This window comes from Ixodes scapularis, unplaced genomic scaffold, assembly GCF_016920785.2.
Source record: "Ixodes scapularis isolate PalLabHiFi unplaced genomic scaffold, ASM1692078v2 PGA_scaffold2__306_contigs__length_199485367, whole genome shotgun sequence".
In the NCBI taxonomy this organism is placed as follows: Eukaryota; Metazoa; Arthropoda; class Arachnida; order Ixodida; family Ixodidae; genus Ixodes; species Ixodes scapularis.
Genome location: NW_024609857.1, coordinates 35,646,499 through 35,758,143, shown reverse-complemented (window position 1 = coordinate 35,758,143; position 111,645 = coordinate 35,646,499). Strand labels below are relative to the sequence as shown.

Below are 111,645 nucleotides of genomic sequence, written 5' to 3'. Positions count from 1 at the left end.
AAAAGTAAATGAAAGGGAGGAGAGCTCCGAAGGAGCGAGAGAGAAAGAAGGAAGCAGAGAGGAGACGACCGCCATTTTTTAGTAACACTGTCGGAAAAGAGCACTGCTGAGGCTACGTGTCGTCTGCTATGGGCCGACTTCTTTTTCTCCTGAATAAAAGTTTGTGGCCATACGCCGAAAAATCTTCATTTATTAGCTTTTTAACCCACCGAGGAATAACAGAATGTCATTTTCTTGCCAAAGCCAGCGATATAAATGGCAATAATGAGATTTAGATGCCGATCCCACGCATTCCGCCGGGAGAATGATCGAAGATGGCGGCCCTCCCCACTCAGGTGGGAGCAGCCGGGTGTTCACGCGCATGCGCTCATGCCTCTCGCTCTGCGCCGCGTGCTGATTGGCTCGCTTGGGAGGAGAGTGTTACGGCGGCGAGATCATAGACTGACCAAACTCTCCCCGTATACGGCTCTGATAGGAGGTGACTTGCTTCTCTGTTTTGGGGGAAACTTGGCCAGAGAAATAAGACTGCTACCCTGGGATGCCTTTAACTTCGGTCATGCAATGATTGCACAATGCCTTCAGTACATCTGTGTAAAGGGCACTCTCTTTCAGGCTTTACAGATGGCTTTTAAAAAAGCCATGAAAGCTACGCTAATGTAATCTGCGCAGGCAAGTTATACGACCAGGACATAATATAGAGCTAATCATCACGATCAGTCGGATAATTAACTAATATTTGTTAATCACTTTTTTTAATTGGGAAAAACAAACATGGTTCAAATTAGAACCTTGCCGAGCATCATCCAAAAATACTCAATCAGAAAAGCCTAGCAACATTTGGAGCACGTGGTAAGCGCGGCGGCGCATTAAAGTCGCCACTCTTCAACAGAAACAAGGTTGGCGGTGTGCAAATGCCGATGATAACACCACCATGCACTTATTATCGGTGTTTGAAAACTCGACAAAGGGCATACTAAGTGCTTCTTTCCAACTCCACCCTGCTAGCCCAGTTTATCCTTGTCAGCCGCATCTCCAAGCTCCCCGGCACAAAGCGGCGAAGCCCATCCTACGTGGAGCACAAGTTCGTCTGCTTCTTGCACAGGGGTTGTAATGATGTCGGAATGCCAAGCTCTTATTGGCCGATTGAGAAAAAAAAAAAAATAGTGGGTAGACCTCGAGGTGTCTTCTAGCACTGAGGTCTACTTACTATCCTTTCAATCCAAGCCAATCGGAGCTCGGCGTCGTTCTGACGTCACTGTAACTCCTGCACAAGAAGCAGACGACTTGCCCTCCGCATAGATGCCTCCTTCTGCATTTATGTAGCTAACAATCACCTAGCCCCCCAGCCTTTCACGCTCACCTCCAAATTGTGGGTTGGCACTTGCTTGGTAATTCGTGGTTCACGTCGCTACCTAAAACAGCAGACAACAGGCAGGCGAGAAAAGAAAACACAGCCGAGGGGTAAACTTCGATGAGGAAGCCATTTTTTTTATTCCTCCGCGTTTTCATTACTCTAGGGCGCATCACGGAAACCACACACACACACTGACGTCGGCCACGTCTCTTCAGCTCGGCTGGATCGTCACCCGTTTGCTCTCCGTTTTAAGTTGGCGGGGCAAATAGGGGGCTTGGGAAGGGTCGCTTAAATTAGACAGAAACGCCGGCAGGGCTTATGCTGGCATCTGGCTACGTCTGAAAACGTACTGCTGTCAATAAATCGTCTGGAAGTCTGCAAGAACCTTTCGCATCCAGTCGGAGAAGTACGAGAATGCAAGCCTTTGGCCCGAGGCCTCGAATTTTGAGCAGTCGTGTGATTACTCGCGTCGGAAGGGACGCATCTTGCCGAAGTGAGAGAGTTCTTGCGGATTTCCGGAGGATCCTGCAGCTGTCCGACTTGTCGAACAAGTCCTGTCATCGACAACAAGCGTAGTAATAGTAATAATAATAATAATAAAAAAAATCTGTGACCTCTCGAGGCAGGATAGGACGGGACTAGAAAAAAAAAAGGTGTGTGGTTGGAGGGGGAGTCTGTGTGTAGACGTGACGGAACAACGACATGAGATCATTACCCTGATAGTGAGCGCAATAAGCAGTACGCAAAAAGGAAAAGGGTATGGGGGGCATGCGAGGGAAAGCTTCTGCTAATTCTGCCTCGGCACAAAGAAAAATAAAGTGCCTCATTTTGCACAAACTGTTGAACACAACTTTTGCAATGACTCCAGGAGAATTCCACCCCCTAAAAAAAGAAAACGCAAAAAAAAAAAAAAAAAAAAAAAAAAAAAAAAAAAGAAGAGGGAGTGGGGGACCATGTCTTGGCACAAACTTCCATAATAATAATGATAAAAAAGCTTTGCCCTTCCTTTCAACTGGTTGATTGGTTGATTTACAGTTGTGCTTCAAGGAGGGGGCAACGAAAAAAAAAAAAAGTGGATGACTGATGTGAAAAAAAATAAGTTACTAGTTTGAACGACCACCAGGCAAACAAGAATCGGGATTTGAATGGGAAAAAAGGAAAGGACTAAGTCACACATGATGCATGAAAGGGGAAGGAGAGAAGCAGCCGAAGGTGAGCATTTGCTTTTCCCGACGAAAGAGATGTATGCAGCAACCTAAAAGGTGGCACTTCAAACCGGGAGCGAGGAATGAAGAAAATAAGCTCTACAAAGTGCCGCTTTTCGTTCGACCTCCGCTGGATACCGGCGGACGGCGGTGCAAAAACAAAAAGCCAGGCCAAGCGCCGTTCAATATTTGTCCGATTTCTTTTCGCATTGCAGGAGAAACGAAAATCTGCGCACCCCAAAATGCAAACCAAACAGCCGCCTCCCAAGAACAAAAAAATTTAAAAAAAAAAGAAAAGGACATTTGGGGTTCTTGGGAGGACAGGGGGAACACAATGAGCAGTGGTGGTGGTGGCAATGGTGGTGATAGATGGTGACAGTAAATGGTGATCGTCGCTGCTTCCCCTCCCCTCCTTCCTGGGGAAAGAGGGAGAGTCGAGAAGCATTTCTCTTCCCCCCCCCCCCCCCTTCAAACCGCACGCACACGCACAAACACACGGGGGCATGCCCTCGAGACACGCATGCACACAACAAGAGGAAAACCCTTGCCTCCCGACCGGGAGTTACTGGAACGAGCGAGGGGAAGGGCAGGAACAGAAGGGAAGAAAAAAGAAAGAGCAGGGGAAGGGTTCAGCAGTGTGTCTTCTTTCGGGCAAGTCCGTCCGTCTGTCGCTAGTGGTCGGAGGGGACCATCTTGGGGGTGTAGACGGAAGCATTGGGGTCCAGGTTGGACTTTGGGAGTTTGTCCTCCCCACCGGCTGAGCTGTTGTTGTTGTTGCTCGGCGGGTTCGGCGAGGACACAGTGATGAACTTGGGGCTGTACAGGAGGGAGGACACCAGGCCCGAGTCCAGGGACACGGCCGGGTACGCCGTGCTTGCTGGCATCACCGCCATCACCTCGGCGATCTTCGTCTTGAGTTCGTCCACCTCCTTCTCCTTGTGCGTCAGCATCGCTGGAGGACCAACACAAATGTCCTGTAGGTGATCTGCATACCCGGAAATCTGGGCAGCGGTATGGAATGCTTCGGAAGCAAACTGTGCCAGGAACGAATTTACAGGGAGGGGAGCTCCGAGGGAAGCTTTTTTTTTTTATGGAAAAAACAACATAAATTAGCTTTCTTTTTAGGAATAAATGTTTAGTTTTTGGTGAGATGGCAAATATTAGGTCCACAAAATAGATATGGGCAACGTATTGCCCGTGATGTCACATTCATACGTGATGTCAAATTTCCCTGCAGACCCCCCCAAATCTGACCTATAAACACACGCACACTCATTCTCAAGCACAATTTGTTTGCAACAAAAACTGTGCAGAGTAGAACTGCAATAATTCATTATAAATTTAATCAGAATACTAATGATTCGCAGAATTTCCACGGTCCAGCAATCTCTTATAAATATATGACCTTTCACGGTTGAAGGCGTGTACGTGTTTGCAAGTATGGCTTCAGGGTGCCGCCATCTTGCTCGGTTGGGGTGCACACCTTAGGCGAGCAAGATGACCAGTGCCCTGAGGCTGTACTTGCAAGCGTGTATTTGTGACTCCAGCAAACTATGGGGGCGCGGAGCGCTGGTCAGGCAAAATGGCAGACGAAAGGAGGTTCTTTTCGTTGTTCAGCATGCGGACCACCATAACTGCAGCATAAGATTGATGTTATATATGAAAGCAAAAGCAATTTTTCGACGGTAAAAAGCTTCTAGTCAGTGCGTAAGAATGACACGGCGGAAGCATAAAATAAATGACTGGAAACAATGTTTGTTTCTATGCTGCCTATGAGAACCAACCAGCGATAGCACACGACAGAGTCAAAACGGCCTCCTCTCCTGAGCTTCTCGGCGTTGCCGCTATGCGGCGTTGATTTCATTGGAGTTGCCAATACGAGGTGGTAACTAAATGTAGGATTTAGAAGAAATCTATAGTATGGCCCAGCTATGCCTAGTAATCAAGGTGGTTTAGAAATTTTGATGTTACACGCAAATAATATTTCTTGAAGCTTGAAAACGTGTTGACAAAGATCAGGAAGCACAGAATGTGTCCCGCACGCCGTGCAGGTGCTTGGGACACTAGCAGAAACCACGCTACATGTGTGGTTTGTGCTAGATTTTCATTGTGCTCCACATATGTTAGCCAGGGCGAGACGGAGTGTACGAGTGTGAGGCACTGCCGCACTGGTGCAACTTTATATGGCCTTCGAGCATTCTGTGACGTCAATGAGGCAAGCGGTCACATGATATGAAGTCACACCTCTCTTACTGGCATGTTTTGCTGGGAGCCTAATCCTTCCAGAGCAGCTGTGCTATGTAGAATCAATACTTTGGCTTGAGCTAGTTCGTTCATGTTCACCTAAAAGGTTCAAATGTGCAAAAACACAAAAACGGAGAAGGAACACATACAACATAAACGAATATGAGCAATAATGCGCATAAATCATTAGGAGATCATGGCCTATAATATATTTTGGCCCCCATACTAGCCACACTTCTATTCTTAAGATTTTACAGCAAGTTGCAGTTGTCACATTAGCATTTGTCTAGTTCTTTTCCGTTCTTTTTCTGGGTACCGGGAAAAGAATGGGAAACAATCCGTTCATCTGTGTGAAAGAACTGAAAAGAATCTGTGCATCTGTGTGCTCCATCCTGCTCTGGAGGACTGCATTTTTCTTAAAATACCTATGCAAAAGAAACGAAATATAACTTTTTTTTTTTTTAGCAGCATGAACGGGAAGAGGACGTCATAAAATACATTTACAGTTGAATCTCGTTAATTTAAACTTACGGATAATTCAAACTAACATGCAGGTCCCATCCTGTGCACCTCTATGGCATTAAACTCCCGGTAATTTAAACTTTGCTTTATTCAAACAAATTTTCGGTCCCCCTCGAGTTTGAATTAATGAAATTTGACTGTATAATGATAATAAAAATAAAAAATTTAGACCGAGAGCTTTATTTACGGCGCAAAACTAAATTGTAGTCGGCGCCCACGGGAGCCTGTGGAGAAGTGGCAACTAGCAGCCATGTGACCGGCCATTAGTCACGTGGTGCTTGTGCTCTTTCGGGTGCTTCCTACGGGCTCTAACAGTTACCGTATTTGCACGAATATAACGCGACCACGAATATAACGCGAGGACAGTTTTTGATGCGCTCCAAAAGAAAAAAAATATTATTACTATTATAACGCGAACCGATGCCGCGTCAATTTCTCGCACTCGGGGGCACAGCAGAAGTGAAAAGTCAATGGAAATAGAAGAAATATCAGTTTATGTTTTGACTGCACTCATCCTCACTGCTCAGGTCCTTCCGTTTACAATCCACTTGGCGACTACGCAGGTATGCAGCAGCACGGCACCTGCTTGCCTGGTAGTTCTTTTTTCTTCCGTGGGAGCTCCTCGGCAGCCCACAATCCAAACAAGGCGCGGAAGCAGAAGCACCAACACACAAACACCAGACCACTCTGGAGCAGAAACTAAACAATGCGCTGGCAGAAAAAAAGACTGCTGAACCCGATACACGATCACACTTCTTGTTCTGATCCCTGTTCGTAAACAAATGCCTCGTGTTGCACGATTGCGTAAACGCGGTCAGTGGTCTTGGCTTGGCTTGTGTTGACTTGACTTGGCCCGGCTTAACTTGGCTCGAATTGGCCGGCGCGCGCGCGTGCGGCGTGCGCGCGTTGTAAAAACACAAAAGCGATAAAAATGCTTTTTTGTTTTCTATTCGCCCCTTCACGTGGCCCCATGGCTAGAAAATGCGCCTCCACACCCCCACTTCTTTTTCCATTGGATCTTTTGCATTGAGCCAGAGGGATGACTTTCTCCTCTGGCTTTCTCCAGACTCGCGCGCCTTGTGGCTGAACTCGATTCCGAATATAACGCGAGGTGCGTTTTGGAGCACGTAATTTCGAAAAAAAACTCGCGTTATATTCGTGCAAATACGGTACTTATTAACCTTCACTTTCTCGTTACACTTCTTTTTTTAACAAAATATTTTGAAGTTTGAGAAACAATAAGTATAAAAAATCGTCCCTTCTGTTTTGGCTCGTACGAAAGCTTTACCATTTCCAGTTCGAAGGGGCACAATGTCACATGTTTTAGTTTTTAACATGTCAGTTACCCCACAGCGACGCCGCTGCTTGACGAACACCAGGACTGCCGCCCTTCATAGAGCAGCGACGTAGCTTTGGGGGAACTGACATGCTGGAAACTAAAACATGCAACACCGCGCCTCTTTGAACAGAAAATGGCGAAGCTTTTGTTTGTTCTCGTACAAGTCAAAACGGAATTGACAATTTTCTGATACTTGTTGTTTCTAAAACATCAAAAGATTTTGTCAGAAAAAAAAGTGGAACAAAAAAATTAATATTAATAAGTAACTTTTAGCGGCCGTAGAAAGCTCCCAAAAGAGCACAAGCACCACGTGATTAGTGGCCAGTCACGTAACCGCTAGTTGCCACTTTACCGCAAGCTCCCGAGGGTGCCAACTACAAATTCTTTTAAAATCGTAAATATGGCTCTAAAATTTTAATTTTGTCTTAAAGGCCAACGTACATTTCGCGCTTTCCACTTTTGCCCGCCTCCTCCTTCCTTATATCCTCTCCACTTTTTACCTTGCAGCAACTTGGCTCCCCTCGCAACTTAGGAGAGGGGGAGCGCTAAGAAGATTATCTTCCTTGTAGAAAACCGAAGTTCTACGACGGCCTTTAAATTTATTTTACGACATCCTTTTTCCATCCAGCAGTTTAAAACTTTTTTTCTTCCTTTGCATACGTTTTTTAAGCAAATGCTTGCGATGCGGCGAAACAAGATACATAAGATCGCAATCCACTCTGCGGGTGTTGCTCCTCTGCGGTGCACCGGTGCAAGGTGAGAATTACCAGTGACGGAACTAAACAAACCCGCCCAGACAGACCTGAAAGTACTATGCGAAATATTGCAGAACTTCAGTGCTGACAGATATGAAAAAGAAAAACAGACCAGAGAGAGTTCTGCAGTTTCAAAGCCACAGTGTATCTGAGGCTAAACTAGCTGCTGAATCGTTATTTACTTTCTAGTCCCTCTATTGACAACATGGTCGCCCTATTGATACAGTCAAACCTGTTTATAACGAATGGAAGGAAATGCTACGATCAGTTCTATATAGCAAGTAATTCGATATAGCAAAAACCATTTACAACGAACTTCCACGATGCGTTCATTGTAAGGTGAAAGCTTCTCTTCCTTTCCCATCTCTTCGCTTCCACCTTGTAACAAAGTGCTGAGCTTTTTTTTTTTTTTTTTTTTTTTTTTTTTTGTTTTGCGTGCAGAGAATCTTCTTTTAGCTTTCTCCCCTTCTGAATCGCTTCTCTTCGCTCAATTTTGTTCGCAACTAGAGCTTTTGGAATTTTTTTTCTTTCCCACTTTTTTTGGGTGGAGAAGGGACAGGCTAGAATATGACTGTTAGTGCGTTTTTCGAAGCCTTCCCGGAGGAAAAAAGTTTGATATAGCCAATATGTTATTCGTCATAAAAAGTACTTTTTACATGCATTTTTATTTAAATTTTCCGTGAGTTCGATATTGACAATAATTCGCCGTACAAGGGGTTCGTTCTAAATGGGTTTCACTGTATAGCATTCCCAGTCAAGTGTGGCACTACATGTCCACGAACTTGGCCTTTGCTTCGAGTAACAACACTGCTAGTCCATTTTGTCACTACCATGCAGAATATAATGAGCCAGAGACAGTAATGCCTACCCAACATTCTAGATGGATGCCCATTGGCACAGGAACTCCATATTTTGTCCCAAAGTGAATGAAGGGGCAACAAGTAGCTGCTAGATGTTAACACTGTGTGAGGCTATTGATTCCAGCATTTAAATTTAAGTGCAGGGTTCTTAGTCTTGACCGGAGGGAAGTGGAAAAAAAGGAATGACCATAAACAGGAGCAACTCACCCTGACAGATCTCCAACTGGCGCTTGGCTTCGCCCAGTGCCGAGAAGAGGTCGAGCTTTAGCCTCGTCTCGGCACTGAGCGAGTTTTCGAGGTGGGTGTTCTTGTCCTGCATTGCTGCCAGCGCCGACATGAGCACCTCCGTGTCGCCGATAGAGTCCTTGTACTGCCGCAGCGACTGGAAGTAAAAAAAAATTCACATTTTTAGTGCTAAGACTTGTCTATAACATACTGCAGGTCAGATGTGCAATCAGCACGGCGGGTCCTTGATCGTTTGCATCCCAGGGAACGCCTCTCCATCTTTACAGATAGCCAACAAACGCCTGCCCGTCTCAGCATTAAAGGGGTACGGAATCGAAACCTAAAGTATCACCAAAACGCTTCGAAACTAGTGAAATATGATCCATGATAACCGTCAATGATAATCACACGCTTGTATTTTCAGTGGATGGCTGTATTTTTCGTTTCAACTGACAGATTCTGGCGAGCACTTAAAACTCAACCATCGAGGCTGCGCAATACATCTCGGGATATTTGCCCGTGACTTCACGCTCGCAACGTCATGGACCCATAAACGCCCCCAGGGTACCGTAATTACGAACGTCGTCACTTGGTGGCGTCAGCTTTATCGTCAACGTGTTACAATCCCACCAAGTGGGAATACCTGAGGTATGGTGTACTAGAACCAAGAGGTGTGCCAAGCACTGGTCGCTTCCGGGCGCCCCCATTAGATACTGACGTGCATCAGACATTCCAATGAAGCTCAGCCTCCCAACCACCAGGTGGCATTGAGAAATCGTTTTATTCGTTTTAAAATCGTTTTTCTTGCGTTTATTAACTGAAGACTGGTGTTTCTGAGCTGCTGTCATAAAGAAGACCACGTCTACACAAAGAAATAGGCACTAAAATTTCGGTTCCGTACCCTCTTAACGCAATAAAGCACTGCAGAGGCCTACATAATTTTGTATACATTAATGCACATAATAGACAGTGTTTCGCACATATTGTAGTCATGCATCAATAGGTGGCTCAGTTGCACTAAAATAGCACTCAAGCTGCAAGAACACCTTGGTTAGGGATGGCCCAGAAAATTTGGGAATTTGGGGAACCCCTGAAGGCGCTCGATAGAAACCACCGGGTTCCGAGGAACCCGGTCCGAGAACCCAGGGGATACAGGATGCCACGTCGCAAGTTACACTCACTCGATACAACGTGGCTAAAATTTGATTTAAAATAAGGTGCAGGCAATGTAACAACCAAACATCTGTGAATATTTGGAGTTTCAAATACGATTCAAATACTTTTTACATTTGATGAAAAATATTCTTATCTGGCGTTTTGTGATGCAGTTTGCATCTTCGAGCTAAAGAGCCGTAAACAATGAGTGCCTAGGCACACATGACAATGAAGACATGGACCTGGGTGAAGCCAAACGCAAGTTGGAGATCTGTCGGGGTGAGTTCCCCCTGTTTACGGTCATTCCTTCTTTTCCAGTTACCTCCAGTGGAGACTAAGAACCCTGCACTTAAATTTAAATGCTGGAATTAATAGCCTACTGCAATGTTAACATCTCATGCAGTGTTAACAATGACATCCACAATTATGCATAAACTTAGAATGAAAAAAAAAAAAACAAAAAAACTTTGCCCCCTACTTCACTGGTCAAACAGAAAAAAGGCAAAAAAAATGACCGCATCTTTACGTGGCGAATGATGTTGATTGGGGCGAAGCTCTGGTGGTGCTGATGATACTGATTTTGCTCATAGGTAGTGCTGATGGTGCTGATTTTTTTTTTATTGCTCAAAGGTAGTGCTGAGTTCCAGGTTGCGTTTCGACTTCATTATTACTGCTTTATGGTCGGTGAAACGCAGAGCCAGCGGTTCTTCTAGCGGATCAGCTTGGATCCACTAGAGGCCGTGGGAACGCATCTCCACTGCTTAAGGGGGAACACTGGTCTTGGAGGTTTTTTTCTTATTCTATAACCAAACTCAATGAAACTGCACAAGGTTGTTCAGCTTTTTTTGCTGATTTCATATATCTGATAATTTCTTCATTCAGTAGAATTGTCCTGAAGATAATTAAAACTTGCCGGCCTTTGTTTGGAGGAATGATAGGGAAAAAACTGCTCAACAAAATATCCTTTTTAACACATGGTCACATACTATGAAGTGTAAAGAATACAATGTTGAAAGTACTTTTAAAATAAACCCATTATTAGTGATTTTACACCATATTGAAGTTCAGTGCTCAATGCATGGCTAACAAATAATAAAACAAAAGATCAAATAAAAAATTTTCTAGACTTATATTACAAAATCTGCTCTCAACATTGTATGCTTCACACATTTAGCAACCCATTTCAAGAAAGGTTATATTTCTGACTGCTGTAGATGCTGAGATATCCCTCCTGCAAATTTTCAACGAGTCCCAAAATTGTGTTACGTGAAAACAATGTTTTAGAGTCAACTTTAATGCACATTCAGCTTGCATAGACATTATGAATTGATTTATAGCTTAAATATTCATCCACGAAATTAGAAGCTTGGTAGATTCAGAAGAACAACAGCCATCGCAGTTTTCAAAAGAATGCAGTTTTAGGAAGTTTTTGGCTCCAAAGACCCATGTCCCCCCTTAAGTCAGCAGTCCATGTCAGAAAGAGAATGTGTGGTATGGAATGTGGTTATATACGCATTTGAGCATTTGAACGCAGCGCCCTCTCGTCTATAAACGTTGAGCCAATGCATGCAAAGTTTAACGAGATTATATACGCATTTGAACGCAGCGCCCTCTCCTGTATAGACATTAAGCGGCTACATGCAACGTTTCATCCATGACATCCCCAGCTCTTGAGCTACTACCACACCTCAGAGCCCCCTCCTCGTCCCGCAGTCGTGGCCGATTGGTTAAGGCGATGGACTAGAAATCCATTGGGGTCTCCCCGCACAGGTTCGAATCCTGTCGACTGCGCAAACATTTTTTAAATTTTTTTTTAAGAAGACAGATGGGATGGCAACTGATGTGAGCACGGACGCCGGACAAGGCTAGACCCTAAGGAGCTTCGCCCCTAAAAAAACAAACTTTCAGCCTTTCTACTCGGGTGAAGAAGGAAAACCAGCAAAGCTGTACTATGATGGGACGACCTCAAGGATGCCGCCTAGAGGACAACGTCTAGGACGACCTTCAGGACGACTTCTAGGACGACCTCAAGGACGATGCCTAGGACGACTTCAGGTACGACGTCTAGGACGACCTCAAAGACGATGCCTAGGACGACCTCAGGGACGACGTTTAGGACGACCTCAAGGACAATGTCTAGGACGAGCTCAACTACGACCTCAAGGACGACCTCAAGGATAATGTCTAAGGCGACCTCAAGGACGACTTCTAGGAAGACCTCGAGGACGACCTCAAGGATGACTTTTAGGACGACCTCAAGGAAAACCTCGAGGACAACTTCAACAATGATCTCAAGGATGACGTCTAGGACAACCTCAAGGACAACTTTTAGGACGACCTCAAGGACGACGCCTAGAGAAATTCAGCCTTTCCACCCTGGTGAAAACCAGAGTGGAAAGGTTGCCACCATCTATGAGTGATGGCGGCAACCAGTCAAACCGGCAAGCCAGTTGTCTGGTTGCCGCCGTCGCTCATAGATGGCGGTAGCTGTCCAGAGTTCTGTGTCGATGTTTATTTGGTGACGGACACGAAACTAGGAAAACTAGCCCTTAACAGCTCCGCTTTTAAAAGACAAAAGAGAACCTTCAAAGAATCATGGTGTAATACGCCAAAACAACAGGGACAAAAAAGCGAAGATAGAACCAGACAGGACGCGGCGTAACTTTCAACTGAATTGTTTATTTGGATGACAGAATTTAAAAAAAATTATAAAATATAAAAGCAGGCACACTTGGCAGAACACCAAAGATATGGTCTAAAAACACCCCCCCCCCCTCAAATGCCAGCGTCATTGGTTCCTCAAATAGTAGAATTCTTTATCAGTCAATGACAAAAAGGGAGCGCTTATACAAGTATTGTCATGGTGGGACCTAATCAGAAAGGCTTCATGAATTTCTCTTGCCGTTTTTGTTTTGTAACGGCCCATGACACAGGTGTCACCAAAGATGGGGCTGCACTTTTCAGAGTTGGGCCCGCAATCGCAACGGTCACAGTGGACCGCTAAGTGGCCAGACGGGGACTGCCTGATCGCCAACGCATGCTCTCTGGCCCTATCATTAATGCACCTCCCCGTCTGGCCAACGTACACCTTACCACATGACAAGGGGATTTTGTACGTGACACTGGTGGCGCACTCGCGGAACTTAGTGACATGTCGTTTTTTGCACGACTCTTGTGGCACACCCGATTCCTCTCCTAATCTGCTTATCCTTTTACACAGTGAAGATAGTTTATTCGGTGCTGAAAAAACGACTGGTATGTCAAAGCGATGGGCCACCTTCTTCAGATTGTGGGACATCTTGTGAATGTAAGGCAAGACAACAGGCCTACCTACCCTCTTGGGAGCCCTTTCGCATACTGCGCTGTTGTCTTTTGGCTGTTGTCTAAGCTGTACGTTGGCCAGACGGGGAGGTGCATTAATGATAGGGTCAGAGAGCATGCGCTGGCGATCAGGCAGTCCCCGTCTGGCCACTTAGCGGTCCACTGTGACCGTTGCGATTGTGGGCCCAACTCTGAAAAGTGCAGCCCCATCTTTGGTGACACCTGTGTCATGGGCCGTTACAAAACAAAAACGGCAAGAGAAATTCATGAAGCCTTCCTGATTAGGTCCCACCACGACAATACTTGTATAAGCGCTCCCTCTTTGTCTGACTGATAAAGAATTCTACTATTTGAGGAACCAATGACGCTGGCATTTGAAGGGGAGGGGGGGATGTTTTTAGACCATATCTTTGGTGTTCAGCCAAGTGTGCCTGCTTTTATATTTTATAATTTTTTTAAAATTCTGTCATCCGAATAAACAATTCAGTTGAAAGTTACGCCGCGTCCTGTCTGGTTCTATCTTCGCTTTTTTGTCCCTGTTGTTTTGGCGTTTTACACCATGATGCAAAACCAACTAGCCCAACTAGCCATCCTTATCTTCAAAGAATGGTGATATGTATGTACTGCACAACCTCTGACCACACAATCGACCAGTCAACATTTTTACTGGTTTCTTTCGAGTTGGGAAAATGATGAAATATTATACCTTACATTTTCTGTCCTATTTACGAGACATGTGTTGTTTGTTTTAGGTGAAAGAATACAGTTGAGATTGGTTATAATGAAGTCGGTTATAACGAAATAGTGGCTACAGCGAAGCGATCCCGATTTCTCATTCCCTTCTGCACTTCGTTATAACTGAAGTCGGTTATAAAGAAATACCGGATATAGCGAAGTGATTTCCGTTTCCTGTTGACTTCGTTATAACCGGTCTCGACAGTACGTCTTGTGGTGGATTGAAAAGGAGTCAAGTGAGCTTGAGTGAGGAAATATTTATGGGTAAAATTAAAAGAGCTGCTAACTAGCAAGGACAGGACAAGTCATCCTCTCTTTCCTCATACATGCATAACACATTGCTAGCACTTCGAAACTTTCAGTGCTTTGCTTGCCCAAAAAAATCAACTCCTTATCTAAAAAGAAAATGTTTGTTTTTAGATAAAGTTTGTTTAAATTGATGTTTGCTTCAAGCATGCACGACTGCATCAAAAGCACCGTAATGCAAAGACCAACTGAATAATTTTTAGGTTTAACTAGCTTGACGTGTGATCTGCCAGGCGAAGGAAAGTAAAAGCCGATAGAGTTCATGCGAGTAACTGGAGTCAGCTGACCACCTCAAATATAATTTTGAATAAAAACCCAGTAAGAAATACCTAACACTGCCTGTTTTTCTTAGTTTATTGCGAAATTGCTTTTCAATAGGATTTTTAATTTAAGATTCAAATTTTCTAATAGTAGTTTTGAATAATATGCTATTCAATATTCGTTTCAAGATGAACAGCAATATCCTTATTTTTCAAAGTATTATTCGTAGCAGGTTAGTCTCGTTGAGTGCGCTTCTTAGCTAACATCGGTGCACTGCAACACCCGCCAAGCTTGCATCCGCGAGTGTTGCTTCTCTGCACTGCACCGGGGCTCGGTAAGAAGCGCGCTCAACGGGGCTCACTTGTCGTGATCAACACTTCGAAAACATGAATATTGCAGTTGTGTACTTAAGAGAAACACTTGCTCTCAAAGCGGGATGGTGCACATGTGTGCCTGGTGCATTTAAAGAAAAACAGAAACTTTGTGAACGCTGATATTTACGTTGCAGTAAAATTTCCCAAATTAAACTATGGCTATTCTGCAAGAGTATATGTTAGGCAGAAATGCCCTGGCAACCTGCATTCATCATTCGTAAGTCTCCTTTTTATTTTAATTTGAAATTGAAAAAAGGATATCTGCATGTAGCAAGATGATTTTGAAATCCCGTCAATTAGGGAAAGCTGGGCATCTCTATAGGCTTCATTTAATGTCAAATGCATCATTTACTTGGCATTCCAGTATAGGCATTAGAATTTCTAAGGCCACAGTCTATAAATACAACTAGATTAAAACTAACTTAACTTAAAAACGGACAAATGAGAGCTCGAGAACAACCTTCACAAGTTCAGCTGGATTTTCGTTTAAGTATGGTGCAGTAGTGAAAAACTTGGAGAAACAATTCAATATTTGATTTGAAAATAATCAGCCAAAACCACTATTTGCTTTGAACTTAAAGTTCACTATTTGCACATGCTTACTTAATTTTTCACTAAAACAAGACCTTTTTCTTTCGAAATCAGTTGTTTTTCGCATGTTGTTTTCTAACTTCCATTGGTTCTTGAGCAATTCTTTTCGGTGTAAATAAATGAGGTTGCTTCATTTACATTCTTGTTGGCAAAAAGCTAGCTCAGTATCTTTGCAAAAATGAAACAGACGAACAACAATAACCCTAGCTTTCCTAAGCACTAAACAATGAATTTGCATACCTGTGCCTCCCGCTCCATGGCTCGTAGCTGATCCTCACGAACCTTGACGTCCCTCCTCAGTTGCCGCACATCGTTTTCTAGATCTCTCCGCCGCACTTTGCAGCTGTCTGTGCACTCGCTCCTGCACACACGACGGAAGAGAATGACCCCAGAAAAACCGTGGGTCACTAACGCGAAAGATGCAACAGCTGCGTCAATGCACGTCCTACCGTACACTGCCCGGTCAAAACAGGCATTGACAACATTAGAACATGCAATCTCCACAAGCACATTGCTTGCAAGCCATCCAGATTGAGAAGCATCGAATGGAAATACTGAAGGCGAAAAGTTGTTGCCTTTCTTCCATCCAGTTTAATTTTGGCGTACCTGCTTCCACGACACTCCCGTGGTCTCAGGCTTCGAACTGGAGATACTTTATAGAGCATCTCCATCCGATGATGTGCTCTCGTCCTCCAAATTCAGTTCTAAGAAGCGCTGAATTTTTGAACCCAAAGAGCCGGCACTCCAAATGCCACTACACAGGAGTAGCCGACTCGTGAAGCGACTATCTCGCATGGTATCACGAGTACGGAACGTCTAATTTTGGAAGTATAAATAGACCCAGCAAGGTGAAACAGGGTGCGCACCAGACTTGGGAAGTAATTTGTTACAAGTAACGGATTACTTGTAATCCATTACCTTTTTAAGTAATTTTGTAATTGCACAAGTTACTTTTTTGTGGCAATAATTTGTAATGTAATCTCGTTACAAATATTGGTAACAAAATACTTTAATTACTCGTTACAGTTTAAAAATATGAATCTAGTACAGAAACTGGAGAAATATGAGTAGGCAATTCAGCAGCATAAAGATAACAAGTTCAGCAAAATAGAAAACAGAGTGAAGAAAAAATGTTCAGCCTTTCCGCTCTCGTGAAGAAGGAAGACCAGCGGAGCTGTACTCGATACACTGTGCTTCTTCTTCGTCGTTGTCTGTTTTTCGCGCTGTTTCCTACGATGAATTCCCATTCAATGGGGGGCGCCCAACTATCAATTCTTCTATTATAGCTGGAAAGGTTGCCGCCATCTACGAGCGACGGCGGCAACCATACTGGTTGTGTGCTTGCCGCCATCGCTTATAGATGGCGGTAGCTCTTCAGGTAAATTTGTGTCCACATACACGGACACGATCCTGGGGAACCTAGCCCTTAAAGGGATGCTGAACCGAAATCTGGATTCCCCAAAACACGCGGCTAAAGCGTGCAACGGGATGCTACAAACACCAAAACATCACTCATACAGTGATATCTCGATCGGATGACCGTATTTTTAAAAAAAAGAGGCGCATTTGGCAGGAATGTTGACATCATGTCTTCCGAGAAGGAGAGGGAACGGCCTCGCGTCTTCTCCGCCTCGCGGCCTTGGGGGAGCGAAGCGAAGAGAGGAGGAAACTAGGTATCTTGACGTCACGCGCCTCGTCGGCCTGGTTCAATCTCGACTTCTTTTTCCAAAAATACGGCCGTTCATTTGAGATATCGCCTTACTAGTAGTGTTGTAGGGATTGTAGCATACCGCCTACATCTCCAGCATTGTTTTTTTTTAAATCCAAATTTCGGTTCACTATCCCTTTAACAGCTCTGCTGTAAAACATAACAGGAAAAAAAACACAATTTTTTTAATGACCAGTTGCTAGTATTAGAAAATGTGCAAGGCATATACAAAATATGTGAAAGACAAAGATAAAAGATAAAGCGCCAAGTAGGCGTTGTCTTCCTGACCTAGCGGAGGCAGACACTGCCACTGAGCATGCAGTGGCAGCGTCTGCCGCAGAATTCCAGGGATCATTTCCGGTTGCCGTAAGCTAGCGGGACGGCGGATGAAGTTGCAGCTTTCGCTGCCATGGCAGCTTACAGGTGAACAGAGTGCACCTACATTCTTTCTCTTAAATACAATATTTTATTTTCACAAGGAGTACCATAAAGCCGGAGTCGCACTGCTCGTACATAATACAAAAGACAATCTGCAAACACGAGTCACCTGTAATATCCGTGGTTCAAATGCCTCGTGCCAAGTTTTCTCCTTGAACTCATTGCCATGCGGCATTCAAAGTATGGTTCTCGCTGTGGCTCGCGTTCGAATCTATGCAGACTGTCCTTTGTATGATGTATAAGCAGCGTGACCCTGGCTTAACATGGGCATCTGAGACATGGAAAGTAGTGTTGCAGAACAATTTTGAAAACATCAAGATTGTTTTTCTGATAATTGTACGGGAAAAGTAATGTGAAAGTAACTTGTAATGGAATGAGTAAAGTAATCCATTACCTTTCACCAAAAGTAATTTGTAACGGTAATCCATTGCATTTGAGGCTCAGTAATTTCCAATTGTAATCCATTACATTTTTCAAGCAACATGCACAAGTCTGGTGCAGACACAACAATTATAGATCTTAAAAGGCATAAATAACAAATAGAAAAAGCTCCCGTGGTGCGCAAAGTTTCGCGCACCCACGGGAGGTCTTTACATTCTTTACAGCATTAATACCTAGCCTTTCCCCTCAAACTTTGTGCTGGAATTTACTGGACGCTTCTCTATCTGGTCACGAAACCAGATGCGGGACGTGATGATGTTTCTCAACAGAGCAGTGAAGACCTGGTTGTTCTCTGTACCCACCTGGCCGTTGCCATGGCGACCGCTGCCCTGGCTGCGGCAGCCTCCTCCGCTTTTTTGGCCTTGCGCTCCTGACTGAGTTGCGCTTCGAGCAGACCCCTGAGCTTGCGTTCCTCCTGCAGCCTCTTCTCCAGCTGGTTCATGCTCGCCTTATCCTGCTGCCTCGCTGTCACCAAGTTGTGAAGCCTGCGGAGCACGGACACGGAGTGACACCTCATTAGTTGCACACGCAACCAACATTCGTTCAAAAGTGTGAAACAAACAATTCAAAAATAGAACAAAGCACAAGCACGCATGAGAAATATGCTAAAAAAATCTATAATCTCTATTAAGTGTAACAGTTGTTCTCAAATGGGGTCCGCAGACCCTTTGGGGTCCCTGAAGGCCTCCCTGGGGTCTCCAAAGCCCTTGGCCATCCAGCCGATCAATAAAACTTTTTTTTTTAATGATACTGGCTCTCCTAATAAGTTAAATAGATTGAACCAAGTGCGCCAAGTAAGTAGAGTTGATAATTCTCCATTTTAGAGCTTCAAACTCAATTTGCGAGCATCCAATACCGTTTTCCTCCCCAGTGGATGGAGTCCCCCATCACTTCCACCCATCCAGAAGGGGAACTCGAAACATCAGTGTTTGACAACAAGTGATGTATAAGATGTTAATGTAAAGTTATTTTCAATGTAAACGTTAACATAAAGGACAAAAGCTGAAAATATATTATTTTTTATTTATTTGTGCATTCACGGGCCCAGAGGCCTTGCAGAGGGGGTGAGATTATAGATTATAAGGTACAAAAAGTAAACAGAACAAGGAAATCATGAAAGAGGTTCTGGTAGTCTCGTTACAGCATTTTTAAAACTAACAGGATTAAGAATTGTGGCAAAAAGATTTAAGAATTGTGGCAAAAAGATGTTAGGGAATTCCAGTCAATAGATGTATAGGTATATATGATTTAGAGTCTTTATTAGTGTGACACTGTGAAATCCCGACTTTATGTAGGTGATTGCTGCGTGACGATAGTATGGGGGACAATTCCAGTAGACGTTCAAATTTAAAAACTAGGTTGCGAAAACATTTTTTTTTTTAAACAAACATAAAACGAGAGATTTGGCATAAACAGAGATTAGGCAAAGATAAACAATTTCTCGCCTGCGGTCTCACTGTTATTTCTCATAGATGTTACACTTGATGCACCATGGAAATTAGAAGGAATAAAGCAGATGGACCTATTCTGGACAGCTTTTAGGGTGCCCCGACAAGATTCTGACGAAACTGATTTCACTGGGCCATCAGGCCTCAAAGGCCAACCTGCAAAATATATTTGAACCAGGGTGAAAATCCTCCTCGCCACCTTTCCCATTTCCCCCCTCTCCCAATTTAACTTGACGGCAGAAGACTCCTTTTCTTAAGAGTGGGGAGAGGAAATTGGGAAGGGTGGCGAGAAGGACTTTCACTCTGTTTGAAAAACATTTTGCAGGTCGGCCCTTAAGTAAAAAGCCAACCTGCCAGCACTCCATATAGCCATCAACATTTCTTTTTTTTTTTTTTTATGAGCAAAATTAAGGAATTATGGAAACCAAGGGTACCTTTGGCATTGTATCCTTGATTTCTAGTGAGTGCAGCCTGTTTGTCTAAGAAATATTTTTGCCATAAGTCAGACATCTTATTTACTACTACTTAAAAGGGCATTGACATCCCCCGAAATTAAGCTTTTATTTTTTTCAAACTCAGAGGGGTGGTTTCGTACACCGTAAGGCGACATGTGATCACTGGCAGGAAACGAGGAATTGCACTTCTGATCCGAGGGAAGGGAGGTAGCGAAACGTTAGCAGCGAAGGAGCTTTCAACAATAATTTCTCTGAGATTATTTTTTTTTTCTTTGTTATCATTTTTGTTTCCAAGCTTCAAGTTCCCATGGTGACATCTCATAATCCTTATCAGTGGTTTGGTATAGTAAAGCATGTCTACAGCAAAAACTGACACAGTTAGGATATAAAAGCATTAACTCAAAGTTGAAGTATACTCATAATATTGGTACAGGCATTTAAGGGGAGCTGCAGGTCAGAAAAGGGAAAGATTTTTCAAAAATATTGATATTGGGTTTTATGGTGTCCCATTATCCTCGAATCTTATTTTACTTTAAAAAATAATAAGGACCAGTTATGATGGCGAAATTAGTGAAATACTCATTTGAAGAACTCCTGGCAACCCAGAACGGCATAAATTTGTGTCATTTTTGTATGTGCGATTCTTCAAATTGTGACGTGGCCGCCATCACATTTATGTCCAGAAGTAGGCCCAGCCGTCTCCTCTCCATCGCAGTCTTCTGTAGCTTAATTTCTCACAGAAAATTATTTGCAAGAAATTATTTCTCTCTCCACGAAAGAGTGTTACTACACATCTATGTATGATTAGCACATTTTACTAGGCTCTTCTAAGTGTGTTGCCCCATGCCCCACGTGTGCACAAGAACATGATTTTTTTCTTCATGTGCATAGCATTCTGAACGTAAAAAAAACAAGTTAGTTTATCAAAACTAAGACCATATTTATAAAAAAAAAAAAGATATAGTGGATGCTTTCGCAATATTTTGCAGTAGTATGGTGGAAAGTTACCGTTCAGGGCAGTAGCCTAAGTGGCAAAGTTTAATGCTTGTTGACATTTTGCCCGAGTAAAATGCTGAAAAGCACCGACGTTGCGTTTGCGCTAACAGTGTTGCACAGTGTACAATCCACTCCAGACAATGAGAAGGTAATGTGCGGGAGGGGGCATACTTGTTTTGCAGGTTCTCATTGTCCTGCTGCAGCTGGAGTAGCTCGCTCTTTACGGACCGCTCTCCCGCACTTATGCTGTGGACTTGAGCTCGCAGGTCCTGCTCCGTCTGCCGACTGGCCTGCAGGTCCGCCTTCAGCCGCTTTATGTCCGCCTCCAGTCTGCGAGCGGCAAGCGGGATCACATCAGAGACACTTAGGATCAGCTACTCCTGCCGTCGCCTGCACGTCACATAGTACAATGTTGCGTCGCATGCGGACGACAGACAATTATATCATCCTATATTTTCCGGGATTGCCAAAGCACGGCGGAAGGCTACGGGCGTCAGCAGGCGCTCTGTATACAACCTAAGCACACAGTTGAACTCCTGTGGTTTTGTTTGTGAAACAGTAATTGCTACAAGCAAAAATACTATTGCCACCAAAAAGAGCTAGAAATCTAAAAAGACAAAAGAAAAAGCACTCGGACATCTCAGAGTATGGGTAAAAAACATGCTAGATCCACAAAATAAACAAAACAAAAATCCTCAGGAGGGGTATGCAGGTATATGTAACAAGTTGTCTTGTTGTACTGTATTGTGTGTTGTGTTGTTCCCAACAAGTTGTTACAAAATAAAAATCCCCCTCCCCCACCATAAAAAGGCATCTGAGCGTAAAGTTTGTAAGCCAAATTGCAGCTCCTTGCACAATGCTGGTAGCTAGCGTCTAGCTGGCACATGTCGAAAACTGACAGATGAACACTATAACCAAAAATCTTAGGTATTTGTTGCATTAAACAAGTGTAACCAGACTACCCTATAATACCAAAAATGCACCCATGCCACAATAAGTACTTTTGAAAGATCTAAAAAGAATGTAAATGGCACATCAAACGCTCGCTGTAAGCCTTTTGGACTGACCTAGCTAACCAAGATGCCGTTCTACACCAGTATCTTCTCCTAGCACACAGGTGCTAAGTGGTGAAGCTTGACCCATGCGAGCCACTGCAAAGCGCTGAAGCCCACCCTGTCTCGCAATCTTTTTGTATTTTACTCTTGGACTGAACAAGTGTCCATCTGCCAGCTTCATGGTGTAAGGCAAAAATAATGGAAACAAGAGAAAAAACAGCCCTGCATGTCTGTTTTCTCTCTTGTGTCCATTGGTATTTGTGCCTTACACCATGATTTCTAAAGGATACAGCAAACAGTGATGTGATTGGTCGTAGTCATTTTGGAGCAGCTCATGAAGCAGCCAAAACTTAATTTTGGAGAAACAAAAAGAGCTTTTGGAGCATAACCGCACACTTCTTTTTCATTTATATCACTGGAAATGTGAAGGGGAGAGACAGCAAATATTTGGAGGAGAAAAAACACTAGCTGTTTAGTTGCATGGAAGCACCAGATGCGGTAACAAGACGACGACTGATGAGGGACAGCGCAAATTGCCGTGAATGATTTTTTTAGTTACGAAATCTTACTGAACAAATGTTAAAGTACAATAATTTTGAGCACCTAAATTTATGTGTCCTTCAAGTTCTAGGAGGGTTTAACACAACTGCAATTCTTAACTCAGACAAAAAATAAACCTACAAAAGAGTCCATTTATACCTTCTTGCACAACGTCTCGCTTTGGAGGAGTACTTTTCCCCTTAGCACGTGGGTACGCTGTGGCGAAGAAAGACATGCTACATTGCGACGCCTAGTTCGCAAGTGTCACTTCACTGCAGTACACCAGTGTGCAGTGAGAAGCGCACTCAACAAAGCTAACTAACCCACCAGAACAGACCATGAACACGAGACTTGTTGCGAAACTTCCGAGTACTGTCAGTGCTTGGTGCGAAATCGAATCAAATAGTATGTTATTTGAGGCAATTATCGAAAGCCCTGAAAACCCGCACAAGCCTACCCTAACCACCCAGCCCGGTAGCGAGGCCATCAGCTGCTATGTTTCAGCATTATTAAAGTGACCTTGAGTTCTGGCACAATGTTGGCGCAAATTCCTCACATTTTTGTAAAATGTAGCAGGCTGTAGCAAGGTAAGCACTTGGGCGCAGCAATCACATCACTGAGCAAATTAAGTGTCATAGATAGCAACAAGATACAGCTGTACCTAAGTACTTAAAAAAAAATGCCACTTAGCAGTTATACAAAATTTTATGATTTGTAGATGCTTCACACTAACAATATAACACTGACATGATGTGTTTGTGCCACAGAGGTACTAGAAACTGTTTTAGAAGTAGATGTCCTTATTAGTATAGCAGAATGAAATTAAGAAACAAAATCCCTCCAATAATCTGCATGCACTGACCATTTTCAGCCTTGATAGTTGAGAGACTCATCTCAGCCAAAAAGGTTGGAATCTCACAGGAACTAAATTTATATTAATCAAAGGAAACAACAGTCAAACCGGTAGCCAATGGTGTAGCCAAGGGAGGGGCATATGGTGGCTTTAGCACCCCCTTTACTGCCTCCCAAAAAATACAGCCGACCCCCCAAGAAAAATTCCTGGTTACGCCACTGCTGTTACAATTTATAATATGCACTGAAACTTTTAGAAACTGTCAAAGATGTGTTCCATGGACATATAAAGCGCATTGGCGAAGCCCCATCAAAGTGTAATTCCAAAAATTTGCAGAATAGGAATTCACCAGGTTGCCCCTGGGGTGAGCGGTAGTTTTAAATGTTAGCAATGTGAGCATAAAAAAACAATATATATATATAGTAACAAGGCAAATTAAATTTAACATCAAGAAACATCTTTGTCAGTAATTGTTTTTTTTTAACAAGCATATCAACTGCTCAGGGCTTTTCTGACTAGGAAAACAGAGGGCTTCTGAAGTACATTTTGAAAGTAATCACTTGCTGCTAAGCTACTTTATACACAACTTGCACGAGCCATCATAGAACCATACTTGTGGTCGATCCTACTTGCTCTTGCCGAAGGAAACAAATTCTGTGCTGTGAAATGTATAGTGCAGAAGCTATGCACCCAGCAGGTCACCACAACAGAAGCTGATGTGACGTCGATGCAAGCCATATATAATACAATAACAGCACCACATGCAGCCCCCCATTCGAGGCAAATTTCCCTGATTCTGCTTGTTACCAATCCCTAAGGCTAATTTGAACAATGGAGACAGAATAAATATAAACTATAAAATGTGGTGCTTGCACTTGTTCTACAAAGGTAAGGGGCAATTGAGCCAGCGCAGTGACTGCTAACCTGGGGTCGTCTACAACACGAGTCACGCTGCAGTGATTGCACAACTACACGCTGCTAGAGTCGGGGTTCGTACAGAATTCTTGATTAAAAATTCGAGGGCCCTTCGAGGATTTCAAGGGTATCGGAAGCAAAAATTTGAGGCCAATGCAAAGCAAGAGTGGTGATGGCATGGGACGCTCATGCATCACAGGCATTTAGCCAAGTAATCACTTCTGCAAATATTTGTGGTGAAAAATATATATTTTTTTTCTTACGTCAGCACTGCTTGAAGTTTCCAAAAAAAAAAAAAACCATGGTACAAGAAAAAAAAAATATAAATAATTACCCAACTTTTTTTTTTAATTTACCTGCATTCATATATGTAATGAGGCCAAATTCAAATTAATAAATTTGTTTTTGTATTGTTTTCATTCGATAAAAACAAGCTAAAATTGTGTATGACCATTCTGTATGACCACATTAGGTGTGGTCATACAGAAGAGCATGACCACACCTAGTGTGGTCATACTCTTCTGTATGGCCACACTAGGAGTGTTTTTAGTCCTCATAGTAGGTACATATACTTTATGCATACAATACCTTAATAAGTTTAAAAGAAAAGGTTTTTCTTGACATTAAAGCGTAGAGGAAAACAACATTTTGGCTGCAAATTTCATATTGAGGTTGTCCAAGTAAAACTATACCAGACCGCTCAAACGAGAGTATGTCTTGATAACTTGTGATTTACAAAGTTTTAATAGAATTTTTATTTTTTTAAGAGAGAAAATATTCTTTGAAGTTGAGCATCTGAGATATTGTGCAGAGTGGTTCTATGCGGCTATTTCTCTGCACAGCACAAAGGTGACGGGTCTCATCTGATTCGGAGTGCACGCTCTGGTGCTAGCTATCGCCTAGCAACCTCTGCGTAGTCATAGCTGAACTGTGTGCTTTGTCAAACATAAGCCCTCTATTTCATGTCAGAGGATGTATTTATCTGAAAATGAAGCTCGTTTAGTCAGTACCAATATAGTTACGCCTCCCTCCGGCTTGAAAGCACCTGAAACAGCATCCGTCTGCCGAGGAGCACGACGCTGCCTACCTAGTGATATCTCCTGCAAGAAATGTGTGAGCTTCCACAAAAGCCCTGAGCTTTTACAATTGGGACAAAATGAGCCATTCTGCAGCTGCAAGCCCTTCCGCTGTTTTGGAGCCTTCAGAGAGTAGTATTATCAGTCTTGTTCTTGGTTAGTGCCAATATGCTCGATATAACTCGAATATGTAAATCGAAACTAGCACTACTCACTTTAAATACACCTTGGCCTGTGCTGCTTTAGTTTTTTCGGCATGCTTTTGGCTTTAATAATGTTGTGTTTCTCAAAAGAAAGTGTGAAACCAGACAACTGCGGCTTAAATTTTCTTCATGCTTTCATAACTTGTCTTTTTTTCAGGCAGCAAAATTCTTCCGTGCCCTTTTGGGCCAAGCGTTTGCCACAAATCTATACCCTGACTAGATGGAAGTTTATAACAAGTGTGGGAGACTTGAGCGAGAAGTAAAGCAGCACCTCCTCACATTGCATTTTAGAAGCTCGCCGGATCACAATTCCACAGAATGTGGCCATCACTTCTGTGTTTTATGTGAAGAAGTACATGTCCTTGGTGGCTTCTAAATGGTGCTGCAACCCTTTTCCTGACCATGCGAAGAACCGCCAGGGGTTGCTCATTGTGACACTGAGACTTGCAGATGCCCATCCTACCCTCAGTCTAATTGCCAAATGTGCAAAAGGTTCCTCTATCAACCTGGAACGTCCGAAAAGTTTAATAAGTAGAGGAAGCAGCTCAAGAATGTTTCGGTCAATCCGATGAAAGGGACTCGGAAGTGCTAATGTCTGCTAGGATCGATGAAGCCCTGACAGCCGTTGGTTGTGAGCCCCATATAAAGAAAGCAAGCACAATGGAGATGAGAATGCTACGTAAGGAAGAAAGTATCCAGACTTCAGCAAAAAGCAGAAAAAAACATTATGTCAGCCTCTTGGCATTGGCCAGTCATCTACTTTGCGGGGACACACGGAGAAAGATTTTGTGCTGTCTGATTATGGGCAGATAATGAGCGATCTAAAAGCTAAATTGGCACAAAAAGAAAAATGTGGAAAAAAAATTCTGTTGGCTTGGTCTCGCAGAAAAAATATGGAGCTTTTTAGGGCATCCAAGCAGCAGGTGCCCAAGGTCATAAAAATCAAAGAAAAACAAGAAATACTATGCACTTCACAAAAAAAAAAAAAATATTATGCACTTTACGCGTTCACTCACAAAATGAGTCCGTTTTGTGAGTGAACACGTGAAGTCTTCTGTCAGAAAATTTTTTAAGGACAACTCAGTCTCCTACTGCCTCCCAGGTAAAAAAGATGTGCTGCGTGGCCGTCAGAAGTGGCTACTTTTGATGAACCGAAAAGAGCTTCACGAAGAATGGAAGAAAGGCTCAAACCTAAATTGTGGATTTTCAACTTTTGCCAGTATGTGCCCCCCAAACTGTGTTTTAGCCGGGGCAACTGGGACACACACTGTTTGCATATGCATGCAGCACCAAAACTTGAAGCTGATGCTACACGCTAGTGAACCCAAGGAGACCACCGGAGAATTATTAGCAACCGCAGTGTGTCAACTTGAGGAAGAGGACTGCATGTTTGGCAAGTGTAACGTGTGCCTTGGTACCGAAAACATTGCGACTTTGCTCAGGAAAAGTCCTGCCCTCGACACCAATCAGGTCAACCATGTTCAAGTTCAGCAGTGGAAGAGTGGCAGGCCTTGAGAGCTTGAAACAACTCTGTTAACATCACAGGAGTTTGCTTAAAAGATTTTGGACACATTTGACGAAATCAAGGGCCACCATTTTATAAGCAAACAGCAAGCCCACTACTTGCGGGAACTAAAAGCAGGGCTAAAGGAAGATGAGGTAATCGTGCTCATGGATTTTGTAGGAAATTACAATTTCCTAAAACAAGTTGCCCCGCAGTCTCATCACTGGGTCAACAAACAGGCTATACTCCCTGTTGCTGTTCATTTCCATCTGCCAGAAAGCTCTGAAGAACTATCTGTCAGATCTTTTGATGCCATTTCAGACTGCCTGGAACATGATATTGCAGCCAATCACATAGCCAGCCAGCCAGCCAGCCAGCCCCCCCCCCCCCTTCCCCCGAAATCTTCCATTTTGCTGGGGCCTCCTCTCCCTCCTCCCCCTCATACAGCATTTTGTTATAGGCACCCCCCCCCCCCCCCCCCCTCCCCCCGAATCAAAATCCTGGCGACTTGCTTGACTGCAGCAGTGTATGCATTCCAGAGTGAGCTTCTGAAAAACATCTAAAGAATGACCTGCCACAACTAAGAAACATTTTTTTAAACTTTTCTGATGCAGTACAAAAACAAGAACAACTTTCTAAACCTTTGTTTTCACAATAAAGAGTTCTCTTTCGGCTGAATGGAATTTTTTCACAACTTTCCACGGGAAAAGTCTCTGCAATGGCTTTGGAGGACCAAACAAAAACAATGATTGGCACCAAGGGCCAGCCTTCAAAGGCCATACGAAGACCAAATAACCACCCTACTAGAGCTCTTTACATGGGTGCAAAAAAAAACATCAAAACTGTAAACATCCTATGGTTACCAAATGTCATCGTGCAGAAAAAGCGAGCTGAACTAGCATTAAGATTACAAACAGCAGCTGCCATAGAGGGCATGCGGGATTTCATCACTTCGAGCCAATTCCACCTTCAGTGCTTCGTGTTTCGATATCATCATACTTGGTGACTGAAGAAGTTCAAGTGTCAAAAAAAGTCTGAGAACTACAACGTCTACTTCAACAATGAGCCTCCCAGAAAGGTGTTATCACAAACAAAATTTTGGGAAGTTGACTCGGAAGGCACGACCCAATGCTGGAAAATGCAGACAATAATAAATTATGTTTTCCTTTAATCAGCTTTGTGGCAACTTACTTCAGCACCAAACTAAGGCACATATCCCATATGAAGCACTTCAGCTTGTACAGCGTATCAGATAAAAACCCGTCGCCTAAGTGTTACGCGGAGAAGTGGCTGCATGGAACCACTCCGCGCAATGTTGCGGATGCTCGACTTCAAAAAATATTTTCTCGCTTAAAAAAAAGGTCACTTCAATTAAACTTTGCAAATCACAAGTTATCAGGTGTACTCTCGTTTGAGTGGTCTGGTCTATTTTACAGCGAAGCTGTTTATGGCTACGGTTCCGTGAATTTTTCGCGTGCGTCAACGAAAACTGAGGTCCCGAATTTGATGGAAAATCGCTTCATTCTATGCAAAAGCTTATACGTCTCATCACTTAGATATGCATTTTCGGTAGATTAGTTATCAACAGGCACCCTTTTCAAGATCAGTAGACACTCAGGCAGATAATAAAGGTATCTCAAAGATTTGCCGCTGTGCGACCCGTGTCAGAAATGTCTACACTCACACCACGCTCTCTTTGCCGTCGTTCCAAGTGCTTGAGTTCACCAGTGGCGGTTCCGCCGCATGTGTCTAGTTTCCCCCGGCTCCTCGAGGCGGACCTGTGTCGTGTGCTAAACAACTTCGCTGGTCATCCACCTCCACAGTGTGGAACGTCTCATGATTTTTTTAGTTGGACCACCTCTGTGCAAAATTAGCAGCTGAATTGTAGCCAAAATGCCATTTTCCTCTACTTTACGTTTTAATATTAGAGAAACCTTTTCTTCTAAAGGTATGAAGGTATTGTATGCATAAAATATACCTGCAACACAGGCTGAAAGCACTCTTAGTGCGGTTATACAGAATAATAAATTTAACAATAACTACCTAAAAAAACGGCACAATTTTAACTTTTTTTTTATTGAATGAAACAATAGAAAACAAATTTATTATTTTAAGTTACTTTCATTTCATGCAAATGAAAGTGAATTCAAATAAAAAGATTGGGCAAGCTATCAAATCATTTATATATTTTTAACTTTTTTTACTTGTCCCGCGCTTTTTTTGGGAACTTGAAAGTGCTGACGGAAGAAAAAAAACATTTCACCACAAATATTTGCGGAAGTGACTACTCAGCTCAATGCAAACAGCTGCGAGTTTTTATCTTTATTTTAATTGAGCGAGGGTTGAGCGTCACGCCTGGGACATTTGGCATGGATCGACCGTTTAAAATGGGCGCACGTTGCATGACGCAATCATGACCATGATTTATGTAAGTTGGTGGCTCTGCAATGCAAACTGTGCGATGCAATCATAGCTCGATTAAAATTGTTAGATATGTTTCACGTACATGAAGCAGGCCTATTTAAAAAGAATAAACACATTTTCTGGTGGCCAGAGTCTTACGGCAACGCAGCTAATGGCAAAAAAAGTATGCCGCCATGTAGGTTGCCAAGGACACCGGGCGAGAGCTCTTTTCCCGCAATAGTGTTGCGCACCACTACACGCATCGCTGCAGCTCGGATGAGTTGAAAGAATGTGTATCTCCTTTTATGTAAATCGACAACTTCACAAAAAGTAATGCCTCACTCTTTTTTTTTTTTTTTGTAGTGGCATTCGATTGCTTTCACTCTGGAATTTGCGCCTCTGCGTATGCCTCCCGCGAGTGAACTTCTTGATCCGCCGCGATTCGCAAAAACACAATAATTCCCGGATTTTCGAGGAATATACAAGGAGCGTCGAAACTTTCAAGGAGATATAAGGGCCCTCGAAAGGCTTTCATCAAAATTCCGGGTAGTTGAGGATTTCGAGGAGCTGCACGAATCATGCAGAATGCCGATCTCCAATGCATCAGGCGGAGGTGTGAGGAATGAGCTTGATCCAGATCAAGCTACCGCTCCACATACTTTGACTGACGGTGCACTAACACAGCAAGCCCCCGATGCTTTGGTGCCTGAAGTGCTTCTCCGGCCCGTGAGCTTCTCTTCTCCGGCCCGTGAGACAACATACAAGTCTCGTGCCGCTGCTTGCGGCACTCCCAGTGGTGGACACGACAGGCGTTTGTTCCGCTACAGCTCACTTTATGGCTCTTCAGCAGCCACGAGTTGGGACTTTGCAACGACTGCGATGCTCAAGTTCGCTCGTACGTTTATTTAATGATAGCCTCTTTGACCAACCACCGGGATCGCAACATCCAGCAGCATGACGCGCCGGTTCCTGCGACGTAACTCGTCGCAACTTCGGAACCACTTTCGATGCATGCACGGGATAGAACGGTAAATGCACTGGTCGAAGATGCGTCAGGGGCAATGTGGCAAAAGCAACGCGTCAGCAGACCCTTAAAACCCATCCCCGTCCGCTCCCACCTCTGATAGTGGTCGTCCCTCGGATGCAGCTGACCGACCACGGCTGCCGGCGGGAGCACGCTGCCTCCGCTGCCGCCCGTCAGGTTGTTGTTGGCCGTCGTGAAGTTGTTCCGGGCCGCCCTCCTGCTGCCACTGCCACCGGCGCCGGCCGCCGCCAGCGCCAGTGGCGGCTCCTTTGAGTTACAGTTGCTCTGGCTCCACTTGGAGGAGCCCGTGCGGGCCGCGTTCGCCACGACGTTGGAACCCCCACAGACGCCATTCACTTTGAAAGCAGTCTTGTCGTGGAGCTCCTCGGCCGAAGCGTCAAAGTCGTTCACACTCGATGGCCGCCGGTGAGAGGAAGAGGAGCCGCCCTGTGGAGGGGGCGGCGCCGGGCTCGGCTCGGGGCACTCAAACTCGTGTTTGTCCATGAGGGCGTGAATCACGTGGTTCTTGACGTCCGCCTCCGCGTAGCGCGGCGATGATGATGATGCGGGGCCCTTGCGTCCCCCGCAGAACCCGTTGCTGGGGGGACTCTCTTCGCCCAGCTTGCAGAGCGCTGAGAACGGAAGTGACAGAAGTAAGTGCGCGTCGTTTAACCGTAACGCGAGACACTACCGAAAAGAAAATATGTTTCTTCACGGAGCTCCACAAACATTTTAGAGTTCTCCCCGTGGACTCCGTCCAGAAGCTGCAAAACCCACATATCTACCATAGTCACGAACAGGACGGGGTTTGGTGGCTGAGCCTGCTGACGCACCACAGCTCGATGCGCGTGGAGCAAAAACTTGCGCTGCGGAACCTGGAGATTCCAGGCTCAATCCCCACTCCTGCCCATTTCAATCTGGATGAGTATTGTACCGGCATGCGGTCCTGGATCGTTAATATGCGGTGCACGTAGGCCCCAGGCCAGCGGTTATACTGCACTGGCTAAATTTCTAAACCACAGCATAAACCAGTGTCGCCGCATTTAAAAGGCAGACCGACCTTACGCAATCTAAATGCAAATATAAATTTTTATTTTTTATTTATCTTTTTTTTTTTATGGACAAGAATAGGATGGTTAGTTGTCACACCTCCAATGAACGCTTCCCAATTTCGAAAACGCTTTCTCGCAAGCCCCGACCGGGCACGCACAGCCAAAGCAGAGCAGAGGGCAACAAGCGGTTGCCGGAGGCTGGGCATTCAGAAAAGACGCCCTGCGGTTCTCACCATAACAAGAATGTTGCTTTGAATAAAGTTGAAAGACGCACTGCTGCATTTGCTGTGCTTTTGTTGGATTTGAATTTAATCATGTTCTTTGTCTTACGTCTGTCAGTTTATTTCTGTTACAAGTCTCACATCTGTCAGTTTATTTCTGTGGTTTAAGCATTAGCTCCGTAGTTAAATTGGTATATTTGCTCCCCCATTTTCACAATAGCTTATTGACACTATTCTTTTGATTAGTTTCTCAAAGGTCAACTAAAGTAAATAATGGGCAAGGGCTACAATGCTGAAGAACTGGAGCTTAGGACCTATTGCACTGTGAAATCTCACAGACACAAATGGGGGTACTCAAACTTATGAGTCAACTTTCACTTTGTTCACATTAGCAGGTGGCCAGTTCACTTTGTTACAACTTACATCCCATTGCAATGCTGCTTGTAAAATTGAAAATTTTTGTTAAAGCAACCAGCTTTGCTTAGGAACTAAACTTCAAGTCGAACGTTAAGGTGATACTAGAAACTTGCTCACCTTTGTCTGAGGAGTTTGATGTGATGCTAGGTGGCTCTGGAGGCAAAGCTTGCTGTAATAGTTGGAGGTAAAAGTCGTTCTCCTTGGCAACTTCTTTCTGTTTTCTCTATAGAACCGCAAAAAAGTGAAAGTGAGAGCAATCAGCTGGAGCCCCCCATGACACTCAGGATAAAGACCCCGAGTGGTAAGTAACTTTACTTACAAGTCTCATCCTGTAGCCAATGTAGCTTTTGAAGCCAAAGCCCAATGTGACCACAGGATACCCTATGCTGCATGGGGCAACACAAAAGCATGATATGCAAACCCGTGCATTGAGTCCAAGAAAGGTGCATAATGGGTGTAGCAGAATTCAATCCTACAAGATCATCATCTAGCCATGCTGTGGTATTGGGCTCAACTGCAGAAAGCAAAAGCATGCAGTAAGGAATGCTGACTGAAATCAGCTTTTTGTCTTTTTAATGTTTATAAACAATGTAAAAGGAATGGTACCATTTGTTTTGTACCTCAATAACAGAACCGTGAAACCGTGACAAACGCTAAATCAATGTGCATAGTAATCAAAACAAGATGTAATGTCCCAGTTTAATCGCAGTTAGTTCTAGGGTAGGTATGGTTCATGACACGTTAGCTTGCTGGCCTCTCATATAGCTCCCGACCCTGATCACTGCAAAAAAGAACCTAATTGCACGCAACATATGAATTGTGCTTGCTTTGTAACAACCAAATAACTATATACAACGAAAATGACCTCCAAATCTTGACTTTAAGTTCTCTGCAAGAAAAAAAAACAAAAGGCTCTTCAGGTGTAGATAGTCATATATTTCGTAATAAAAAAAGAACATGCTAAACATGCAGATGCTGAATTTCCACTCGGACAGCTTCTGTGCTAGATAAAATGATATCTCAAAGGTTGCTAGCCATATTACTGGACAGATTATTTGTTCACGGCCCACTGCTGGCTTACCAATGTGCAGCGAAGGGCCTGCAGAGGTCTAAGTGGAAGGGCATGTTTTTAATCTCTTTGAGCCGTACTGATGCCTCTATATACACGAACAACAGCCACAGTGAGATGGTGGGAAGACAGATGCCCCTCTCTGTAACAGACACACACACAAGCCACACGAGGAGTCATGCGCAATGCTACCAGCGTGCCCCACCATGTCCCAAATGCCACGTGGCGTAACAAATGACCAGAAACTGTGTTCACAAAACAATATGTGCAAAAATAACTCTTGCTCGCTTTCATTTTGCATCAGCCTTTCTCTCTACAGCCAGGACACGACACATTTACAGAGAACTTTCACGTCAATTGCACCAACACCCCGGTTATCAAAAACTTCTGCGGTAGTTGGCAGACCAGCAGAAACTGAGTTTAGAAAGCTAACTAGTTCTTGGCCATTCCAAGGTCCTATTTTTTAAAAGTCTGAGAAATAAGTGCATCCCCTGTTTGTGGAACTCATGATTGATTAAGTTATTACACAAAATGCATTCAAGGGTGTTAAAGGATAAGGAACACATACTGTGATGGTGCTAGTGGTTTTTACTTCAATTTATTTTTCTGGGAAGTGTCCAATCTGACATCTAGTAGAAGCACCAAAGTTTTTTGAGGGATCATTTTATCCTTATAGGGACATGCTCTCAAAACGTACACCATGAACACAGGGTCAGATAAGAAGTGATACTGATTAGGGACCCTTCTCTATGCACTAGAAGGATGTGACAGTAAAACAGAATGACACCAGGAAGGGGACGACATGGCTCCTGTCGAATATGAACCAATAACAAAGTTAAGAAGAAAATAACAAAAGGGTAGAAATAAAACAAAAATTATAATTCCAATGAGCATGCATTTGAAAGTTTTCTGAGCCCATATTTTTCATGGACAAGCAAGACCTGACCAGATTTTTTTGTTTTTCCAAAACTTTTCATTTAAAATTGAATGAGTTTCATTCTCTGGATCAACTGTACCAGTTGCAGTGATGGAAGTGCCATTTGACCTTTTGGAGCAGGCCTTGTAGCAGGCAAAATGTTGTTTTGGAGCAGGTAGTGGCCCTTTTGGAGCAGGGTCCGGCATATGTTGGCATATTACTTGAAAATGAAATAATGCTGCTGTGCTATTAAAGCCCATCCCTGTTGGAACACAGCGCCTGTCGCCTTTTTAAGACAGGATATATCAAATTCAACAAAGTAAACAGAAAAAAAACTTTTTTTGAAAATAAAGTTTATCTGCTCATCAGATAAAAAAATACAATTAAATATGTCACACTGAGTTCTGATGGTACAGGATATTTAGTTTTATCAGCCTGCACTTCTTTAAAGGTATCTGCAGCAGCATCTAACGACCCTTACTGTTGTGGAATGTTTTAGTTCAGATTATAGTTATCTTTCGGGCAGCAGCTTCAAATATTGTGGTATCTGATATTCGCTTCAAAAATTACGATTCATTTTCGATGTGCTGGCGAAGTCACGTTCGGATCATGGCGAGTTAACCCGTTGAGTGCGCTCCTTGGCATGCACGGACGCGCTGCAGAGAAGCGACACCCGCGGAGCAGACACCGCAGTCGCGCAGTGCTTTGTGCTCTGAAAAGGACGGTGAGGCTTTACCAGCACTACATCCAGAGTTTGGTGCAACTCAACTGGACTTCGTTTCAGCTTCAGTGCGAGCGCAGCCGAAGCTGCAAGCACGCGCATGAAGCTTGTAACGGTGCCCACACTGCACGAGCCCGTGCGCGACTTAGGAATGCACAGCATTGGGCTCGCGCTAGCTTTGACTTCGCTTGTAGCTAGCGCTCGGGAACAGGGCGGGCCAACATTGAAAACATTCACAAGCTCGGCCTTTTTCTTTTTTTTTTTTTTTTTAAATAGGCAGTTCAGTGGGATGGTTCTTCGCTTAGCCTCTGCGGCTTTGGTCTCAGATGTTGCTGACGTTCCTTTCAATGATGATGATAAAGCGCCCTCGCAGTTTCGGTTTGCGTAACAGCTGCGGCGCGGAAAATACCGTGGTACCGACACGCGCTCTGATAAGACTTCAGTTTCTATTTTTTATTGCTACATCTCATCTCGGCGCAGGCATGGCGCAATTCTTCGGTAAAATAACAATTTGGCGCTACATGTAGCAGGATTGCGTCCTTGGCGCAAATTGGCGCAATTGGCGCAGCACTTCCATCACTGCAGTTGTGCAAGATTGTTACTCTGAGGTTCAGAATACATTCCTGCTGACCTTATTGCCTAATTACCCTTCTTCTGTTGAGCTTTAATCAAAGCAGATAGATTAATTTTCCCAGGAGTAAAGTAAGTCGCACAGTGTTTCAGAAAATGAGGCAGAATGATTGACTATCTCTGAAAGCCCCACTTCATCAAGACAGTATCAAATTAAATCAATGATAAAGAATGCTCTTCACACAGTTCAAGTAGGAAACATCAACACAAGTGCACCAAAAAGGAACATATTTCAAAGGTGTGGGTGCTACAAAGAAAATAAGTGAACAAAGAGGTAAACCGCTCAGCTCCAACGCAAATGAACAAAGGCAAGGAAGGTGCACTAACCAGCCATACCTGTGTGCCAGACATACTGCACCCAGACGTACGTACTGGCAGCAAAGAACAGCCAATGAACCGGGATGAAGAGGAAGCAGATCATGTCTGATGTGAGTGCGATGAACACGAAGAACACAGAAAATGCCTGCGAGGAAAGAAGACACGCGAGCTGCACAAACCTCCTTGGCATTGATTACCCGGTACCATACGAAATACAGCTCAACTGGCTGCTTCTTTTTCGAGTTAAAGCCTATGTATCCGAAAAATTGACCGAGAACAAGCCACAACAAGGTCTTTGCTGCCATTAATGCACCTCTGCTGGACTGGCAATAATGTAGACAATGGGAATATTCATAAATTTCAATTTTTCTCGAACTTTTTAGTTTGGCAACCGCATTACTTGGAATAGAGATAATCACAGGCCAGCTAGGTTCATTACAGGATTAGAAAGAGATTCTAGAACAGGAGTCTCAAACTCATTCGAGTGTGGGGGCTAGACAGCCCACCCCCGAACGGACGGGGGCCAATGGGGGGGAGGGGGGGGGGGGGGGGGGGGGGGGGGGACAATATGTTGCTATTTTAAGAAAAAAACAAAAAACATAACAGCAGTGGTGTTTTACGTTGGAAAGCAGCCGACTGTCCCAGCGACAGCCCAGAGATCTTCTAGGCACGGATTATTGTGCTGACTACTTTAGGCCCCACACTCGCTGTTACAAGAATCAAAACATTGCCACACCACAGTACTGGCAGTTTTCAATAGAATGAGAGCAAGCAAACCGTCCTTTCCCTGCCACGCAATTCACTAGGCTCAACTGGCGTAGAAAACTTTCTTTTCATATGGCAGTTTCTGCTTTCCTGACGATTTTTATTAGCAACATTATAAGAACTTTCTTTTCATTTTAAAGGTATTATTTGACACTAGGAGCCCGAGCTCATAGCTTTATTTTTGGCAGTTGCTCGTGCTGAGCAAGAGTAGCCTAGTAGTGGTATTATTACCATTCAGGTTGATTTACATGGGAAAAGAATAAGAAGGCCATATTTCGACAAAGCCTTACTCTCCGTCCAAACGATAAGCGCTATAGTGCAAAATGCATGAAAGCAGAGTCACCGTTTGAGCGGAAAGGAATAGCAATATAAAACTATTATTTATGGCGCATGTAGCGTTCGAGGCATGGGAACGAGGGCTCATAGGCGCGGAATGCTTGCGGGCCGCTTCCCAGAGTGTCACGGGCCGCATGCGGCCCGCGGGCCGCGTGTTTGGGACTCCTGTTCTAAAGCAAGGCTGAAAAAAATTGACTGTGCTATGCAGTATCCTTGCCTAGCTCTGGCAGGCCTTTACAGTTAAAAAAATATGCACATAAAAGCTTGACGGAGCCACCATGAACCTGAAGACATAAAAAATAAATTGTTGCATATGTGAGGAAAGCTTTTTCTTCACTATGAGTGTGACACTGAAACAATCTGATATGAAAGTCCGAATGGGTTAAATTTTGGGACATAAAAATAAAAGTTTTTCGTCACATCTCATACATTGCTCATGTGCGACACGTATCACAGTGTCACTGAAGAATTCCAATGAAAATGCAACAAAGATGCAAAAAGTTTGTAAACCTCAAATTCAGTTGTAGGGCGAAGCAAAACTTTTTAGGACATATTGAAAATATGTCCTAAAACATAATCTGCATTACCCAACATAACATGCATGGTCCGGCATTATCCAAAGTTTGATCGGAAAGAAACAAACTGACATCACAGGATACAAAATTATCTCAAAGAATAAAAGCCCGTCCACACACTTGCAATCCAGTAGGACAGGCTGAGACAAGACCGGTTCTTAAACCTCTTGCGATGGCTTAGGACTGGATGTGTTGCTGCAGAGCAGGTACTAAGCCGTCGCAAGAGGCATAGAACTAGTCTTGTCTAAGCCGGTCCGACTCGGTTGCAAGTATGTAAATGAGACTTGATCTACTGTCATTCATGCACAAATAAAACAATAAAAAGTCAATAAATAGGCATATTGCATATGATCCCCCTATATGACAGTTGCCATGTTGTCGGTCTTATGAAGACACTTAATAACAGAAAAAGTTTGATGCAGATAGTGGTCAGTGACAACGGCATCACTTTCTGTGTAAACAAATAAAAATATGTCACCCGTTGCTCAGTTTCCTACGGTATCACTGGTGAGAAGAAACTCACCAGTCCTTGATACTTGAATGAATCATACACACTTCGCAGAAGAAGCCAGAACGGCCACAAGTACTCAAACCGCAATTCCAAGATGAAGTCTGCGAGCAGCACAAGTGCCCATACTAGCAGAAACTTCAGGTATATGAAAGTACTGCAAAATAAAGCAGAAACATCAGTTAGCCAGGCAGTGTGCAGAGGATAGGTACTCCATGTGAGAAATACCACTATGGTAGTAAAGAAAAAAATACATTACTCAGAGGAAAAAAAAGAAAAAGTAAGTGTGCCAACCAGTTTTTATACAAAAGTTTTAACAGGGGAAAACGAACAGTCAAGGAAACATACAGGTGATGTTCGGATTTAGATGAACATAACATATATTTGTTATTTTTTCTTTATTTTGTTAGCGATGCTCAGGTTTCAAGAACAGCTGTGTGAGTAACATTTAAAGCCAACACTGACAACATCGGCTTTCCGCCGTTTTTTTATTGCCCGGAACCGCATCTATCAGAATGGAACCGCGACACACAAGGGACATCCTACTCGCTCTCGAACATCAAACTGTTTTTAATCTCTAAACAGCTGGAAAGCTCTCGCGATACTAGTGCTTGGGCATTCCTGCTCCAAACTGCTTCACGGTACGAGTAGTGTGGGGGGAACGAGGCACCAAAAACACCTGCCGTAACGCGCGAAGCTGGAAAGCCGCAAGAACAGAGCACCCCGTTTTCGCGTTGGCGGCTTTCTGAAGCTCCACCGATGCAAACACGGCGGCGATCACCAAGCACGCGTCCTCCCTTGCCCCCGCCAACAACCCGGGACTGCCCGGAAAAACACGCTTTTCTGTTTACATTCGGAAGACTGACTCCGTTTCCGCATCCCGCATCAGCTGACGAACCGCAACACAAACTCGCGTTGCGCGCTCGGCGCTTGTTTACTGGGTCAGAACCGACGAGAAGGAACCGTTTTCAACCCAAGTTTGTGATCGCGTGAAGCGCGTTTTTTTTTTTTTTATTATTATTATTTCGTAAACAGTACATGGTGCTGGCGCTGGGTTGGTACCTCAACGCGGGCGATACCGACATTACGTGAACGCAACCTCGTAACGCAGGTTTTCGGGAGGTTGTACGGAATCGACGGAGACCGCGATTAAAGACTTCTCGTTCTGACATTTAGAAAAAATGGGTTTCAAAGCGAGTGATCGCAGCGAGCGAGTACGGCAAGTCAAGCTCCCTGTCGTGGGATCGAGGCACCGTTCGGTCAAAGGTTGCACTCGTTTCCGAGCGCTGTTTCGCCGCCGGTGCACAGCGGGAACACTAAGGTGCGACCGTGAGCGACGTTTGAGTCGATCGCGGTGTATATGTCTATGGAAAACGCGCCATATTGAGCGCCATTAGGCTTATATTGCAGTAAGGAGCAACTTACCTGCCGTAAATGCCTTCCGTTATTTTTGCTCGTTTGCCGGGTCTTCTAATTTTCCCGCATTCGGCATTCCGTCTCTTCATATTTCCGTATACCAGCACAGTTGGCTATTAGATATCTCCTGTTACACAGAAATATATACGAAAACAGGAGATGCACCACACCGTTTCAGAATTTTTTATTGTTTTGTTTATTTTCGTTCCGCGCACAACACACCCCCAATGCGCATGCTGCGGAAACGTCATAGTGACGTCATTTGTGTTAGTGTTGTCGGTAGCGCCACAATCTTCTCGAGCGGCGTACTATTTAACGTTTAAAAATTGTAATACGCTATAAACTAAACAAATACTTTTTAATTGTGTGCAATATTATAGTTTTATATCTCATATAAATAGTAAACTAGTAAATCGTGCAATATATAAAGAAAAAAGCAGACGTTACGTTGATTTAAAAGCCTTTTTTTTTATTTGTATATGCCACTGAATATGTTTGGCATTTTAAAGTGTGCCCTATATTAATATATTTCTGAAAAAAATAAAAAAATGAACGTTTAACCGTTATTGCCCATGAAATGCCGATTTGTGAAACACCGTTAGCAACATTGCTACAATGTAACATGGCGAGCAACTACGATGTACCATCTTGGTAACGAAACAATTGAACTAATTTGGAATATTCTGGGAAATCTAAGCTTCCCCCAGCTGCTTTTGGCGACGACTAAATCGTCTTTGTTCGTTTGATTCACAAAGTACCCAGCATCCGAGCTTGATAATCTTGTTTTGCGGGCGTTGTTACTAGCGGAGGGAATAGCGCTCAAATATGACGCTTCAGGGTTTAGGCGATTCTGACACGAGCTTTTTTTAGCCGGGAAAAAACGCCGGTAGATTGATGGATGTTCGTTTTGAAGCTCAACTGTAAAGTCCGCGTCGTTGATTTCAGGGCAGGAAAACCACCTGTGGGTCTGCATCTGGACGTCTTGAAAGGGGACAAACTCATACAGGTGAGTTAAACGAAATCGCACGACGCGGTTCGCCGGCCGGCTTCGTTCGGTGCACAGGGAGCCTTGCGCTAGAGGGCCTAGCGCCTAGCAAAGCTCCTTGGTTCAGTCCGGGCCCCTGTTCGTTGTGATATAGATGAGCGTCGCGTCGCTTCGTCGTGTGATTGTGTTACATTCCAATTCCTTAATCTTAGGCGAATCAAAACACCCCCATGTCTTTTATGGGGGGGGGGGGGGGGGGGGGGGGGGGTCAGGTTAGGTCAGGTTAGGTTAGGGGGGGGGGGGGGGCACGCCACATACTGGCAAACTGTGTAACACCAAAAATAACAAAGCTGTGAGGTGTAAAGTATAATCCCAGATTCATGTATCAAAAAAAAAAAAAAATCAATTTATAAACATTTGAAAAATTCTAATCAAAACAAAGATAGAAAAAGGGCATATTTCCTGAAACGGAAAGACAGAATTTTATGGAGCTTAAGATGCTGTATATATTTGACCATGCATTATTCTATGGAACAAATGCTTTATAGAGTTTGTAAAAGGAAATTCTCAAGCACTATATTCATAAAGCACCTTTGCTTAAAGTAGCAGTCATAAACGGTATTGATGTCACTGGCCTGCAATAAGGTAGGGCCTCCTCCCTCGGGGGCGGGGGGCTTGGGCAACTCTCTCAACGGAGTGGCAGTGCACCAAAGGAGCAGCGGTCAACACCGAGCAGAAAACAATCACTTCGGGTCGCCGGCATGCTGTGAGCCCTCGGCTGTTCCGACGAGGCTTGATGCGAGCTTGGGCCTGAGATTATATTGTTTTCCCTGAGTGGAGCGAGGGGTGACTGTGCAAAGCGCAGTCTATTTGTCAGTCTAGTTTGCGAACCGTCTCCTGTGTGGTTGGAAGCCTAGCTAATGGAAACGGTCGGCAAGTGAGGTTGCCAAACAGATTGCGCTTTACACCAGGCCTCGTTGGAACTGCCGAGGGTTCACGGCGTGCTGGCAACCCAAACAACCATTTCACGCTTGGCGTCGACCGCCGCTCTCTCGGTGCACTGCCGCTCCGCTGCAAGAGAGCTCACCGAGCCCCGCCCGTGGAGAAGGCTCTGCCTTATTTGATGGCCAGCGACCTCAATGCGTCTTAAACAAATGCGAATAAGCGTTTGTAGAATGCTCACAACTGTTTAAATGATTGGTGGCTGAAACTCTGGTAAAACTGGGAGTGGAGCACAGAGAAGAAACTGTGGTTTGGGTCGTCCAGTTGCACTAGCTGCCGGTGCAAGTAGTTCTTTTAATTGCTGCTCGCTCACTTCGTTTAACGGTTGCGAGCGCTCTACATAATCAGTTTGAGAGATGTTGAATGTTGTAAGCAAAGTTAAGAGTCTGGTATGTATCATTAACCTTAATTTAAATTAAGCAAAGAATTCATGAGGTATTAAAAAACTTCTGTGTCAGCTATCTTAGAACAGAAGCAACAATGTAATAATTGGAGGGGGGGGGGGGGGGGTTAAGATAGGTATCTAGGACTGGGAAAAAGAACATACTGTAAAATCCCGAGAGATGCCTCACCTCCAAAAGATAGCCCACCCTTATTTTTCTGCTTCATTTGCTATATATTATTTTGTAAACACCAAGATAGAGGGCACTCATAGTAATAGTAGTGTTGGGATCAATGCCTCATACAAATACAGAAACTATGGGGAACATAAGAATTCCAGAGAAAAAAATATTACCGTAAAATCCCGAGAGATGCCGCACCCCCGAAAAATGGCCCACCCTTATTTTTCTGCTTCATTTGCTATATATTATTTTTTAAACACAAAGATAGAGCCTACTCATAGTAATAGTAGTGTTGGGATCAATGATGGCCTCGGCGTAAATGCAGCTAGTCAGCTCTGGCGGGATATAAGCAAACGTTGCTGGCTGGGAATTAGTCATCTTTGCTTCGTTGCCCCTTGCCACCAAAACAAGCTTGGAAGGGCACGACCTAAAAATAGCAATTTTTATACTCTTCTCGGTTGTACACCGAAAGTCAGCCCACTCCATATTTTCACCCGATCTGCTCTTGATGTTAGGTGGGCTATCTTTCGGGATTTTACGGTATATTGGAAATTACCTCGCTTCCTGTCTTCTATGCATTGGAAACACTTAGTTTTAGCAGAACTGATAAGCAGATCTGCCTTGTAGAAGAACACAATCATCAAATGATTGGGCATTTAAAAATATATATATATATATCTTCAGATAACAGCCAAGGGAGGAGGGGGGAAATTTTGATGCACAATACAGTGTCACTAATAAAAAATATTTTCAGTGGTCCCAGGTTAGATATTGGTAGACACCAGAAAGAGCTTAAAAATATTTGTCCACAATTTGCACATTGCTTTTACGATCATCAGTGATATAGCATTGGAACATTTGATTATCTTATTTGCAGTTCCTTAGACTTGGAAGGTGACTCTTTGAAGGGGGGGGGGGGGGGGGTTGGTTGCCACATAGTTGCGTCAAGTTTACAGATTGGTGTTTCGCTCTTTCCTTTGCAGAAACTGATGATAGACGAAAAAAAGTGCTACCTTTTCGGACGCAATCCGGACTTAAATGATTTTGTGATCGACCACCAGTCCTGCTCACGCATTCACTCTGCCCTCGTGTACCACAAGCACTTACAGAGGGCCTTCCTGGTCGACATCGGAAGCAGTGAGTCCAATGAGCTGCACTTTATGTCAGATTTTACCAAGGTGCCCTAAAGCTGGTATGCGTAACAAAAAGTATATGCCTAGTTTATTGGCAGACAAAAAAAAAATGAAAGCCGTTTACAATTCCCTGTAACGCCGGTTAGAGCGCAGCTCTTGAGGAGGAGGATGAAAGCGTACTGAGGGATAGGTGGCTCCTTGAGCTCACGTGACCTCAGGGGGGGTCGTGTGACGTCAGGTGGTCACGTGATCTCGGGGTCACGTGACTTCAGGGGGGTCACGTGGCCTCAGGGGGGTCATGTGACCTCAGGGGGGTTACATGACCTCAGGGGGTCACGTGACCTCGGGGGGTCACATGACCTGGGGGGCCATGTGACTCGGGGGGGGGGTCTCAGATCTTGGAGGGGGGTCACGTGACCTTGGGGGTTAACGTGACTTCGCGGTTAACGCCGACGGCGACGGCGTTGCCGTTTAAGCCGGAAACGGGCCCCTAAGAGCTGCGCTCTAAAATGAAAAAAAATAAGAGTTCTATATTTATTTCTTTTTTGTCATTGCTTTTGTTTGAATAGTGCCACATTCATGTCGCCAGTTGTACAACTTCTGCCCTTCTTTCAGTTATGTGTCACTATTGACACCCCTCTGCATTGCCATGATACGTTGTGACCATAGAATGCGAAACACTTTTTAACGGAACCCCCTAATACCAAAAATTTTAACATCCACCCGTCCATTCCTCTACTAAATTTAGCGCGTAAATCTATGTCACATGACATCCGAGAATCACACCGCAACTCGACGCCGCAGTGTCACGTCACGTGACCACGTCGCACGATGCCACATCACGTGGTGTAAATTTTTCCACTAAATTTACCAAGCAAAATTGATGTCACACTAGTTCGTCACAATGTCGCAAATCACACAACACTGTGATGTCAGTGAGCGTGAAACCACGACTCGACATTGTGCATTGTGACGTCTATTTCCCCACCAAGTTTAGCGGGTAAAGCCCTAGATCACATTTCACGCATTCTAGGATTTTGAAGATCGAGGTTGCAAGTAATGTTTTTCAACACTATCTGCTTATAGAGATGCCTATCTTACTGCCCCGAAAACTCGAAAATATAGTAATGACACCACTTGCAGGAGATGGCCCTGCAAGTGGTGCAGGAATACTAAAGTGACAACGACGTAGTGATACGATGCTGCGAGAGCAGCTACAACAGCGTTCCTCTGTGCAGCACATGGCACCTTCATCGGCACCATTCGGCTGGAGCAACACAAGCCAACGCAGCTGCCGGTGGACAGCAGGTTCCACTTTGGAGCATCGACGCGGACATACATCCTCAGGGAACGGCCACAAAAGATCTCGGCGGGGCAAGGTGACGACCCAGACAAGACCGGCGACGAAGTCGAGGGCGGGCTCCTTGGCCTGCCCGAGACGGAGACCGAACTCGATGTGAGTGAACAACCAGAAGTCTTTTCGTGACTGGAGAGTCACCGTAGTTAGGTTCTCATAAGGCCCGTTCACACTCTTGCATTTGCTTAGGACCGAGTTCTTGTGATATCTATGGTTGAAAGAACATGCTGGCACCATCTATGAGGCGGCTTTGGGACTGCATTTCACTAGAACAGAGGTTTTGCGGTATTTGTGAGTTCAAATGCATGTATTACTTATATGAAATTATTGTTTATAACATTGTCAGGTTTTTCGAGCCAAGAAAGAATTATGCGCGAAAAGGTAGAAAATGTGCTGACACTTTAAGTGTTCCCTAGCTACCTAATAAATGGTGCCAGTTTGTACTCTAGTCATAATAGGTTTTAAGGTACACGGTCGTAAGCAATCAGAAAGTGTGCGAACCGGCCTTTGAAGGCCGGCGTATAACTTTGGTTGTCTGCAGAGAGGATAATCCTCTTGGCATCCCCCTCTCCTAAACTGTGAGGGGAGCCGTGTTGGAACGAGGTAAACAGTGTAGAGGACATAGGAAAGGAGGAAGCGAAAAAAAGTAGAAGGTGCGAAGTGGACGTCGGCCTTTAAAGGAGCACTGAACTCCCGAAAAGCATTTCTCTGAGGTGCTTATTCGAAACAATGTCGTAGTATGACAGTATGAATGTGACACTCCCAAGGCTAGCGCTCGAGCTGACTGGCACGAGAAGATTACGTCTGAAGCAGCTACGCATCCATGCTTTGGTAGCGTTTTGTATCGGACTGTCTTCCTGACAGAATCGTCTCTGCCAGGAAGAAAACCCTCCCTCATTGTCCTCTCCATTCCCTCTTGTGCTCTTCTCTTCTCCCCTCCTCAAAGGAGCATCTCTGAGCTACACACCCCCCTCCCTCCCCTCCCCTCCCCTCTCCCCAGAAAAAAGGGGGGTTGCCTTCTTTCTCGAACTGAGGGGAGGAATCAAGGTGTGGCTTCCTCCTTTCTGGCTGCTCATCAAGCTTTAAATAAGGTGCTGCTGCTTCAAAAAATCTGGCCCCGGTGCGGAGTTCTGCAACCAATAGAGATACCTGCAGAGTAACCAAAGGGTTATTTCAATGACGGCAGCCATCTCTAAGGAGACTCCAAACCTAGCAAACCTAGTATCATGGTCCCACATCTCCGGAGCAATGTTGGCAACAATCGAGCTGCACTAGCAGTGGTCGGTTCAACAAATACCTTTGTCATGCCAATGATTGCTACACTATTTATATCTCGAACATAGCAGAGGAGAAGACACACGTGACATGATAAGGACAGAGTCCAAGGGTGCTCATTGAATACTCCTAAAATGAAGTACCATGTCTTCTTCCAAAATGACTCCCCCCATGTCGGCAAGGCAAGAAAAGGTTCTTACATCAGACGAGGGGGGAAGGGAAAGCCAAGACTGCGGAAGCATAGGGTAGGTCGCCGATAGCATATACAAACACTTTCGCGGCCGCTGGATGAGTCCTTTTCACCAAAGTGGGAAAAGAAGAGGCAAAACCTCCTCGCCCGCTGGTTATAACTAGTGATGGGGCGAAACTTTTTCTGAAACGGGTTTTCTAAAGTCCCGGAAGAGCGGCCGAACCTCAATTTGTTTCGGATAGGTTTGAATAATTTCGGAGCGTTGCCAGAATAGCCAGACTACATTATTGAGCATTGCAACTTTTTTTTAACAAGACAATGTTATAAACAACATTAAATAATTAAACTTCTAATTATAAATATACTGAATTTACTAAAATAGTCTTGTTCAGATAAAATCTGAGATATGGTTAGTCAAAATGGTTCCGATTTCCCAACTTTCATAGTCACATCGTCATGTGACCCAAAGAAGGGGGCAGGTAGGTGAAATCGATTGTCACAGATCTCAACACTTGTTTTTATTGCATCAATTGCTCGATGATGGGTGTGGTGTTTGTTCCAAGTGCTGGGAACGCTGCAATTTACGTTGACCCAACGCAGGTGGCATGTGGAAGTGACAGGTCGGAATATCTCCAATATCTGTGTTATGCAATCGATCCTTCACGCAGATAGTTTTGACTCGAGTACAAAGGATGCATTAAGCTCCCAAAATAAGTAATGCAGTTTTATTTCTTATCTTTACAGTTAGAAGAGATACATAGCGCCCTATGTACGTCTTCAAGGGAAAGCATTAAGCGACTATTTTTCACAGCAGCACAAACTGCAAACATATGGCGGTGACAGACTTTGGCGAAGCTGCTAGCTATTTGCAGGGTAAAGATTAATGAGGTTTGCTTCATTTCCCGTCACCATCTGCTGCAGTGGCTATGTAAGTTATTCCTAGTTCTTCAGAAAGATACTGATCCAGTGCCTACCCGCAGGCTTTTATTGCTTTTTTATTGCTTGTGCTTCACAGTTAGACACCCTCCACATAGAATGCTCTGCTGAAGACTACTTGTAGCATGTTTCCAGAGTGGAAATGAAATCACTTATCAATTGACCGTCGCTCCGACTCTCCTGAGCCGAAGTAAATATCATATGAACATCATATCAACCGTGATTCGTGACCGAAACGTTCGGGAGGCCTACACATTGCACCCAGAGCTCTGACACTTGGACGTGCACAAGCTACCATAGAGAGCTTTGCCATAGAGCTTTGCTTTTTGAGCTCCGGCCATCAGTTTGGCCATCACTTCAAGCACAGATATGAACGTGTTTGATGGGTCGATGCACCCGCAGGCCTCAGCATGGGATCGTAGGATCTGCGAAAATCCCCCACATACCATGGGCAACCTAGTAGGTATGTATTGCCATGACGTAGAAAATAAACCAAAAACTGATCGAATTTTGATTTGTATCGAGGTTTATAGTCTTTAGACACTCAACGCCCACAAAACCGAAAGAAACAATGCCATGTCGGCTAGATAGCGACGAAACTGCCGAGCCTTCAAAACAACCAAAATTTCGTCCGAAACGTTTAGGAATCTTCTGAAGCAGTCCAAAGCCGAACCTCCGGAGTTTCGCCCCATCACCAGTAATACCCGTGTCCGACCAGAGAACAGAAAATATCCTCCCAGGAGAGAGTGATGAGGAAGGCCCGATGCTTCACGAACAGGTCGGAGCTCACGGCGAGGAGGCCGAGCGTTCCGACCCGCGGACACTACGACGGTCATTGGGGAAGGGTGACCAAAGGGATCTTCATAACACGTGCTATACGGTTTGAACAACCAAACGGCCACGGTGACAACACTAGACAGATGGAAAGAGGGATGCCAGTGCTTTGAGCATAGCTCTCGAGTGGCCCCACTGCGATAGACTGGGGTGTCCCACTCACTTATGTCTCTCTTCTGCGCAAAAGCTGTTCTACAAAAAATGGTGCAGCTTTACTTCTCAGCCGCATGCGATGCATTGTCAATGCATTCGAAATAGAGAGCAGGTGACTAGGTAGGTGAAAGAGGTGGACATTACCCTGGATATGAAGAGATGACCACTTTGCTAGAGGATTTGGGGCTGGTAGGAATAGTTGTTTAGTATTTCCCAGGTGGATGTTTGGAACCATAGACCACCATGGCTGCATTACATTGTTCATGGCTCTCATTTCTTATACCATGCCCGCTCCATAAACGCCTCGGGATCAGCCGTCAATTCCTTGCCAGTCACCAACTTTTTGTTGAGATCTCCACAAAGTTTGCATAGGGCCAATGAATGGCTTTGTCGCGATAGAAAAAAGTGCAATGTTCAAAAAGCTGGAGCAACAAGTGCCTTCATCATAAGCCACTGTGGTTACTAAAGAAGGTTACAATTGCCATGTAGGTTTGATAAGCCGTGACAGCCCAGGAAAGGAAACTATTGAAGCACTCTTTACTATCTCGCTTAATTTCATTTAATCTATTCATTTGGAAGAGTATGGTAGTTTGGTCCTTGTACTGCAAGGTGGATAGATATTTGATATTTGACTCTGCAACTGAGCTGTGTTCTTTCTGCAGAATTTAACGGAATACAACACCGCCCACAACCGAAGGATAACCATGCTGGGGATACCCGACGAGGAACTCAAGCCCCCCAATCGCAAGCAGAAGAACCTGAGCGTCAAGTTCAATGATGAAGAGGACGTCATCAACCCCGGTGAGCAAAAACCTCTGTAGAGGCCATACACTTGTATTCTTGGGTTGTGTCTACTACCGTAATATCCCGAAAGATGTCCCAGCCCCGAAAGAGAGCCCACCCCACTGTTTGACAGGATTTGCTATTCTTTCAAAAACACAGAAAGATAGCCCCCACTTCTAGTAATTGCAAGCATCTGGTCAATGGTGACCTTGGCAAAAATTGTGACACAGAATCTAAAAATAACATTCTTTCAACATTTTCTTTTTGCACACTAAAAGTTAGCTTACCCCTTATTTTTACCCAATTTGCTTTCAATTTAAAGGGGTATAGAAACTAAATGTTTTACACTTTTCTTTTTGTTGTTTAGATGTGGTCTCTGTTGGGCCGGCAGCACAGGAACACTAGCCTAGACTACTAGTGTTTCTGGGCTGGAGGCAGAAAAGTCAAGAAAACTAATCTTAAAACAAATTAACAGATTGCAAAATTGCGTCTGGTGGCGGTCTGTGAAGCTCCGTTGGAATGCCACAACGTCATGAGTTCCTAAAAAGCAGTGCCAGTTCGCAGCAGTATGGCTTGCTCTTGGAGTTACTTAGTCCTGAATGTGACTTGGCGGAGAACGCTCATAAACCGAAATTGCAGCCAAAGCTACAAGCGCGAGCTAGCCCGCACTCTTGGCTTTGAGACCTGCATTTCTAGCCGAGCGCTCGATCGTTCTGCGGAACAACGCTTTCCAATACTGTAAAAGACTTAATTTTCGAGAGGACCTAATTTTCGCGAATCGCCTACAAATCGCGAAAAATTGGTCCCGCAAACAATTCCAGTAAAACGTAAACACATTGAAATTTGTATTGAGATACCACCGCATCGCGAAAATTAGAACACGCAAATTATTCCAAATCTTCGGCTTTGACCTGAATCGTGATATATTGAACCCGCGAAAATAAGTCGTTTACAGTATTTTGTTTGTACTATAGTATCTCATTCTGGTACTTCGATTTTTCATTTTACTATAAGTGAAATGTCTCATCTCCTAGGGGACATTCTTTGGCTTTGGGACAGCATAGAGCCTTTTGCTAAAGTAAACTGGAATGTGTTTCCGGTAAGGCACATAGGTAGTAGATATTTAACAAAGTTTGTGCAATATAGTTTTTTTTTCTCTTTCCCTCCCTTTTACAGAGGATGTGGACCCTTCAATTGGGAGGTTTCGAAATTTGGTTCACACTGCAGTCATTCCCAACAAGGCAAGTCCCAACTTACTATTTATAACTCGCGGATAGCGAGTCATAAACATTGTCTTTAGTAGGATTTTTGAGTAAGTGATGAGCGGGTGTGTTTCATGGCCAAAACGACGAAAATATGGATTTCACGGTACTGCTCACTCTAACCTTCCGAAAACCTGTATTAACAGTATGCGAGTGCAAGTTCGTCTGCTTCGTTTGCAGGGGTTGTGATGGCGTCAGAATGCCGAGCTCTGATTGGCTCTGATTGAAGGATAGTGGGTAGACCTTAAGGCAGCTTGCTATCCTTCAATCGGAGCCAATCAGAGCTCGGCATTCTGTCGCCACCACAACCCCCACAAAAGGAGCAGACGAGCTTGCACTCTGCATAACCACCGATTCTATCAATTCAGTTCTTATTGGTGCCCTTTCGTTGCGTGGCGGTTCCCTGACAACAGAAGGCGAGGATGGATCCTGGCGACCCCTTGAGCACCTTGCTGCCGGACTCCGACAAGTCAAACAACCTGCACCCCTTCGCCAAGCCAGAGCCGGGCCACGTGTCACACCTGAGCACCATCTTTTCGCCAATGCTCTCTGCCAAACTGGGCTTGCACCTACCTAACCCGGCGCCGGAAATCGAACCGGCAGACTCGCGAGAAGCGCACCCCGCCGTGCAGGCCGTGGCGGCACAGCATCCAGCCGCGGCTGCAAACGCCGCCGAAGCCAACTTGCCTCCGGAGCCGAAGAAAAAGAAATACGCGAAAGAAGCCTGGCCCGGGAAGAAGCCCGTGCCTTCGTTACTCATGTGAGAAGGAACTGTGGAGTCTCATTGGATGGCCAGCATCTTGTTTTAATCACTGTGTGTGCAGTCTTTTTTTTTTTCTTTTATTGTTTTGTCGCCTCCGGTTACCTACTTCTTTTTGTTGTTCCGGCTAGTTTTATACACAGTCATCCCTTCCGTCGTCTCTGTACATTTCTGCATACGACATAAAACAAATGGTGACCTTATGCTGTCTATCTCAATTTCGTCAGGAATGCCTGTTGACCTCCATACACAAAAAGCGTTATCTAGGATTTTTTTTTTTTGTTCACTGTCGCGTTTTCATGATCAAAGGTGCTGTGTTGGTGGCTTTGACCGCTTTGACAATAAAGTATTGATTACATGCAAGTTGTGGGTCTAGACTTGCGTAAAAGTAGAGCCCTGCATACCCGCAGATTATCCGTGGATCATCTGCAGTCAACTGGCGGATGCAGATAAAAATTAATCAGATTTGGCGAGTCTTATGCGGATGCCAGAAGCTGTGGATGCGACCAGATGCGGATATCTGCGTGTCTGGATCTACATTTTTGCCGAGGGCAGAGTGCGGAGTGAATAAGCGAGTGACACTATGAAGTGCAATTAGTGCATCATCGAATGTTTTGCGGGAGCGAATTGTTTTCTTAGGACAAGGGTGCCAATCGGGGTTAAAATTGTTTTTTTACGCCAAGAAAGACCCGATTCTTGCCGAAGATCACTTTAGAGCTTTTTATCTCGCCAAAAATGCTGTCCCTAGGAAAAGCTAAATTGCCCCAGGAAAGTGGTTTCTTGCTTGGCAAGGAAAGAGTGGAAAACGTCATTTGGGGGCAAAGTAAACGAACTGTACAAGCCACAAGAAAGTAAACAAAGCCGCTTTCCCCCCCACTGTACTTTCATCTTGCCACATATATACGAGTGACCGCCTTATGATGATCACTTCTAATACAAATATGATATACTGTGTTTTGACTCGGAGTTCTTTGTACAAAAATAAGCAAACTGCTAATAACTAATGACGTACCATCCAGATGCTTTTTTTTTTTAATTCACGCTTAATAGACCTTATGCGAAATTGTTTGATGGTCTGACAACACTGAAAGCGTCACAATTTTAATGTTGGCAAGCGTCGTCGGTACCGAAGCACAGTAGAGGGACAACCGTACGGGCAGTGTGCAATGGCGCGGTAGCTGTGTTTTCCGACCATTGAATATGGACGAACAGTTTAAACAACCTACCGCAACTGTCTGACGAAACTCTCGGAGGCCTGTGCACGTTGGCGACAACCTCATCAAAGCACTGGAGCAAGTCCTACGCCTTTGCTGTGGAAGCTTGCACACTGCGGGTTGTCGCCTCTTTTTGGTGAAGATGTGGTTCGGATGCGGATACAATGTATGTGGATTGAATGCGGTTCGGATGTGGATGATCAAACCATTCTTTTTTTTATTATGTAGAGAGGTTGCTTTGAGGCATAAATGTTTTATATGTATGCTTCAAGGCCTGTGGTATGAATGAATTGAAGCAACGTTTTGTGATATCGGCTGTCATGCAGCCACTTATGGTAGCTGGTGGGTGCATTGTGTCCAAGGCACGTAGCCAGGGTTTTGATTCGGGGGGCCCGCCCATGACAAAATGCTGTATCAGGGGGAGGGGGGAGAGGAGGCCCCAGCAAAATGGAAAATTTCGGGGGGGGGGCCTCTAATGGGCCCGCCCTCCTGGCTATGTGCCTGATTGTGTCGGAGACCTGCAACCAGGGATGGGCAAAATACATGCAAATATGTATCAAAATACAAATACAAAATACTTCGTCAAAAATGTATTTAATTACAAATCTAATTACATTTCCAAAAAAGCATTTAATTACAAGATTCAAATACAACCAAAAGTATTTGGTCTCCTCCAAATACTTTTCCAAATACATTCCTCAAAATTTGCGTCAGCGACTTCAGGGCACCTGCAACGGGTTCCTGGGTATCTCATTTTAATTTTGCATCGCACACTCGGGAGTTAGTGTGCGAGGCTCTAGTAACGTAATAGAAATATAATCACAAAAAATGTAATCAGCTTGGACGTAATAGGTGAAAAAAGTACAGGGCTTCAAGCAGCTTTTTTTGTCGATTACATTTTGGTATAGACCAACAAAGAACCGAGACGACCAAGACGCGCAGCACTAGCTAGAGAATTTTTTATTGTTGCAACTCGCTTCCAGTTACGAAAATCTGGACTACCCGCGCATTTAGGATGTTCCAGGCAAAAATATGGTTGGAAATCAGGCTGGAAAGCATCACAAGTTGTCACAGGCACTTATTTAGCCCGTCTGCCTGTGAACATCCATTTCGTCACTATTCTTGCCCTGGACTAGCACCATCATCACAAAGTCACTAAACGCTTGTGCTTGATTGAGAGACACTGCCTTCGGTGCAGAACGTAGTTTTCTTCCTGCTCTGAGCACGTCTTAGGATGGGCAAAATGAGTCGTGACAATAAATTTGAGGGATGTATTTTCGCCCTCAAATTTGTATTTAATTGCAATCGTGTTTGAAATACCGACGTTTTAGTATTTAAATACACACGTCAAATACATTGCCCAATTTGTAATTAAATACAAATGCAAAATACACAAAGTATTTGAAATACGTATTTCAAATACTTGTATTTGAAATACTGCCCATCTCTGCCTGCAACTATGAGTAGGTGAGTGCACTCGGTCTGTGGGCCAGGACAAGTCCATATAAGATGACACACATCCGCTTCCATCTTGTCTAGGGGACACTTCGGGCATGTTGCCCTTCGTGTACCGGGTGGAGAGTTCCAGGTGCAGGTTACAGCCAGTGTAAGGGCCACTGCAGCCTCCGAAGCACAACTTCCTCCACCCTGGTGAGATGGCGGGGGAGGGAGCAGACGGACGGAGGGATAAGAGCGCGTGTGTCCTGCTGGAGAGAGTGTTTACGGGCATGGAGAAGGGAAAGGGGTTCAGACAGGAGGGGGAGGGAAGGGGGATCGGGATCAGATGGAAAGTGCCTGCTGATTAGCTGCAAGGTTGTATTTGTTCGTGGCATGACCTTGAACCCAGTAAACCTTAATGCAGGTCAAGGTATTGCGGTGAAGGGTGTGTATCGTTTGGCACAGTTTCATCACTTCAAAAACCTTTTTGAGCACTTGAATTGCTGCTAAGGAATCTGTGAAAATGTGAAGATGGCGGTTCGTCGGCAGCTTGGTCATTACTGCTTGTATAGCGTCATGGATGGCCTCAGGTGGATGCAGGAATTTCCTGGGGTGAGATGTTGTTCAGCGTACCATATGTCTAGGAACCCCCTCCCCCTCTCCCTCGTTTCACGCCCTAAATTTTACACATGCAGAAATCAAGAGGGGGGTCAGGACATCCCGATCCCCCCTCTAAATCCACCCCTGGATGGCATCTAGTTCCATGACAAGAGAGTCAGCTTCCTGAGATGCATATCGCTGATGCCCCTGAATCGGGGGCGGATTTAGAGGGGGAGGGTCCGGATGTCCTGACCCCCTCTTGATTTCTGCATGTGTAAAATTTAGGGTGTAAAACGAAGGAGAGGGGTAGGGGGTTCCTAAACATTGGTACGCTGACCAACACCTGACCTCCCTTTAGGAAATTCCTGCATCCGCCCCTGCCCTGAATGCAAGTATGTGTGGATCTGAGGAATGAGACTTGGCAACCGTCTGGGAGGATCGCTGCATACATGTAAACTTGACAGTGGTCGTTGTGCTGTGTTTCGGGACACGGGTGTTGGGAGGGTGTGCTTCCCTGATCGCAAAGTTGTAGCTTGGTCGGTTTGTTGGTGGTAATGTGGGTGAATTTGGGGGTATTGTCTCCAATTGTATGTCCAGCGGGGGGCCACATTGAAAATGTGCATGCAGCGTAGCAACCACTGATACAAACTGCTGTTTAAGTTCCCTTGCCTGTTCTCGTGTTTAGCCTAGCACGTTCTTGTGTTTAGCCTAGCACTGTGTTTAGCCTAGCACATTCTTGTAGGATCGCAATTTGAGTAATGCGAGGTGGCGCCGGTGATGGTGTGCATTGCGTCACGATTAATGGTTTCCAATTGGGACCACTGTGCCGCCGTGAGCCGATGGAATTGCACTTGGTATATAATTTCCAGTTGCAAGATGGCATGCACCAGATCGTCGAGCAATATGTCTGTACGAGCACCACCAGCTTTCGGTGCTCCGCATAGAATGAGATAAAGCAGGGGTGGCCAGGCTGACCCGGCTTAAGAGTCGCAAACGAAACCACGAAACCTCCAAGGGCCACGGGGAAGGGGGGGGTGCAAACTCTTGTCTAAAGAGATAAACGAAATTCGAACTATTTTCAATCTATCCGAGTCAAAAGCAGTCCAACAGTAAGTAAGGTAGCAGTATAACACAAGACTACCAAACCGCAACCTGTCTTTTGATTTTAAACGGGTTCCATTTTTCTTTTTAAGGAAGTGCTCGTGTGACAAAGAGGGAGGCAGGGAAGTTTGTGTGTGTGGGGGGGGGGAGATAGAGGAGGGAGCCACGAGCAGCTCTCTAAGACGCGAAGAGCCGCATGCGGCTTGCAAGCCGCAGTTTGGCCACCCCTGAGATAGAGAGTGGTGGCACATGGAGCCATTGGGTTCCAGTTGCTTGCTGGTGAATATACAGGCCCAGTATGTTGATATCCGTATTCTCAGTTATGGTTATGCGAAGAGCAAGTCGTCTGCTTCTTGGGCAGGAGTTGCAGTGACGTCAAAACGACGCTGAACTCTGATTGGCTTTGATCGAAAGGATAGTGGGTAGACCTGAATGCTAGATGCATACCCACTATTTTTTTTTTTTTCAGTCAGCCAATAAGAGCTTGGCGATCCGACATCATCAAAACCCCTGCACAAAAAGCAGACGACTTGCTCTCCGCATAGTACCCAGCTTGAGTTGAAAGGGGGCCCGGGTGAATTTCTTGGCCTTGCCTTGTCTGCTACCACAACGTAGCTGGATTTTTCCAAAAACATTTCCAGCCCGGCTTGTTGTGAATAGTTTAGAAGAAAGTAGAGGGCTTCTTTGAGCTGGGGGGCCTATGTTTGACAAATGTTTCGTTTCGCCTAATGCTATGTCTAAAGGTACGTCGGACGTATCCGAATCCCAGAGTCTAAAGATACGTCGAACCGATCCGGAACTCGGAGTCTCCGAATCCCAGAGTCTAAAGATACGTCGGACGGATCCGGAACTCGGAGTCTAAAAGATAAGTCGGACGTATCCGGATCCCAGGGTCTAAAGATGCGTCTGACGTACCCGTAACCCGGAATCTAAAGATACGTCGGATGTATCCGGATCCCAGAGTCTAAAGATACGTCGGACGTAATCGGATCCACAAGTGGACGTAGCCGCGATTCGCATTCGGGTTGTTCGGGGCACCAAGTGGTACGCCTGGGTTAACACGCGTCCCAGTGATACAGGGGCGAGGAAACGTCCCTACAGCGCGCGGTTCGCCTAACGAGTTTAACACGTTTCGTGGAAAACTCGTTTCATTGACAGCACGTTCACGGAAATTTCGTCGCGCGTGCACCACTGGGACCCGCGTTATGCCGACTATGATACGTCCGACGTATCTTTAGACTCTGGGATCCGGATACGTCCGACGTATCTTTAGACTCCGAGTTCCGGATCCGTCCGACGTATCTTTAGACTCTGGGATCCGGATACGTCCGACGTACCTAGACACAGCGTTCTCCTAAAAAGAAACGAAAGTGACGATGTCGCATCTGATTGGTTAGAGGCTCAAATGACGAAAGTGGCTCAAATGACAAAAGAGGGAAATTTCGTCATTTGAGCCCCTAACCAATCAGACGCGATATCGTCACTTCCGTTTCTTTTTAAGAGAACCGAAACATTTGTCGAACATAGCCCTTTGCTTGGCTTGCCTAGAGAGGTCCCTGTATGTGGTCCATAAAGTGACGTCGTCAGCTATTATTTCCGCAGGCATGCGTGCACGCTTTTATGTTATTTAAAAATGTGTCTGAAATGATACTGCCAGGAAGAAAGGTAGAGTTAAAAAAATACCCCGATTAATCCTGAAACATTTTGTTTTATCATAATGCATTTTAAATTTTATTTTATTATTTATTTTTTAGGGGAGAGGACATTGAGGTATTTGACTGTTTAGGTTTGCTTTGCGTGACGCGCGTGGCGCCTGGGTCACCTGGGTTGCCTGGGTCGGCCTGGGTCTTAAAGGTCTACTAAAAACTTAAAGCCATGCCAATCCAATCCAAATTCAGGTTTATCGTGAGCAAGAGTGGGCGTGAGGCGCGGATCAAAATTAACGCTCTGCAGCGCTGAAATTAAGATTAAGATGCAAGTGGATTACTGGGCTTTTGGATACGCCCTTGCTGTGGCTTTGGGTGGCATCATAGGCTATGCGAAAGCAGGTAAGCTTCCCCCCCCTGCTAGTACATTTTCGTCGCGCGTCGCCATCATCGTCGCCATCCTCTCCGATGTTTGTCGAACGCGACATCCGCTGCAAATTCTGGCGGGCAGTGATTGATTAGCCAGTTACGCTAACGCTAACGCCACTCCCAACGCTTGCCAAAGGAGTTAGTAAAATCATCGCCACTAATTTAGACATTAGTGTACTACATAGAAGGCGGCATATCGCTAATCTGGAGATCCGTCGTGATACTTGTCCTGTCTGCTCATATCAGCAAAAACCGAAAAAAAGAAAAAAAAAAAATTGGTTGCAAGATTGGCGTTGGAAATAATAGATAAATAAGAGGCTGTCTTTGAATTCAACGGGGAGTTTATGTAATCGCTTCCAATCATTTCACAACTATGTGGTCTTTTGTGGATTTTGCCCTAATGCAGCTGGCATGTTCTTGAATGTTTTACCTGTACAGTGTGTACCTCCTGTTATGAACAGCGTATGGGGGCAAATACCTTTTCCAGACATTGTGCTTTTAGTCTGTCTCCCTTTTGGTTGGCTCGAAAAAAATGGAATGGAATCTAATTCACTGTAATAAGTGCTCCACTGTACAGGTGGCACTTTGAGACAACTTAGAAAACATGCTGATAACTTTGTTCCACTAAAATGCATGTGAAAAAAAAAAAGATGAAGGCAGCCTTCATTTTGTAGCCTTCATTGATAGGCATTTTTCTTTTTGTATTAAAATGAGAATTTTGGTGGAATAGATAGAACCTGAAAACACCAGAACATTTAGAATAGTCTTTATGATAGCTGCATTAAATGTGGTTGATTTTCCTTTTTATCTTAGGTAGCGTCATGTCCCTAGCGGCAGGCCTCATTTTCGGTGGACTGGCACTGATAGGAGCCTACCAGACGACACAGGATCCCGGGAATTACTACCTGTCCATTGGCAAGTAGTAGAAACTAGCCCATGTCTACCTTTGGGCACCCATCGAAGGCTCCAAGTCATGTAGGAAATGGGGGAATTAGATACACGAGATTGACAGGGACCTACTGTGAAATGCAGCATGCTGCTGAAGTAAATGCCACTCCTTAATTTACTTCCAATTACTCTATCCTAACTTTTGGGTGGATTCCTCACTTGTTACATGTGGAGAGCTATCCGACCATATTTCTCATGGTTGAAAAAGCCCCGAGACTGCGGGTAAACGACACAACACTAAAAAGTCTCTGGAGACTTTTTAGTGTTGTGTCGTTTACCCACAGTCTCGGGTTTTTTTCAACCATGTGCAATGTACACCAGCTCGTTTGTGCCTTACTTTTTGTCCATATTTCTGCTAGTAATTGCTTCAAAATTTCAGAACTTGAATTTATCCGGTTCAACAGTCAGAAGCAGCAATTTTGCAAAACATTTATATACAAACATTGTATCCAGCAGAAACTGTAAATACATTGTAGATAAATGAATATACCTCTACCTGGTGTCCGTTACAAATTATTGCATAGTAAGGTGCATAACCAAGGTTTTCAAACATGAGCTACTTGCTTCGAGCCTTATGAAAGCTCCTGCAGGTTAAAGGGATACTGAACCGAAATTTCGAACGCACAAAACAAAGCTGGACAGATAGGCGGGACGATACAAAACCCAAAAACATCACTCATACAGCGATATCTCTAACGGATCGCCATATTTTTAGAAAAGAAGCGCCCGACTGAACCCGGCCGACGAGGCCGACAAGGCAAGGCACGTCATGATTCTTATTCCCTCTCCTCCTCACTACGTCCCGTGTCGAGCTGGTGAACCGAAGCGAGGAGGAGAGAAGCGAGGCCGCTCCCCCTCATTCTCAAATTCTCCCGGAGGACGGTGATGTCAGAGGCCTCGCTTGATCGCGCCCTTCTTTTCGAAAAGTGCGGCCATTCGTTTGAGATATCGATGTACGAGTGAAGTTTCGGAGTTTGTAGAGTCCCGTTCAACGCTTCTAGAGCCTTATTTTGCGAAATTCAAATTTCGGTTCAGTATCCCTTATATTCAAAAGCAAGGGAGTAAAGAGGTGTGCCTGTGGCCTTCATTGCATGGTTGCAACATTGTATTTATGACTCTAGCAATGTCATTCAACTGGAAAATCAAAATTCATAGAAACAAAGAAGTTCTTATTTAAGACTTTGGTGGAAAGATGTGCCACACGGTGGCTTAAAGGGATGCTGAACCGAAATTTGGAGCTCTTAAAACGAGGCTGGAGCGATAGGCGGGACGCTGCAAAACCCAGAAACATCACTCGTACAGCAATATCTCTAACGGATGGCCGCGTTTCTGGAAAATAAGTGTGCAATTGAACACGGTTGACGAGACATGACATGTCACGATTCTCATTCCCTGTCCTCTTCACTTCATCCCCTCAAGCAGGTGAACCGAAGCGAGGAGGAGAGAAGCGAGGCCACTTTTCCTCATTCTCAGCTGTTCAAAGAGAATTGTGATGTCAAGCACATTCCGTGCTTGATCGCGCCCTTCTTTTCCATAAATATGGCCATCCGTGTGAGATATCGGTGTATGAGTGATGTTTTTGAGTTTGTAGCGTCCCGTTCAACGCTTCTGTGGCCCTTATTTGTGAAATTCAGATTTTGGTTCAGCATTCCTTTAAACATGAAGCTAAAGAACGGGGATTGACAGCTTATAGTTTAAGTTGTGAATAGCCCAAGGCATTGAAAAATGCAACTAAACTGTATTCGAGCTTCAAGCAGGTGTTTCATAGCAGCTGTCGTTTGTTTATAGTAGCGGGAAACGAGTTGGGTTGCTCCTTTGATCTACCGCCCAAGCATCCCGTATGCAGAGTGCATTAGGGATACATACACAAACCTGGACAGCGTGAAAGCAGGACGTCGGCCCACATGACGTCACAATGTCAGCAATGTTGTATTTAGATCTAGTAACGTTGGGTATCAAGCCATAGTGCAATGTGATGTCACATAACACCACGACTTTTCACCGTGATGTGATATGGCCAGTCACATCATGTGACCTAGAGTCACTGTATGGGTCGTTTAGAGTGACTCTAATGTGACCCATAGTAGCTGTCCGCTAAATTTAGCAGAAAGCTAGCCAACTCAATTCAGCCAGTGACGACATGTTATGGCAACATGACACAAATTCCCAGCTTCTCTTCTGTTGCAATGCATTCTGCATTATAAAACAACAGTGTGCAGATACAAGCAATGTAAGCAGCACGTAACTCTTCTTGACATGGTAAATTGGGGACACGACATAACAACTATACAATACAAATCTTTTAACATATGTTTTTGGCCCTCTCTGCCTTTTTGTGTAGTTCCTAGTTGCACTTCACACTGTAGAAGAAACCCTAGAGTGTATTAGACATGCTTGTGTTGTGTTCCTCCTTTTTATCTTGTGTGCACCAATGTAAAAACCCACGTGGTTATTTTTGGGCACGTAAAATAAACAATATTATATTATACTCAAAAGGAAAGCCACGTTTAGGAGTCCGTCGAAGTTTCTCCTTTCATACACATTAATTTTGTTTTCCCGTATCAGAACCCGCTAATGTTGGGTTATTTCTCCGTCTATTTAGCAGCTTGCCATTTCCTTTTTTTAGGTATATTAGCATTTAGATTCGAGAGAAGCACTTTCGATGCTGGTACAGTTGTGCCATAGTTGTGCGCTCTAGCAAAAACTCCACAATTTCTAACATAGTCCCTCCCTATGCATGCACCTCTGCATTTCAGCTGTGGCAGGCATGCTGGCCGGCTTGATGGGCTACAGGTTTGCGTCGTCGTCAAAGATCATGCCAGCAGGGCTGGTAGCTGTACTCAGGTGAGATCCTTCAGTTGCTCCCATTTCGACTAAAATATTGTGTTTGTGGTTGCTTTCGTTGTCGCTGCTGAAGGATAGGGGCTCGTCAAGCAACAATTGAGTTGCTTTTATCTCAGCCTCCCTTCCCCCATTTGGATAAAAAAAATTTGAATTTGGGTGTAGGATTAGGAGCAACCTATGGCCTCAAAACACCCTTGCTATTTTCTCAGCCTTGCCTTAAGATAGACTGCGGCAAAGACTCAAAGCACAATGGAGTTGAGGTTCTCCTACAAGCAACAATATCAGTTTAACTTCGACAGCATACTCGCTGAATTCCCTTCCTCAAGCACACCGCGGGGCAATTGTCGTCGTTGTGTTTGTGTCAGTATTGCACATTCTGTATTTACCTTGAGCACAATGGCACAGCAATTCCATGTTTGAACTTGGCGAGGCGAGCCATGTTGCAATCCACAGGAGCACTCGCTGCAATGGGCTATTATGCAGTGCCTTACCACTCAATTTCTTGCGTCCGAACGCCACGCTCTGGTTCGAATGATGAGTGGGTAGACCTAAAGCTTTACTGCACTCATCGAATGCACTAGAATGTGGAACGCCGGCGCCTGGCATTTAGTTTATGCATTTGAATGCGTTCGACTAGTGCAGTGGAGATGAAATCTACCTTTGTCTACACTGTATTTGGGAAATGCGTTCAAATGCGAAAACCAAACGCCGGCATTCCGCGTTCTAATGCATTCGACAAGTGCAGTAGAGACAAAGGCTGCTAGCTTTAGGTCTACCCACTCCTCGTTCCAACCAGAGCTCAGAGTTCTGACAACCATGTGCGCTCTCGTCTCCTCCTCTCTCTGTTGCTCAGCGCATAGCTCTCAAAGTGTGTATAGTTAGTACTTAGTACTGAAGGTTACACAAAGCAACCATGCTGTCCAAATTTCTTTACTTTTTTTTTTTTTTTTTTGAGGGACAAGCATTTAGAAGCAAGGCAAATAACACAATTTAATATAGCTGGTAGACAAAAAAAAGAAAGAAGTATTGCCTCAGTATAAAGCATGGAAATCAAGAGTCAATTTATTACGCTCAAGCATCTTGGATTCTGACTGATGCCTTAGCTCCTTTTATTTAAAGAAATTTAAATGAAGATGCTTGACCCTAAAGCGATTCCTTCGTTTCATCTCTGGGACTTGTTTGCTTCGTCGGGTAGATCACAATAACCAGCGTCGTCTTTCCACTAGCACCGAAGTGAAACACTAAAGCCCGACACTTCAATGTTCCCAAATGCTTCGTGTTTTTCAGTGTCGCCATGTGCTGCAGGATACTGTGCAGAGCATTTGGCCCCACGGCGCCCGTGCCTCCTGCCAAGGCCTGATCGCTTCCCTTTTTTGCACATTCCGGAATTTTCAAAGCAACAAATGAAAACTCGCATCTATGATCTATTTGTGTATACATACTTTTTTTTTAAATAAATTAGTATTTCTATACATGTGACCAGAAGGTTTTGGTTTCATCAGATCTCGCACTTGCAAAACGATGAGATTCGAGAGCCGCAGAGGCAAAGATTCAGATCCAGGGCTCTACAAACTGCCGACTTTCGACAGGTCCTTTTTAACCAAAGGCAGTCGATTCTTCTGTGCTGACATTTTCTTCCCATACGTGTGGAGGTAGATTCCCAGGAGGACCATCAGGCCAGACCACACATACCTGAGGCAGCGCATAAGAAAAATTTACTTGTGGTTTCCATTTACATTGGAGCACGCACAAAAGGCACTAGATTATCTAACCACAAGACATTGATCTGAGGCTAAAAAGAGTCCTTTCATTTTTCCCCTGAGAAATAAGCTAGGCCATACAGAACTTGCTACTAGTTGTTAACTCCTACTGTAGTCAATGACAGGCTAAGAATTCAGTAGAAGCTCCACCTCCAACGCACACTCGTTGCCTTCTGCCAAGATTTTGCCGCACGTGCAACAAAGTGTTATCAAAGCGAAGCATCCACTCAGTTCTTAACCTGTTGCCGACTATAGCTGCAAAGTATTTTCTTTTGGAGAAACGCGACTACTGGATAATGATGAGATGGCAGTTATGGTTTCAGTGCGAGTTTCAAAAGGTTGTTTCATGCAGAACGGCTTAGTGTTAAGCTCAATTACTTGAGTGGCCTTGGTATTCTTGGACAGTCGGCCAGCTCTGGTCGCTTTGAAAACTTGTTAGAATAGGAATAGAAAATATTACTAGCTCATGCCATGATTAGTTCCAGTTCTCTATCAATAGCAAATTGAAATTGCTAAAAAATGCTTTCTAATTTGCACCAATTATATTTGACCATAGGAGCCAGTCAGAGAGCTGGAACTATATGTGCTGATGCAGCTAATAGTTGAGTGAGTGCTCCGTTTCAGGCTTCCAGGCCTCAAGGACACACCTGTCATGTGCCTCTAAATGCTTTACATGCCACATAAGACAGGCTATACTGATGCTCAGAAAAACTAAAATTTAATTTGGTATGTTTCACCATGAATGTCTCCCAGTTATACATTTTTCTCAGAAGGGAGTTAAAAAAGGGAGATGCGAGTTTTGTTTCATTCCATTTGAGTTTCCGGTTGTAAAATCTGATTAACAGCTGAGAAAGCTTCCTAGTATTAAGGTTTAATTGCATAACAAATGTAACAACGAAACTATATACCTTTATGGTTTTTCCTAGTTCGTTTCTTGCCAGTATGCTTTTCTATAATGTTTTGCTTGTATTTTGCTCAGTAGTAATCTTTGTCATTTATGTGAAAAACAAAAAAAAAATGAAGCTTTTACTTTTGAATATACTAGTTACACATTAAGGTTCATGTTGGCATCCCCAATGTGGATGGAAACTGTTTATGTTCATATTCAGGCTATGTTTATTGGGAGAGATTGGGTTGTACCCATTGAACTTTGACCTTGGCTATTATTGAGCAACTTTAAATGAAGCAGCTACTATGGCCTGTCATAAAACTGCTCTTGATTGGCAGATGGCTTGAAAAAAGGGAAATGAGTTACTCACTGAAATGAGAAGGGCTTAGCAAAAAGCATGAAGGAGAGGATGATGCTGACTGCCTTGCGGAATGTTGTCACAGTCACCGTGACAAAAGCACCGGTCATATTAATGAGCGTCAGGACAAACTGCACACCAAAATAGCCAGCAATTGCAAATACGGTGCCATAGCCGTAGGTCTCCATTGGATGCTGCAAGAAACTTTGTTTAAGCAATGTTGAAACAAATGTTGATATATTAAAAGATGCTTTAATAAAAATAATAGGTAGTTCTTTTTTATTGAGACAAGTTCCTGTAAAGTTATTTATCACTATAGTAAGACCATTATAAGAACAAATCAAGGAATAAGCTGAAAGTTGTGATCTAGAGACCTTTATCAATGTATTTCCAGGTGTATCCAAAATTATCGCAAAACTGGTATTTAAAACGGTGACTGTGCTAAAAATTGTTGACTGTAGGCCCAATATCTTTTGTATAATTCTCGAACAACTAGGAAGAGCTCTGTACGGTAAGTACAGCTATGCTAGTGTAAATGTAGTGGCGTACAGTAAATTATCAGACACACTATGAAATCAAGAAATATTTAAGGCATACATACCATAGAGCAAAACTGAAATGCAGCAATCAGTTCACCAGAGCAAAGCAGCAAGACCAGCAGTAGACCAACACCCATTGAGTAGGAAAAGAAAACCTGCGAAGCAAGACATCGATCCAGTCCCAAGCCACCAGCACAGTCGAGGAAGATTCATTGCAGCTTATACTGACAGTTAACTGTGTGCGTCACTCACAATTTCAATGTTGGAAGTACTGTGTTCCTTCATGGCTTTCTCTTGCACATTCCCAATACAAGCATCCATCAGAAAGGCACCCGTGATGTACAGCACACCTGCAAGGAACGTGAGGACAGTGAGGCACTCTTTACTGGTAGAACTTACAATTTATTTCTTTGTGTTATACTATGCATCCCTATAATTTCCCAACTCCAATGTCTTTCTGGAATACTGTACGCACCCAGCCGAGAAAATGTCGGAGATATCTGGGTGTCCGTCAGTATGAAAGCAGACAAGCCAACACTCATGAGCACTGCTGCCAAGAGGTCAAGTAAGCCATACTTTTTCCCTGGAACAAATGCATGATATTGGAAGCAACATAGTAACAGTTTAATTGTCCTTGCGATCATCAAGACACGGGTCCGAACACATTCGCCTCTTTAATTGGGTTGGAGCATGAACAGGATGCGATCAAAGCATGCATACATGGGTATGAAAGACTAATATGTAACTCCTAAAATTAAATTATGAGCAAGTAATTATTTTTATTAATTTTTTCATATTACCTTGAATGAGCACGCCACCCACCAGCACCGGGATTAGTTTGCAGCACTTAAACACCACTTGTGTCGGGTAGTTTAGATAGCCTAACGATGCGTTAGAAAATCCCATAGTACCGACGGTTAGTAGAGAAAGCAGTGCGTGTGTTCGTAGGGGAGTTCTGAAAAAAGGGAACATGACTGGAGATTGTGTGCGCGCGACAGTGAAAAAGAGAAAAAAGTAGGAAAGCGCGGATGATTTAGGAAAAGGGAACTTGCCTGCGAGTTGTGTCTCTCCGTAGAAATCGCTCTATGGACGATAAGACTGAGTACAAGATGAACTGTATGAGAGTCAGATAGAAACCGAAGGGTCTGAAACCTTCCAGTCTGAATATCAGCTCCTGTGGATGGGCGACGAAACAGTGTAGTGTACTGTACTTACCTGGCCAAGCGCGTTGTGTGGAAAGCAATTCTTGTTACACACACAAAAAAAAAGCTTCCTATATGACTCCTCACCTGCATGTAACCGTACGAGACGAAAAACAGGAAGACGCCGACAGTGCAGATCGTGAACTGTAAGAACAACGGCAGGTCTCCGATGTCCAAGCAGCATAAAATCACCCTGCGTTTTCCACCTGACGTGCTGCCCCTTTTTGCGAAACATGGGTTTCCATGTTCCATTTTACAAGCTTGTTCAAACAACAGGCACTGGTAGTCTGGTACAATTAGAGGATCACGAAGTGAAGAAAAGACCACACCGTCAGCATCTCAGCAGCAGACGCCCGCGAGACCAGACGTCGCATTCAGAAAGTTAATCCGTGTAGGTCTGGAGCGTCTAGAGTGACGAGACTCGTTCAAGTATTCAACGCTTTTCACGTATGAGACGCTGCAACAATTGCCCCCGAGAGTAGCTCCGCATAGCCAAGGGTCAAAGTAACGTTGCCAAGGGTGTAGTGCATTGAATTTTAAATTATTAAATGAACAAGCAGACATTGTCACAATTTCAGATGTAACAAAGTTAAACGTCATAGCGAACTCTACTTGTTATTTTATTATTTAAGACGTTTGTTGAAAAGGCGGCCAGGTAGCGCAAGTCGTTGCTTCCTTCAATACGCAATTTGGACACTCACTTATTTAATTCATCTACCCAACAAGCGTTGCGTTTCTTACTCCACCCATTCATAAACCCATATATGACGTCAGAGCGTTGATTTGATCAAGTGAATCCGGATCCGGTTCGTAACATCGGTTGGTTGGGTTGAGTTTGTGTCCGTCGCAGGCTGTGGGTGGCCGTGGTGGATGTGGTAGAGTGGTAGATGTGCGGTTCCATGTGCGTATTCGCGTAACGTCGGAAGTTGTTTTGTCTCACCCTGCTTGGTCTCATCTCTGCTTGGATATCCCGCAAGAGAATCTAAAGATGGGGGAAGCGACGCAGGTGAGCTCTCTGCCACTGCCGCCGATGCAGTACGTGAGCCTCTACTCCGAGGAGAGCATGAGCAGAGGCAGAGCGCCGTCGCCGCCCAGACCACTGCAGGACTCCTACTCCATGTTCGGGGCGCCCTTCCACAGCGACGACCTCATCATACGGCCGCTCGAGAGCCAGGGCATCCGACGCCTGTACCCGCAGAACTACGAGCACAAGAAGGAGCTGAAGAAGTTGAATCACTCGCTGCTGGTCAACTTCCTAGACATGCTGGACGTGCTCATCCGCTGCCCGGACACGTCCAAGCGGCAAGAGAAGAAGGAAGACATGAGCCTGCTGTTCGTGCACATGCACCATCTCATCAACGAGTTCCGGCCGCACCAGGCCAGGGAGACGTTGCGCGTCCTGCTCGAAGTGCAGAAGAGACAGCGCCTGGACACCGCCGACCGCTTTCACAAGCATCTGGACAAGGTGCGTGAGATTCTCCAGAACACGCTGACGAGTTTGCCGGACGCGGAGGTGGAGGTGCGGTTGCTCCCGGACCAGAGTGCACTGTTGGCTTCGGCTGCTGCCGCGGCGTCCGAGGAGGAGGAGTGCCTCAGCCAGGACAAAATCATGTGCGACATCATCGATGCCCTCTGACTCTCGCCCGGTCCATCGGGCCTTACCAGCGACGACGCTTTGTGACCACCCTTGAAGTTATTGGGGTCCACACGATCTGTTCATTTGACAGCGATATGGGGCTGTATTTGTGTGACTTCGTTCTTTCACAAGCTTGTGATGGCGGTAAAGACAAAAACAAGAACTCTGCATGCTCCCGGACAACACTTTCATCAGAAACGGATCATCGCATTATAGGACTGTTTTCGACCTACCTCCGCTTAGGTGGTGGTCTAAGAAAGCAAACACATGTGACAGGAATTTTTGGGGTTCCTACATATTTTAGTGTCATGCTCATGCTTTCATCATGAATGTCTACCGTGTCTCTTGCCTTATTTCTTGAGTTCTTAGAGACCTTTCTCAAAGGAGCACATAACTTTTGCAAGGACTACATGGCCTGGACCAAAATAGTTTCTTGCTAAATGAAAGCTGATGCAATGTGAATACTGAGTAGATGCCACCTATAGTCACAGTCCAGTTATAGTAGCAAGTTCTCCATTACCTATCTAGTGTTTACCATATAAAAGAAAGCTCCCCATTTAGATGCTTCTAGACAGTTGCACATAGAGGCAGCTATAGCTGACCTTCAGTTTATTTTTGTGGCTTTACTTCATCTCTATGGTCACACAAGGTTATCGCTTTTCTAAACTGTGTGCTTGTTAACCTGCATAGGCTTTGCGCGAGTTTGTGATGCCAGCTTTTGTAGCTTTGTTAGGTATAGGAACATCAGGTGGTAGCTCTGGAGGCCTCTTTGAAATTCAGTCTCTCCACACCTCAATCATTTTCATCATCAGACTATCTGGCTTCTGGCCAGGCAACTCTAGTGGCTGGTGGAGGAAGAAGTTTCAAACATGCCCCCAAGTGGCAGACAAGAGAATTCCGCTTTCGAGATGTTGCAATACAATGTACAAATTGGATAACAGCAACATGCGAGCGATTACCCCAACCCTGGTCGACAGGTTGTACAGAACAGTTGTTTCTTTGTCACAATCGACACTGAGACAAATTGAAAAATGTGAACAGCAAAGGAAACATTCCTATCTGCCATTCAGCTATGAAAGTGACTGTGCCTAATGAAATACAATATTTTCGTTACCACCTTAAGAGCAACTTGGCTGCTTGATGGCAGTAAATTTTGAAAGGGTCTACTTGTGCTGAAAACGTCAATAGTTTGTCAGTTGAAGTTGCATTTTCTCTTTGAATGAGATGAATGAATATATGCAGACTTTAAACGAATGGTAATATTGCGAGGGAAAGGAAAAATTAACTGGATTCATAACACATTCTCCTTCACGTCAAATCTTGAGAATAAAATGTCTTGAAAAACATTGCTGCACCATGTTATTTTCATAAAAGTTATTCAATATAAAGTTAAAAGAATTTTAGCTTTTTTAGCTTTGAACTGCAGTTTTAAAAAGATTTAGTGCACCAAGAACTATATCTAGCTTGCAGGTCAACACTCGGAAAGCAGATTTTTAAACTTGTTCACATGTGGGTTTGCCAGTTGCCCATATTTACATGCACAATCTTGATCACACCTACCTGGAGTCCGAGAGTGTTCTTCCATTAATGGCCTGCAGATGCCATGCAGTTCATAACCAGGGTAGTATTTGCCGTTATTCCAACACCTCAGAAATCGCCAAGAACGGACAGTGGAACAAGGTGGACAATGTGAATGGTCTGCCATGCTACAAGGACTCTTCCTTTACGCCAAAGGTGCTCGAGGGTTTGTGATGCTATGAATTGGGCACCAACCTTGTAGATGTTTTAAGGCCTCACATGTGATTCGGTCAAGTGTGGGTGGGACTATGCCAATTAGATTAAATGGCCGTTCGGTTATATTGGATAACAAAATATTCGGTTACCCGGGTTAGATTTAAAAAGCAGTTGTCATAAACCCTCGGTAAATTAAGAATTATTGAGTGATAGAACCAGAGCTGAGCAACACTGCCGCATGCACTTTTTGGAGCAAGTTTTGAAATGCTTGAGTGCAGGATGCGACATGGTTAGTTCATACATGCGACCCGTTTCCTCGTCTGCCCCATTTGCACAATCAAAGGGCGGCCATCAAAACGACAAAGTATCGTGAAATATGCATGTGTCCAACACCAACTTAAGTGGTCAATTTTGGCATTGAATACTAGTAACCTACAAGATTTGTGAGATACAGATGTTATGTTCAGGTCAATAGTGAGCAATTTTTCCTCATTCAAGTATCTGGATTATTTTTATTGCTTCTTGATTGATTGTTCTAGGCAAACAGTGAGTTGATGTCAACCTTGGCTGTAGTCTTCATCCATGAACAAGTTGTTTTCACAACCAAGATTAAAAATATCCATTTGTAAGACTGCAAGCATCAATGGTGTGCAGCAGTATTTCACAACTGTATATGAAGTGAGCACACAGGCTACGGTAAAGTTTTTATTTAATGATGACCCCATCGTTCAATGCACCATTGCATAAATGCAGCTACCTCATACTACACTCAAACAGGGAGCATTGAGCCACAACAAAAGACACTGAACCAAACATTGGTCCAAGCATATAGTGCTCAAAGGCACACAATTTGTTCATCACACATCTGAAGGCTTCTCAAAATATTTTGGCCTTATAAAAGAATCATGTTCACAATGCTACTTGCATGTCAGATACATGCAATATTCACTTACTGGTCAATGTCAATGCAGTAAAATTCAGTTGGCAATGTCGGTTTGGTCTAAAAGGCTTGACCCGAGTCCATGGAAACTTCTCCATGGTTTCCACTGATAAAAAGAGCCAGACTAAATTAAGGACTGACATCAACATTTTAATAGCAAACAGACTATTTTTAATCAGCACTAATTATTGTTAAAACAACAGAGGTACCAGACCCTGGTTTCTGCAAATAGGATTTAAACAATGCCAGGTATAAAATTAAAAAAAAAAAAAAAAAGATACTTAGTTTTAAACATAAAATTTTAGACACTGGCATTTGTCATAAAAGTAGAATTCACCAGAAATAAAACAAACTTCTGAAACCAACATTAGGGAATAGTAACCAGGAGTATAGTTAATTAAAAGACACACCACATAATACATAATACAAGGTAGGCTAGGGTACATAAAAGAACTGTCAATATACAAATGTACTAGAATATTTGTGCCCCATGAAAGTCCAGTCGAATACTATGTACAATACAACATCTTTGTGGGCAGTTCTTGATCCACTCTGGGGTGCCAGTTGGGTTCCTTGGGGGGGGGGGGAACAACATGATAGGGCAAAAAATGACAAATGACGTAACAATTATTAGATGCCGCTTTCATGTTCGAATAAACACAGGTGGTGCACTTATTTGTGAATCTTGTCCAAAAATTTGTTTACGTCCATACTTTTCAGAGAATCCTGCAAGCAGAACAAAAGCAAGATTTTAATACATTGCATCAAACGCCCATAAAAAAACATAAAAAAAGCTGTACACGTGAAATCCTAGGGACACTACCGTAATATCCCGAGAGATAGCCCAACAAAAAACCAGAGCAAATTGGGTGAAAATGAGGAGTGAACTAACTTTCGGTGTGCGACAGAGAAAATAAAAAAAAATGCCATTTTTGTCTTTTGTGATTTGCCAAACTTGTTTTCACATTGAGTAGCCAGAAAGTATAGACAACTGTCCTTCCCAGTCTCCAACGTTTGTTTATCTCCCACTGTAGCCAATTGACCCCATTTTCGCTGACTTCACCATTGGAGAGATCACCACTGCAATTACTAAAAAAAATCAAAACGTAAAAAAAATAAGGGTGAGTTATCTTTGGGGATATTATACATTAAGCCTTATAGTAAAGTGGACAAACGCACACAAAAATATTTACATTGCAGTAACTGCGTAAGCAAGAAATAATGTCGTACCTCATTTTTCGACCTTTTCAAGTTCCTGTTCACCTGTAAAAAATTTTAAAAAAATAAAATAAATTCAAGTAGCTCAAAAACATTCATTTAACAATTTCATCTGGGCAATGCTATTCCCATAGTTGTAGTATTCCTCTGCGACTCATAGCAGAGCACATTAAGATTTTCTATCCAAACTACTGGGTGAATTAAGGAGCGGCCAGGCTCTTTAAATCGACCGCTAAATTCGGTTTCTTAACCTATCTCATTCAGATTTTGTACAGCGTTGGCCACAGGTGGTTCCTTTTTTCTATAAAATTCACAAAAAGCGAGCTTACCTGAGGAAAAAGTAAAAAAAGGAAAAGGCTTAGCTCCTATGGAAAACGCAGCGGAACCACTGGTCTTCAAACCATAGCGCCCTTAGGTTTGAAGACTGGTGGCTTCGCTGCGTTTTCGGTAGGAGCTAAGCCTTTTTCTCTTTTTACTTTTTCCTTAGGTAAGCTCGCTCTTTGCGAATTTAATAGAAAAAATGCACCACCTGTGGCCAACGCTGTACAAAATCTGAACGCGATAGGTTAAGAAACCGAATTTAGCGGTCGATTTAAAGAGCCTGGCCGCTCCTTGATACACCCAGTACATACTAATTTTTTTATAGTGTATAATTCACTTTTAAGTAGCACCGCTGCTCTCCTCAGAGGTAGAGTTAATTATTACTAGATATAAGTTGACTTCATTGCCTTGGAAGATCATTTCCACACTTGAGAGCTGTAATTTTGCAAGGAGTTGCACTATGTCAGTTATGGCTACTTGTTTATGACAGAACTTGAGGACAGTTTTCTGTTGCATTCCAAAAAAGAGGTACAGCACACGTGCACACAGTTTTGACCAGTGCTCAAAAAGAGAAAAAGCACACCTTTTCATACCTTTGACTGCATTGCCACAGAAAGATGTCCCAGAGTTTAAACGGCTTCTGTCAGAATTGCCTCTGCAATCCTATAGCTGATTTTGACCTGTATAGAACTCTATATCTGGCAAGTCGATGTCTGTACTATGTCTACATTCCCTCTGCCTTGGACCAAAGTGTGGACTGCAGTATCTCGTAAATAAAATAAAATGGGGCAAGTCCTTTCACATTTAAACGACTCCAAAAAAAAGGTTGGTGAGGTGGCTGTTGCTTTCAAGGTTTTAGTTTTTTCTATTACCACCTCTATGCACTGCAATAGACCTATTTTAAAAGTCCATCAAGCAATATTGGCTGTCACCATTGTTTGGACACGAAGCGGGTGACTGGATCCGAATTCACGCCGAACGCTAACGCAGCCCTTGTGTCCAATACATGCTATGCTTGACCAAGCAATGGCGGTCAGGCATTGGCACGGACTTTTAAAAAAGGTCTATACTAAGGGCACTCCCTTAAGAAAAAGAAAAAAAAGAAAAAAGAGCTACTGAGATATTGACAATGTTCGGCCCTATAATACTTTTTTCATGCAGAAAGTGCAGCCTGGAACATGTCCACGACCCTTCAATAAAACGAATCCCGGGTATCGTTAACTCTTCACACGGTAAGAGGACAAGATGGGCTAGTCGGTACATTGCAAGAATACTGAAAGCTTCGAGAAACAAGAACTACAAAGAAGAACTTGTTTCTTTCTAAGTCACTTTCAGTGGTCTTTCTATATGGTTGCAGACAAAGGCAAGAGAAACACAATGGAAGCACACGCGAAACCGACCTTTGAGACCGATTTTCTCTTGTGTGACCGACGCTCTCCCGACAGCTCCGACGAAGACGTTTCAGAAGCATTGCTGACATTGTCGTCGGCCACACTGAGCAGAGCTCGTTGCATGGCCCCAGCCAGGGTCGTCCCAATGGATGCAATCGTTTTTGCCATGTCCTCCCTCACCACCCTCACCTCCGGGGCATCCAAGGCGTCCTCGGAGCAGCTCTCGAAATTCAACACCCGAACGTGCTTCTTTGAAGAGATGCACCTCGAGGCGACCTTGGCGAGCGATTTGAGCTGCGGACTCTTGCTGAGGTTCGGCTTCGGGCCGGCGCCGCAAATGATGGCCACCGCCGCAGACTTCTGAGATGTGCTGGCTCCCAGGCTTGGCTCTTTGGAGACCCGTTCCGTCAACCTCAACGTTGTCGTGGCCGTGGCACCACGCTTGGGACTCTGCCGCACACCCTGCGACGGCCCATTGGATTCGCTCGGCTGGCGTTCATGGGGCACGATGAAGTGAACCACTTGCCCCGGCTTGGCCTGGATCGGAACCGTGGATCCGGGTTGAATTACGGTCGGATTGCGCAGATTGCACTGGCTGATGGCGGTGCGCCCTTGCTTGAGGAGTTCGTTCATGTGCGTCATGGCGCGAAGCCGACTTCGTTGCTCGCAGCTTGCTGCCTTTTTTACAATTTCTGGAACATTTGTCAGAGGGAAGGGGTCCAAATCAGGAGACCAATACGTAATCGTCGCAGACGGGAAAAAACACAGTTTGACGTTCACAACAACGCAATTTAAAATTAACCGAAGTTGTTTTCCGACTGACCATCTCACTCGTCCTTGACTCTTAACCACAGCTACTAGGAATCGAGCCAATGTTCGAGTTGCAGGGCGACCATTACCGAAACTCTTTGAATCGAGCAGAACAAGAATCCAGGTTTCTCACGGGTGAAAACCCGCAAGGAAATTGCAAGAAAAGGAACACAATGTAAGAAGAACAAAAACTTAGTGGAGGATCCCCATTTACTAGGAATGTGCAGAAATAGCCGCGGTTTGACTATAATCTCCTTCAGTCAAGCCTAGATTTTACAATCTAAAGAGAGCTAAGGCGGTCCAAGCCCGTGACACTCACGTTTGGGGGCCATTTGCAGAGGCCGCGGAGGAAACTGCGACGGCACGTGCCCCTTGGGTTGAAGCAGGGGCAGCCGCTTCTTTGCGGGAGACTTCCGAGGCACGATGACGTTCACCGTGTTGGAGGTGGTGCCGTACAGCTGCTGGCCTGGCATCGGCGGAGAGAACGGGCACAAGAAACAAAGCCGTCACTCGGGGCATTCCTCGCAACTTTCTCGCGTAAACCTCGACATTTCCCCGAATTCGAGCATCTGGCAAAAAGCTCGGTCCATAGTTAAAGTGGGGGTCTTGCAAAAATAATAAAGAAAAAACCAAAAGGAAAAAAAAGAAAAAAAAAAGTATGATTTGCCATGCAAGTGCACTTTGTAGATGCAGTCGAAAGCCAATACATGACGCTGTGGGTTCTCGAACTGAATTCCCCGGAGTACCCTCGTGGGGTCTCCGATCCCCCACATTTCCTCGACAGTCCCCCCTACCCTGAACAAACCATTTTTTCCTTTTTTTTTCAATAGACCATTTGCTAAATCTCCCAAGCACCTCGGCCCATGCCTGAGGAATCATGGGAACGGTGGTCCTTCAGCTTAATAATGATTGGTAATGTCGACCAATTCGATGGTTACACAGTTTTCAGTGTAATCCGGAGTCACACTGAACAAGCGTCGAGTAGTTTAAGGACCTGTCACGCCACTTTTAAAATTTCTGACCAATGTCAGCGTTTTTTGATACTGCGAAAACTTCCCATTGCCTTCAATGTGAAAGGCAACGCTTGCAAACAATCACTTCTACTCCACTATGCTGGCAAACGGGTCTACAACATCTCCGAGACCCTCTCCGACCTATAGATTGGCTAACATCAAGCCAAGCGTCGACAGCCAGCTCATCATCCACGCCACCCACGAGCAGTAATCCCAACCAAGTTCTCAAAGACAAGCTTAACGCCTACTTCAACCCACACACAAACACGGCACAAGAGATTTTTCAATTTCACCAGGCAAGACAACTAGAGAGCAAAGTCACAGGCCAATTCTGCGTCCGACATCGGCTTCTTGCTCGTCACTGCGAGTTCACAAATACTGACGTCGAAATCAAGAACCAGATCACCTCCGCAACGTCCTCACGCCTGTGATGTGATGCTCTCAGGTTAGACTTGTAACTCTCATCACTATTAAAGCATGCCCGGGCCCTTGAACATGTTAATTAAGCAACAACAACCATGAAAGAACCGACGAGTGCGACAATTCAGGCTGTCACTAAGCAACATCGAAATGCCTTGGGGAACTTTCGGCCAAGAAATGACCAACGATTTCTAAAATTTTCTACATGTCTAAAGCCAGGACGTAGCTCGCAACATCCCCATATCTCTCCCCGTCCTAGTGCTTCCACTGTGGTGGTAACTGGCCCCATAAAGGAGGGAAAGCGAATTTCCCCGCAAAATCTTCCTGCTGCAAAACATGTGGCAGGAGGGGCCATACTGCGAGGTATGCAAATCAGCACACAAACCCATATTTCAGATCCGGTATGATTCTCACTCCGAAGATACGCCGTGGGAACTGTCTCACGGATATCTGAACGAGGTCTCCCACAAGTCTGTATAAATGTCAACAACACCCCTGTGAACTTCCTACTTGATACAGGCGCATCAGTATCAGTCATCGGGACCCACACCCTAACAAAACTTGGTACAGCCACTAAGCTTCAACAGGCAGGAGTTTGAATCTACGCACACGTGTCTAACAACCCCTTACCCATCATTGGACAACTCGGTGTCATGTTATCTCACAGATATAGCCACACAACAGATGACCCGTTCGTAATGGAAGTTGCCACGAAATCACTGCTAAGCTTCGCGGCTGCCAGCAGACTTGATCTCATCAAAATAACATATGCCGTCGAACTGTGCACCAACACGGATATGTCTTCCCCCGCTGAAACACCACTCATTGCTTTTCCTGATCTGTGCGACGGCATTGGAAAACTCAAGAATTCACAAGTACATCTTCATATTGATGGAAACGTCTTTCCGGTGGCCCAACCACACCAACGCATCCCATTTGCTCTGTGAAGCGAAGTAGAAGAGAAGATAAACCAGCTTCTGGCCCTGGCCATTGTTGAAAAAGCGTCAGGACCCACTCCACGGATAACTCCAGTCGTCATTGTGCCAAAACAACAAAACCCAGAGGACATTCGATTATGCATTGATACGAGATGTGAAAATCACGCAATCCTTCGTGAGCGACATGCTTGCCCCACCACTGATGACATAACAGCAGCATTGAATGGGGCAAAACGTTTCACGAAACTGGATTTAAAAGATGGACACCATAAACCTAGAGCTTGAGTGTGGGGAACAAAACATTTTCATCTTTACCTTTATGGCAAAGACACCATGTTTCAAAAGTCGTGACTAGTGCAGATGTGGTTGCTGCCACTGCTGTCGATCCGTATCTACAGCAATTAATTGCTGCCCTCAAGAATCCTGCCAACTGGAGCAAGCCAGCGCTGAGAGATTTTGCATCAATACAACACAAGCTCTCTCTGACAGACGGCGGTCTACTGCTGAAAGGCGATTGCATCGTCTTACGTGCCGCTCTCCAACAACAAGCAATATCCCTTGCACATGCTGGCCACTAGGGGACAACCAAAACGTAAGCTCTTATGAGGCAAAAAGTTTGGTTTCCAGACCTAGACAGCATGGTGCAGGCAACTCTAAAGAACTGTATGGCATGCCAGGCCACTATCAAGCATTGAAAAGCTGAACCCGTCGCTACTCCAGCAAAACCCAACTAGGCTTGGGAGGCCCTCTCACTTGATTTTTGGAGACAGTTCTCTAACAGAAAATACCTAATGGTCCTAATAAATCATGCTTCGCGATATCCTATCATGAAGATATAATCATCACTCGCGGCCTCAACAGTAATTAAGAATCTTATGAAGATCTTTAGTATTTTTGGAATCCCGAAAATCATCAAGACAGACAATGGACCTTCATTCCAGAGCCACAATTTCAAAACTTTCACTCAGTCATTAGGATTCCGCCATCACTGCATTACACCGTGCAGGCCACAAGCTAATGGAGAAGTTGAGCGGTTTGTACGCATGCTCAAGAAATACATACAAGCGACGACACTGGAAAGCAACACTCGAACCACAGAGTTGAGCAAGTTCTTAATTAATGGCTTACAGGGCACCTCCTCACTCGACAACAGAACATTACTTTTCGGATGACCTTCCTCGTTCAACGGACAACGATAACGCCGAACAACAGATGTGGCGACACACAGATCTCACAAATCGCAAATGACACAGGGTCTACGCAGACGAGCACAGACACACAAGGACTCACAACCTCAAGATTGGGGATTTTGTTATCTGCAAGCAAAACCAGACAAATGAACTGACTCCTCTGTATAACCCCAAGACATACACGGTCACCGAGATCAACAGAGCATGAACCACTGCACGAAGGAGTCAAACAACAATCACTAGGAACTCTAGCTTCTTTAAACCTTTTCCTGGTAGCACAAATCCAAGGAGAAATGAAGAAATTGATGACACAGATGCCAGATGGTTCACCATTAACCCATACGCAATTGACAGTGACAACACGCCTTAAAACCACCAAGCTCTTGAACCCGGTGAGCACCTTGACGTGTTACGGGGAAAAAGAGAGCAGCTGCTCGCTGAAGCACCGGATCCCTCAGGTGCGGGACGACCAGTTCGTACAAGACGCCCACCAGACAGACTTGAAGACTATGTCTGTAACTAACTATAATTTATTTCTACTGAAATTTATTTCTCTCTTTGTGGGGGAATGATGTAGTGATGGGGTTTTGTTGATGGATTGGGGACAAAGAAGTAATAAAAGTTGAGAACAGGGATGGTGTCCATTGCTTGGCTCCAGGCTCTGCCGCTTTCCTGACCCTTATTCACCACTTTAAAAACTCTACAAGAAAGACGGCATACACTAACGCGCCGAGAGACACCGAGGATGACGTGGGGACCAACCGGGGAAGCCGGAGACGGTGCGGATGTCGGAGAGGACAACCTTGCACGGGGTCATGGTCTGCCCCCCCGTGGCAAGCACCACGGTGCCTGGGGGGTGCACCAGCTGGGCGTTTGGGTGGTGCAGCTGCGCGGTGACTGTCTCCTCCGCCCGGAGCAGCACCCGGGTGCCGTCCTGGCAGATGAACACTGCCTGCTGCTGCGGAGTCACCATGGGCGAAGGCGGGCAGCTTGGCGACGGGGGCGTTGCAACAGTCGTCGTGCCGGGAACCCTGCGGGTGCCAGAGGAGCAACGAGATTAGTGAAATGCAGTTAAAAGATCTGTCAATGTGTTACCGACGAATGCCGCACCTTTTGTACTGCGTACGAGTGACGTGACTGCGGAGGGGCCACGCGAGAAATTTTTTACTCTCGGTAAATACTGCTTCGAATTATTATTTGACATGCGGAACTTACGAAACATATACTACCATAATATACCGAGTCATCACCCACCCCCCTGCCGCCTGAGATTCATAAAAAAAAAAGTGGGGTGGGCCATGTCTCAACAAATAAGTACAAAAAAAAAAAAAAAAAAATTTGGTACATATTTAGAGCGGTTGCGCAAGAGATACATTAAACTCAAAACTCGAATTAGTTTCACTACAGCAAAGTCCGTTGCTTCCACATGTGCGATGAACACCGCCGATCGGCATACAGTGCAAACGTTTGTTCCGTGAAAGCACATTTTTAACTGTGCTATGTTCTATCCCACCGTTCTCTTAGTTAGAAAAGAAAAAAAGAAATAAAGTAATCAAGAAAATAGAAAAACCAAATAGGCGGAACGAACGAGCGAGCGGGCCAATGAAAAGCGACGAAAAGCGGTGCTGGGGAAGCGGGGAAGGTGGCGATCGAGTTGGCAAATACTTTGGTGTCGGGCCATGTTGGGTGCCTTGCTAATCACAAGAAGCAGGCAGGCTCCTGTAACTTTCTTGTTTCGAGCATACTGCGTGCATCTGTGCGCAACGTGCTATCAATGTCGGATGAGGTGGTGTTGCTCCATAGCGTGGACGGCACCATGAACACGGAGCTCAAATTGGGACGCTTTACAAGCGTCTGTGTGCGGCGTTCCAGCAAATCTTGATTCACCCGTTGGCTTTGTCTCAAACCCTGCACAACCTCACCAACCGCAGTCGCAATGTTTCGGGAGAAGGAGCATCTTTGCAGTGATTTTGGAGGAGACGGGTGAGGCGTTCACTGACCTCACAATCCCCGAGTGGGGTAATGCTTCTCTTATCTTCCAGATTTTGTTTTTGTCCGAACGAGTATTTTTTATAAACAAAACAAAGTTTCATTTTGTTATCTCCATCGTTTTTCTTTTGCACACACAGTGGTGACTTGGAGCAGCTCTTGTAGTAGCAAAAAACGGGTTTTGGAGCAGAGACTTTTGGAACAAAGAATTTTGAGCTTTCATGGTAGAAAATTTTACACAATCTCTTTGAAATTTTTTTCGTGGAAAACACTGCAGTTGTTGAAGTGTTGGGAGACTATTTAAAGTGTCATATATACAGGGGACCTGGCCACTAGTAATTTTTATTATTTATTGAACAATCATATGACAGTAATTTTGTAAATGTCCAAATTACCCTATTAGGAGTACCAATAGCGTCTTCGGTCTGTATTGCTGCTCGCTTGTATTCCCCCTGCTACTGTTCATAGAACAGCTAAGCAGAGCACATAGCTACTCCAACTGATCACAATGAATAGCACTAGCTATTCATTGCAATCAATGTGAGCACCGTTCATACAAAAACCTAGAACTCTTCATTAGGCATGTGCAAATAATGGATTTTGGATTAGAAGCAAATTCAAAGGGAATAGTGCTTTGGGCCAAATATTTTTTAATTGAATATTGAATAGTTGCTGCGCCTTTCACTACTGTTACACCATGCTTAAACAAAAATTCAGCTGAACTCAAAAAGGTTGTTCCGAAATTTCTAATTGCCCAGTTATGAGCTGTTAAATTTAATTGAGCACTGTGGCCTCAGAAAGTCCAATACCTACATTGGGATGGCATGTAAACGACAGATCTTACATTAAATTAAACCTAAAAAAAACCCAGCCATACCTAATTAAGGAAATTTATAAATATTTTCGCTATACGCAAAAATGTTTTCTGGTGCTCAAAAAAAATTGTTGCCTAACATATGTTTTTGCATAATAGCCACAGTCAAATTTGGAAGATACTACTGCAATATAAGTATCAACAATAACAATGTTTCCTGTTTCTTTTTTTAATACACCAAGCTCGTGCACGCATCAGGCCACTCTGAAGGTGTGTTTTTTGGCTAGGCGTGCGGCTCCAGAAGTGAGTCACAAGTCCGCGGTGTCAGCTCCACGGGTATTGTTTCTCTGCAGTGCACCGGTGCTTGAGGAGAGGCGCACTCAGTGGGCCTCACCCACCGCGACCAACACTTGGAAAAAGCACGAATATCGGAGTTCATTTTGAAGAGAATATTAAATAGCGTATTATTTAAAATTACCATTTGAAAATTTTAATATCCACACAATCCTACTCTTTGCACATATTACATAGGCATCCGAAACAAACACCAAGTGCCCTTTCTTAATTTTCAGTGGCAGCACCAACAATGCCACGTGCCAGACACTTTCAGTTTACTTTTCGAGAACAGTGGCGCAGATATGGCGATATCTGTGCACAAATTCAGCCTTTGGAGCATCATGTAGCAGGTTCTTCATTCTGGCACAGTTTGGCACAAATGGTGCGGGAGTTCCACCACTACACTCCTGTACACCAACTTCGGGCTCGTGGAAATCAGGGAGGAAATACGTAAACAAAATAAAGTGTCTTTCCCTCCTTCGTTTTGCTTTGTAACGAACGTCCTCCAACCTTAAGTTCAACGGCCGCGTCATTCGGGTAAGATGAATGTTCGCGGATTGCGTAGTCTGCATTGGGGTATTTCTAGGGGTGGGGCAATGACTCTGTTCGTAGCCGGAAGCAGCAGCCACGTGACCTGGAGTCGATTATGTGCCACCAACGTTCATCGTAGCCACGTGCCGGGGCTCGCATAGGACAGGGCATGTGCAGAGTTTCGCACAATGTTAAGATTCGGCTGCCCCCGTTGTTGCGGCGATTGGGCACGAGCCACTACTCGAACGCACGTTCGAGGCGTTGATTGCCACGTTTAAATATCGTCGATGCAGGGATCGCGAAGTTCAACGACGAAATTCTGGTGATCGCATTGTTGATAACGCCATCAATACAATGACTTCGTCATTAAGTTTAGCGAAAAAAATGACTCAAAGAAAAATGTTCGCTTTTATCCTCGGAATTACCATCCTCAGAATCACGCGGAGACGAAGGAGCTCCTTCGACAATGGCGTTGTGTGCGAGTATACTTGGATGCCACTAGTTCCAACAAGTTTGTGTAAAGTGAGAAACATTCCTACCCAATATTGTTGGTGTGTCGCGTGATGTCGCAGTGTCACGCAAGGTAGCGATGTCTTGTGATGTCGGGGCATTGTGTTAAGCCACGTGAAGGGGAGAAGCTTGCCATTGCGGCGAGGAAATGCTTTGTGCATCTCCCTGCCCTAACGTTAAAGTTTATCGGCGGTCAGCGTAGTTCATGTGCAGAATGCTGCAAGGATCCATTTTCTTGTAAATAATAAATTTTGAAATTACCGTAATTTTTTGTGCCAAGTACAGATATACAAAGGCTGCACGAAAAGTTTAGCGTAGCGCAGAAGCCACTGCAGATTACAAAACTTTTTTTTTTTTTTTCAGGATGAAAACATTTTTTAGTTCTGACTGCCAAGTTTCATACCTGTGTGAGGTTTTGTTCACACCCTGAAGGTGGACGTGAACAGTCGAGACAGAGGAAACATATGAACTCTCACGGCATACATCTTCTGGGACGCTGAGGGCATTTCAATGATCGATTACTTCCACGCAGGCCAGACGCTCAGTGTTGTACAAAAAAAAGCACTTCCCACTGGACAATGCTGCCATGGCCACTGTGAAGAAGTAATCTGACACCTAAGAGGGATTTCATTCTTCTTCAAGGGTGGCAAAGTTTTAGTACAGATGGTAAAAGTGCATGGATGTGCAGGAGGACCATATGGAAGTTATGAAGCTTCATCCCTGTGAAATGACTCCATCATATGTAGGTGCAAGACTTTTCATCCAACCTATGTATTTATTATCTATTTTAATTAATTAAGAAAATCCTGACCTTATGGCAAATGTTTTTGCCCAAAAACCACAGCCAAAGGTATGTCTACGAAGTCATCCTAAAAATAGTTATTACACATGTTGAACTAATGTCATTAATAGCTTGCTACAAGTCATTGTAGTTATTGAAAATGAAACAATCTGAAAGTACATATTTTTCAGGTGGTTCAAACTTATTTATGAAGCATCAACCCCCCAACCCCCCTTTCTAAACCCTTCTAAACAATCTTGCAGATTCAAGTTCAAGATCCAAAGATGGTACGGCCAAAACTTTGCGTTAGGACCAAAAGATTCGTTCTGAAAAACAGAAACAATCTTCTCGGAACACGCATGCATGTTTCACATTTCAAACATTTCAGAATGTTGCATGCATGTTCCAAAATGCCGTGCAAAAACCCACCCAAGTACTTTACCGATCTTCTCTGTGCAGAACTATGACGCTAAATGTCACGAAACCGACTTATAAGGTCCAGGCATGCCTGCAAAACATTTTGCAACTGTTTTCCCCGAATAACTTCGTTCCCCACTCTCACCTCTCAGACTGGCTCAGGGCCAACTTGTTTTCGGGCGTGAGCACAGAGTCCACAATGTCCGCCAGCGTTTTCAGGCTCTTCCCTCCTCCTGTTTCTTTCTCGGGCAAGTCAGGAATCGAAATGCACGTCACGGTCTGTCCTCCGGCGTCCACGGAAGTTGACAACACACGCACTGGCAATGTCGGCGACGTATTCGGCGACATCTTCGGCGGCGTCTTTGATGGCGTCTTTAACGGTGTCTTTAACGGCGTCTTTGACGGCGTTCTCAATGGTGCTTTCGAAGGGGTCTTGAATGGAGAGTCTGCACATGTCTCTGAAGGCGCAGCTGGACTTGAAGCGACAACTTGTTCGTGATGACACAAGGATGGCGAGCTGGGCAAAGGTTTTGCTAGAGGCGACGAACACGGGGACTCCATTATGCTCCTCAAGAGCTGCGGAGTCGTCGGAGGCTGCGACGACGGTGTTTTGGGAGTTCCGCTGCCCCTGTGCTGTCTCGAGCCGGCCGGGCCTTTCGACCTGGGAGTGACCATGGTCACGGGTGCATCGTTTGTGGTGTCTAGTCTATCTGAAATTGTGAGAAAAGAAAAGCGACTTACTGCAAAGCACGTTTCCTACGACGCTCGCCGGAGGCCAAACAAACCGAGCAATCTGCAGAAACTTCCCCAAACATACGTACCACACATTTGAGAGAGGACTCGTTCGAAGACTGGATCATTCTCAGTCTTGTTTAGAATGTCTCTGATCATTGAGTCGGGCAAATTAATACCCTGAAAGAAAGAAATCCCAAGTTGTGACATTGCTCATGTGGCATGAAAGGTGCAAAACATACAATTTTATCCGTACTTCAAGAAGGGCTACTAGTATAGCAAGGAAGAAACTAGCCCCTTTATAGTCAGCTTGCTACAGTTGTGCATCATTAACATGGACACCCCTTTTCTTCTCTTCTCTTCCCCTCCCCCCCCCCCCCTCCCTCTCTCTCTCTCTCTCTCTCTCTCTCCCTCCCCTCCCCCCACACACAAAAAAAAAATCATCCATAATATGAGTTGTCCATAATAACAAGGCAAGAATGCACACATTTACCCAGTTAGTACCCCAACGATTTTGTCTATATAGCAGTGTATTCATATTAATAGGTCTATATCAGTAAGACATCACTGTGCATGGTATTCTGTCCTGCAAGTTTCTTTCCCTCATTCTGTTACATATAAAACTGTTCACTTTATTTATCCTGGTATCGTTAGTCTCTTCATAATTTATATATGCTCATTATCTGTGCAATGCAATTACAAAAAAAAAAAAAAAAAAAAAAAAGGAAGAGGATTTTATAAACAAAAATGAATGGAGATGAAGCTAGCTATAGGCCTATGTAAATCTCTGGTCAGAACAGGACAGGACGGTGCCTCTAAAGCGGTCCCACCTGGGAAGAGACGATGGCCCTTGTCTCGGGCGGACAATCCTCTGGCGGGGGCTCCGAGGGCTGCTCGCTGCAGGATGCCACCGTGCCGTCCGTCCTCACCACCTGGTTGATGTTCTCCACCAGCTTGGCCACAAAGGGCGAGCTGCTCAGCAGCTCCTGAAGGATAGCCTAGGGAGACAACAGAGCGACGTGAAAGGGACGGCTAATACAGGCTCGATCATGCCGACAAAGATCACAGAACGCATCCCCCACAAACCGCTTTCATGTTTGGTTTGTGCTAGATTTTTCATTCTTTCCAATTTTTTATTTATTCTTTTGACTTATTTAGTTTTTACTTACTTTTTTTGTTTTATTTTTTTATTTGTTCTTTTATTAATTTCATTAAAAACCTCCCACTATCACTAGCATATTTGCGTTCAAATTAAATCACTGACCCTTACAGACCAGCTGTGCTATTAGCTCAGTGGCCACGGTGTCTGACTGCCACTGCATCGACCCAGGCTCTAGTCCCCCCGCCGGGGCTTAAATATATAGCCTTAACTGTCCGTAGCACTCCCAGAGTGTCACTCAATCATGACGCTAGCTTTAACGCTCGTTGATGATGATTTTCTGGTAGAAATGACTAGCGAAACACATCCCGTGTTAAAGGGGCACTGACACCCCAAATATTGTATTTTTCGTTGCTGCCTAAAACGATGCAAATTAAAGTCATGACGCACAAAAAAAAAAAAAAAAATTTTCCCATGCACCTGCGTGCCTTTTTATTTTTTATCTTCTCTTTTTTTTTCTTTCTTTCACCCTCACCTCCTCGCCTTTTTATTTGTGACGTCAAAAATTCTGAAATTTAAAAGCATTGTAAATAACATTTCTATAATATTTAGCAACGGCATTCATAAAACATGTTTTTTAATGCAATTACCGAAAATCGGAGTCCAGAGTGATGTCGTTTCCTGACTTTTTATCCTCCCTCGGAAAACATGGTGGCGCTGGCGGCGCTTGCCACATGTAGCACTGAGGGTGATCGGTAAGTCAGGGAATCGGACAAAGTTCTCTCTTTTAGGTGCCCGACGACCTCTCAGATTTCGAAAAGAAAATCGCAAAACGTCAACAACTGGGCTTGGTGTCTGTGTACTGTAGTTTCGGTTGCGACTCCACCGTGGCAGCCTTTTACGCAGAACTGGCGCAACGCGGCCCCTCACTTTGCTCAGTTAAGTCCACTGCGCATTCCCTCCGACCTCACACCATTTCAAAGAAATGGAAATCGCTGAAAGGGCCTTAAAAGAACTTTAAGCTCGAAAGTGAAAGTTGTCTGCTCACAGCGATAGGCGGCAGGCAGGGACAAAAGCGGTTGTTTGCGGGACACGGGTGAACATGACACTTTGAGTCGGGGCGGCTAGGCGTGAGAAAAACTTGAGTTGCAGGACAATTCAATCTTTGATGTCATTGCACTGGACGCGGATTGCGCAGGAACTTCATAATCTCCTTGGCCGTTCAGATCGGCGAGGAGGTGAAAATGTGGCTGCTCCCGCCAATCTAGATACTGCCTTCATCTAAAGACGCAAGAAGACAAAATAAAGATTCTGTACGACATAATGACCAGAGCCCATTCTCCCAAAGCACTGCGATGCTCGCTTTAGAGAGATACCGAATCGAAACTTAAAATATACCTCCCACATTCAGAAATACCGTTAAACATGATCAACTCTATCTACCAATGACAATAGTATGTTTGTTTTTTGAATGAATATTCTTTGTTCCAAAGGACCGATTCCAACGAGCGCTCGAAGATCAACCATCGGACAGCGCAACACGTCCCGGGAGACACGACGTGAGTTGGACCAGCACGGGTAAAGCTGCTTGCGGACCGGCATGGTTATGAGCTCCGCCACTTGGCGTCGTCAATACATTACAACCTAGTCGTTTACAGTTGGTCCTCCCCACTCCCCGCAGAAGTTGAAGAGGTTAGGAGAGAAGCAAAATCCGGTTCGAGGGCTCATGCACAAGCAGCTTGCCACCGTATTTCTGTGGGGCGACGCTGCTCTCAATTTAATGTTTGGTGTCTTTCCGACCAAAAACTTAGCGTGTCTGTGGTATGGCCAGAACGTGGCTGACATTTAGAAAATAAAATAGCCGCTAGAATTTCGTTGCAGTGTCTCTCTAAATACAGAAACTGCCCACAATCTGCACAATGATTAAGTAATTGTTACCTCAATGGACTCTTCGGGTGAGTTGGACGCAACCGCAGCATCTGTGCCCCGGTTAGGTGCAGGGGAACGTGCGGAGATGAGCCGCCGCCTCGGTATCAAGCTGCAAACAAGTTTCACTTTTAAGGGCGAAGCTCCTAAGGTCTATCCTTGTCCATCTGTCTGGCGTCCGTGCTCACATCGATTGCACTGCCTCCGGGATCGGCCCATTTTTTAAAAAAAACGTACGCCTGCACGGGGGGTTTGAACTCAGGACCGCTTGCTTACGAGGCAGACGTCTTAACCACTATGCTACACTCCTTTTTTTTTTTTTTTTTTTTCACAGTAAAAGTTTGTAACACAATGACATACAACAGAAACATTTTTTTTAAAAGAAAAGCGCCCAGCCTATACCAAGGCTTGAGATGTCGTTAGTTTAAAAGTCTTTTAAGGCCTTCAGTTCCTCGAAGACAGGTAACCACTCAGGGGGAGGAATCTTGGCTTTGTAGACAGCTGTTAACTCGCACACAGTTTGCACGAAATATTTTTGCACAGGTCCTACATTCACATCAGCATGTCTTACAGCCATACGACTTTTCCAGATGCTGTGGAGGCCAATGAGCATGACTGTATCTAAAGGAATCGTATCGTCAGTCTGAACTTCTGTATTTAAGAACCTAATACCGTCCGGGGTGATGGGAAGGTCTTTTTTTATGGTCCTCTGCAAGACATCCCAAAAGAGCAGGGTGTCCCAACACTCTAGAAAGACGTGCTCAATCGTTTCCGGTTTTTGGCACAGAAAGCAATGAACTCCCCAAGGAACAAAGATCCCTTTATCTTTAAGCCATGTCTTCACAGGAAGAGTATTAGTATGGAGCTTAAAGAAAAAGGTTTTAACTGTTGGCGGAACGTGCATTTTCTTGACGCGGCTAAGAACGTCACGCTCACGGCGTTCACAGAATCTGTTATGGTACAAAGGTACAGGAAGAAGAACATCGTATAAATCCCCCGATAGACGCTTCCGCGCGACACCAGAAAGATATTCTAAAGAAAAACGCACAGACAAAAACTGAAATGCGCTAACTACTTCACTCAGGTAAGGGCTGAGATGGCACGCACTGCGTTTAAATGACGAGACGACAAACGAAGGTATTTGCTCCTCAAAACAGGTCTGTATCACAGTACGCAGAAAAGGGTCGGCTTGATCCCGTAGAAACATGAATCTCGAAACCACTTGCTTAACGAAAAGGTGTGACAAGGAAAGTCCGCCTTTGGTGACACGACAAAAAAGGTTATCGCGGCTTACTCTCTCCCATCCAGACTGCCATATAAATACGGCAAAAACACGATGTAGCTTCTGAATGTTGATGCGGGAACAACTGATTACTTGAAGGACATACCAGATTTTGGCAATTAAAAACACGTTACACACCGTGGCCCGAGTAAAAATGGATAAGTCACTTCCTGTCCATTTCTGTGCTTTTCCCCGGGTTTCATTGATGACCGATGACCAATACGTATTGTTTGTTTTATAATGCTGAAGAGGCACTCCAAGATAGGGGACAGGGGTGAGCATGAAGCTAATGTTTTCGAATTGATGGGGCCTCGTTGCCCATGACCCGTGCCAAAATCCAACACATTTCGCCCAATTTACAGAAGCCCCGGTTGCTTCACAGAAACTTTTAATCACACACACAGCCTCTGATATGCTCTTTTTGTCGTTACAAAATACAGCCACATCGTCCGCATAAGCCAGCAGTTTGACTTCTTTGCTGTGCAACCTAAAACCTTGTATATCTCTATTTTCAATTATCCGACGACAGAAAGGCTCTAAATATATGTTAAATAATAGAGGTGAAAGGGGACATCCCTGCCTTACAGATGACAAAACTGGGATGGGTTGGGTAAGGCGACCATTCACAATCAGTTGCGTGGTGCACCCACTATATGCCATTCGTACACCAGCTAGAATAACTTCGCCAACCCCAACGCGGTCCAGTAAATCAAACAAAACATCATGATGTACGCGATCAAATGCCTTCTCTAAATCTATTTGTAACATGGCTACTTGGCCTTGATCCATGTCACAACACTCGAGAATACTGCACGCACAGTGAATGTTTGTAAAAATTGTCCGCCCTTTAATCCCGCATGTTTGGTGGTCTCCTATGACGTTGTGTATCACAGCTTGAAGTCTACGAGCAAGCACTTTCATAAAAATTTTATAATCTACATTGCTCTCAGTCTCAGGCTCGAACACATACTAAAAGGGCAAGTCACGGGGAATTCGCTGCGTTTCATTGATTTAATTTATGAAGGAGCACGTACAGAAAGATTGGCTTGATTGGATCCATTGGCTTGTATCGTCAGGTGCGCTTTGACTTAAAATGAAATGAAGTATGGTGCCATTTGCATAAAGCACAATCACAGTTGTTTTTTTGGCTAGAGAAAAAAAAACAGCATCCTCCAGACATTAAAAGAGAAGATTCCAGACTTGACAAAAACCATGCCCTCCCTACCGCAAGGTCCCGAATCTGGGTGAAGCCTTTAAAGTGACTGCATAAATCGGCTTGGTAATGTATCGTGCTACAATTTACCACAGAGGTGCCTAAAGGTGGTGGAAGCATTGCAGCAAAATTCCAAAGAACAATACTATAACCCAAAATAAAAATATATATATATTTTTTTTTACGGCACTTACCTGTTAACGAGGTACCTTCTGATCGGTGCAACAACCGACAAATGGTGGCAGCAGCAGCTTACGGCAGCTCAGCAGCCACCCGGTCGCGCCAAAAACAGAACACCCTTTAGAATTATAAACAGTGCACACTTTTTCGGTGCTACCGTAGAATACCATGCATCTGCCCATTCGACATTAAGCGCCCATTACCAAATTTGTGAGATCTGAGAAAAAACACACAGCACATTTATACGTAAAATTGATGACCGGACAAGCGCCCATCCCCTACTTTTTGTGATTATCACCAAAGTTTGAGTGGGCGCTTGCCCGGTATTTTACGGTATGTGTAAAGGTCAATGCGGGCTTTGTTTTTAGTTCCCAATAACACACATTTAAATGGACACAAAACAAATAAAACCAATGGCTCTTCGAGTAATTTCTGGTATGTGTCGTCTGCTGAGCTGCCGCGGCTGCTGCCATTACCTGTCGGTTGTTGCGCCAGTCGGAGGGCATGCGGCTAGGAGAAGGGTGCTGAAGGTAGAAAAATCTGTTATTGTTTTTTTTTGTTTTTTTTTTACTTTTTACTCAGGTAAGTTGTGTGATACGTTACCAAGTAAATTTATGCGGTCACTTCAAAGGCTTCAGCAAAATTCGGGACACTGCAGTATGTATGCTGCCCGTATTCTCAACCTGCAAGGTTTCTTAGAAGCAGTTTGCAGACTGGCAGGGGGCAACATACCTTTTTCGGCGTGGCGAATTGAAACGCTCAGTGTTGAAGCGCACCTCCTTGATCGGGGTTGAGAGCGAGGGTACGAGAGATCGCTCTTGTGAAAGGATGAAGCGTGGAGAGGTTGGCTCCGGATATCTCTGGGGTAACGGAGGTGCTTCCAGGCTCTCCGGCGTTTCCGTGGCAACGGGGCTCCGGCGTGCCGGGGGCCTTTGATGTGGCGGCTGAGAAATCGGCAAGTCCAGATTCAAGTGGATGTGACAAACGAGTAAAAATGACAAATTTCCTGAAGCTCGAAGGGAAAAACATTGTGCACTATGAGATAAGAAATTATATTTCTCTGTTGTTAAGGGAAAAGGTAGCTACAGCTGCTAACCTAAGATATCTCCAACGCATATTGCACAGCAGTGATGGTAATGATTAAGGGCTTCATAGCACGAAAGGGCTTCGTGGAAGCATCATACTGGGCCAAACTGGTATCCTTAAAATGGTCTATTTTTAAGAAAAATAAAATTATAGGGTGCGATTTAAAATAATGACTTGAAAACATGGCAGGGAGAACATGAAAATATGTCATGCACAATACAAACTGTAGACATGTAAACTGGCAGCAGTGGGAGTCAAGCTCGTGACCTGGATTTGCAGGAAGAGATTTCTTTTTATTAATTTCAGCATTTAAATGAGCATAGATTAATGGGAAGTATAAAATAAAAATATTAGACCGGCCTTATCTTTTTTTTTTTTTTCTTCTTTAAACAAAGATTAGATATACCTTATAACGCAGAGTGACACACCCAAGAAGAATTTCTAAAAATTCTCCAAGTGTATCACTCTGCTCATATTTTATACTATAGCTGCTAACATTTAACAGCTAATAAAACGGTGCAGAAGAGTTAATAAAAGGTGCGCTTCCCTTATATTCCCACTACTGGTGCAACCTTTTCACATTTGCCATTCCTTACCAATAAGGACAATTATTGAATTTGGCCTCCTGGTTCACCCATGGAATGGGCGCTCTGCTGATGGAGTTAAATTAACGTCACTGCTTGTGCAAACTAGCTAAAGTAATGGGTGATGCAACCTCTACTGTAATGCGAATGGTTAATTAAACTTTTACATTCCAATTAAAACATGACAATTCTGGGTAAAATTAATGATAGAAACAGCCATAACAACGAGTGCATAAAAACCCTCATGTTAGAAACAGGAAGTGGCGAGGAAAAACGCAAGCGAACAGACAATTTTGCTTGTGACAAAGCAACCAGTCAAAACTGCTACCAGTCAACATTGCGGTAAACACCAGTACATTTTCCATCCTCAATTCTCAATCAATTGAAGGAAAAGATACTCACGGGTGTCTCCATGACCCCTTCGGACATCGGAACGGCCGCCGGTGTGGCCGAACCGTCAGGGCCGACGCCACTCGCCGCAGCCGCGGCCTCCTCGCTAAGTGGCGAAGGGTTGCGTGAGCTCCCCTCCACGTCGATCTCCTCGCTCAGCTCCGTCTGCGTCTCCGTGATCTCGAAGCCCTCGCTCGCGGGTTCGGCGTTGAAGTCCGGGTCAGTTACGGTGGCTGTGGGCCGACCTGCCGAAGCCTCCTGCAGCTCTCGGTCGCATCCCTCGGCCTCAGTCCGCTTCTCAAAGTCCGTACTTCCCGCCGAAGACACGGTGGGCCGGACCAACCCAGGCTGCCGTTCCAGTCGCTCCGACGAGTGCCCGTCCGTAGTCCGCTTCCGGAGGTCGATCCCAGAATCGCGCACCGGCTCTTCATGTTCGATGTAGGGAGGGTGCGACCGCGACAGTACCGGGCGTGGGAGAGAGTTCATGTACGCCAGGAAGCGCTCCTCGTAGGCACCGAACTGCTGTTCACGTCCTCCCCGTTCCGGAGTCCCCGCGCCGAGAGTGGGGGGACCTTTGGTGGGCGACACCTGTTCGAGGAGGTCGTGCAGACTCGAAGATGACCCCTGGTCCTTCTCGGGGGGTTCGAACCTCGAGTCGGAGGGGTGCTGTGTCTTCTTCTTCAGCGGGCTCGGAGGGGGAGGCTGGAGCATGCCCATGGGGGGCAGAATGGTGTGCAAGTGGTAGCTTAGGGTGTCGCCGCCATGGCCGTGCAACTGAGGGTGGTGCGGGAGCTGCAAGGGGGTAGTCGAAGACTGCGAGATTGCAAAGTCGGTGACGGCTGTCCTCAGTTGGTTCTGCGGCATCAGCTGGGGCGGTGGTGGGGCCGGTGGTCGTGTCAAAGGTGCTGTGCTCAAGTCTGTGGTGGAAACAAACAAAAACTATGGCTGATTCGCAAGAATAAGCTTCCGGGGGCTTTTACTTAAAATAATAGCAGAAAAAGAAATGCTTGAGAAGAATTTTAATTAAAAGCTGTTTCTATTGGAGTTCCTGTCAAGCAATACAGCATGGAAATAAAGGTGACACACAACCCCATAGTAAATTAAAATGAGCATGGTAATTAAATTGCTCCAAGCAAGCACCAAGCATGGGGACAAAGAGGTCATGCATCTTTCAATTTAGACATACTATGGCAAATACAGTCAAATGCCTTTATAACAAACACCTCTACTATGAAAATGCCAATTTCACGACGTAAAGCGAAGTCTTGGCCAATCTCCCATGTGTTCAATGCGTTTCTCCGACAACTACTACAAAAAATTTCTGTTTAACAAATATTTGTGTTTAACGAAGCAATTTCGTAGCCCCACAAAGCAAATTTAATCATTAAATTTGCTTTGCCACATTAACCTACTCTGTGTTCTTCCACAGTTTCCCGGCCTCGCGCTGCTTTTCTGCCTCGCAAGACATCGCCCCGTCATCCAACGGAAACATCGCCACGTGCCACAGCGAAGGAAGACCAAGGCGCCGCTTGCGGCGAAATTCGTCCATATAAGCAGGCAGCACACCAACTCGGACCACAGTTCGGCAGCGGTGCAGATTGGTACCAGTCGCTAATCTACTCTGTGTTCTTCCACAGTTTCCCGGCCTCGCGCTGCTTTTCTGCCTCGCAAGACATCGCCCCGTCATCCAACGGAAACATTGCCACGTGCCGAAGCGAAGGAAGACCAAGGCGCCGCTTGCGGCGAAATTCGTCCATATAAGCAGGCAGCACACCAACTCGGACCACAGTTCGGCAGCGGTGCAGATTGGTACCAGTCGCTAATCTACTCTGTGTTCTTCCACAGGTGAGAATATATTCACTTTCCTGTTTTAATTTAGAGAACACTCTCTGCACTGCTGCCGAACACAGCCACTATTGTTTTTGCTTTCGTTTTAATTCCACTGATTGTTTTGGGCTAGAACTGTTGACGTGTACATTTCCCTAATCACCCTTGTTCCTAGTCAAAAATGAGCAAGGATAACAAGGAGCTTGCGAAAGCCCTTGATGATTTGCGACGGGAGATCAGGGCTGACCTAAGGACTGTGAAGGACAGCGTGAAATTCTGCAATGATACATGTGATGGTGTTAAGGAAATTAGAGATGAGATGAAAGAACTTCGCAAAGAGGTACAAGAACTATCAAAACGAAACGAGGAGCTAACTGCCGAGAACAACAGGCTTAGTACTAAAGAGGAAGAACTCGAGCAGTATCAACGGTCTAATAACCTTGAAATCAAAGGAGTCCCAGCGGAGGGTGACCCTTATGACATTGTTCAAAGGATCGCGAGCATTCTGGATGTTCCGATCTCTGACCATGATATCGACCTATGCCACCGCGTCCCTACTTTCAAACCAAACGAAAAGGCAAAAAAACAAAGGCTGACAACTCAAGATCTTGATTACGGGGGCCCTAGCTGTCCCGTATACGTAAATGAGCATCTGACCAGCAAGAACAAGAAACTGCTTGGTGCAGCAATTGCGCAGAAAAAAAAGGTGGGCTGGAAGTTTGTTTGGTCCTCCAGCGGTAAAGTCTTCGCGAGAAAAGATATGAACACTGACGCCCTGAAAATTTCTAGCATGACTGACGTTGACAGAATTGCAAATTGAATCGAGTAACGCTCACAAATTATAGATCATTACCATTCTGATGGAAGACTTGCAACCCGAATGTAATTATTATGACTGCATGGCCTTCAATAAAATGTACAAAAAAAGCAAACGACAGTTTTCGGCAGTACACATGAACACGAGAAGTCTAAAAAATAAGGTCGATACAGTTGAAGCTCTCTTACATTCTGTAACTGCAAAATTTGATGCAATTATATTTACTGAAACCTGGTTAACGAGTAGTGACTCACCACCTAAGTTTCATAGTTATAAATGCGAAAGTCTGGTCAGACAAGAAAAAAGAGGTGGAGGCGTAGCAATCTATATCAAGGACAATCTACGGTACCAAATAATTGACGAATTCACAAGGATTGATGAAAACATTGAAAGCTTAGTTATCAAAATATCGAACACAGTAGTTGTTGCTTTATACAGACCGCCTTCGGGCAATATTGCTGAATTCATGAATATGCTTGATAATATATTGTGTGTTCTAGGATCAACTTCAGCCTTTTTTACTATACAAAAGTTCGTACTGGTGTAGGCCTTTAGCGACCATGAGTGGAAGTTTGAAATAATAAATAAAACGTGCTCTCCTGCCGCAGTACAAGCAGTAGTTGAGGGTAGTACTGCCGGCTGACTCAACTGCTATTTAAGTAACGGAAAAAAGATATGCTAGTTCATCATTTAGCAAAATAGAACAACAGAGAGCTATAGACTGATTTGGAGTAGCCATAACCATTCTAAGAACGCGAACCACTTCACAACGGAAGCCACGAGCGAGAGTTCGATGTTCGGTAGAGCCCGCCGATACAGCCCAAAGATGGAGAACGGCAACCTCCCGGTTTGTCGTCTGCTAGCGGAGTCCGGCGCGTGCCCTCTCTCTCGTTTTACCCCGCCGAACCCGCTGAACTTCCCGGATGTGTGGAGAGGGCGCTGCGGTCGAACAAAATGGTGCCGCTTAGAGAGCGCTAAATGGAATGGTCTATACTGGAGTCCCGAATTGGTCCTTTTTAAATTTAATTTAATTTATTTGGCTCGAGAGAGTATGGAGCTTGCAGAAAGGCCAAAGACCAGTATCGGTTCGCCTGCAAACACCCGCATTGGGGCGACATTTTGTGCCAGAGAGATGTGGAAAAGGGGACAGTCGACTCGGTTGTGTGCCTCGCACCATCCTCGATGCACCGTGCGCTGCAGCTGTTTCGTTCCAAATATGTGGCCGATTCCGCTGTGCTGCCGTACGCTGCTGCACCAGCTCCTACGCCATCTAGAGACCATATATGCAGTCGAGAGCAGTGCAGCCGCTTCGAGAGCCTCCTCCGAATGACACCTGGTGGTGCAAGCTCCCATCCCATTAAAGGACACATGCAAAGGAAAAAAAAAACATTTTTTTTAAACGGCTTAGATGGGAAAAGGACGCAATAAAATGATTTTACAACGAAGAAAATACAAATTTAGAGCTATATTTACGGTGCAAAACGAATTTGTAGTTGGCGCCCGCGGGCACCGCGGAAAAGTGGTCCGTATTTATCACGTGACTGGTCCTTATTTATCACGTGGTGCTTGCGCTCTTTCGGAAGCTTCATATGGCCTCTAAAAGTAACTTATTCATCTTTTTTTGAAGTATAACAAAAAAACAAGACGAATAAGTAACTTTTAGAGCCCAAAGGAAACTCCTGAAAAAGCGCAGGCAGACATGATAGACCTGTGCGCCGGTCAGACGACGGCGGCGGCGCCCCGAAGCAGACGAACTTGTGCGGCGGCGGCGACGGCGGCGTGGAGAAACGCGTTGAAGCGGCGTTCGCACAACGCTCAGCGTGCGGCGGCGACTCAGCGCGGCGGCGCGCGGGCCTACCACGTGACCAGCGGCGGCTCCCGCGAGCGTCAACTACAAATTCGTATAGCGCCGTAAATATAGCTCTAAAAATTTTGTTTCCTCGTTGTAAAATCGTTTTATGACCTCCTTTTTCCATCTAAGCTGTCTAAAAAAAATGTTTTTTTCCTTTGCATGTGTCCTTTAAGAAAAGGCCAAGCTTATGAAGTCAGCGAACGCCTTCGCTGCGTGATCGTGGGTTGATGTCGGTGGTTTAATGACTTACGCGATTTGTATTTTGACAAGTCAATTAAGTTTCTTGCTTGGAAGTTTGGACAGCAGGAAATTAGTCTGAAACAAGGAGCGCCTGGTGTCTCGGCTGTAGATGACAAACTTTGCCACGGCAGTACTGGCAGTATGACCGCTAGGCCTGGTGTCTTTAAATTGCATCATGCAGTGGTGAGTACACAAATGAGTGCCATTACAATTTTCATTTAGAAAAAAAAAAAAAAAGAAGTGGTAATCGAGTTGAAGATGCCTGGATTCTGCAACATGAGCTTTTGCCCCATGTGCTCCAAGCTGCGATGTGCTAGCAGATCCGGCCACAGTTCCCCCTTTTGACAAGTCGATTGTCAACGTACAAAACCTTGTTTTTGATGTCACTCCTACTATATTTGGCGTTAAACTTTTTCCTAAAACAACTCAAATGTCGCGCAGATATGTGAATATGCGACGGTAGAAATTCAGTATCGCGTGAGCGCTTGACTACTACAACGAAATTACCAGCACCACAAAAAATGTCGTCGGTCCCACAGATTTCGTTATACAGGCGTCTTTTTGGTAGTTTCATATTAATTTGTTTGAGAAAAAAATATAATACAGTCGAATCTCGTTAATTCAAACTCGAGGGGGACCAAAAATTTGTTTGAATAAAGCAAAGTTTAAATTACAGGGAGTTTCCTCCCATAGAGACAGATAAGATAGGACCTGCATGTTAGTTTGAATTATCTGCAAGCTTGAATTAAGAGAGTTTGAATTAACGAGATTCGACTATACTAAAGGTTTCTTACCAGCTGCCATGAACGTCCCATTTACTGGAAGTGTTCCTGCCTGGCTCGTGGACAGAGAAAGAACGTCAGAAATCCGCCGCTGTAAAAAAATGTTAGGGGTGTGAACCTTCTAAAAATTTCATGGCAGGACTTGGCTCCTAACTGCAAAGGCTAGGTGCAAATACAATGAACGCTACAGAAAATGATTACTAATAAGAGTTACTGCTAAAACAAAAAAAGAAAAGGCTACAAGGCTAAACTTACCGAGTTTTCTCCAGTTGCAGAATTTAGCTGGGAGAGCATGTCTTTGACCTGAGTGACCATTTTGTCAATATTTGTCAAAAGGTCTCCTGGAGAACCACCAGCACCTGGATAAAAACGAGTTGCTGGTTTTAGCTTTATCGAGGATTATGAAAACGAGGGTAATTGCAAGTGCCCTCTTTCAATCAAGTGCCATCATGTGTGCAAAGTGCATTCATTTTAAAAGAAAAATGCTTGCAGAGACTATAAGTCTAAACTGCAGAACACAGACCCACCATATGGAGCTCACACTATGGCACCATCTGACGCTTCCAACATTCCCGAAGAACAGGTTTTATTTTGGATAAAAGCAGACCATACCCACAATGCCATTTCTGAATGCAAACTGCTTTTTTTATCTGTTAATGAAATCACAGAATGCACATAAATAATAAGAACACAGACAATTTAAAAGTCCTCAGTGCTCATTTCTGACCATCACCCACCATCTGAGAATGATAGCTCGATATTGCAGACTTCATATACCAGGTGTTTCACTGAACATCAGTTAAACTTCTCATCTAAAACCTGCACTGCATTGAAATAAGAAACGTACCATAACGGTCGCTGTCAAGAGACCTATTTATTCAGGTTCATAGCATTTAGAAAAAGTTTATTTTCAATTAGATTTGCACATCTAAATTTTAAAACCATGAAAATGAAAATTTTCACTTCACCAGCCATGTGCTTGTAACACTAATGAAAACTTCTGAACAACCACACTTCCCAAGTGCTCCAGCTAGTTCTAAAATCTACCGACTTAGCAATTTTTGATGATGCTCGGTAAATTTCTAACAGAGCCATTTGTTTATTCTCACTAACCAAAAAGTAAATATGCAAAACTAATTAAGGATTTAACTATCTTATACACTATGTACCTCACTAAATTGGCCCCTCGGCAGTGACGAACAAAACATCAACTGTTTTACTTTGTGACGCACACTTTTCGCGGGTAAAGTACACACACACGCCAGTTTCTATAAAAGACGCGGCATACAGCCTATCTTTGACCTAAACCCAGCATAACTCTCTTGATGGCATTTCCGAAAAAAAGGAGGAGTGCATGTGCCCAGCTCTAACCGTCACTCAGGCACAGACCCCTGTACTTTTGACTGCTGTCACAAAGAATTGTCCCCGAGTAGAGCTGCTCGAATGAGTTCATCTTCAACTGTTCCCACCAGAATGATGAACCATCTACCTGCTAGTGAGCTTTAAACTGCAGTCCAATTGATTTGTCCACTGCACAGTACAAAGATTAATTGAGAATCCACTGTCAACTCGGTTCAACATATATAAAAAAACTTTTTTTTCTTAAAAACTTCGAAAACCATCGTTATTTTCTGAACGTTTGGTATAAACTGGTTACAAGCTTTTCAGACCTCACGGCCACAGTGCTGGAAGCAGCATTTGATCTTTTGTAGCAGGTACTGTAGCAGGCAAAATATTGGTTTGGAGCATATACCCACATCTGTTCGTATGTCAATTGAAAATGAAATAATGGTTCCACCGCTAAATGTGCCCCTCTTTGATAATGATTGAGGGCTCCATTTTGGATAGAAAAGGAACACAGAACTTTCTTTCTAGAAATAAGGCAGAGATTAGAGTAGGTTCCATGTAGTGAGTATTAAGAAAAAGAATATGGCTGAAAAATTAATTATAACACAACACTTCAGTTGAGATAAAGCCTCTCTTCCCCTCCCCCTTGTACACTAATAGTTTATTTAGCCTGTAAATATAATTCGTCTAAAATTTCGACAAAAAACAGTTTGCCCGCTTATTCATAGCAATGGCATAGAGGCATCTGGCAGACATAATAATCCAGTGATCTCATCAGGTGTTTAAGAACATGGTTCTGACTCACCATTTAAGCTTCATCCCATCATTTTGCTAATTTTTCTCACGACTTTTTGTTCCCAATATTGTCTGGCAAGCAATCTTTAGGCACTTTCTCTTTCAAAAAAAACAAAAAACAAGAGGTTTTGTATTTGAGGAAACACGCTTAAATTGTCTTCAGCTGACCTCCAAGACCTTGAATATTGAAATTATTTTTTAATTCGGCGCATGGAAGCTGCAGAAAATAATTTTCAAAGTACCACTGAAGGCCCTCATTCCCAGGGCGTGACGTCACAAAAGGAATTTTTGGAATCTCTGCTCTCGCGCATCTTCAGCGCCTATCAAAGCTATGCACGCTCACTCTTGCTATTTTTAAAGGACACATGCAAAGGAAAAAAACATTTTTTTTAGACAGCTTAGATGGAAAAAGGAGGTCATAAAACGATTTTACAACGAAGAAACAAAATTTTTAGAGCTATATTTACGGCGCTATACGAATTTGTAGTTGGCGCTCGCGGGAGCCGCCGCTGGTCACGTGGTAGGCCCGCGCGCCGCCGCGCTGAGTCGCCGCCGCACGCTGAGCGTTGTGCGAACGCCGCTTCAACGCGTTTCTCCACGCCGCCGTCGCCGCCGCCGCACAAGTTCGTCTGCTTCGGGGCGCCGCCGCCGTCGTCTGACTGGCGCACAGGTCTATCATGTCTGCTTGCGCTTTTTCAGGAGTTTCCTTTGGGCTCTAAAAGTTACTTATTCGTCTTGTTTTTTTGTTATACTTCAAAAAAAGATGAATAAGTTACTTTTAGAGGCCATATGAAGCTTCCGAAAGAGCGCAAGCACCATGTGATAAATAAGGAGCAGTCACGTGATAAATACGGACCACTTTTCCGCGGTGCCCGCGGGCGCCAACTACAAATTCGTTTTGCGCCGTAAATATAGCTCTAAATTTGTATTTCCTTCGTTGTAAAATCGTTTTATTGCGTCCTTTTTCCATCTAAGCCGTTTAAAAAAAATGTTTTTTTTCCTTTGCATGTGTCCTTTAAAAAGGGCAGTGTCAGAGTGGTGCGAGTGTGGGGGAATGTACCTAGCAAGCCTGCAATTGCACGTGCGGCCCTTGAGCGACAAGTGCTTGGCAGCCAAAAGATCCTCTTATGACGTAACGACTGGTCGGAGGTATCTCGTGTTTAGTTACATCTTCGGAGAAAACGAATGTGATATTCACATTCACAGGATAAAACTATGCTAGAATCAACCTTATATCATTTGATGAAAGAAGTCGACGCTACGAGACAATGAAACCAATCAAACGGCGACAAAAGTGCGACAACCAAGCGCAGCAACTGCCCTGTTGCTTAGTATGAGAGTTTGTGGTTATATGTTTGAGCCTTCGACTGTGCTCTGACCCACAGTAAAATACTGAAAATTTCACCCTTCCACAATAAGCACCCACCCCTCAATTTTGTATAATTCCGAAAATACAGAAAGGACGTATCTTTACATAACGGCGAACTAAGGAGCGCTTATCCCACAGTTTTACATGACCATCTCCAAATTTTGAGTGGGTGCTAGCTCGGGATTTTATGGTAAAATGAAACAAAGTATACGGTGAGTAGAAGTGCTGTGAAATGAATATTTGTATCAATTTTTCTTTTCTTCCACTTTTCTGGATATTACAATCAATCAATATTAATAATTTTCATTCTTTTGCTTTGCTTTAATTTCGGCGCAGGTGCGATGCAATTCCTAGCAAACACGGCATTTTTGCGCAAGATGTTGCAGACTTTATGGCGCAAATGGCACAGCACTTCCATCACTGCAGCTCGCACACTCAATAATTCGGTTGAGTTTTATGCAACACCACAGCATTTCTCTTATGTAGCCTACACCACATGCCATGTCATTATGCTGTCATCAGATCAGTTAAATTGGCATGTCTAAAAGGTGTCCGAAGTGATCCAACTTTTTTAACCTCGTAATCTTGGGGCTGAAAGAAGCTAACGACATACCTGCACATGTATCAGTGGCTGTGTTCCAAATCTAGCTCGGGCCTATCTGAGTTACTCTCGCAGGTCACATCCCGTGACAACACAAATAGAGGGATGCTGGATGTGAGCAGGCTTTCAAATGCCAAGGTACAGAACCTTTACCCCGAAGCGAGATTGAGTAAAGTTTGGAACACGGCTACTGCGAACAAGCCCCACAAAAATATATGTCAGAGACTGTTTGTCACCTTGGCTTTGTGCCATCTGGTAGCCTGTATCAAGAAGCTGCAGGAGGTTCTTCCCGCCGATGTTGGTCGGGTACTCCCTGCCCCTGCGGGCACACTCTGCATATTCTTTCAAGTCCGGACTCTCCCTCAGGAACGACTCCCAGGTGGTTTGGCAGCCAGTCGATTTTAGGTAACCTGCAAAGTTGGGCGGCAAAAACAGCAACGTTTCAAAACTTCTGGAAGACAAAACTCAGCACATCGTGAGGTGAAGGCAGGAAATGTCGTAATTGCAATTATGAACAGCCAAGCTGACATGTTTCTTAAGTACAATTATGAAAACTAGAAATGTCTAAAGATTATAACTGGAACAACATAAAGATTAAACAGGACACACAAAAGAGAGCCTGAAGAGGCCTGAAAATTAGATGCTAATGTTGGGAAGTTTTCAGATACTGAAGTATCATGCCATGAACATTATCTTAGTGAAACCACCTTCCAGAATCTTAATTAAACACACCCGATTCATTTGTTTAAAAAGACATTAACTAATCAACTTTGCAACTATCATGCTGAACTGATTGTGTTTTTAACAATATTGCATTCTTTGTTTGCAGGTTTACAGTTTATTTACTGATAATTTTTACGCAGTGACTAGAGTGCCGTCCAATTGTGCTCTTGCAGAGCGTTAAGTGCTGCTCAACGGCACTTCAACACTATTTGCTGTAGCTGCTACTGGAGAATGTGAAATTTAAACAAATATTTATTTTTTAAATGACAATCAATACATTTGAGAGTGTCACTTTGGCAAACTTGAAAAGATCACGCACCTGCATCGCACAGGCATAAACGAAAGCATGCTGCTCACTCCTGTATTGTATGGCTCGCTCGCGCTTTATCTTAGAATAAATTGTCGGCGAGCGGCTGATGAAACGCATGTCAGAATAAGCATGACTTGTGCTTAACACTTTCGGACGGCACTTAAACGCTCCGCAAGAGAGCTGTTGGACGGCACTCAAGACACGGCGTAATTTTTATGCGGTGGTAATCAGTTCATCGAATGGCATTTCATCGACAGATTGTTTCATCGATGCAATGTTTCATCCACAAATCGTTTCATTGACAGCTCAGATGACCTTGTTTCTGTGAGTAAAGCTATACGCACTACATTGTGCACCTCGACCGGAAATGGCTATATGCACTAAGTGGAGAGCTCATGCAATTTGGGTCACCCTTTCCGGACGGCACGTGCATCACTGGTGAGCGCGTTAACCCCTCCACCCCCCCGCCCCCTGCGTTCACGCCGCTTCGCGGCAGCAGTGTGTGGCTGCTAATTACAAAATTTTACCTGTACACGCCACTTCGTGGCGTCCAGCCGGCAACCGGCAGCCCAAGTTCTGCTGTTCCCGACTAAACCTCCGGAAAGGGAGTCCTATACCATCTAGTTCTGCAAAGCTTCATTGACAACATTAGTTTTTTTCAGTTTTAATTGTAAAAAAGAAATGTAAATATTGCCAAATGCTTGGCAAAAAATATAAAGAAAAGTATGTCCACACTGGGGATTGAACCAGGGTCCGCTGCGTATGAAGAAGACACCTTACCACTATGCTACGCCACCGCTTTGGAAACTCGCTGTAACCATTCGTTTTATACGAGTTCAATGTCGTGTGTATAACCATTTCCGGTTGAGGTGCACGACATAGTGTGTATAGTTTTACTCTTCTTCTGTAATAAGCTGCACGAGACTGTCGCCGCCAAGCGGCTTGTAGGGGTCGGTCAGGTGGGTTAACATTTTTGTGATGAGGCGCTGCAGACTGTCGCCGAAAAGCGGCGTGAACGCAGACGGGGTGGTGGGATAACGCGCACCCCAGGGATAAATGCGTGACGAAATGTCCCTACAGTGTGTCATTCGCGCAACGGGTGTCGATGAAACGATCGTGTCGACGAAACATCTGCTCGTGAAACGAGTGTTCATGAAAAGTTGTCCACGAAACGAGTTTCGACGAAAGGATAGGGACCCATTTTTATGCCCATTCTGTCCTTCTACCTTTGAGGGTATTGAAATAAATAACGAAAACCTCGAGGCGTGGAAGATGAAAGAAATATTACTTACCGAGCACCAAGCGGGCAACTTCCGATGGCATCAGACATTCCATCTTGCTTGTTTTACTCTCTGCCCGAGTCGCAGACTTTGACTTCGAACGGATCGGGCCAGGCGTCGGTTTACGACATACCGAAAGAAACAAGAGCACGATCTCACTCTAGCAGTGCAAGAATCGGGCCTCTACCACGCATGACGTGTGAATTTGATTTAGAAGCCACATACAAGCGGTGACTGCAGTTGGACAGTATCTTTGGAGTTTGTTAGGAAATGACTGTTCTCAAGGGCCTAGTACGTCCTGTGCAGACGGGAGAACAGGCGGCAAAAGAAAATGCACTAGGCGAAGATCTGATTGCGTACTTCACTGTCCTGAATCGAACCAACCACCAGATATCGTAAACAGGTCCAACGATGCTAAATTTTCGTTAATACGGACGAAATTCTAGTTGCACCTACTACAAAGGCATAAGAGTTCCCGCCACAAAAGTGAGTACGTGCGTTGGCGAAAGCGGAGGATGTCGACTGTGGAAGCCGAAGTCACCGGTGCGCACTTAGGGTGTCCCGCCACGTATTTACATACTACTCTAATTAGCAAGTTTGTCAAACTAATGAAACAAACACGTTCTCAAAGGTTTACATTAAATCGCGAAACTACAGCTGCCTGCACCGACACCGTCTGCCACCGCTGATCGACACACAACACGGAAACGGAAATCGTGTTTCCGCGCCTTTTTTCGGAATAAATGTTGACCACGTGACTAGGGTCACTCGTACTCACTCTTTGTTCTGAAAAGTTATGTTAATGTTTGACGTCAGCAACGAGGTATAGACCTTTTCATTTTAGTAGTTGCTTCACCGGTGGATAGAGGGCGCTGACGCACCCGGCGCCATTAGGTTGCTTCAATTTGGTTGGTTTCGGTTTCAACGTGAACGCGGCTATGTTGCTGTTTTACGCCGTTTTCGCTTAATTTTGTGATACGAATATTTTTCTCGTAGCACACAACCAATGAAACAGTTGTATTGAGCCACTTTGAGGTCTACGAGGTGTAGCCTCGTAGTAGTTTTAGCCTGAATTGCGGGCTTTTTTTACCAACTCCTTTGATGTATATAATTATGGTCGGTTGCGAAATGTCTGACTGAGGTACAGAAAAGATTACCAATGTCACCGGCCGTACCGTTGACTCCAGTTTCCAAAAAAAAAACAACTAATGAAGAGAGTAACATGTGAATGCAAAGAGGCATATCGACAGCTTGATTAGCAATGTGCTGAATCGGCCAGAACAGATGAACTCGCGAGTTAACTACTCATTGTTTGGTTTCCGTGGACACTCAACCTTCAGTGAACTTTGCAGACTAACAAAGTATCGTGTGGTGACGCAGATAATTGGTAGAAATAAGTAGTATCGACTCGGCCTCTTTTTCTTTTAATTGAGTACTCGAGCATGTTTTGACAGGCCGAGTAGGAAATTTCTTAAATTATCAACCCTGTTAAAGTACTCATAAACAGCATTTCGCGATATTGGCTCTAGGAAATAAATGACTTTTATATTAATATTTACTTACTCAAGATATAATTTTAGTGACAGGCCCACCAAATTAAATCTGGCATGCATTTGTGTTCCGTAAAATTGTCCAAATAAAGTTGAAGGGCGTTGGAGGAGAAATACATCGGAAAGTTTGGCTGAATTCTAGCGCTATAGGCACCACTTCATGGACCTGAATGAACAAATATTTATTTAGTTGAACATATTCGCTCTGTAAATTTCGGCGTCGCCAGCCACCAAAAGTAAATAACTGAAGTGATTGTTATGCGGACGGCTTGTTGCTTTTTGGCGTCAAATATTGCGGACCTTAGATACTGACAAAAAATAAAACAGCGTATGCAAAAAAAAAAAAAAAAAAAAAAAAACATTGTTATTACTGCGCATGCGCCGAACCCAAACCGTGTTTTGTATTTGCAAATAGAAACGACATTATTTCTTTGTGCAAGTTATTCTAAAACTCGCTACTGTTAAGTGCCTGTGGCAGTTTCTTACGCGGGCAGTCTCAACCTTTGTGTTAAAATAAATTAAGTGGATGGCAGTGGTTATCTAAATATAATCAATAAATAACTTAAATTACTGTCGAAATGGGAGCGATCACGGTATACAATTTCTCAAACTTCATAATTCAACCGACCGACCGAATGTTTACGTCGCAAAGAAAGATCGCGGACCTCATACATATTAAGGGTGTGATATTATGAACAAACAAATTGCCTGATATTTTGCGTACCGTTACTTCTAGCCTCAGATAAAATACAAGTCAAACGTTCGTTGTCTATCTCCTCTTCGAGTTTCCTGACGTAATCAAAAGAATCTGTTTTCGATATATTATGAATGCAAAGAACCATACTTTCAGGAAATACAAATAGTCTGCTTGCACTGGCTATTCTTGACGCCTTCCGATCCTAAATGCGCGATATGAATATACGCGCTTCTGACTGAAAATGTTCCGCCAATATTAGTAAACAAACCTCACTTGTCATAAGGACCTTTGAGCCCTCGTGATGCCTTAGTCGTCCAGTAGACGCATCGGACCAGTTTCCGAAGTAAGGCAAGAAAGCGCGGTGAAACGCTACGAAAAACGCGAATACAACGCATCCGCCAAGGCGCGGAGGGGAGAGCGGAGCAACAAGTTGAAGCAACCTAATGGCTGCCGCGTCACGTGATTCCAAGATGGCAGCGCCCATGCGGAGGAGGATGAAAAGGTCTATAGGGCATTAGAGTGATAAACCATAGAGATCATATACTAAATCTAGAGGAAAAGGTCCGCCATTTTCCCATACATTCTGGCTGCCGCAAGCGGCGGACCATGCAGGCAGACCTTCTGGGTCCCAAACACGGTTACATCATCAGAGCAGTTTCGTGAACTTCAACAATCCACGAACTTACCGGTGGAAAGATACTCGCGTTCTTTTCGAAGGTTTCTTTTTGCATAGCGCGCAGATGTACGGCCTCGCGTTAACGCTAAACTAAACCATATACCCGGCTTCGCTGGTGGGGCGCGGCTGGGCGCGGTTGAGGAATACGAAACTGCGCAACCACCAGATTTCCGAGATTTCGACAGAAGAGAAGTTAATGCAGCGTAATGACTTTATTGCTTTTTATAAGCGTTAGAATAGCTCAGAATTTAGTTTACAACGTTAAATTATCACTGTTTATATTGCTGAGAGTTTTCACTCTTCGTGTTTACCATGGCAACGTTGCTTTCTTTCTCTCGTGTTCTGTCGCTCTCTTTTGCGATCGTTCACTCGGGACCCAGGATGTCGGCGCACGGGATTTGCCACTCCTCCTCACCCACCTTTACCCCCCTGTGATAAACTGGCAGCTGAAAGTGACCCCCAATTGACCGCCGCCATGTTGTACAATTTTGACCACTAGACACGTGACCAGGCCAAATCTATGACGTAACCAGACCAAATCTCTGGCGTCAACGATAAGATGGCAGCGCCCAGTGCGTGTCGGAAGCGTTGTGGGCGTTGATCGGAGTGTGTGGATTTCGTGTGCGGAATTCGGTTTTTCAGGGTTTTGTATGCTCCCCGCGTAGGAATAACGTGAAGTAGGAGGGAATGAGGCTTTTCTTTTTTATTTAATTCAGAGTAAGCCAGATTCGGTCCCGTGCTTCTCGTACGGGCTCGGATCACTACCTCGGACATCGCTCGGTCGTTCGAGTTTAATTAAAATATCCGCAATCGTTAACCACGGGACCTCCTCGATAATCGCTGAGTCGAAGGATACGTCGAACCCATCCGGAACGCGGAGTCTAAAGGTATGTAGGACGTAACCAGAACGCGGAGTTCTAACGGTACGGCGGACGTGCCCGGGCAATTTTCTTAGCTCGACCGTCAAGATTCGCATTTGAAGCAGCGAGTGAAGTGTTGAAATCTCCGAACTGCTCGGTGCTGAGCTAACTACGGACCACTTCACTATGTGATCCGTAGTAACGTGAAAAAGACCGACGGCTGTCACTCCGGGCGGACGGCGGCTCCCGGCCGCCTGCCGGGTGCCTTCTGTGAAGGGGCCACAGTCGTGTAAGCAGTACTGTACCAGCTTCTCTTATAGCTATGTTGTTCTCGAGCAGCTTCCCGATCACTAAACCCCGCAAACGCGTGCCGAAATTTCAAAAGGTGTCTGCCAACCTGGAAAGCCTTGGAACTCCCAGGGAATTTCGGATCATCTGGGAAAGTCAGGGAATCATTCAAAAAGTGGGCTAAATAAGGGAAGACGACTAGTGAAAGCGGCATGGCGGTTGCTCGTCGGCACGGCCATGCTGAATGACATTGCCGAAATGTCATCCTTCGACTCAGAAACTTAAGGAATTTGATCAAAATAGTCAGGGAAAAACTTGAAAAAGTCGGGGAATTTGAAATCAGTAGTTTGTTAGACACAATGTTTGATTTTCTTGGCACTCCACGCGTTTTTACACACGACAGGCACACGCCCGTGTATCACACGGCAGCCAGGCCAAGCGGCTGCCAGCCACTTGTGCAAGGTCGATAAGACGCAAGCGTGGAACGCTTTCGGACTGCTGTAAATACACCAGCGGGAGCGTCCGGCCGCAGTCCGACTGCCCACGCAAGGACACCCGACACAGACTCTGCGTCCTGGGTACGTCTGACGTATCTTTAGATTTTGCATCCTAGGTACGTCAGACCTATCTTTAGACACAGTGCCTGATAATAGTAGTGAATAGGGTCACGTTCAGTGCGCAAGTCACTTTATTACACTCGGAGAGCGGAATTCCATTCCCGTTGCGCAGGTAGTTCCCGAGCTAGGCATGCACTTGAAGACTATGTTTCACTCTTTCATAAAGCAAGCTTTGCGGGACCCCTCCGCCCTTGTGCACCCATTCGCAGGTCGTGTCGCCTTTCCTCACGTAACTCCCGCAGGTTCAGTGAGTTGCCGAGCCACTGCAGCCCTGGCGTCGCTCGGTACATACAAGAGGCGGCTCACGTCGGTCGTCCAGCAGCGTACTGGAGGGACGCAAAGCTAGCAGCCTCCTTGGTGCGCGCAAGACGAGGCTGAGCAGAGCTCCAAGCTCTTCTGATGCACATGTGCACTCCAATGAGACCGGTGTCGCACCCCGATTCCTAGAGATGTGGTCGCACTGGCAGTCTTGTCGGTCCCTGGGGGCCGTCGAGGAGTGCCAGAAAGCAAAATTCCATCCTTCTTGCGCAGGTAGTTCCCCAGCTAGTCACTTCCTTGACGACGTCGCACCCTCTCTGGAAGCAAGCTTCGGGATGCTCTTGTGCACCCATTTGCAGGTCGTGTCGCCTTTGCTCACGTAACTCCCGCAGGTCCAGCGAGTTGCCGAGCCGCTGTAGCCCCGGCGTCGCTGGTCGTGCATCCTGGTCCTGGTCGTGCATCAACCACCGCTGCCCATTTCCGCTGAGTGCTTGGGTGTGGTAGCTTGACGTGCTTTCGCAGAAAGCTGTATGCCTTTGCCAAGTAAAAATGGAGCGTGAGGGCAAACTTGCGCACATCCTCTGTACATGCGTTTTTGTTGCGCCTGACTCTTTTTAAGACGAGGTTGCGCATTGTGTTGGTGAATGCATTGTCAAGTATGTCAACTGCTGGCTTAGGAAGTCGTGTCCTCAGTTCACGGAGCAGCGTGTTCAGCTTCCTAATCCTGGCCGTCTTCCGATTGATCTTCTTCTTTGCCTGTTTCAACAGTTTCCTCGCCTTCTGCAGCTTTTGCCTACTCGTGGCCAGGACCCTGTGCAGTCGTGGTGACACAGCTGCGTACGAGTGGTCACCGAAGGAAGTGTTGCGTCGCTTGAACACAGCTTCAGGGGGAGTCTCTGACGTCGTAGCCTGAGAGGGGGAAGTAACCAGCTTTACATTGCTTCCAGAACCAGCAGCAGCTTGGGCCTCTCCTGGGGTTGGCTGATCAGTCGTCGATCCAGGCTGCCTCTCTGGAGGGTGAGACCTGTCAGCAGAACAACGAGCGGTGACATTCAAGACTGCCTGTATTCCACAAGACTGTGTGCCAGGGCATGCATTCTTGGCAGGTTATACTGTGCAGTGTGATATGTGACCACACCTTTTATGCGTTGGCCAGAACTGGCACTGACCTACAAAAAGGGGGTGCTGGGAGTTCTGGCTTATGAATAGGGTTCCATGTTTTGGGTGTTTTTTAATTTGTGAGTATTACCTGGCTCAGTGAGCAAAAGAAGAGCCGTGATCAAAGGGTGCAGCAAAAAGCTGTAACCAAAAGTTGTGTCCAAATGCCGTGACCAATGCGACGCAATCTAAGGAAAAAGAAAATAAGAGAAAACAAACAGCTGTGCTCACGTTATCATTTTCGTCATGTGACTTAATTATTAATCACGTGATCGAACAAAAAATAAACCTAGAAATAAATTATCTCTTGCCCGGTTTCGAACCTAGGCTCTCATGATCGCAAAACTAGTGTGCTATTCATTGGGTCAACCTTGCTCATTGACGTCAATATAACTCGGCCAAAGGTAATGCTCACGCATTCTCACATCATGAAAGAAAGCTGAGGTGCTCTCGTAGTTTTATTTTTTTTAAAATGGGGGTGATTTTTTGGTGCTTAATTGTTCTCTCGAATTTTGAGCTTATCGGTGTCTTTTTTTGATATCGACTAAAACTCGGAGTGTCACGGTACTTATGTGGTAAAAGCAAATGCATATCTGTGGCGTTTCTAGGAGACACAACATGATATGCACTACTCATTGCTAAATGGAGCACATAAAAACAATTTCCAAAGAAAAAGAGCAGCCTCGCAGACAGTTCAGTGCGGTCGGTGTTGTGGTTCAACAAAAGTACAGACGTTTATCAAGGTTCCCTGCCGTGTAAAGTGCAATTTCTCTTCAAAGCAAGCTCAATTCGGGTTCTTTCGGTTTTTGCAGATTTCAAGAAAAATTGTTTGGAGGTCATATTTTTATGTATAACAGTATATACTGAAAACACGTAACCCACTTATGATTGAATGATTGTAAAAAGCATACAGCATGCCATGGAATTATTATAATGGTGGTGGTTGAAAGTGTTGCAAAGAACCTGAATGTTTTACTCGAACCTATCAACTTGATCCCAAAGATGCCACTTTTCTAGTGATTCGTTGACCACCACTTTCAGATACAAGAGACACACCTTTGCAAGTTGTGCAACTAGTCGCCCGAAGTACCTGAAAACTGGAGCTTGTTGCTTCCCCCTCTCAGGCTACGACGTCAGAGACTCCCCCTGAAGCTGTGTTCAAGCGACGCAACACTTCCTTCGGTGACCACTCGTACGCAGCTGTGTCACCACGACTGCACAGGGTCCTGGCCACGAGTAGGCAAAAGCTGCACAAGGCGAGGAAACTGTTGAAACAGGCAAAGAAGAAGATCAATCGGAAGACGAGGATTAGGAAGCTGAACACGCTGCTCCGTGAACTGAGGAAACAACTTCCTAAGCCAGCAGTTGACATACTTGACAATGCATTCACCAACACAATGCGCAACCTCGTTTAAAAAGAGTCAGGCGCAACAAAAACGCATGTACAGAAGATGTGCGCAAGTTTGCCCTCACGCTCCATTTTTACTCGGCAAAGGCATACAGCTTTCTGCGAAAGCACGTCAAGCTACCACACCCAAGCACTCAGCGGAAATGGGCAGCGGTGGTTGATGCACGACCAGGACCAGGATGCACGACCAGCGACGCCGGGGCTACAGCGGCTCGGCAACTCGCTGGACCTGCGGGAGTTACGTGAGCAAAGGCGACACGACCTGCAAATGGGTGCACAAGAGCATCCCGAAGCTTGCTTCCAGAGAGGGTGCGACGTCGTCAAGGAAGTGACTAGCTGGGGAACTACCTGCGCAAGAAGGATGGAATTTTGCTTTCTGGCACTCCTCGACGGCCCCCAGGGACCAACAAGACTGCCAGTGCGACCACATCTCTAGGAATCGGGGTGCGACACCGGTCTCATTGGAGTGCACATGTGCGTCAGAAGAGCTTGGAGCTCTGCTCAGCCTCGTCTTGCGTGCACCAAGGAGGCTGCTAGCTTTGCGTCCCTCCAGTACGCTGCTGGACGACCGACGTGAGCCGCCTCTTGTATGTACCGAGCGACGCCAGGGCTGCAGTGGCTCGGCAACTCACTGAACCTGCGGGAGTTACGTGAGGAAAGGCGACACGACCTGCGAATGGGTGCACAAGGGCGGAGGGGTCCCGCAAAGCTTGCTTTATGAAAGAGTGAAACATAGTCTTCAAGTGCATGCCTAGCTCGGGAACTACCTGCGCAACGGGAATGGAATTCCGCTCTCCGAGTGTAATAAAGTGATTTGCGCACTGAACGTGACCCTATTCACTACTATTATCAGGCACTGTGTCTAAAGATAGGTCTGACGTACCTAGGATGCAAAATCTAAAGATACGTCAGACGTACCCAGGACGCAGAGTCTGTGTCGGGTGTCCTTGCGTGGGCAGTCGGACTGCGGCCGGACGCTCCCGCTGGTGTATTTACAGCAGTCCGAAAGCGTTCCACGCTTGCGTCTTATCGACCTTGCACAAGTGGCTGGCAGCCGCTTGGCCTGGCTGCCGTGTGATACACGGGCGTGTGCCTGTCGTGTGTAAAAACGCGTGGAGTGCCAAGAAAATCAAACATTGTGTCTAACAAACTACTGATTTCAAATTCCCCTACTTTTTCAAGTTTTTCCCTGACTATTTTGATCAAATTCCTTGAGTTTTTGAGTCGAAGGATGACATTTCGGCAATGTCATTCAGCAT

At 44.8% G+C, this 111,645-nt stretch overlaps 6 protein-coding genes across 7 annotated transcripts; 3 read left to right on the top strand and 3 right to left on the bottom strand.

Annotated features, from left to right (window-relative positions):
* Positions 1 to 1,467: 1,467 nt before the first annotated feature.
* LOC8037667 (macoilin-1) lies at positions 1,468 to 39,454 on the bottom strand. 2 transcript variants are annotated; one of them, XM_029966042.4, is made up of 12 exons: positions 39,260 to 39,454; positions 37,850 to 37,991; positions 35,660 to 35,795; positions 33,078 to 33,207; positions 32,316 to 32,382; positions 32,114 to 32,219; positions 30,401 to 30,938; positions 20,905 to 21,063; positions 18,137 to 18,319; positions 15,488 to 15,608; positions 8,487 to 8,661; positions 1,468 to 3,511 (listed from the first exon to the last, which is right to left on the bottom strand). In XM_029966042.4, exons 1-12 carry the CDS (start codon positions 39,337 to 39,339, stop codon positions 3,231 to 3,233), a joined length of 2,118 nt encoding a protein of 705 aa, XP_029821902.2. In that variant the 5' UTR covers positions 39,340 to 39,454; the 3' UTR covers positions 1,468 to 3,230. The 2 variants fall into 2 exon arrangements, with proteins under 2 accessions (XP_029821902.2, XP_029821903.2); XM_029966043.3 differs by having other exon boundaries at positions 35,669 to 35,795; positions 39,260 to 39,448.
* Positions 39,455 to 39,809: 355 nt separating this feature from the next.
* Positions 39,810 to 50,846, top strand: LOC8037666 (nuclear inhibitor of protein phosphatase 1). The gene is made up of 7 exons (XM_029966050.3): positions 39,810 to 39,901; positions 40,196 to 40,256; positions 42,784 to 42,937; positions 44,172 to 44,389; positions 48,341 to 48,479; positions 49,638 to 49,702; positions 50,137 to 50,846. Exons 1-7 carry the CDS (start codon positions 39,828 to 39,830, stop codon positions 50,485 to 50,487), a joined length of 1,062 nt encoding a protein of 353 aa, XP_029821910.2. The 5' UTR covers positions 39,810 to 39,827; the 3' UTR covers positions 50,488 to 50,846.
* Positions 50,847 to 56,703: 5,857 nt separating this feature from the next.
* LOC8037665 (transmembrane protein 14C) lies at positions 56,704 to 62,181 on the top strand. The gene is made up of 4 exons (XM_029966048.4): positions 56,704 to 56,883; positions 57,724 to 57,825; positions 60,615 to 60,702; positions 61,990 to 62,181. Exons 1-4 carry the CDS (start codon positions 56,808 to 56,810, stop codon positions 62,060 to 62,062), a joined length of 339 nt encoding a protein of 112 aa, XP_029821908.1. The 5' UTR covers positions 56,704 to 56,807; the 3' UTR covers positions 62,063 to 62,181.
* Positions 62,182 to 62,256: 75 nt separating this feature from the next.
* LOC8037664 (adenosine 3'-phospho 5'-phosphosulfate transporter 2) lies at positions 62,257 to 65,866 on the bottom strand. Its single transcript, XM_029966044.4, has 8 exons — positions 65,538 to 65,866; positions 65,301 to 65,422; positions 65,049 to 65,203; positions 64,724 to 64,831; positions 64,501 to 64,598; positions 64,311 to 64,403; positions 63,722 to 63,903; positions 62,257 to 62,394 (listed from the first exon to the last, which is right to left on the bottom strand). Exons 1-8 carry the CDS (start codon positions 65,700 to 65,702, stop codon positions 62,268 to 62,270), a joined length of 1,050 nt encoding a protein of 349 aa, XP_029821904.2. The 5' UTR covers positions 65,703 to 65,866; the 3' UTR covers positions 62,257 to 62,267.
* Positions 65,867 to 65,912: 46 nt separating this feature from the next.
* On the top strand, positions 65,913 to 68,432 carry LOC8037663 (mediator of RNA polymerase II transcription subunit 7). The gene has a single exon (XM_029966052.3). It carries the CDS (start codon positions 66,439 to 66,441, stop codon positions 67,084 to 67,086), a length of 648 nt encoding a protein of 215 aa, XP_029821912.1. The 5' UTR covers positions 65,913 to 66,438; the 3' UTR covers positions 67,087 to 68,432.
* Positions 68,433 to 69,512: 1,080 nt separating this feature from the next.
* On the bottom strand, positions 69,513 to 103,566 carry LOC8037662 (nascent polypeptide-associated complex subunit alpha, muscle-specific form). Its single transcript, XM_029966051.4, has 15 exons — positions 102,887 to 103,566; positions 100,798 to 100,971; positions 96,705 to 96,808; positions 96,462 to 96,540; positions 90,944 to 91,848; positions 89,604 to 89,815; positions 86,209 to 86,308; positions 84,002 to 84,169; positions 83,261 to 83,351; positions 82,585 to 83,149; positions 77,824 to 78,092; positions 73,820 to 73,966; positions 72,700 to 73,382; positions 70,991 to 71,023; positions 69,513 to 70,486 (listed from the first exon to the last, which is right to left on the bottom strand). The coding sequence occupies exons 1-15, from the start codon at positions 102,927 to 102,929 to the stop codon at positions 70,433 to 70,435; spliced, it is 3,627 nt and encodes a 1,208-aa protein (XP_029821911.2). The 5' UTR covers positions 102,930 to 103,566; the 3' UTR covers positions 69,513 to 70,432.
* Between the last annotated feature and the right edge of the window lie 8,079 nt (positions 103,567 to 111,645).

Coding starts and splice junctions, on each gene's coding strand:
- LOC8037665 (XM_029966048.4), top strand. CDS start 56,808: ATGCAAGTGGATTACTGGGCTTTTGGATACGCCCTTGCTGTGGCTTTG. Junction 56,884..57,723: donor CATAGGCTATGCGAAAGCAG/GTAAGCTTCCCC, acceptor TTTTTATCTTAG/GTAGCGTCATGTCCCTAGCG. Junction 57,826..60,614: donor GAATTACTACCTGTCCATTG/GCAAGTAGTAGA, acceptor TCTGCATTTCAG/CTGTGGCAGGCATGCTGGCC.
- LOC8037662 (XM_029966051.4), bottom strand. CDS start 102,929: ATGGAATGTCTGATGCCATCGGAAGTTGCCCGCTTGGTGCTCG. Junction 100,972..102,886: donor AGTTGCCCGCTTGGTGCTCG/GTAAGTAATATT, acceptor CCAACTTTGCAG/GTTACCTAAAATCGACTGGC. Junction 83,150..83,260: donor AGTCCTCTCTCAAATGTGTG/GTACGTATGTTT, acceptor TCACAATTTCAG/ATAGACTAGACACCACAAAC.
- LOC8037666 (XM_029966050.3), top strand. CDS start 39,828: ATGCCGATTTGTGAAACACCGTTAGCAACATTGCTACAATGTAACATG. Junction 44,390..48,340: donor AGACGGAGACCGAACTCGAT/GTGAGTGAACAA, acceptor TTCTTTCTGCAG/AATTTAACGGAATACAACAC. Junction 48,480..49,637: donor AGAGGACGTCATCAACCCCG/GTGAGCAAAAAC, acceptor TCCCTTTTACAG/AGGATGTGGACCCTTCAATT.
- LOC8037663 (XM_029966052.3), top strand. CDS start 66,439: ATGGGGGAAGCGACGCAGGTGAGCTCTCTGCCACTGCCGCCGATGCAG.
- LOC8037667 (XM_029966042.4), bottom strand. CDS start 39,339: ATGAAGAGACGGAATGCCGAATGCGGGAAAATTAGAAGACCCGGCAAA. Junction 32,383..33,077: donor AGGCCCTTCGCTGCACATTG/GTAAGCCAGCAG, acceptor TGCCCCATGCAG/CATAGGGTATCCTGTGGTCA. Junction 15,609..18,136: donor GTCGCCATGGCAACGGCCAG/GTGGGTACAGAG, acceptor TCGTGTGTGCAG/GAGCGAGTGCACAGACAGCT.
- LOC8037664 (XM_029966044.4), bottom strand. CDS start 65,702: ATGGAACATGGAAACCCATGTTTCGCAAAAAGGGGCAGCACGTCAGGT. Junction 65,423..65,537: donor TCTCGTACGGTTACATGCAG/GTGAGGAGTCAT, acceptor GCCCATCCACAG/GAGCTGATATTCAGACTGGA. Junction 64,599..64,723: donor TCCGACATTTTCTCGGCTGG/GTGCGTACAGTA, acceptor CGTTCCTTGCAG/GTGTGCTGTACATCACGGGT.